This window comes from Diplotaxodon limnothrissa, linkage group LG1 (genome assembly GCF_057381915.1).
Source record: "Diplotaxodon limnothrissa isolate DT_005_m linkage group LG1, D_limnothrissa_male_GT1.1, whole genome shotgun sequence".
NCBI lineage: Eukaryota > Metazoa > Chordata > Actinopteri > Cichliformes > Cichlidae > Diplotaxodon > Diplotaxodon limnothrissa.
In genome coordinates this window covers 41,785,837-41,930,015 of record NC_140596.1, presented here as the reverse complement: position 1 = coordinate 41,930,015, position 144,179 = coordinate 41,785,837, and the positions used below count along the sequence as shown (strand labels likewise).

Sequence of the window (144,179 nt, the reverse complement as noted above, 5' to 3'; positions counted from 1 at the left end):
AGCACCTCTGGACAGGGTGCAGGAAACAGGGTTGTTATAAAGGGTTTAACAGAAGTGTTGCATTAATTGTTTAGGAATTATAGAAATTTTTATACTCTTTTAAACCTTTGAGGCTCAAAAGCATTTGGATACATGGCTGCCAAGCAGTTTTGTGGCCATTTAAGACTTTTCCCATAATTATTCTATCAGTAATTAAGCAGAGATATAGAGATAAGTGTTGAACTTACATTTAGTAGATGTCCAGTGAAACCCTTTGTATGAGGTCCAAAGAGATGCTGACACAAGCGAAGGCTAAGATTGAACAAATTACAGAAATTGTAATTGCCAAAACACTTGTGTACCTAACTGTGTGTTGTGTTGCAGACCAGAGCAGCCTTATGATGTCCAGAACCTTAAAGAAGGGTGAATCCTATCAATCAGTGGGTCCTGCCACTGAAGCATTTTTCTTGTTTTCTTTTTAGCCATCCACTCACCCATTCAGGGTCATTGATGGGCTGGAGCCTATCTCACCTCCATGGGGAGAGATGCAGGGTATACCTTGAACAGTCTGCCAATCTGTTACAGTGCTAACACAGAGAGGCAGACAACCATTTACACTTGGCATTGGGTAGCTGTTTACTGGAACACTTAATATGAGTTTTAAGGAGATGTTGATGAAGCAACAGAAGCCATCATTAAATGAAAAACTAAATAAACATATCAGAGAGAGATTAAAAAGTTTTATGAGGAGCCAAAATAACATTTGGGACATTTTCAACCAGAAGGAATATACTAGCCAGCTCAGACAGTTTACAACAAGGTGTACACCACTGGTTACGCTCAAGAACAGGAAGACCAGATTTGAATTTGCCAAAAAATAAAAGAACTTTCACAGCATGGGGAAAAACTATTAGTAATGTTAGTTTATGTGGTTTCCTCAGTAAACTGGGTGAGGTAGCTGACTCCTAATCACAGCGATTTCTCTAGTTTCAAGTAGCCTGGCCCTTTGACCCAGGACCTGTTGGCCTTGCAAGACCCTTCTAAGCAAAAATGATTCCTACTCACCAAACTCTTGGGATCACTCAAGCATTTTGAACCTGAAAAAACACATTTCTTCATGCTTGTGAATAATAAGCTTTAAACTGTAAAAACCTTTGACCTTGATTGTACCTGTTGTATTGTGTTGTTGTAGGATGATCTCACACCATTGCACACGGCAGCTGACGGAGGTCACTATGAATGCGTTAGACTTCTGCTGGATTCTGGCTGTAATGTCAATGCACAAACTAATGTATGCTTGTTTACTTAAATATGCAATTCAAGAGTGGGTTGGCAGTGTTATTTTCATGAATTAATATTTATCTTCTGTCTGTAGAGAAAAATGAATGCTCTCCATTATGTGGCACAGCATGGTCATGACAGAGAGGCCAGCTTGCTGCTGAAGGCAGGAATCAATGTAGATGCTATAAACAATGTAAGCACTGTTAGCTATCTCCGGAAAAAAATAATTATGATAATTCTTTTAAAGTACCCATATGCAAAAGAAATAGAAGAAATTTATAAAAGACTTGCATAAGATTTGGCTTACTTCATATAAGGCTTATATGATTTACTCATGAAAGTGGCCACTTTCTCATTACTTTCATATATTGTTTTAGTAAGTATCCAAAACAAGTTTCATTTATATAATTTATCAAAGGATCTTATATCTGTTTTCACTCTTGTATGCTTTTCACACAAGTTTCACATAACACAAAGCTTTATAAGATTTATATATATCTTTTCCATATGGGTATTCTTACACAGTGGTATGTTAGCATGTTAGCATTTTGGTGCATAAAATGAAGAAGAAATCTAAAATTAGGCAGTAAACACTTGTAAACGTTTTAAAAGTTAATATCATAGAGAGCAGCTTTTTAATACCTGTTTCTCTTTGAAACAGCAACACTGCACACCACTCCACCTGGCTGTTTTCAACAATCACACAAAAGTTGTACGATTGCTTATCGATGCTGGCAGCAACCTGAATGCCACTGACATTGTAAGTACAAAGTTCCACAGCCACATGAACACAATGCATAATAAAATGTCCTATAATACAGTAATTTTACTTAATGGTTGTCTGTCATGTGGGCGACAGAGGCAGCAGACCGCACTACACATTGCCTCAGAACATGGCTGGCATGACCTGGCTGAGATGATGCTGATTTCTAGAGTTAGTCTCAGTCTAACTGATAAGGTACCACACACAGCTTCACACAGAATATTATGTACACTGCTCAAAACAATAAATGGAGTACTAAAGTCACACATCAGACCTTAAAAAATATTCATGTTACTTTGACGTACGTTTTGAAATTCATTGAAAACAAGAAGGGGTCAGGGGTCACAAAGGTCAGTGAAAACCATAATCATCAGCCTTTTGAAGGCTGGATGAGATGGTGGATGGTGGTGGGGGGATCTCCTCCCAGATTTGGATGAGGGATTCAGGTGTGTGAAACATGAGGGCCAGGCAGTGACATCAGTGTCTTCATCATTATATAATTGCCAGGTCACTGGGTATTGCCCTGCAACACAAACCCAGGACCGAGTGCATTAAGACAAGCTCTGAGGATTTCATCCCAGCAGTACAGGGTACTGTTGGCTAGCATGGTTAATGATAAAGGAGCTTTACACAACATAATTTACCAATTCAAACCTGCATACACACAATTCTATCTAGCATTCACACTGCGATGAACTTTCAGCTCTGGCCTGTCTCCTACTATCTGCTCCTCACTCTTCAGACTGTGCTGGGAAACACAGGCTACGTCCACACTAAAATTTGAAAATGGTGTTTTTGTCTGAAAACGTTCCGCGTCCACACTATCGTTTTCAGTCGTTTTCACAGAGTTGTGCGTCCACATTGAAACAGCCGAAAACGCTTCCGTTCCAGTCCTGCGCATGCGTGAAACGCAAGAAGATTCGGCCTGCCTCATTTCCGTCTGCCATTTATTTACTTTTCCGGCTCTTTGAAACGTCGCGGCAAATGTTGAGGAAAAGCACCGAGTTTTTTAAATGGACTAACAATGAGCTGGAGTTGTTGCTGCGAGTAACACAAAAGTACAAAGTTGCAAAAGCGAGTGAGAGTTAAAGAATTTGAAGAAAAGCTCTGGAGCACGTACAGACTGATATTAATCTTTAATAGCGCTGTCAAAACTGAGAGCAAACAAAACAAACGCTGTATAATGCCCTCCGCTATCTTAGTTTGATTGGTCACATGACTACATCACATCACTAAAATGTGTCATCGTTTTTGAAAAGGCTCGGGATTCGCTGTCCACACTGCAACACGAAAACGGCTTTGGATAGCGTTTTCAAAACGCTGCGTTTTCCTTCACCGAAAACGGCGTCTCAGTGTGGACATGGCCACAGTGTAACCTGGATGTGCTGCAGGTACTCTCTCATCAAACCAGTACTGACGAGGATATCAAAAAGCAATTCTAGGAGAGAATAATGGTCTGTCCCATCACCTGCAGAATCATTTACTTTATGGAGATTGTCTTGGAACTGTAAGAGCAGTTTGGCGAGGAAGAACAGCTAGCAGGTCCAGCGAGCATGTGGTGTGGAGGTTAGCTGGATAACTCAAAGTCAGTCAGTTAAATCGAACAACACATTTATTTGATGTTAGCAACATAAGACCATACAAGCCAAGTCTCCACGGCTCTACTCTGTCCGTACGTACATGTGCGGAGATGGGTAGTCACCGGCGCCAGCCCGTTACAAAGGTATGGTTTCTCTCAGAACAGACACACAAGCATGTAATGGCTGCCACACTATACTCACACACCCACTACGAGACTCCCCCAACTACTACAGTTGTTAAAAGTCCGCTTGTTCATTGTAACTGTTTATACTACGTTACCCATGATGCACCTCGGTATCTGTACTTCCGGTTGGGAACGTGTTCAGCGCAGTTCTGCACAGATGAGAGGTGTGTCGGAGGATAACGTATTTACTTGCATTCCTGTATGACCACACACACCCATATACACACTCACACCCCCTTTACCTGCATGTGAATACTGTAATGCCTCCCTACCAACGCTGTACATCCTGTTGATGTCATCTGCCACCTCCTTAGTAAAGTAGGGCAACCCCCTCTAGTGGTGCTATAACACAGTAAGGTTTGTCTTGGAACGTCTTCAGTACACCTGTTTGATTTGCACCAAAAAAAGGTGAAATTAATTGATTCACTTACACTTCCGAAGACGACAGCTTGATATCCGTAAAGTTTAACTTGTGGTTGATGATCAAGTGTTCCTTTACTTTTTTGAGCTGTGTATTTCACATTGTACACTAACAAATAAAAACAGTTTTCAGTTGGTGCATTGATCCTTCTATATCATATTAATTAAGATCTTTGTTACGCTAGTCTTAAGTAGAATATTTATCTTTTTTCACACCATTTGAAACCTTGATGCGTAGTTCACTTTTTCTTTGTCCGGACAAAGTTAATCTTGTAGCACAGCATCATGATAACTGTTTTAGTATAGATTCAGATCTATGACACTCATAGCTGTGTCTTCTAACAAAGCAATGCTTTTCTGGCCATCTAATGTACACAGCAGGGAAAAACATGTCTGGAAGTGGCAGCAAGAGGAAACCATGTCGTCCTGGTGGACATGATAATTAAAGCTGACCGTTTTTCTAAATGGGAGAAGGTAAGTGTTGCTAACGCTATATTAACACTAAATACACTCTCCTTATATGAAATCTGTGCTCATATTCGATAAATACATTTTCACTCTTTTCCAGCGTATCAGCACCCATGTCCTGTTGAGTTTTTCACATTATATACATATTAATTGTTTTGGATTTTGTAATAAAAAAAAAATCCTGGCATACAGGCATAGTTATAAAGAACGAGAACAACTCAGAGCATACACTATGACTAGGTCTCCAAGATGCTTAAAACATAAGAAATCAGGAAGGGGCATGTAAAGGAATTTCTTTTACTTATGTATTAATCACATTATTTTATTGTATGATGCCTTGGTGCCACTGGATTTTAACATGTCTCACACTCATACAGTAAGACAAATGGTGGGGGTGTAGTAAGGAAGTTGGGGGAAGCAGACGACTCCACAGGAAGAGTCTTTTGTGTCTTTGAGGACTCTGGGAGGCAGCAAGGGAGTGTGAAACAGCTGTGTACTGCCTTTTGTTCCTGGAGATATTTAACTGAGAGCCATGCTGGGCTCAGACTCTGCTGACCGTCTGTCCCGCGGTCATGCAGGGACTTCATCAAGCTTGGTTGTCTGTTCTTTGTGTGTTTGATTAAAGAATGTTAGCTACCGCTCACCGCTCGTCTGCAGGCTTTATTTAAATGGAAAACTTCCACAACAGCCAACAAAAAGCTTTTTGCTAAAAAAAAGATTCAGAGCAGAAGTTTTTTGCACTGCATTTTAAAATGAAAACCTATTGCATTTATTTACAATTAAAGACACAGAGCAGAAAGTGTGTTACTGTTTTACATCCACAGACACACAAGAAAAGAAGCAGGCAACATGAAGTCAAGTTATGGCAATTTTATTTGTGCATTTCAGTTTTTAAAAAACAAACAAACGTCCCAAGAAGAAGGATGGGGTGAAAGAAAGGTGGAGATTTTAACATTAGGAGGAAGAAACTATTGATGCTGCTGAGTCAGTTCTTTCTCAGCAGTCTGCTCCAGAATCCCCTCCTGTCCTCAGCTTGCTTTTCTTTTTCTTTTGCCTTCAGTTCGTTTAAGGTCTTGTTGAGCTGCTCCTCGGCATCTTTAAATTTTTCTTTCAGCTGCTGTTTGGCCAGTTTCCCTTTGTGTTTGAGGAGCTCTTTAGCTTCCTTTTTGTGCTTTCGTAGTTCTTTCAGTGCGTCTTTGCAGTCTTTCTTGGTCACCGTCATTTCTTTCTTGAATACCTTCACCTCAATTTTCTCTTCTGCAAGTTCTTCTTGCACTTTCATCAGTTCCTTCTTCATGTTTTCAGTGTGACTCTTTGTATCTTCCATTTCTTTCTTTGCTTCCTGTATTTTAATTTTCTCTTCCTCCAACACTTTTTGAGCTTCCAACAATTCTTTCTTCAAATTTTCAATCTCATTTTCTGCCTCATCTTTACGTCTTTTCTCCTCTTCAAGTTGTTGCTTTACATGCAGTAATTCCTTCCTTAGTGTTTCAGCTTCAGCCGTTACATTTGCAGCTTCTTGAGTTGCCAACTGCATTTTCCTTTTTTCCTCTTCAAAAGCTTCCTGCACCTCCTGTAATTCCTGCATCACATTTCCTGCCTCCTTCTTTGCAGTTTGATATTTATTGTTGGCTTCTTGTGCTGTGCTTTTCTCTTCCTCCAATGCTTTTTGAGCTTCCAACAGTTCTTTCTTCATCTTTTCATTCTCCTTTTCTGCCTGTTGTTTTCCCATTTTCTCTCCTTTAAGTTTGAGACCCACATGCAGTAATTCCTGCAATACTACATCAGTTTCAAACTTTGAATCTTTAGCTTCTCCTCTTGATTTTTCTGCCTCTTCTTTTAATTTGATATTTTCAGCCTGTATCATTTGAAGTTCTTCTTGCAGGTTAATCAGCTGTACTGAATTGTGAGGTGAAGCACTCGCCGATCCTCTTCTCGTTCTCCCCTGATTCATTTTGGCCTTTTAAACAAAGGAGCCAACGTTTTGTAGAGGAGTGAAGTGAAGTTTTCGATGTTTCTTCGTCAACTGTCGTTTGTCCTGCACAGAGATGCTGCTGTAGATGTGTCTCTAGCTGTGTCTGGATACAATGAAACATGCTGGAACTAAGTGCTTGTGTTGCACAGTTCTACTGAACATTCCATTTCATGCATGCTCCGCCCACATGGTCAGGAATGTCAGGTGCTGCATCGCCAAAGGCTGCTCCCGTTGCCTAGCAATAACAGCTGTTTACTTTTGGGGTCTGGTTCATTATTTAATAAAGAAAACATGTCCAAGTATTGGGTGCTGAGGCTCAGCGCATATTCTAGCCTGCTGTGTGGGTGGGCAGCTAGAAATCACTGGTGGGCAACATGAGTGAGGAGAAAACTGGAGCAGCCAAGCAGGGAGCTGCAGGTTGCTGGTTTGAGTCTCTGTTCAGATGCTGGTGTCTCCTCTCTCTGAGATGTCTGCAAACAGTCCCAGATAAAACAATAAGGATAATAAACAAACACGTGACTAAAATAACAGTTATGACTCTGATGTGTTTCATGTGTAGCAGGATGGCCTCTATACAGCAGTCGCTGCAAGCATCCACATCGCCACACTCACTTTTCTTTAAGCAGGCGTGCTGGGCTCCTCCTAAGGAAAGTTTGAAACTTCATTTCCTTCCTGCTGGTGAACTTTTTACCAAATATTTTCATCAAAGCTTCTCCATCACTGACAGGGATTGTTTGGATCTTCACACTCATCTCCACCAACCCTAAAAAATGAGTCTCACTTTGCTCATATAATGCCAGGAGTGTCTCCATATTCCACAAAAGTCTGTGCAAACATGTAACAGTATCCCATATTCATATGAATATTATTGATATTATAACAAAAGCTGTCACCAACACAATTGTCCCAAGTGCTTTTTTTATTAGTTATTGCAAATGCTTGATTGCAGTTCTTGCTAGATGACAAAACCACGTATTAGGTTTAGAAGGAAATGACTTTTGGAGGTAGCAAGGGAGTGTGAAGCTTAAGGTGTAAAACAGCTGTGTACTGCCTTTTGTTCCTGGAGAAGGTATTTAACAAACCAGCTAAGTATCTTGTAAATTCTTTGTGCTAGTTTTAAAAGCAAGAGGTACTGAGAGTTTGTTTTCTTTGTACATCATATGCATAAAACGTGATAACATCCTTTTAACTTCGAACGACTCACAAAACTTTCTCCCTGTTGAATTCAGGATCACGGGGGATGTGAGCAGGTAAGAAGACCTCTGAGCTTCAAACAGGACCATCAGCCAGAGACACAGCACTTCCGTTCTGTCTTATGGACCCTCGCCACAAAGCATCTGTGTTATGGGGAGTGGAAGATTCTCGCTCAGCATTGGGACTTTAGTGAAGCACATATACAAGCTATAGAACAACAGTGGACAGGTGAGCAGTGCTGAGTTCCTAAAAAAATTATTGACAGTTTTATTGCTATTTTTATTACCTTTTTTGTACTTGTTGGGTTTTTTCATATATATATATATATAAATCTTTACACAGGAAATCATACAAGTTTGAAAAACTGTAATATAAGGCCTGTAATGTCCAGAACCATAGAAGCACTGTTTCATGGGTCCAGTGATTTTATTGAAAATAAATTCTCAAATTTGGCACTGACTGATTCACTCTACAGCATTCTGAGTACCTGAGGTGATTAACTCTGGTCTAGGTCAATTTTAACCCAGATCAAGAATTCTTTCTACAATTCTACTACAACAAATGAACTACAGATCTATTTAGAATATATGGATAGTCTGACATGAGTAAATGGATGCTTAATCCTTAATATTTCAGAGAGCAGATGGTGTTGTTTTTCTTTTGGTTTTTTTACAACATCACTTTTTTGTAGAAAAACGTCTATTATCATACAATATCTTGTCTTATAATGATGACCTGAAGCACAACTACAACTGCCTATACCTGATACCTGAATCTTGGTTAACCAGAGAGATAAAAGCCAGGAGAATAAACCAGATGTTCTCCACTGAACTACCCAAAGTATAGTCTGAATGGCAGCAGAACAAAATGAGAACAGCCCCGCCAACGCTGGAGACAGAGCAATACTGAAGAGTATATGTAAGAAGGATGCAACACATAACAGAAATGCTCAGTGCCTAGTGGATCTAAGAGCAGACTGCAACAACCTCCCTGAAAGGATCCAGTAACCATCACAGTGGCAGACATGTCAAGCAGAGGGATTGGACAGCACCATTCCCTGCCATGTTTAACACCTACTGGATAGGGAAGCTAACAAGCTAACTCCATTAGCATCCTGCAGCACAAATGAACCAGGTGCTAATGGTTGAGACCCACCCGGAATGTCTAACCGAAGGCTGTCCTGATCCCCAAGGATCCCAAGAAGGGGCCGGTCCCATCCAACTACTGGCCAATAACTTGGCTAAACTGCCCACCAGATTGCCCTCCTCCTGAATGGTAGATACTGTACCTCCGTCCATCCAAACCCACACTTGTCCTTGTTGGACATAGTTGGATATAATTGCTAATCTTTCTCTTTGGGTAGATTGGTCCTCCAACCAAGAGCAGTCTCTCCAAGATGACAGCAGTTTGCAACATGGATTGTAATAAGTTTTTCAGCTTTTGTACACTGTTGCAAGAGTTACATTCTGGGCACAGCTTTTTTCTTTAATTCCAAATGCCAGATCTTTGACACCTTGCTTTTAAACTCTATTTGACTTTTAACCTGTTGAACCTTTTTTTTAATTTAAAGTTGAACTTTAAATAAAATATTAAATTATATAAAATAAAATATTGTTTCATTTTGTTGGAGCACTTAAAATGTAAGATATCAGGATGTCATTCAGCTTTGCTTACTGGCCAAGTACCTCGCTTGCTTAACGCTGGTCTGTGGTTACAATACAGACCCAGTGGACTATATGAACTAGTTAGTTACTGTGATTCTATAAATGTTCTGATGGTATAAGAACTGTCTACAGTGACTGTGTTTAACTAAAAGTTCAGATGGATAATGCTTGATATAAATCTAAATTGAAGGTAAGAAAAGCTTCAAAGATCATGGTCACCGGATGCTGTTAATCTGGCTTCATGGAGTGCTCGTAGCTGGAGAAAACCCTACCAAAGGCCTCTATGAGGGGTTGGTGGAAATCTCCCGGACAGATTTGGCAGGTGAGCTAATCAGGGAGGTCACTTCCTTTCACTGGTCAGACTATTTGTCAGTTTTAACAGTCATACAATATTAGTTAACAATATTTCTCCACAGAAAGACCAATAATGCCGTAAGACTGTTTTTCTGTTTGTTCACTGGAATGTGTCTACTTTTTTTTCTTTTCTCTGTTTTCCTCTTCTGGTTTGTTATCCAGAGTTCATCCGACAGAAGGCAAACTCCCAGACCAGCTCTCCTAAAATGTGCTGCGTAATGTGACGGCAACAAGTTTATGCTTATCATCGAGCTATTGTGTTAGCTTTGTTAAAACTTTCTTTATTTAAAGAAATAAAAATGTTATTTTCTATAAATAAAATTACATGATTTGAATTGTGAGTCACATAATGGTTTACATTTTTTAATGAAAGATAGGTGTGTAGCAGCCAGGGGAAAGTTGCTCTCTATTTATTTCTTTTTTTTTTGCCGTGCAATTTTGTCAGGTTTTCTCTACTGCAGCACTTGAACTGTGTTTACCTAGAAGGGCTGTAACAACAGCCTTGCAGTGCTGCAGATTTCCATGTGCTGCATCCCATGCCAGTTATCCACACACAAAGAAAGGACAAGACAAGCTGCCCCTAACCTACCCAAAATGCCCCACGCCTGCTGCTTAGGTGTGGGATTTTGCTTCCCCCAAAGGTCCTTGAGGTTCCTGAGATTCCCTAAAGCGCAGATCGTACCTCCCAACATGGGCCAGCTCGCTCCACATGATAGTGCATCCGAGGAGGCGTGGACCCCCCTGCGGAGGCGTGGACCCCCCCTGCGCATGGAGAGACCAAACCATGAAACTGGCGACTCCGGGCACTGGTACTCCATACTCCTTGCAGGCCCCCTGCATCCCAGACCCCAAACCCCAAGACCCTCACACCAACACTAGTTCACTGGATCTAAGACAGAGCCCAGCTCCTAACAAAAAGCGCCCCTCACAATGATGCTTTACAACACTGCATCTGATGTTTTGTGTTGCACTTGATGTTGTAAGGCTTGGATGCAGCTGCTTGGCCATATAAACCCATTCCATGAAGCCCTCTATGCACTGTTGTCGAGCTAATCTGTAGGCCACATGAAGTTAATATTTGCCTCTCTGCCCTTTGTCCTCCCCTCAAACTGGCTGTCACTCCCTAAGCCGTGGTCTGCTGGAGGTTTCTTCCTGTTAAAATGGAGTTCTTCCTCCACACTGACTCCAGGTGCTTGTTAACAGGGGCTCATCTTACTGTTGGGGTTTATTGTAGGGTCTTTATCTTAAACATAAAGCACCATGAGGCGACTGTTGTTTGGATTTGGTACTGTATAAACAAAATTAAAGTGACAGTCCAAAATAAAGTCATTTTAATGAAATTCTTATTTACTCATTGTGAATAAAGTACAGCAGTACATAACACATTTGATTGATGATTGGTGGTTGATTTATTTAAACTAATATAATCATCCTGCTGCAACCAGGTTTCTGTAAGTCAGAGTAAATCAATTTGTTGATCAATTATTAATTCTTGTACTAACAGAGAGAGCAAACCCCAAGTTAGCAGTTCAGTCAACAGTAAAGCAACATGGAGCGAAGGCGGTGTGCATTTCACTTACTCTTTTGACTGGCCTTACTCTTACTTTGAGGAGAGTAATACTGGGAAAATAATATTGTTTTTCTCACTGAAAGCCATTTCCACTCTGTTTGACTGTTACTTAAGTAGATTAACCTTTGGTTTTATATCTTTTTGTCAGGAAAATACTAGTACAAGACTGAGTTCATATCTTTACTTGTTAAATGTGTATTTTTGACCTGTAGACTTGTAGGATTTGTGGAATAAAGAAACAAACTTACTAGAAATGAAAATGAATGTTTATTTTTGTTCATTTTTTAGTATTTCATACAGCTGACTAGCAATTACACAAGCGTGATTGGGATTAAGTCAACGGACAGGTGAAAAGTATAGACAATGATACATTTTCATTTCTCATTTTAAACAAAGCTATTTCAGGCAAATTTGAAAAGCATAAAATTCAAGCTGCATCAATCTCTCCCATCTCTTGGTTGTCTGTGGAAACAGAAAGAAGATGTTACACATATGTAGTATCTGCACAAAAAAATCACAAACACAGGCTGTAAATTGAGGAGATGTGTTCGTCTGGTGTTCTGGTTTATATGCCTTTCACTCATCCCAGCTACATGCTTCTGACCCTGATCAATTAAAATATATGACATTTCATTGTTTTTTGTTTTAAACCAAATGTTTCCACTAAAGTTATCCTGACAAAGCTTTAATTGGTAAAATAAATGTATAGGAACATGATTTTCTATTATAATGAAGTAAACAAAATTCGAAAACATCCGAGCTTATTTACTTACTTTTTCTAGAACAACTTGTTCCTTTGCACAGGTATGGGCACATTTGAGCCTGTCAAACAACAAACAGAGAGAAATCTTTAAACGCTGCTGCATTTCTTTAAGACACCACATGAACATCTGAGTTTGATGAACAGTTTGATGTACTATATCTATGTTGGTGTTTACTAGTCTCCATGATTGTTCTGTGAAACTAGTGGAGGTAGAAAAGTAAGCCGGGGGCTGAGCAGATAGGTTGAAAGAATTTAAGGTCTTCAGCACACAAAGCAGATAATTAAATAAGCATGCTCTCATGGTTATGATATTCTGAAGCATATTATTATCTATAGACAATAATACCAAACAGAAATTGCTTCCTCTTCCCTCCATTTTGCATCACCCAATGTCAGTTTTGTGTACATATTTGATCTTCAAACACGTTTTACCCCAGTGACGTTGGTTTTTCTGCTTGTTTGTTAACAGGATTCCAGGTTTTTGTGCTTGTCCCAACTTTTTCTATTTATATAATTATTATTTGAGGAGGAGACAGCTTCATAGTACAGTTACATTTTGTTTGAATTTTGAAAACCTCTCAACCTTTAAGCACAAATGGGTGCAGTAGTAGGTTTGGAAACTAAAGGTGGTGCAGAAAAACGGCAAGTAGACTGGCACTTATACAGTGTTTTTGTGCTCTAATTGAGCACTCAAAATTCTTATTAGCCAGTCGCACAAACATTCATGTAAATGCTCTTTCTTATACTTAAGTACCAGACACACATTTGCACAAATTTATCAATAGCGACTCAGAGTTCAGTATCTTGCTCAAGGTCATTTCAAAATACTTCTTGGTGTTGTCTCAGTCTGGAGTATCACTTCCTGTTCTATCTTACAGTGGTATTTTTGCATTGCTTATCTGTGTAGCCAATTTAATTAAAAACTTATAGATAACGTCTTATTTCATAGTGTAATCTTCCTGCGCTTTATCCAAAGCACACTCTGTTGAATCACCCACTAATTATATTTACAGTGTTCAGTCACTGTGTCTTTAGGGATTCGCTAGCTTAGCATTAGCTCTTCACCTGTCTCTCCTACTCTTTCCTGCTCAGATGTTTAGTTACCCCTTGGCCTACTTTACTAATAACTATACTTGTTATAAATGTAGCTTGTTTGTAGCTCCGGAGGCCCCGTCAGTTCTCTTCCATCGGATTTTCCCGAGCAGTTGGGAAAACATGATTGCTGAGTGATGGTGAGGAGGAAGCGTAGTCCTAAATAGAAGCCCCCGGTACACTACCAACCCAACCATGTGTTGAAGCATTTTTCCCCACATGGCGACACACCTGGAACATCTATACATCCATCCATTTTCTTCAGATTCTCTGGGGCCGGGTAGCAACCTAAGCAGAAAAGCCCAGACCTCCCTCTCCCTAGCTCAGGGGTGGGCAACTCCAGGCTTCGAGGGCCGGTGTCCCTGCAGGTTTTAGATGTGTCCTCGAACCAACACAGCTGATTTAAACGGCTAAATTAGCTCCTCAACCTGTCCTGAAGTTCTTCAGAGGCCTGGTAACGAACTAATCATGTGATTCAGGTGTGTTGACCCAAGGTGAGATCTAAAACCTGCAGGGACACCGGCCCTCGTGGACTGAGAATGCCCACCCCTGCCCTAGCTGCCTCCTCCAGCTTGTCCAGGGGAACACCAAGGAGTTCCCATACCACCCAAGAGATATTATCTAGAGTTGGATGTCTCGAGACTGGTCTTGGTCTCGAGACCACTTTTACGTGGTCTTGGTCTCGACTGACTTTGGTCTCGGTCTTGGTCTCGCTGTTTCGGTCTTGCATTCTCAAATCGACATAGTGTTCGGGAGATTTGGAGTCAACCATCAGCGGAGCGGGGGGGTGGCTTACTGGGCTTAAGCCCGGGTCATTTTTTCAGAAGCATGGGGTCTTTTGGAGTGTAATTTGTTAGTTAGATGCCTGACTGACAACTGTATAAAACAAAAACAACACACGAAGCTAGAGATGGACCGATCCGATATTACGTATCGGTATCGGTCCGATACTGACCTAAATTACTGGATCGGATATCGGAGAAAAATAAAAAATGTAATCCGATCCATTAAATATCACGAAAGCACCTCGCAAAACTTGCAACACGCCGTAACTCACCTCAGAACGTTAGCACTCGGAGCAGTATGCATCACGTGATAGAGCGGCTGTGGCATGCCGGACCTGTCGGTGGTCTGGATAGCATGTGGAGCTTCGCTAGCAACCTGGCATTTCATCTCCGACAAAGTTATCCCCGAGAGAAGTAAAGCAAGTGTGTAAGTCCATCTCTGAATGTTTGTAAAGCATTCCCACGTTAAGCTTAACAAGCGACTGCCTCTCGCTCTCCGGCTGCTACTTCAATCATGAAACTGCTTAATGATCAGCTGATCGGCTTTTCTGTCGCGAGTCCGTCTCTCTTGTTTGTTTTTGGCCCACTTTGCACCAGAAAGAGGAAACCAGCGGCTGAACAACAGCAGCACGTTTAAGCTTGATAAGCTGTTGTTAGAATTTATTTAATATTAGTTTCTACTCCAGGATCTTTTTCTATGTAGCTGACGGCTGGTAACTGTGCAGGGGCGGATCTAGCAAAGTTTAGCCAGGGGGGCCGATAGGGCATGAACAGGGAAAAGGGGGCACAAAGACATACTTTTCTTTCTTATTCTCATTTAAAATGTCTAGCTTTTAATAAATAATTATCTGACACCCAAAGTTTTAATTTGATGTAAAATGAATAGAAGTCAATTACTGTATATAGTGACTATTAAGTCTAATATATACCCTAGTAAGCTATAGTACTTTTTACTTTGGGAAGGTACCATCTGTGCAGTCTGCAATTTTGTTGAAGAAAGATGTTGAATCTATTTAATATTTCTTGAAAAATAATTGATTTCTGTGCATTTTTTTTCACACTGCATCAAATTAAGGTTGATTACGTCGATTAAGCATCATGAGGTGGAGCGTGAGGGGTGGTTCCCTATTTTTTATTTATTTATTTTTGTTGTTGCTGGGAGTTGGAACCCTATTAGTTAGGTTGCTTAATATTTACGCTAAGTACTCTTTAAAATACCAGAATAGGGAGGATGGTGTAGGTCTAAGTTTATTAGATTGATCAGTATTGCTGAACTATGAAATATTTTTTTGTATACAGGTATAACAGAATAGCTTTAGTGTAGTTGTTGTTTTAAACTTGAGTATGAACTTGCAGACTTGCAAAATGCAGCAAGATATTTTAAAAAACAGTTTTGTTGATTAAAAAACACTATATCGGATTCATATCGGTATCGGCAGATATCCAAATTTATGATATCGGTATCGGTATCGGACATAAAAAAGTGGTATCGTGCCATCTCTACACGAAGCACAGAGCGCACCGTCGTAAATTCCCCCTAATTTTGATATGATCCGAGCTCAGGCACTAGGCGACTGAGCACAGCACACATGTGAGCGAGAAGCTGCTGCCTGCGAGTTTGCTGCAGACAGAGGAGAGCTTAAGTTTGACCAGGTACCAAAGCAAATCATTCATACTGAACTAATAATGTAAATATGACGGTGTATCACAAAAGATTGATATCAAACTGATCACTTGGTTGCGTTACTTGCTCTTCGAGTGAATCAACAAATAGACAAATAAAAAGCCGAACAGCAACGCTGATTTTTTAGAGTCTTAGCTTTCATTTCATATTTTCAGTTGTTTCCCTCCACGGCTAAACAAACCCTCTCAATCGGTTTCAGTTGTGTACTGATGAACACAACAATGGACATAAGGAGCTTCTTTCAAAGAAAAAACTCTGGTAGATGTTATTTTATATATTATGCTTTGGATGTTGTTCAGTATATCTATGCAAAACAAGAGGGATTTCAATACACAGCAGGATATTCACAGTTGAAACCAGATGTTTACACTTTATGGAAAAAACATAAAAACTTTTTTTTACTGTTAAACATCAGTTTAGAGTAAACTTCTGTTTTAGATAAATAAATATTGAAATATCTTTCGAATTAGTTAAATGTCAGAATAAAGAGAGACAGAGCTTCTATTTTTATCACTTTCATCAAATGTAGGAGTACATATACACTAAGTTTATTGTTAATTAATAAGAAAACTGCAGACGATTCCATTCTGAGCTGAAGAAGCTTCTGATTGGTTCGTAGAGTCCATGTGAGTAAACTGGTGGCACAGCTGTGGATGCATATAAGGCAAAACACAGAGCCTGTTTCTGTGACATGGGAACATCAGGAGATGTCAACCAAAACACCAGGAACAGAATTGTGGAGCTCCATAAGTGTGGCTCAGTTTGAATACAATTTGGTGCCATTTGCAATTAAGAAATACAGACAGTTTGATGCAGCCCCGACTTTGTTCTGCCTTGCTGCTTAATTAAAAAAATAGTTTAAGGTGTCCTGCATATGTGATTTTTTTTTCCTATATGAAGTCATTCTTTTTTGAACAAAACTCAAAATAGAGCCTGATAATCTTTCAGTCATTTCTACCCTCACCTAATTTCCTTAAATTCCTGTGTGAGAGCTGCTCGGCTCTCACACAGGGGCTCAGCTATGCTCCAATCCCTCCATACTGCGGCCAATCACATGCGAGGATATAGGATAATATCATTATGTGAAAAACAGAGAGGGTGAGAGACGCGACAGTCACGTGGAGCGTGCGTCTGTCCTCTCAGTGAGTAAGATAGTGGACAGCGGTGAGGAGGGCTGTGTGAAAGCAAAAACACATAAATATGCCTGACACCCGTAAACGAAACAGCATCTGGCTGCAGTTTAAAGACTTTTTTTGTCTCGGTCTTTGTCTCATCTTAACTTGGTTATTTCTTGGTCTCGGATTAGGCGGTCTTGACTACAAGTGTAATATTATCTCACCAGTGGGTCTACTCCAGGGCTTGTCCCAGTGGGACATGCCCAGAACACCTCACCCAGGAGGCATCCTTGTCAGATGCCCGAACAACCTCAACTGGCTTCGTCCGATGTGGAGGAGCAGCGGCTCTACTCTGAACCCCTCCCGGATGGCTGAAATCCTCACCCTATCTCTAGGGTAGAGGGCAGCCACCCTTTGGAGGAAGCTCATTTCTGACGCTTGTATCCACAATCTCATTCTTTCGGTCACTACCCAAAGCTCGTGACCATAGGTGAGAGCAGGGACATAAATCCACCAGTAAATCGAGAGCCTCAGACTTGGATGTTCTGACTTCCTGTCTGTTCACACTCTGGTGCTAACCACTCCAAACAAAATCAAACAAAATTGGTGTCAATCAATTGTGCTACATTTCTGCTGGTTTGTGCTACAAAAATTTTCGTTTGTGCCGCTATCATTTTAAAGATATTATCTAAAGTTTTTAGAGAACTCACACATGCACTGATAAACACAGTCCCACCCACATTCCAAGGATTCCCTCTATAAACCACCACTGTGCAATAACTATTTATATGTAAATACTGTCCAATACTGTCCAAGTGCTGCAGAAACTAAAACTCACTTCCTGCAACCTCCATCCGGTCGAAGCAGATGGCTGCCATGACCTCTGTTTACTTGTTTATAAGACAGGAGGGAGGTCTTTACCTTACAATATAAAGTGCTTTGAGGCAAATGTTGTTGTGATTTGACGCTATAAAAATAAAATTGAATTAAACTAATTGAATTTAGAGTGGAGTAGCCAAGAACTGAACCACTGACCTTCCAACTGTTAATCCAGCTTCCTTTTTTCTTTATAAAAAAGGAAAGAAAAAGAAACGAAAAGAAACGAGGTACATACTGCAGGTATAAAGGCGATTCACTCGAAGGATGTCATTGGCACTCATCTCTGTAGCTCTGCCAATGGCTACATTCTCATCGGGTATGGGAACGATGGTTGGCTCCCTGTCTCTTGAGAAGGCAAACCTGGGGTGCAAACACACAGTAGTAAGGCAAATTGTGATTGTAGTCTCAAACAAGTGTCATTATAACAACTACAAAGAGAAGGCTAAAAACATGAAATTATAATATGGGCTTCAGCTTGAGCAATGCAGCAGGGAAAGGTCAGTCAAGAGGATTATCTACCTAATTATTACCTAATTGACTCTGCCAAACAGAGTCCTTATTGCCATTTCAAACATTTAACAGAATGGGATATAAATGTTTCAAGGTTTATCATCTGCCCAAAAAGAGCCCAAAGGCAAAGTCCTGCACGCCATTATTGTCCATCATGTAGCATTTGCTCGTTAGGCAGCAAGCTAGCACTCTGTGACGAGCTAATGTGGCTTTTGTCTATAAATGTGTGCGTTGTAGGCAGCTGCAATATTATTACTGATAATAAAATTATCATCATTATTATTGTTATTATTATTATTGTTATAGCACTCAATGTGTAAACTGTTTCATTGGTTACCACAGCTTTATACTGGTTTGAATTACTGGTTTTCTCAATGGCCAGTGTGGTAAGAGAAGTTGATTACAACACACATGTACACAGGATGTAGAAAATTAAAATCTTGAAAATGAAAGGACTGAAAACAGATAAAACTGTGTCAAATAAAACTGTGTTATTATGACATAATTTTTAAATAAATATACATTTGAAGCATGTTCAGGGAGTGAACTGATATCTTACCTTCCATAGTGCATAACAGAGTTGTAGTCATAGGGAGTATCAAGGTTCCTTGTGTTGATTTTCCTAAAGTTATGCTCCATCCCTGTGGGGGTTCAAACAACTCAGTCAATGTTTGTCTCTTACTCCAGGCTGAGCATTAAAATGTCACAAAAGTTCAGTTCACCCTACAGCTGTGTGAGAGCACCTGGGTAACTTTTTTCCTTTGCACAAAAACAAAGAAATCTATTGATTTGTGTCCATGGACACAAGAGCTTTCCAGCTTTAAAGAGAGAGCTCTCCATATGGACATGGGAGGGCTGGGACAGTTGTAAGTCATTTCACCTTGCGCTTCCACATAGTGACTTGTGCATTTATTTTGATGCTACTTTTACACTTAAGAGGTGTGACTTCTTTTGCTGCTGACTTCCATTTTGAATAATGTTTGCCTATGTTAACCCTTTCACGCATGGTGGTTGCTACAGTTTACAGCTATTTAAAGGCTGTGTTCTTGTATTTGTGTCACTGCTGATGGTATACTTGCAAAATAAACCATTACACACTGATGTGTCACACCCACTGGTCGTTTAATGTTACAATAGATGTATGAAATGTTTCATTGTAATTTTATTATTTAACCCTGTCATGCATGAATTATGACAAACTCAATCAGGATTTATTTGTGTTCATCTTTTCATGCCTAAAGATGAATACAAATACTTAAGAAAATAAATCCTGATTGAGTTTGTCATAATTCATGCATGACAGGGTTAATATACAAAAACTACTCAGGTTTGGACAATAAAATTACTTGGTTAACTTTAATACTTTTTGTTAATATTCAATTCAATTTTATTTATACAGCACCAAAGCATAACAAGGCACTTTATATTGAAAGGTAGACCCTCCAATAATACATACAGAGAAAAACCCAACAATCATATGACCCCCTTTGAGCAAGCACTCTGGCGACAGTGGCTCAGGGAGGGGCGCCATCCGCTGTGACAGGTTGGGGTGAGTGAAGGAATGCAGGTCAAAAGACTAATATACAACACATATCCATCCATCCATTCGCGTCCGCTTATCCTGTTCAGGGTCGCAGGGGGCGCTGGAGCCTATCCCAGCTGTCATAGGGCGAGAGGCGGGGTACACCCTGGACAGGTCGCCAGTCTGTCGCAGGGCCAACACACAGGGACAGACAACCATTCACACCTAGTGACAATTTGGATTATCCAATTAACCTATCCCCACAAGCTGCATGTCTTTGGACGGTGGGAGGAAGCCGGAGTACCCGGAGGGAACCCACGCAAACACGGGGAGAACATGCAAACTCCACACAGAAAGACCCCGGCCTGATGGTGGAATTGAACTCAGGACCTTCTTGCTGTGCGGCAGCAGTGCTAACCATCGTGCCACCGTGCTGCACACACATATACATACATCTTTTTTTGAAAAGCACAGAGGAACAAAACATTCTTCCAATTCAAATAGATTAGTCTCAAACTTATAAATAAATTTAATAAATAAATAAAAGAATTCCACAGACAGATTTGATTATTGTGAATGTTTCACATTTTGCCCTACATTGTTTGTACTTTGGGTTGTTTGAAATATTCTAAAAAAACATGATTATTGCTCTACTGTTGGTAAATGAACTGTCATTTATGTAGAAGTTTTTTTTGTCATCCTGACCACTTAAAGATTTTTTCTGACTGTTGTTTCTGGCTGTTGTTTGTCATGTGACCCACCTGGGATGACGTTCTCTAGCAAGATGCGTACATGTTGGTCTCTGTCTGAACGCGTCTGTTCATGGTCGAAGCCCAGGGCATGGAGCACCTCGTGTTGGACTATCTGGTGGAAAACACAGCCCTGGCGACTCAGTGACACTATCTGGCCACCCCCACGACGCCCAACAAAAGAGTAACACCTGAAAAAGAGCGGTAAATAAAAATTTTATGACAAACCAGTAAAACAGCTTCCTCACTCAGAACATCCTGCGTTAGATGAAAAGTTTGCCTGTAGAATTCAAGTATAAATGCCTACTTTGTGTTGGACTTACCCATCACGAGACTGAATGTCCAGAAAGTCTCTTTCTCCGCTCTGGGGCCTAAAGCTGACGCACGTGGCTGCTTCAAATGACCTCAGACCTTGCTCGATGACGTTACGTTCCCTGCGGGCTTCACAGAAAAACATGTATTGTGGTTCTAGTTTGTTGTGGCATTATATTCAACTAAGACTGAGCACAATGCTGCTACTCCTGAGTAACTGCTTACTACTTACACTGGCCTATAAATCAATCAAATCTATGTTACTGCCTCAAAATCAGCTGATGTTTTTGTACAACTTTAATGAATTTATAGAAAGCATAAAATATTCTTCATTATGTTGGCTTGAAGCTTGTAAAGATTGGTCATAACATTGAACTGCTCCCCCCCAGTATCTTTGATGTGGCATAGCTAACAGAAATTTTCAGGGTAAAATACATCTGTCCCATTTTATCTACATATCTTAACTATAACTAACTTTGAGTGTTATTATATTGGGATATATCATAGGTTCAATAACAAGACACCCCCAGTGTAATGTCTGTGGCACTCTGGATGCTTTGTCAGGTAATTCCCTGGAGAAAACTTGTCAAACTTGCCAAAAAAAATAAATAAATTTTTTTTGATTGTGACACTGGAAGAAGGTGTAAATTTTATTTGTAGTTTCCTCTAACTAGTTCCTGCACTTTTGAATTAAAGAGCGCCTCTTGGGTTGGATTGAGCCAAAAGCACAATGGAAGGAAAAAGGCATTAGAACCGAGAAAACAGCAATTTTATCTGCAACATTAAGGTCTTCAAAATTGCGACTGAATATCTTGTATCAGTCTCCATGCTAAGCTTTGGCAAAGCTTTATATATAATTTTATATTACATCTATCTGATACAGATTGATGTATATTTAGGTTGTTTTTTTTTATATATCGGAGGAAATTTATGTGTAACTGACTAATTCCTTTTTTAATAAACTGTCCTTTTCAGTTTCCTTGGTAGTATTTTTAAACTCTTTGTATTCTCTGTACACAAAAACCTTTCTGTATGTCATTAAAATACTTGTTTAGTGTTTAGTCTTTTGACCAAACAGCTGTATTTGAAGCCCTGAGATGAGAACCCGTTGATTTCTCTTTGTATTTAGAGGACACTAAAATGTGGAATCTCAGAGGGAAAAGGTTTGGGAAGCAGCTTTGCCCACTAATGGAAAAACAAACAAACAAACCCCAAAACAAACCCTACAGACGGAGAAAATCATTCTAATAGTTTTCAGTTAAACCTGAAAAATTAGCAGAAAGCTCAATAAAAAGGAATGTTTCCATGTATCTAGACTTACAGTACTGGTCGGAGATTAGATAAGGTACAACAACTCTGCCATTGTTTTTAGGCCACAAACAGCCTCGAGCCGTACACGGATCAGCGTTCTGTAGACCTGTTGGCACTGCTATGTCTCCAAATATGACCAGAGGTTCATCCAAGTTCTTTCCTGTAAAGTATGGAAAGAAAAACATATTTTCCGTGTACTTTCGATGGTTTCATTAACACATCAACTCAGTTTTTAAGGTTAGCCCCTGGATGTTGTTACTAAAGCTGTATATTTACTACTGATGAATAGGAACTGAAGTGAAGTTGAACATACCAAGATTAGCATTAGCCTTCTCCAGCAGTGTCGAGATACTGAAATCATCACCCTCAGTGTTGTTTCCTGTTCAATATGAAGCACATATGTTTGACTGTTCTATAAGGACAAGGTCACATGTTACAACATCACAAAGACATGTCAAGGAGTCAGGCAAATCCAATATGGACCAATTATAATAAATAAATAAATGAATACAAATCAACATGAATAAGAGCATATCTCATAGTGTGATGACATACAAGTGCTAAATGTAAAAAATAGCAAAGTCTTACCGGAGTTTTCAACACTTTTTTTAAAAGGTGCCTGTAATAAGATAAAAGGGTTTATAAGGACTAGTATTTGATTTGTTTGCAAGTTCAAAAATGCTTGAAGATTAAAATTGCAAATTCCAATTTATACAATAAATTAATAAAATGAAAAACAGAAGTATTCTCTTTGTGTTCTTATGTTTTGTTTTGAAGAAAGCTTGTATTCCATTTTAACAAAATAAAACATCTTGGTCAAATCAGAGAGGAAATCTACGTCTGCATACTTAACTACAACGCTTACCTCTATAACAAAAGTGTGGGCGAAGCACAAGAACACGCTGAGCACAGCCGCCTGGAGGATCATGGCTGGTTACTGAAGAAGAGCAGCCGACTGAGAAAATACCTGCTGAAAACACAAGTGTTCGGCTTATATAGTTAGAAAGGCCAGCTGAATTCTGTCCTAATATGGCATGCTGTTCAACCAGTACTCATTACTCAACTGAAAATGACAGTTGTTACTTAAACACGTCTGTTTCAACATATTATGAAATTAGACAAAAAGGCTGTTGCTGTCTTTATATTATGTCACAGTCCAAATATTATAGTTACCATCAATGTATCTGTCAAACATGGTGGAGGAGTGTTATGGCACAGGCATGTATGTGCGGCTGTTAGTGGCACGGGGTCAGTGTTCACTGAAGATGTGGTTGCTGATAGAAGTTATAGGGTGAATTCTTAAGTTTACAGCCTTATACTCTGCTAACATTTAGCCAACTGCTTCAAAACTCTCCTAGTGACTAACCAGAGCATGCTGTTCATTTTCTGAAGATGAAATTGGAACAGCCTGAAGACAATCTCAGGACAAAAACCAACCTCCCAGGCTGCAGGAGACTTGGGGTGGGTGAATGACCTAAATAAATATTTTAATAGGTTTGATCAAACGCCCACCACAGCATCGTCCCCCCTGCTGCAATCTCCTTCATCTTCAGGGACCGCCTGTCCTTCATCTCAGGACTTCACACCTCTCAGCTCCCAGCCATCACACCCACCCCAGGCTTCTGTGGACTCCAACATACACACCCCTCCCCCAAAATCCACTCTTTCTATCTCAGCACTTCAAGTGAGGAATGAGCTTCGCAAGATCAAGGTGCAGAAGGCTGCAGGTCCAGATGGCGTCAGCTCCAGGCTCCTGAGATGCTGTGCAGATGAACTGTGTGGCATCCTAGGATATCTGTTCAACCTGAGCCTGTCACTGGGGAAAGTACCACAGCTGTGGAAGACCTCCTGTGGTACCGGTACTAAAGACCTCCCGTCCCAAGGACCTCAGCAGCTACAGGCCGGTAGCCCTGACATCGCATCTGATGAAGACCCTCGAGAGGTTGGTTCTAAACCATCTGCGCTCCCTGGTGAGGTCTTCATTGGATCCGCTGCAGTTTGCTTACCAGCCTGGCATCGGGGTGGAGGACGCCATCATCTACCTCCTGCACCGAGCTCTGACTCACCTGGAGAAGCCTGGAAGCTCTGTGAGGATCATGTTCTTTGATTTCTCCAGTGCTTTCAACACCATCCAGCCACGACTTCTGAGAGACAGGCTGGAGCTATTGGGAGTGGACCACCACATGTCCCAGTGGATACTGGACTACCTCACAGGACGTCCACAGTATGTGAACATCCAGGGAGTGGACATTGAGATAGTGGACTCTTATAGGTACCTGGGTGTTCACCTGAGTAATAAACTGGACTGGAGTCACAACACTGATGCTCTTTACAGGAAGGGTCAGAGCAGACGCTACCTGCTGAGGCGGCTGAGGTCATTTGGAGTCCAGGGAGCGCTTTTAAAGACCTTCTATGACTCTGTGGTGGCATCTGTCATTTTTTACAGTGTGGTTTGTTGGAGCAGCAGTTTATCTGCAGCTGAGAGGAAGAGGTTGGATAAACTCATGAGGAAGGCCAGCTGTGTTCTGGGATGCACCCTGGACCCAGTGCAGGTGGTGGGAGACAGAAGGACTGTGGCCAAAATAGCATCTCTGATGGACAGAGTCTCCCACCCCATGCATGTAGATGTTGCTGCAGAGCTGCTTCAGTGACAGACTGCTGCATCCTCGATGCATGAAGGAGCGTTTCTGCAGCTCCTTCCTCCCTGCAGCTGTCAGACTGTACAATCAGAACTGCTCCCAACAAACACAGATGTTCACATCTGCGCTGTAACTGCAATAAGTTAATTAACCGATTCGCACTACAACCTGGTTTGCCTCTTATCTGTAGTTATTTTTATTTTATTTAATAACTGTACAGTACTCTCTGTATATAGTAACCACTGTCCTTAATGTAAATATGTAAGAAAAATTGTGTATGTTTCTGTCCTGTGTCCTGTTTGTTTGTATATGTGTCTTTTTGGCCGCTGTTACAACCAAATTTCCCCTTGTGGGACAATTAAAGGATTATTCTATTCTGTTCTATTCTAAATTGGAGGTGTCTGCAATAAAGGCACTGACATTTTCATTGGAGTAATGAAAAAAATCAGATTTTTCCTGTTGCTTTTGAGTCTCTGCTCATTTCAGAGACTGCCATTCCTAAACAGTCAACGCAAATGTTTTGTTAAACCCCTTAAATTAAAGTCTTTGCTTCAGTCACATCTTGATTGTTTAATTTAAACTACAAAGTGGTGATGTACTGAGGTATAAGTACAAAAACTGCCCACTGATGAAATTCTTCTGAGGGCAAAACTTGCAAAAGCCAATTTTGTGTTTATATACTTCTCCAAATTGTGGGCACAATTGCATTGTGTCCTGTTTACACATAGTTTTGCAAAAGCAGAAGCAGTGAATATGAGAAAACAGCCATTGCATGCACTACGAATCAGTACACTAAAAAAAAAAAAGATCCTTTGAATTAATTAAATTTTATCCTGCCACCATATTTCCATCTAAAATTTTAAGTTTGCTGCAGGTGTCTCGATTAGTTCAATGAACATGGCATTAACATGGCACGCTCACCAGTTAAATTTCATTTGGTTATGTAGCTTTAATTTATTAACCTTTCATTGAGTCCAAATATTTGGTTTTAGAAAATCTGTCAGGATTTGTGTTAATTTACTGAGCATCAGTGAAAAATACATCAAAGCGAAAACTATATCAACTATTATGTACTTTGTGTCAGTGTCAGTCTTATTAAATGAATTATTAAACAGAAAACATGATGAATATCAATGTTGTTTCGATTATATTCCTTTACTTAGATATCAAAGTTTACCAAAGATAAAGTGCATTATTAATACATCCAAAGAAAAGTAACATTTCTTCTGCAATTGTCCAACATTGTTGTTCGAACTAGTTCTTCCTCTTTCAACCCATTTCTTCAGTTGCTGGTACACCCCACAAACCACAGAATTAACTAAGAGTCATTTTGTGCTGAGGATGTTCAGCACTGTCTTAGATTTGTATCATTGTATGCTGGTAAAGCAACACTCCTGGCTGTTTCCATTACTGCTGTCTGTGGAGGGGTGAATTTAAGTGCTAAAAGGGGTGAATCAGGATTTGTTAACATGAATATTTCACAGTTCATGAGCACACAAAAACTAGAAAAATGTTGCGTTAGTAAAAGTCACCACATGTAGTATTTTACTCTCCGTTTGGAAAACTTTGTTGAAGCAACCAGTTAAAATCAATATTTGACTCAGTGTCCCACTAAATCTGTTTTAAGCAACACGTAAACGCTAATTTTATTTTTCCTTAACGTCTGCATCATTGCTATACTTTTTTGAATGTTATAAAAATCCCAAGTTAGCCACTTTTATACATAAGCATTTCACGCAGTACTGAAAAATGAAATACATTCATTTTTTACAGCCAATTAAAAAATACAGTTTAAAAATAACTGATGTTTTTATATTTTTTATAACATATTTAATATACCCCAGGCCCAGATGGGCTGCCGACAGAAATTTATAGGGAATTTAAAACTAAACTGCTGTCCCCTCTTTTTGACATGTTTTCGGATTCATTTGAAAAGGGAATCCTTCCGGTCTCATTAAGAGGAGCCCTGATAACTTTACTGCCCAAACCTGGTAAACCGTGCAATAAATGTGGTAACCTAAGACCGATAAGTCTCCTTAATGTGGATCTAAAGATACTTTGCAAAATTTTGGCTCGAAGACTGGAGAGATTTTTACCTGATCTAATTACCTGTGATCAGAATGGGTTTATTGCGGGCAGGCAGGGATTTCATAATGTGAGGAGAGTGTTGGATATTCTTCATAGTCAGGAGGGAAAACCGGACACTGCTCTACTATCATTAGATGCCGAAAAGGCCTTTGATAGAGTTGAGTGGCCCTATTTATTTGAAATATTAAAAAGATTTGGCTGTGGGGATAATTTCTGTCGGTGGATTAGACTTTTATATAATGAGCCATATGCTGAAATACTGACAAATGGAATTATATCTAAACCATTTGAAATCAAACGGGGCTGTAGACAAGGGTGCCCTTTGTCCCCTTTATTGTTTATTTTAGCAATCGAACCGTTTGCCATTGTGGTGCGGTCCCATAAGAGCATAACTGGTCTATCAGTAAACCAACAGGAACACAGAATTGCTTTATTTGCAGATGATGTTATTCTCTTCTTGGAAAAGCTGAAGGAGTCTATCCCAGCCTTGTTGGATCTACTACACATATTTGGACGGATTTCAGGATATAAAGTGAACAAAGAAAAAATCTTCACTAATGATACTTAACTCAGAAGAGAGAGAGGGTGCTGGAAATTCTTTCCAATTCAAAATGGTAGACTGTTTTACCTATCTGGGGATTAAGATAGTGCCATGTTTGAGAGACATTGTTGGAGCTAACTACACCCCTATGGTAGACTCAATCACCTCATCCCTAGATAGATGGAAGCCCTTGCCCTTGTCACTTATAGCGAGAATTAATGTTCTTAAGTTAAACATAATGCCCAAACTTTTGTACCTGTTCCAGAACATCCCATTGTCACCCCCTGCTAACTTATTTTCACACCTGAAGACAATTTTTGTACGTTTTTTGTGGAATGATAGAGGACCAAGGCTTCGTTTATCACTCTTGTACTTACCATATGAAAGAGGAGGCCTCAAATGTCCCAATCCACTTTGGTACTATTGGGCAGCCCAATTGAGGACTATGATGTATTATTTTACAGATAAATCCCCCCCGCCTTGGACAAATATGGAAAACAGTTCAGTACCTCTTCCCCTTCCCCAGTACCTATACTCAGCAAAAGTCAAAATGTTGAAAAAAAAGACAAAAAATCCTATAGTCAGAAATATGATTATGATCTGGTATCAGGTTAAAAAGTACCTGGGTGAACCCACCTCTTTCGCACGCTTTAGCCCAATATGGGGTAATCAATTTTTCCCTCCAGGCAGAGCAGACCCTGCTTTTGGGAAGTGGGCTGACAAAGGCTTAAAGACAATAGGGGATCTCGTGGGATCAGAGGGTGAGATTTTGATGTCATTTGAGGAGTTGATTTCCAAGTATGATATCCCATGCAAACACCGATTTAAATATCTACAAGTGAGAAACTTTATTAGATCATCTCAAAATCAGTGTTTGTCAATCCCTCCGCTTTCCACTTTGGAAACAGAAATGAAAAGAGATTGCTTTGGAAAGGGAATAATCTCCAAATTATATAATATGTTAGTAGGGGGTTCCCCTGAATCTTCTTTAGGAAAACTTAATGCCCGGAGGGAAGATTTACAGGAGGACTTATCCTCCGAAGACTGGGAGGAGGCATGTGCTGAAGCACAAACACAAACTACCAGTACTCGTCTCAAAGTATTGCAATATAATTGGCTAATGAGGACGTATGTGACTCCAGAAAAGCTTAATAAGTATAATAGTGATATCCCAGACTTGTGTTTCAGGTGTGGAGAGGAGAAAGGGATGTTTTTCCACTGTGTCTGGGAATGCAATAAAGTACAACGGTTTTGGAAAGAGATTAAACAAGCTCTGGATATTATATTGGGTACACAACTAGCTCTTGACCCTAAACTTTTTATTTTAGGGTTATATCCTGATGGACATCTTATGTCTAGAAAGGTAATTACCGCCCTGGACTTATGTCTACTGCTGGCAAAAAGAGTCATAGCACTCTCATGGAGGGAGACCAGTAAACCAAAATACATTAACTGGATTAAGGAATTGTCCACAACTTTACCTATGGAAAAAATTACTTAGATTATCAAGGGGAAACTACCACTTTTTCAAAACATCTGGGGTCCCTTTATGCAATATATGGGAAATATGGATCTTGGCAGTATGGTGGATGGGGCAGATGGGGTGTAAATGTTGGTGGTCCTCTGCAGTTTCCTAAATTAATCTCTTTTATACTTGATCTTTAATGCTGTGTGAATTGTACATTTGAGTTTGTAACTTTGAACCATGCACAATAGTGTACCTGAGTTGATGTTGAGCAACCCTTGGAAATAGAGAAGCTTATTATTATTATTATTATTATTATTATTATTATTATTATTATTATTATTATTATTATTATTATTTTTTTTTTTTTTTTTGGGGGGGGGGGGGGGGGGGTTGTGTTTTCTTTTTCCTTTGTTTGACTAAGTTATTATTTACAGGTCATATAGTTTGTACTTCCACTTAACTGTTGCTCTCTAACACCTTATAAGTGTCTGATTTGCAAGGGAGGGCGATTGACTGTTATACAATAATTTAGCTGCCCTGGATGTCTCCTTTGCTGTGGAAGTACTCCAATTTCTGTATGTAATTCTGAAACGCAATAAAGATATTGTTGGAAAAAAACCAAAAAAACCCAAACATATTTAATATAAATTAAAAACTAAGACGCATAATTGGGTTTGTGAAATCCCATTTCTAAACCTTTAGATTAGCATTTGCAGCTTTGGTGTTTTGAGTCTGGCTGTAACTGCACACTCATTTGCTAAAATCTTGTTAATCACCTGTCATTAGCCAATGATATCCCAGATTATCCTGTTTTCTGCAACATTTTCTGCTGCACTTAATTTCAGTCCAAGGGATTCCTTCTGTTGAATCTATTAAAAATGCCAAAAATAACAGTTTGACAGCATAAAGTTGTATTTTTGCTCCAACAAAGAGCTTTTAGCTGAAAACCTGGTACATCTCAGTGTGCAGTGTGTTCTTAAAAAATCAAAGGAAACTGAACAAGTGGAGGATATATGTGCTATAGTTTACAGCAGATGAACAGTATCTCAAAGTCATGTCATTGCCCTTCAGCTGATCCATCGACTATTCACTGAAGCCTCATCAGAAATGGTCTCAGTGGAAGGGTGGCTATCAAGAAGCCATACTTAAGGAATACAAACAGGGAAAAAAGGCTGAGGTATACCACGTTACACAAGAACTGAACTGAAACAGAGTTAACGATAAACACGATTAAAAAAAACAAACACTAAAAACTGATAAAAACCCTGAAAACCATGAATTTCACACCCGAGTCTCAACTCTCGCGGCCCGGTACCAAACGACTCACGGACCAATACATGGCCTGGGGGGTGGGGACTGCTGTTGTAAGCTAAAGACCCTACGGTAATACAATAAAACAATGAGAATCCCAGCAATCATATGGCCCCTATGAGCAAGCGCTTAGCGACAGTGGACAAAGAACAGGAAGAAACCTCCGGCAGAACCAGGCTCAGGGAGGGGGGTCATCTGCCATGAGCGGTTAGGGGTGAGCGGATGAAGAAAGGACAAAGATGTTGTAAAAGAGAGACAAAAATTAATAATAACTAATAATTAAATGCAGAGAGGTGAATGAACAAAAATGAACATACAGCCAATGAAGAGAAGCCAGCACAGGAGAAATCTGCTCTCTTTCTAGTCCCTGTCAGGACTCTTGCTGCAGCATTTTGGATTAGCTGAAGGCTTTTCAGGGAGTTTTTAGGACATCCTGATAATAATGAATTACAGTCGTCCAGCCTGGAAGTAATAAATGCATGAACTAGTTTTGCAGCGTCACTCTGAGACAGGATATTTCTAGTTTTAGAGATACTCAGCTCTTTCTGGGACAGTGGCGCAGCTGCCCCTCTGTTGGTCTTCCTTGGTCTCTTGTGTTCTGGGGGCCTCTGGATGTCTGGAGTTTTGATCTCCTCCACACCTGCTTCACGCCCTGGAGGACGGGGCTGTGGCCCCCCCACACCCTCTAGCAGATCATTACATGAAGGAACCTTTTAAAAAAACAAGCGTGTCCATGCTGACAGGTGTACACACGGGTGATCACACCCACAAACTACACCCTTTTTGGCTCCTACCTCAAAGCACACTGTGTTCTGTTGATCTTATGTGCTGCACAATAATGTTTAATATTTAGTATTTACTGTTATATTCCCATATATCATTGTGATGTTGTTTATTATGTTGCTCTTTTTTTTTCGTCTGCTTGTTTTCTTTTTTCTTTCTCAACAGGTGATCCAGGTGATCGATAGATGGATTTTTTGTCTGCTTATTTTGTTGGTGTTTGTTTTTTGCCCCTTATCCCCGTCCCTCTTCTCCGCTGTTTTTCTTTCCCTCTTTCTTTTCCCCAGTCAAGTCTGTCCCGTATTTAGCAAGTGAAAATAAAATAAACAATAAAAGGTGAATCAAATAAACCATTATGGCAAGGCTGGGATGGTCCATTTGGTAAAGTAAATCCGTTGGGCATCTTTCTTTGCCTTTAGACAATAATTCTGATGGCAAACGGGACAGGCAAAAGAAAGAAAAAAAGATACTGAGCAACTGGAAGAAAGCAGTCCTACATAATTGTTTAATTTGTGCATTAAAGGACATGTCCTGGTAAAAAATGACTCAAAGGTTCCTCACAGCGTTACTGGAGGCCAAAGTAATGACATCCAGAGTAAGAATCTGGTTAGAGACCAGATTTGTAAGATTTTCAGGGCCGAGTACAATAACCTCAGTTTTAACTAAATTTAGAAGCAGAAAGCTTGAGCACTGGGAGTGCTGACTCCCGTCAGGCTTCTTCAATGAAAGTTCAGCTTATCCAAAAAGCTTGGGATTGTTTAAAAATCATGCAACGTGATATCCTTGATTTCTTTTTTACATTCTGTCTCTCACAGTTGAAGTATACCCACAAACAAAAAAAATGTCATGGCGACTAAAACAATAGAAAGAAACACTTTCTAACTTAAAATCCCTTAATGGCTCTTAGTTTGGCCCTGATAGCTAACTGATAACAGCAGGATTGCATTTCTGGCTTTGACTCCAACTGTACTTAATGCTGCGACTAATAAAGTTTAATCACTGAAAAACTATTTATTGTTTTCATCTGATCATTTTATAGATTGCACATTTTCCCAACCTCAGTGTAGTTGAACATCTGAGGGCTAAAGTTGCAAAAGCCAGTTTTGTGTTTATCTACTTCTCCAAATTGTGGGCAGAATTGCATTGTGTCTGGTTTACACAAAATCAAAGCCCTTGCTTCATTCAGGTATTAGTTTTTATCACTCTCTGGTTCTCTTCTCTCTTCTTTGTTCTGTCTTCCTCTGCTCACCCCAACCGGTTATGGCAGATGGCCCATGTGATACTGTGATGCAGTACATGAATAAATATCCCTAGTTAAGGATACACAAACTCATAGTGGCTAGCAAAAAAACAAGGGTTAAAAAAAAGACGGTAACTAAAATAATACAAAGGCTATCTAACTCCAAACCCCCCATTCAGTTTGGCCCTATTAACTGATGACAGCAGGATTGCATTCTTTGACTCCAACTGAAGTGTAAACACTATGGAAATGCAGTTTAAACTCTATGCATATACATCTCCTTCACCAAGTCCACAGAGACTTAAACAAATCTGTTTTACCAAGGCATTTTCTAAGTACGTTAGCTGACTGCTTTTAGCATTTTTTATTTTATTTATTATTTTATTTATTTATATTTATTTTTATTTTTTATTTAAAACCTTTTTTTAAATGGAGAATCTGGATCAGGTTGTGGCTGAGGTGGTAGTGGTAGTTATCAGAAGGTTTATGAATTGGCCCAGACTCCTCTCTCAGACTTGTAGTAGGAAGTGCTCTGAGTGCTGTGCAGAAAGGGGCTACACAAGTGCCAGTCTGTTTGGACTGGCACTTGTGTAGCAGCTTTACAGTCTGTTGAGGAGCTGAGGATTGGCCCATCAACCACTCAGTTAGTAGATGGCTCTGTATTCTGAGCCACAGCTGCTCTCTAACAGTTAAGGACTTGTCTCCATGATGAGAATGTTTGTAACTTGCAGTTTTATGCTGTGTGTTTATATCTAAGGCCAAGCAACTGGAACTTTGTAGTCCACATAAAACAGGGTTTGGCCTGTGATGCTGGCAAGAGAAAAAGACCACAACTCACTATGGTGCCTCTCAGGTGCCCTCTAGTGGACAAACCACAATTGCACATTTCTGGGAAAGTGTGTAAAAGGATAACCACATTGGCACAACACTGCTAAGTGCTCTATAAAGAAGCAGGTTTTTAAATAACAGCAGCAACAGCCTTAATGAGTTTACCTGAAGTGACCAAAATAAAGGAAAGTGGGAAAAGAGAGGAGCAGTAACAGATCAGTCAATCACTCACACACAGAAATAATGTTTCATCCTTCCACTGATGTCACAGAAGTATCCTCAAGTAGAGTAACTGAATAAAGCGATTTTGAAAACGTACTTTTGTTGACGATGTATTCTCAGACTGATCCTTCATGTTGACACAGCTCAGACCAATTCAAGTCAGTTTTATTTATATAGTGCCAAATCAACACAGCCATCCACCCACTACCTCCTGGATTACTATCTACATCAGGGGTGTCAAACCTTGACGCAGTTATGTCTGGCCCGCAAGATAATTTTATATGTCAGTTATTAATGGTGCGTCTGTATGTGGGAGTTGAATCTTCAACACTGCTGAGAATCCATCCAGGCAGAGGTGAGACATTATTTCAATCGGCACACAATGCGGTGAATCTCATGCAAGTAGACTTGGATCATACCATTACCATACCAGTGAAACAAGGAAGGGGGGATGACGTTTGGAAGACAGCCAGCGTAGCGGTACAGGCCAGGTACACCCTTTCATGCATAGTGGTCTCTACAGTTACAGCTATTCAAAGGCTGTTTCCGTGTATTTGTGTCAGTGCTGATGGTACACTTGTACATAAACCACTACATTGGGCACTGATGTGTCACTCCATACCCTGCCACACATTAAAAACACGCTGTACACCTAAGTGGACATGCAAAAAACTCTTTGAAAAGTACATGTTTAAAAAAATGAAGTTCAAAAATCTTTTTTCATGCATAAATATGAATATTGAAAAAAATCTAGATTGAGGTTGTCATAATTCATGCGTGAAAGGGTTAAGAAGAGCAAAACATGTTTATGTTTACAAATTAGCCAGATGCAAGTAGCATCTGTTTATGAAAAGATGATCATTGTAGAGGAATTTTGTTAATTTTGTAATTGCAGAGGAAAAGAAAATCAAGGCCGTCTACCTATAAAAATACATAATGTGGAATAAAAATCCATAAGGAAGGCGGGATCTTTAATTAATTATCTATCCAGTTAATTTTGAAAGTATAATTTATTGTGGTAACATCAAGAAAATGTGGTCCAGAAATTTCATCATCAGTCATCATTCATCAAGATTGATTGTTTCAGAAAATGAGTCCAGGTATTCCATACAAAATCTAGCAGAGCTTTATCTGTAGTTTCACATATATGAGGGATTATGCGATGGATGCTAGTCTTAGGATTCCTTCAGCCTTTGATAGTAAAAACCTTCCTTTTAATTTCAAATCTCATAGAAGTCACGAGTTTAATCTTTGTTAGTTTTTTCTAATATGGGATTGAAGTTATTGAAACATTGCTGTGATTCATGATGTTCAATATTAATGCCTAGAAAAGTAAGTGAATTTTTCACAGGGATATTTGAGACAGGATCAGCATTACACTCTTTAACTGCTTATAATTCACGCTTTTAAAGATTAGGACAAAGACCAGAAGCTTTAGAGAAGGATTCTAACAGATGAATTGCAGAAGTCTGTGAGTTATCTTTTAAAAACGATGTTGTGTCATCAGCAAGGTGACCAATAAGAATTGTCCTGTTAGTGATAGAAATGCTGCTTTATTTTATATGGGAGCAAAGCAGCTGAGCAACAAGAAGAAAAAGATGTGGTGCAATTGGACACCGTTCTCTGATGCCCCGTTGCACATCAAATCTGGATGAATAGAGCAGTTGGCATTCTAACAGCACTGCAAAAAAACTCCCCAAAGCAATGTCTGTTAAATAAATGGTGTAAAAACAAAGATAAGTGCCAAGATGGAATCATCAAGCAAATCTATTTTAGGTTTGAGAATTAATTGTCAGTAATCAATCCTCGAGTCATACTCCAGGGTAATGCACTAACTGATAGGCATTCATTAAACAGTTGTAATAAAACAGGAGCTAATTGAGGAGCTAATAATTTAAAGACTTCAGATGAGAAGCCATCTGTCCCTATTGATTTTTTATTTTTCAGCTGTCCTTTAGGGTAATAATGAAACATCACATAGATCCTCATCCTCATCTCAAATTCAAATTCAAATTCAAATTTTATTTGTCACACACACACAACCATACACAGTATGACATGGGGGTGAAATGCTTGTAGCTGTACAATGCCCGACCATTAAATGACAGAAGAAAAGTTTTACAATATTTACAATTTACTACAAAAATTTACAAATTAACTTAGGAATTTACAGTAAAGAATGTGCAAATAGCAGAAGAGATTATAAAGATAAGGATTATAAATTATAGGAATTATAGGATTATAGGAAATGTGTGGTGGTGCGTGTGGTGACGTGTGTGAGAGTCCAGTCTTATAGTGACGTGTTTGGGAGAGTCCAGTCCTACACCTGGTTCAGGGCCCGAATAGCCTGGGGGAAGAAGCTCCTCCTCATTCTCTCTGTTTTGGCCTTAAGGGAGCGGAAGCGCTTCCCAGACCTCATCTCAAGTTTGGGAGTGTTTTGTAAAGAGTTTAGAAACACCAGATGAGTACTTGTATTCAATTTTGTATAATACTTTTCTAACTTATCAAGTAAGAGGAATTCTGCTCTGAATTGAACTCAGGGTTGCTGTAGTCAGACCTATATGGTCAGGACATACAGCAATATGAACAGACTGATGATCAGTTAGGGCAAGGAAAAAATTTTAACAGTATAATATTTTTAGAAAGCAAGTAATAGTCTAGTCTAGAAAGTCTTGTATTGTCCTTATTACTCCATATTTCTATTAAGTCAAATCTATCACTGAAAGGTAGTGCTGTCAGTTTTAATCTCGTTAAAATGACTACTGAAGATTAAGAATCTGAATCAGAATACTTTATTAATCCCCAAGGAAATTATGTGGTTACACTTGCTCCAAGACAGTAGGAACAGAGCAAACTAAATTAAATAATAAAATATAAAAGTTTAGAAAATATGATTTTATTGCTCAAATAGCTCAATTATAAATTTCCAGAATGTTACAGAAATGAAATATATATGATCAACATTTTACTCTAAACTGTAAAACTTGTTCTTTGTTATTTTCACTGTGTGCAAAAGGGTGTAGCTGTTGCACTGTGTACTGTGCATTAGATGGCGGAGTTGTACAAGGAGCAGAAGTGATTTCCTGTGCTGCTCAGGGGTGCATTTGGGTAATCTCAGTCTCTCACTGAACGTGTTCCTGTGACTGGCCAGAACGTGATGGAGTGGGTGGGAGGTGTTGTCCTAGCATTGTCCTTACCTTGGACAACATCTGCCACTCCAACACCACCTTCAGGGAGTCCAGCTCCATCCCCACAGTATTACGGGCCTTGCAGATCAGTTTGTTGAGTCTGTTGGTACCCTCAACATGCGGGCCTAGCATGCAATAGCATGGCATTGGCCACAACAGACTGAGTGTTGTCCAACAGATGTTAACAGACCTCAGCCACCTCAGAAAATTGAGACAACTCTGGCCCTTCCTGTGGACAGTGTTGGGAAGGTTACTTTTAAAATGTATTCCATTACAGAATACAGAATACACGCCCCAAAATGTATTCTGTAACGTATTCCGTTACGTTACTCAATGACAGTAACGTATTCTGAATACTTTGGATTACTTAATATATTATCGTGCTTTTTACAACAACGTGAATGTACTGTTGCTGTGATTTATTACTATTACTGAAGGTCCGCGACTCCGAACTGTAGTAAAGGGACCTCTGACTAATACGGCGGGGTCCCTGTCGGCTCGTAGCCGAAAAATAGCTTTACTTTGTTGTGTGGGTCAACTTTTCTTGCGACAGACAGAGAGAGGCGTTGAAAGGCTGCTCCAACGAAACTTATTGTTTTCGGAGGAAAACAGGAACACGGTGTACAGTCGAGTCTTAATAGCTTACTTACAACTGGGCTCGTCAGGCACTCTTCTTGGCTGCAGTGGTTATTATTATATTTACATGCTTCCAGCTCCCGTTTTTCCTCGATGACAGCTCGTACCTTTCCACTCCCCTTTTTCTCCCTCCTCGCGCTCACAGACACATAACGTGTATGGCAGTCCATTCTCCCTGCAACACGGACTACACTGCCCATGATGCAACATTCTTTAGAGCTATGCTTGTAGCATTCTGCCTGTTAGCTTAGCACAACAACAACAACGAAAAGGCGCTCTCTCACCCAGGAAACACACAGTCGCAGAGAGAGAGAGCGTCACCCTGTAACCATGGCAACCGTAACGCTGCCGCCTGGAACAACAGAACGTAGCTGTCAAACAAAACCCAAACAGTCCTGACCCGCCACAATATGAAACAGGAAAGTACCGCAGTGTAATCCATTTATTTCAACAAAGTAACTGTATTCTGAATACCACCTTTTTAAACGGTAACTGTAACGGAATACAGTTACTCATATTTTGTATTCTAAATACGTAACGGCGGTACATGTATTCCGTTACTCCCCAACACTGCCTGTGGAGTGCACTGGTGTTTTTGACCCAGCCCAGTTTGTTATCAGTGTGTACTCTGAGGTATTTAAAGTCCTCCACAATGTCCACACTGACCTCCTGGATTGAAACAGGGGACACAGGTTTCCTGGTCCTCCTAAAGTCCACAGTCTTTTAGGTCTTTGTCAAGCTGAGCTGCAGATCCTGCTCACACCATGTGCCAAAGAATCAACCACAGCCCAGTACTTCATCTCATCACCCTCACATGCATCCAACAACCGTGGCAGCAGAGTTATCAGAAAACCTCTGAAGTGGCAGGTCTCTGTGCAGTGGAGGAAGTCTGTGGTGTAGAGGGTGAAGAGGGAGGGGGAGAGGACAGTCCTTTGTGGTGCCCCTGTGTTGCTGATAACCTGTCAGGGAACTAGTGTTGAAGATGCACACTGTGGTTTTTCTGTAAAGCGATCAACAATTCAGGACACAAGAAAGGCATCCACCTGCATGTTGTCAGCTTATCACCCAGGAGTGTCAGCCTGGTGGTACTGAGTGCACTGGAAAAGTCGAAAAACATGACCCTCACAATGCTCACCAGCTGGTCCAGAAGGGCGGAGACAAGGAATGTGTTTCTACTATTGCAGATAGGTGGCAATCTATCCATCATAGCATTGAGGGTGATATTAAAGTCTCCTGGAACTATGACTTGAGGTTATTTCCAGTAAAGTCTATCAGCAAATAGCTGAACAATCATAAATGACCTTTAGGATTTGTATATGTGAGCAAAATGCCACCATTAAAAGTATTTTTTTTAATATTAAAACACCTGCTGAATGCTCTGAACCATGAGAAAACCACAGATCATTACCCCATTAAGTTCTCCAAAAGTTAACATCTTTTGAGATAGAATAAGATTCTTCACAAAAATAACAAGAATATATTTTAAATAGGAAACTTAAATGTATAAGACAGTATGCTTTTACAGACATTTGATTCTGTGTCACCTGATTTAGCAGGTGAGTTCCTGTCCAGTGTAATATGCAGCCTCACCTTCAACCCGTGCCTTCATGGCCGCTGGCCACAGCTGCATCTGGGACTTTATCACCTGCTGTGACAGATCGTCAGCAAAGCGGAGTTTGTTTCCGCTTACAGTTGGATGGTTTCTTACAGCTAAATAACTTTCTTGTACGTCATGGTATCAAAACTTGGTTTAGAAGTTTGAATTTTTTCACCTGGTGGTGCAAATCTACTTTCAGTTCATCATCTTCACAGGGTCTTGTAATCTCATTGCAGGTTGGTTTGGGAAACCAAAACGGCATCCAGAGCTCAAACTCATGTCTTTGAGTGGTTCTGTTTTTGCACTTCTGTTACTTGTTTGTACAGTTCATGTTGTGTATGTGGATCAGGCAGCTAAAGTGTGATGTATTTGTTTATAAAATCCAAAACAGTCTGATCATCATCCACAAGAACACCTTCAGAGAAAGTGCATGTACATGAAATGATCTTGTGGGCTGGATATAATTGAATGTGACCCGCAAGATATATTTGACAGCCCAGATTTTAAGGCTTTTGCAGCATTTAACAGCTGTGTTAAATTATGCTGGAATTAAATTGTGTTTCTATCGTATTCAAATTTTACTAATCTCTTGTATTACTGTATTACTAATATTCCTACACTTACCAGCCAAAGCACCAAAGGGATCAGATTTCTGGGGAGATGACAAACCCATTACACCATTTTATAATTCAATCAAACTGACTGAGGAGGCTCCAGCAATGTTTATCTCTGAAATGGTATTCATATCAGGTTGTGCAGCAGAAAGCAGGACCCAATCACAGGACATGCTGAATGGTAACAGTGAGTTTATTTACAATGCAAAAAACAACAAGGTGGAAACAGTTCCAATAAATCTTGAATCCCTCTGTGATGACAATCCCAGCTCCAGATGCAAACAATCCATCTCTCACACAGATTCTCCTTCATTCTCACAGAAATATTTACAATGTGCTCACAGCTCTCTCCAACACTCTCCACAGTTTCCTGGATGCAACAAAGCACAACAACGAGTCTCCTCCAACTTGGCGAAATAAAAAAACTGACTATTGCCACTTAATGATCCAGTGTTGACTGAAGCTCAGCCACTCTTTTAAATAGTGCTCTTGTGATCGGTTCAACAACAAGGTGTGGCTTTAGTGCAGGATCCTTTTGGCACCTGACGCTACACAAAGAAGAGGATACAGACACACACACACAGATAGGGGAGGGAGACACAGTGAGGTCCAGGATGGAGGAAAAGAAACACAGAAATGGCAAGTTCAGCCAGCGAGGACAGAGGAACCATTGACCATTGTGACAACCATTATTATTGCATAGGACTGCTAGGGGTTGTCCTCCCATTAGTGTAGTAGTGTCATGGTCCTGGGTCGTTGACCCAGCGTTTTGCGTTTTTTCTGATCTGTATTAGTTTAGGGTTAACCTGAAGTTTGGTGTATTGTCAGCCCTACCTGTGTCTGTCCTTGGTGCTCTGTTCATGTCCCCGTGTTGTGTTGTACATCAGTCTGTTTCCTGTTTTATTTTGAAGGCTCGTGTTCTGGATTTCCTGTTCTGTTCTGAAGGTCTGTGTCTGTTGTTATTGTGTTCAGCTTGTCTCCTCCGGTCCTCATGTGTATTAGGTTCAGCTGTTCTTCCCTCCTGTGTGTGATTACCTGATTACCTTGTGTGTGTATATTTAGTGGGTGTCGGTCTGTGTTCGTTGTCGGCTCGTCTGCGTTCCTCCGTGTATCTCTGCGTTCTATGGTGTTCCTGTCTCTGCGTCTCTCTGCCCCGCACCCCTTTTGTATGGTCTCAGGTTTGTCATTTAGTTCTCCCAGTTTAGGTTTCTTCAGTTGTTTTGTCATGCCTCACTGCCTGTTTCTGCCATTGTCACGTTGTAAATAAACATCACTCGTATCATCAGTCACTGCTGCATTTTGGGTCCTCCCTTCCCTTCACACCACACGGCTCACTCCGCCAGCCGTGACAGTACGAGCCGACCAACATGGACCCAGCAGCATTCGCACCTACCCAGGAGTTTCGGGAGGAGGTAACCGACACGGTCGCAAGGTTGGTAAACCTGTGGCTTGAGCAGGAGGAAGAAGAGTTCCACCGCGCTGTAGAAGCCAGGCTACAGCAGCTACTCTCTGCACACTCCTGGCTGCTAGACTCGCTTCACCCGCTGGCACGGGACTTCCTCCTTCATGAGCTGCACCTTCGCCCTCCAGCCGCTACCGCTTCCCAATCCAGCCCGGCGGTGAAGATTTTGCCCGGCCCGCCGGAGGTTTTGCCCGGCCCGCCGGAGGTTTCGCCCGGGAGGAAGCGACGATCGCGCCGTCGGCGCGTCGCCCCACAGCCGGAGATTAGGACTTCGGAACTGCCGGCTGTGGTGAGTGGAAAAGACACTCCGTCTGTTTCGCCAGCTCGAATGACTGTTTATTCCGGGGCTGTGTTTGTTGAGCCAGCTGCCCAGCAGGTAGCTCAGTTAGCCGCCCAGCAGCCACTAGCTCTGTTAGCCTCTCAATCGCCACCTCCATTACAGTTACAGCCAGACCTATTAGACACTTGGTTACGATCCATAGCTCAGTCAATAGCTCAGTTGGCAAGAGACTCATCAGCTTTATTATCTACCCAGCCACCTATTCAGCCACCATCTTCACCAGCTCTGCCTGTACTACAAGTTGAGTCCATCCAACCGGAAAAGCACTGTTTTTCACCTGTTCATGTCAAGCAGAGAGACACACCACATAACGCAGTTGTCAGTCCGCAACAGCTGGCCAGCCCAGAGACTGTGACGCACTCCAGGGCCTCCCCAGAGGCTGGGTCCCAGCCCCCGGCCGACTCTGGACCCCTGGAGATTAAGAAGCCAGCTGAGGACTGCATCCGGCTGTCGCTGCCTGAGCTGGGTCAATGCTCTGTGCAGCTGCAGTCTGCCTTGTGTTTGCCAGAGGCCCGTGCGCCTGCTGGTTCTGACCCGTACCTGCCAGAGGCCCGTGTGCCTACTGGTTCTGTTCTGTGCCTGCCAGAGGCCCGTGCGCCTGCTGGTTCTGAACTGTGCCTGCCAGAGGCCCGTGCGCCTCCTGGTTCTGAACTGTGCCTGCCAGAGGCCCGTGCGCCTACTGGTTCTGACCTGTGTGTTCCAGGGGCCCCGGTGCCCACTGGTCCAGAGACTGTTTTCGCTGGGGGGCCCGAGGAGCCCGTCCAGCCTCCTGCTTCGCCTGCTGGGGGGCCCGAGGAGCCCGTCCAGCTGCCAGCTGCAGCCTCATCATCCTCGCCAGCTGCAGCCTCCGAGCCTTCATCCTCGCCCGGTCCAGCTTCGGCTTCAGCGTCGCCTGGTCCGGCCTCCCTGTCTTCACCCACACCGTCGCCTGGTCCAGCCTCCCTGTCTTCACCCACACCGTCGCCTGGTGCAGCCGCTGCTTCATCCTCGCCTGGTGCAGCCGCTGCTTCATCCTCGCCTGGTGCAGCCGCTGCTTCATCCTCGTCTGGTGCAGCCGCTGCTTCATCCTCGTCTGGTGCAGCCGCTGCTTCATCCTCGTCTGGTGCAGCCGCTGCTTCATCCTCGTCTGGTCCAGCCGCTGCTTCATCCTCGCCTGGTCCGGCTCCAGCCTCCGTGTCTTCAGCGTGGCCTGGTCCGGCTCCAGCCTCCGTGTCTTCAGCGTCGCCTGGTCCGGCCTCCGCACCCTCATCAGCGTCGCCTGGTCCAGCCTCCGCATCCTTATCATCCTCTTCAGCGTCGCCGGGTCCAGCTTCAGCGTCTTTAGCCTCGTCTGGTTCAGCGTCGCCTGGTCCAGCCTCTGCTTCGGTCTCGTCTGGTGCTACGAAGGCCACGCCGCCATCGGGTCCCAGACTGCCGCCTCGACATCAGCGGTCGTCTGTCGGGCCGCTGGTGGAGCGTCATCGTCGATATGGACGACCTCCTAGACGCCGCCGTTGCCTTCCGCGCGGTCGGCCTCCAGACTTGTGTCATCACCGCCGTTGCTGTCCGCACGGTCGGCCGCCTGAACGGTTTCCTCGTCGCCGCCGTTGCTGTCCGCACGGTCGGCCCCCTGAACGGTTTCCCTGTTGCCGCCGCTGCCGTGTGCACGGTCGGCCCCCTGAACTGCCTCCACTCCGCCACCGCTGCCTTCCGCTCAGTCGGCTTATGGATCTGCGTCGCCGACGTGGCCGGCCTCAGAAGATGAACTGTCCTGGACTTCTGAGCTGTCAGCCCCTGGGCCGGCCTCCTGAACTGTGTTTTTGTCCTTGTACTCCAGCATGTGTGTTTTGTTTTGGACAATTCCCTCGGTCCGCTGGAGCTTGTTTTGCTCGGTGTTGGTCCCTCCGTCCTGGGCCCCCGCCGCCCGCCCTCGGTTGGTCGTTTGTTTTTGTTTTGGGCTGTCTGGAGCCAGCCCTTGGAGGGGGGGTACTGTCATGGTCCTGGGTCGTTGACCCAGCGTTTTGCGTTTTTTCTGATCTGTATTAGTTTAGGGTTAACCTGAAGTTTGGTGTATTGTCAGCCCTACCTGTGTCTGTCCTTGGTGCTCTGTTCATGTCCCCGTGTTGTGTTGTACATCAGTCTGTTTCCTGTTTTATTTTGAAGGCTCGTGTTCTGGATTTCCTGTTCTGTTCTGAAGGTCTGTGTCTGTTGTTATTGTGTTCAGCTTGTCTCCTCCGGTCCTCATGTGTATTAGGTTCAGCTGTTCTTCCCTCCTGTGTGTGATTACCTGATTACCTTGTGTGTGTATATTTAGTGGGTGTCGGTCTGTGTTCGTTGTCGGCTCGTCTGCGTTCCTCCGTGTATCTCTGCGTTCTATGGTGTTCCTGTCTCTGCGTCTCTCTGCCCCGCACCCCTTTTGTATGGTCTCAGGTTTGTCATTTAGTTCTCCCAGTTTAGGTTTCTTCAGTTGTTTTGTCATGCCTCACTGCCTGTTTCTGCCATTGTCACGTTGTAAATAAACATCACTCGTATCATCAGTCACTGCTGCATTTTGGGTCCTCCCTTCCCTTCACACCACACGGCTCACTCCGCCAGCCGTGACAAGTAGTTGGAGAGTGTCCTAGAGTGAGTGCGCCAGTACCCATTACAATTAAGCATGCTGCTTTTCACACACCTGTTTTAGAGAGACCTTACCATTGTAACAGGCTGGTGCTACCTGGTAACTACCTGTACATGTATGTACATATAGTGTAGAGCCATACAGACCTGGTTGTATGGTCTTGTTCTGCTATTGCCAAATAAAGGTCTGTTGTTCTAACTGACTGGCCTACGAGTCGTCTGGCTAACCTCCACGCTGCATGCCTGCTGGACCTCCTACCTGCTCCAGACTGCTGTTATACTATGACAGTTTATCCATCTATCAGAACATCCTGTTCATCAGTTAGTCATTATAATTATATTTAAAATATATACAGGTAAAAAATGAATATATGTATTAATACAGTTTTCTGTTCCCACTGTAACTGCATCAGCATGACTACAGTCGTGCCAAACTGGCGATGGTTGAAGTAAATGGTGAGAGCTCACTGACGTCATTTTTATCAAGCTTCCCCACTGATGCATTCAAGTGATATGATTATCATCATTATGAGATTCCTAATAAATTCAATTGCCTTACTTGGCCTTCAAACTGGCTGTAGTTAAACCTTTACTCAAAAAGTATCTCTAGACCCAGCAGTCTTAGCTAATTATAGGCCAATCTCCAACCTTCCTTTCATATCAAACATCCTTGAAAGAGTAGTTGTCAAACAGCTAACAGATCATCTGCAGAGGTTTATTTGAAGAGTTTCAGTCAGGTTTCAGAGCTCATCACAGCACAGAAACAGCTTTAGTGAAGGTTACAAATGATCTTCTTATGGCCTCTGACAGTGGACTCATCTCTGTGCTTGTCCTGCTAGACCTCAGTGCAGCGTTCGATACTGTCGACCATAATATCCTATTAGAGCGATTAGAACATGCTGTAGGTATTACAGGTACTGTGCTGCAGTGGTTTGTATCATATCTATCTAATAGACTCCAGTTTGTGCATGTAAATGGAGAGTCCTCTTCACACACTGAGGTTAATTATGGAGTTCCACAGGGTTCAGTGCTAGGACCAATTCTGTTTACATTATACATGCTTCCCTTAGGCAGCATCATTAGAAGACATAGCATACATTTACACTGCTATGCAGATGACACCCAGCTCTATCTGTCCATGAAGCCAGATAACACACACCAATGAGTTAAACTGCAGGAATGTCTTAACGACATAAAGACCTGGATGACCGCTAACTTTCTGCTTCTTAATTCAGATCAAACTGAGGTTATTGTACTCGGCCCTGAAAATCTTAGAAATATGGTATCTAACCAGATTCTTACTCTGGATGGCATTACCTTGGCCTCCAGTAACGCTGTGAGGAACCTTGGAGTCATTTTTGACCAGGATATGTCCTTCTGAGCCGGTTCAATGTCTACAAGGCTGCAGGTCCTGATGGCATCCCCGGGCGTGTTCTCAGAGCGTGTTCTGGGGAGCTTGCAGGAGTGCTCACAGACATACTCAACCTGTCCTTGGCCCACGCTGTGGTACCGGCCTGCTTCAAATCCACCTCCATACCCAAAAACTCCAACCCATCTAGCCTCAATGATTACCCCCCAGTAGCACTCACCTCCATCATCACTAAGTGCTTAGAGCAGCTGGTCCTAGCACACTTCAAATCCTGTCTCCCCCCACCCTGGACCTCCACCAATTCGCATACTGCCAGAACAGGAGCACAGAGGATGCAGTCTCCATCGCACTGCACTCTGTCCTCTCACACCTGGACAACAACAACACCTACGCCAGAATGCTGTTTATAGACTTCAGTTCAGCATTCAATACAATCCACCCCTCACAACTCACAACTGACAGACCTGGGCATCAGTTCCCTCATCTGCAAATGGTTACTGGACTTCCTGACCAACCGCCCCCAACATGTCCGGCTGGATAACCGCTGCTCATCTACCTTCACAATGAACACCGGTGTACCACAAGGCTGTGTGATGAGCCCTTTCCTCTACTCCCTCTTCACCCACGACTGCAGACCTGCTGATGGTTCCAACACCATCATTAAGTTTGCAGATGACACCACGGTGATTGGCCTCATCAGTGACAACGATGAGGCTGCCTACAGGGAGGAGGTGGATCGTCTGGCTGAGTGGTGCGACACAAACAACCTGCTGCTTAACACCGAGAAGACCAAGGAGCTCATCGTGGACTACAGGAGGAATGCTGATCCACATCCACCCATCCACATTAAGGGGACGGCTGTGGAGCATGTGAGCAGCTTCAAGTTCCTGGGAGTCCACATCTCCGAGGATCTCATCTGGACGACCAACTGCTCCAAGCTGGTCAAGAAGGCTCACCAGCGCCTCTTCTTGAGGACTCTGAGGAAGAACCACCTGTCCTCAGACATCCTGGTGAACTTCTATCGCTGCACCATCGAGAGCATCCTGACCAACTGTATAACAGTCTGGTATGGGAACTGCTCTGCCTCGGACCGGAAGGCGTTGCAGAGGGTCGTGAAAACTGCCCAGCGCATCGCCGGAGCACCACTTCCTGCCATAAAAGACATCTACAGGAAGCGGTGTCTGAAAAGGGCTGGGAAAATCATCAAAGACCCCAGTCACCCATCACATGGACTCTTCACCCTCCTGCCCTCTGGGAGGCGCTACAGGAGCCTCCAGACTAAGACCACCAGGTACCGGAACAGCTTCTTCCCCACAGCTGTCAGACTCCTGAACTCTGCCTCCTGACATCTGACCCACGTTAACACATGGACTGAACATACACACACCCACAACCACCTGCACACACACACACAATGGACAACTGTACCCTCAAACACACAATAATAACATGGACTGAACCACCACTCACAACCACCAGCACTTTATATAGCCTCTGTAGGAATTATATCTCACTTATCTTAACTGCACTACTGTATAGCTCTGTGTAAATAGTCATTCTGTACATGCGATAATTTTAAATCCTACAACTGTTTATAACCTGCATAGTTCACATTTCTGTATAGCTGTATATCTCAGATTCTGTATAGTTTTTCATATTTATATCCTGTTCATAGCTTGTACTCACTACAGCCTGTACATACTTATAGTTATAGAATATTCACAACATACTTCATACCGTGTACATTATAACATACCATAATAGACCCATTTCTGTAATATACTCACATATCTATACTATTGCTAATATATATTGTAATATATCTATATCATGGCTAAAGCACCTCTGTGTCACGGCGGGGTGCGCCGATGTGAATGGAAACAAAACCAAAAACAAAACACCAGAAGCACACAGGCCAAAAAAAACAAGGGCACAAAAGACCGAGACCCAGCTTCAGGAGGGCGGCCACGAACCCGGCAGAACAGGAGCGAAAGGCGAAGCGGTTCAGGCGGCCGTCCCGGAGGTCGACAGCAAAACAAAATAGAGTCCAAAAGTTCGGGAGGTCGACCAGGAGGCCAACGGTCCAGCAGGCCAAAATCCATGAGTTCCGGGGGCCGACCCGGAGGTCGAGAGCACAGCAGGCCAGAGATCAAAAGTTCAGGGGGCCGACCCGGAGGCCAATGGTCCAGTAGTCCATAGCCCACGAGCTCAGGGGGCCGACCCGAAGATCGAGAGCACAGCAGGTCACAGGTCAAAGATTCAGGGGGCCGACCCCGATGGCAATGATGTCCAGCAGAAGGCCCGGAAAGCGGCCGGTGATCCCGAGGGGCAAAACGAGGCTCGGGCAACAGCAACACAACCGCAGAACCAGGCGAGGCCGACACAGAAACAGAGGCCGAAGCTGGACCAGGCGGAGGCGAAGCAGGAACAAAACCGAAGGCTGGAACTGACGACAGCGAAACAGGAGTCGAGGGCGAAGCCGGACCAGGCGAAACACAGGCTGAAGCCGGACCAGACGAACCAGAAGCAGAAGCCGAGGCTGGACCAGGTGACAGCGAAGCAGGAGCAGGACCAGGCGAGGCAAAAGCAGAGGCCGGACCAGGTGACGGCGAAGCAGGAGCAGGACCAGGCGAGGCAGAAGCAGAGGCAGGACCAGGCGAGGCAGCAGCAGAGGCCGGACCAGGCGAGGCAAAAGCAGAGGCTGGACCAGGCGAGGCAGAAGCAGAGGCTGGACCAGATGAAGCAGAAGCAAAGGCTAGAGCCGGACCAGGCGAGGCAGAAACAGAGGCCGGAACAGGCGAGGCAGCAGCAGAAGCTGGACCAGGCGAGGCAGCAGCAGAGGCAGGACCAGGCGAGACAGAATCAGAAGCTGGACCAGGTGAGGCAGAAACAGAGACTGGACCAGGCGAGGCCGAAGCAGAGGCTGGACCAGGCGAGGCAGCAGCAGAGGCTGGACCAGGCGAGGCAGAAGCAGAGGCTGGACCAGATGAAGCAGAAGCAAAGGCTAGAGCCGGACCAGGCGAGGCAGAAACAGAGGCCGGAACAGGCGAGACAGAAGCAGAAGCTGGACCAGGCGAGGCAGAAACAGAGACTGGACCAGGCGAGGCCGAAGCAGAGGCTGGACCAGGCGAAGCAGAAGCTGAGGCTGAAGCTGGACCAGGGGAAACAGAAGCCGAGGCTGAAGCTGGACTAGGCGAAGCACAGGCTGAAGCTGGACCAGGCGAAGCAGAAGCCGAGGCTGAAGCTGGACCAGGCGAAGTACAGGCTGAAGCTGGACCAGGCGAAGCAGAAGCCGAGGCTGAAGCTGAACCAGGCGAAGCAGAAGCTGAGGCCGAAACTGGACCAGGCGAAACAGAAGCAAGAGCTGAGGCTGAAGCTGGACCAGGCGAAGCAGAAGCGGAGGCTGAAGCTGGACCAGGCGAAACAGAAGCAAGAGCTGAGGCTGAAACTGGACCAGGCGAAGCAGAAGCGGAGGCTGAAGCTGGACCAGGCGAAGCAGAAGCAAGAGCTGAGGCTGAAACTGGACCAGGCGAAGCAGAAGCGGAGGCTGAAGCTCGACCAGGCGAAGCAGAAGCGGAGGCTGAAGCTGGACCAGGCGAAACAGAAGCAGAACCAGGTGACAGCGAGGCAGGAGCAGGTGGTGGCTGGACGGGCTCCTCGGGCCCCCCAGCTGACGCGGCAGGAGGCTGTGTAAGTTGCAACAACACACAGTCTATAGTGGGTGAAATGAGTTTGTATGAGTTCTTAGACAGAGGTGTGGCAGAACCAGGCAAGGCGTCGTCCTGCAGGCTGAGGCGCAGAAGCAGCAGGCGGTGGTCCTGCAGGCGGCGGCACGGGAGCCACAGGTGGTGGCACTGCAGCCACAGGTGGTGAAGCAGAAGGTGGCCGGACGGGCTCCTTGGGCCCGCCAGCTAACGAGGTGTGAAACTGGACGGGCTCCTCAGGCCCTCCAGCTGACGTGGCGTGAGGCTGAATGGGCTCCTCGGGCCCTCCAGCTGACGAGGCGTGAGGCTGGACGGGCTCCTCGGGCCCTCCAGCTGACGTGGCGTGAGGCTGGACGGGCTCCTTGGGCCCTCCAGCTGACATGACATGAGGCTGGACGGGCTCCTCGGGCCCTCCAGCTAAAGCTGGCTGGGTTTTACCGAACCTCCAGCAGACGAAACGTGAGGCCGGACGGGCTCCTCGGGCCCTCCAGCTAACACTGAAAAAGGCTGCACAAGCTGCACCTCCGTCCCCGGCTCCAAACCGGCCTGGATTGCAGTCCCACAACAGCTTAGCTGAGCCTGATGGCTAGCATTTCCTGTGCAAACAGTCTCTTTACAGCCGGGCTCATGAACCGGAAAAGCAGTGTCAGTTTCCCTAACCTCCGGAGAAAAAACATGAGGAGCCAAAACATAGTCACTCCCTTGCGTTCGTGATGCGGAGCGTCGGTGGTGCGCACGCCGTTTCTTCTTGGGAGTGGAAGACGGCGGAGCGATGGGCGGAAGTCCCTGGTAACTCCGAGGTCCCCCGAGAGCCAGTCGAGTTCCCCGGAAAGAGGGCTCGTGCTCCGGAATGAGCCATGGCTTCCACCGGAGCTCCTCCTCCAATAGAGCGCAGAATATTGACTGGCGCTCGTTGTGGTCCAAGTCTATGGTGTCCAGTGCTTTCCCGCACTGGACCGTGGCAAGAGCATGGCGTGATTGTGACGAGGGCGTGGAAACTGGTGAGCTGTGAGGTGGGGACGCTGCAGCGAGTCTCAGCGAGCCGACACGAACTGTCTCAGGCTCGCAAGGCGGCGGCAGTGATTCCTGTTCGCAGTCCTGATGTTGTTGTAGTGAAAAAACAGTGCGAACGAAATCCTGCACATCCTCCGACAATTCTGCCGTGTAGACAGGGTATGCAGACAGGATCTGGCGAAGCCGAACTTTAACTGACTCCTTCTCACTCTCCTGTCTGCATACAGAATAGATGTTCCATTGTCCCTGGAGGATGGTCACACGTGCACTGAACTCAAAAAAATCCTCGCAGATATCCGCTGGGTCCATACTGTTCGGTTCGTTCTGTCACGGCGGGGTGCGCCGATGTGAATGGAAACAGGACCCAAAAGCAAATGATGACGAGTAGTGTAAGTTTGAACAGAAAAGTGATCCTTTATTAGATGACGGCAGGAGTAAACCAGGAAACCAAAGTAAACTGACAAGACACTAAAAAACAAAATACTAAACGGTACTGAGACCAAAACCTAAACTATGACTGTGGTGGAAAATAACAAGCAAAGACCATGACTAAGACTAATAATACATAACAGACGAAAACCGTAACTAAGACTGAGGTCAAATAAACAGACGAACCGATAAAGGCAAGCAGAAAACAAAAGGCTTAAATACAGACATGAGGTGATCAGGGGAAATGGCGACACCTGGGGGAACAGCTGACAAACATAACCCTAATGACAGGACCAAGAGAGAGTGAAACTAAATACAATGACCAAAGAACACACGACACTGTCAGAATAAAACAGGAAACACTGAAAACTAAACATGACAACACAATAAGACAGACCTAATACGTGATGAATGAATACAAAACCCCAAACATAAAAAACCCAGGAACAATAACCAATAACTGCCCAAACTAAAGGCAAAATAGGAAATAACACAAAAACTAATAACATATCAAAAAATGAGAAAAAAACAAAGAGAAGTCAGAGTGCTGGGTCGGAGACCCAGCCTGTGACACTCTGGATGGATGCAAACTGCATTTCGTTGCCCTGTACCTGTGACATGTGCAATGACAATAAAGTTGAATTCTATTCTATTCTATTCTATTCTATTCTATTCTATTCTATTCAATGCACATATTAAACAAATATGTAGGACTGCTTTCTTCCATTTGTGCAACATCTCTAAAATTAGAAATATTCATGCATTTATTACTTCCAGGCTGGACGACTGTAATTCATTATTATCAGGATGTCCAAAAAACTCCCTGAAAAGCCTTCAGCTAATACAAAATGCTGCAGCAAGAGTCCTGACAGGGACTAGAAAGAGAGAGCAGATTTCTCCTGTTTTGGCTTCCCTTCATTGGCTTCCTGTTAAATCCAGGATTCAAAATCCTGATTCCTCACATACAAGGTCTTAAATAATCAGGCCCTATCTTATCTTAATGACCTTGTAGTACCATATCACCCTATTAGAGCACTTCGCTCTCGCTCTGCAGGCCTACTTGTTGTTCCTAGAGTATTTAAAAGTAGAATGGGAGGCAGAGCCTTCAGTTTTCAGGCCCCTCTTCTGTGGAACCAGCTTCCAGTTTGGATTCGGGAGACAGACACTATCTCTACTTTCAAGATTAGGCTTCAAACTTTCCTTTTTGCTAAAGCATATAGTTAGGGCTGGACCAGGTGACCCTGAATCCTCCCTTAGTTATGCTGCAATAGACGTAGGCTGCCGGGGATTCCTATGATGCATTGAGTTTTTCCTTTTCTCACTCACTATGTGTTAACAGACCTCTCTGCATTGAATCATATCTGTTATTAACCTCTGTCTCTCTTCCACAGCATGTCTTTATCCTGTCTTCCTTCTCTCTCCCCAACCAGTCACAGCAGATGGCCCCGCCCCTCCCTGAGCCTGGTTCTGCCGGAGGTTTCTTCCTGTTAAAAGGGAGTTTTTCCTTCCCACTGTTGCCAAAGTGCTGCTCATAGGGGGTCATATGATTGGTGGGTTTTTCTCTGAATCTATTATTGTACGATCTACTGTGCAATATAAAGCGCCTTGATGCGACTGTTATTGTGATTTGGCGGTAAATAAATAAAATTGAATTGAATTGAATTACTACAGTCCAACTCCACATATAACCGACACAGATGTGTCTGCATGTAAACAGTTGAGGCAAAACAGATCCATCATAATCATGATCAAATGAGAGGAAACAGAATTAGGATAGTTCTTACTGCTAGGCTGATTTTCACGTTTTCATGTAATTGTTCATTTGCAGAGACGCATGTTTATCTGGACAACACTATAGAAGTGTGGGTCTAAGGCAAACACCAGTAAATGTGATGATTTAACATTCTAGCTGCTCAGCTGATATTCAGCCACTTATGTTCACTCATTAACGTTGGCTTACGTAACGACTCACACTCATGTCACTATGCAAACTTTTCTTCATGCTGAAAGAGAGAAAAACTCATTGTGCCTTTGTTGTGCTTGTTTGGGCCACACAGGGTATGTTACAGAGGGTGGGTAGCATTACCAGAATGGAAAGTTCCTCTGCAGTTATGCTCTAAAACACTTTACATATTACACAGTCAAATTCTGAGAATCAGCACCTCCAAATCTGAAGCCATGGTCCTCAGCTGGAAAAGGGTGGAGTGCCCACTCCGGGTCAGGGACGAGTTCCTGCCCCAAGTGGAGGAGTTTAAGTATCTCGGAGTCTTGATCGCGAGTGATGGGAGAAGGGAGCCGGAGATCAACAGACGGATCGGTGCTGCGGCTGCAGTGATGCGGACGCTGCACCGGTCCGTCGTGGTGAAGAGGGAGCTGAGTGTAAAAGCGAAGCTCTCAATTTACCGGTCGATCTACGTCCCTACCCTCACCTATGGCCACGAGCTGTGGGTAGTGACCGAAAGAACAAGATCGTGGATACAAGCGGCAGAAATGAGCTTCCTCTGAAGGGTGGCTGGCCTCTCCCTTAGAGATAGGGTGAGAAGTTCGGCCATCCGGGAGGGGCTCAGAGTAGAGCAGCTGCTGCTCCACATCGAAAGGAGCCAGCTGAGGTGGTTCGGGTATCTGACAAGGATGCCCCCTGGGCGCCTCCTGGGCGAGGTGTTCCAGGCATGTCCCACCGGGAGGAGGCCCCGGGGCAGACCCAGGACACGCTGGAGAGATTATATCTCTCGGCTGGCCTGGGAACGCCTTGGTATTCCCCCGGATAAGCTGGAGGAGGTGGCTGGGGAGAGGGAGGTCTGGGCCTCTCTGCTTGGGCTGCTGCCCCCACAACCCGGGCCTGGATAAGCGGAAGAAAACGGATGGATGGATGGATGGACAGTCAAATTATGCTTTACTAGTCTCCATTTTACAGGTTTCTCCAAGTCTAACAGAGGACAGAAATATTAGTCTGTGCACTGTGGTTGTTCATATGGGCAGAAACACTGCACACAATAAACAAACGAGGATAGGTGGTCTATTATTATGGCTGCATAAATAGTGGATCAGTGACATTTAAATCAAGCTTTAATTCAAGCTTACACCCACAGACAGTCTGCTCCTATTTTTATTTTCTATCTGTGTGTATACAGTAGATTCATGTGTGTTACACTTTTGTTTTCCATGTTAATCAGAATAAGAAGCATAAATAAACATCTGTTACACCTTATCCAATATATAAATTTAGTTAGCTAAATACAGTATTCCCGCGCCAAATCGTAGTTCACCTTTCGAGGACACTACATCACGGATTTATTTGTAAATTTATATCTGGTTTCTGTGGCCTGCAGGCATTTAATTTAAAATGTATAATATAAATACAGTCTTATCGTCAAACATCATGTCGCTGATGCAGCCTATGATCAGGGCGTTATTTAGGTTTAGTTATTTATTTAATTTAGGCTTTATATTTGAAATGCACCACCTGGTCGAGGTTATGAACTTTTCACTGAACACGTAAGGATGTATCTCAAAAGTGTGTGGAGGATTTTTATGGCTTAAAATATGTAAAAATAAAACAAACATAAGGTTTCTTCTTCGAGGGGTGGCCCCAGAACGTAACCCCCGCTTTAATCACGGGAAAAGTGTATTACTCATTACTCATATCAACTCTTGATTACACAAAGAATAATTCAATTCAGTTCATTTTCATTTTCATTTACATGGTACCAAATCACAACAGTCACCTCACGGTCCTTTATATTTTAGGTTAAAGACCCCACAACAATATAAAAAGACCCTACAATAATGCAAGTTATAGCAGGGTTGCTAAAACCTTTTTTAGATAGAAAGATAGTGGGCAGTAGACAGGAAAGTAGGGAAAAACACATGGACTGGACTCGAACCTGCTGAACTTCAGCCTTGTGTCATGATTCAGGTGTGTGGATATAAAGAAAGAGCCCAAATGCAGGACTACAGAGGATTGATTATGAAAACAGAAGATGACAAACTGAACTGAACTCAGCAACTGAACTACACTGAGATGAGAACACATGTGAGGGATCGACAATGACAAGACCATGGACGGGAGGAAACTAAGGACTTAAATACATAGGTTAGTGATGATGACAAGACACACGAATTTTGTGCAAAATAAGTGAATGTACCATGTTTCCTCAGCACAGAGCTGCTGGAGCTTCTGTTTACCCTCAGAATCACTCATCTGATTTCAAATTGTTTAACAGCGTTTAAAAGGAGGGACTGATGGACACTGGGCAGCATAGAAACAGGCCATACGTTTAAGGAACCAGGCACAAATACTTAGAAGGCCAATAAGTGCTCTATATATTTCAACATAGGGCATATGTCCTAGTACATATGGGAGGGGGGGGGGGGGGGGGGGGGGGTGCAAAACAAATGCAGAACCAGTGAAACCAACTGCTGCAAAGGGTGAAGTCAATCTGGCAGCGAAGGAAACATCAGTCACATGGTAGGCCAGCTCTATAACTAAGAGCAAGTGTTCTCAAAATGCTCTTACTCATTGCTCATGTGTGTCATGTTGGCCAAACACCCTGCACTTAAATAATCTGTTGATTACAAATATTTATAGTTGTGTCCTGAAACAAAGAACACTTTAGGTAACTAAAAAACACAATATGAGCCAACCTGTTGCTTTAATTAGTGTTTGGTCTATTTCATCAGTGTTCACTGATGGTCTGTTCATTAACGGGGGATCTGCCACCTCTTGCTTCAAAATCATGACTGCCAGCTTTAAGAAGAAATTAGTTGCAGAGATACAAAAACATTAAAGTATTCAGAATAATCAGTGTTGTGTAATTGAACTGACCAAAGATGAAGTCGCTTACTTTACACGTGATTAGATCAAACGAGGTTACATCTTCTTGATGTAGATGACACAAGGTGGCACATGACCAGCGTGGCAATTTGGCACCTCGGTTTCTCATGAAAGCCCTGTTTGATACAGAGCTTGTGGTTCTTTAAACATATCCATCTCCCTCCAACACACACAAAGACTGTGTACAAATTCAGGGGCTGCATCTTTCAAAGGACCCAGCCTACCCAGTCTATGTAGCCTCGGTCCTTCATAGGCCGAGTTCCTCGTGGACCGTGAAGGCTGGAATTGAGAGTGAAATTGGATGCTCTAGCCTTCGATCTATTCCCACCCTCACCTGGGTTTATCTCCTGTCGCCTAGCAACCGTTACAGTGTGAAGCACAGGCTTGTAAAAATGGAGCTCGAAATCTTGCTCTGTTTTTTAATCTCCCAGGACCTACAGCAGTTGCACTGTTGTCACCAGCATGTTTTGTACCTCAGCTACGAGATAATCCTATCCAGTTAAAATAACTTTGTTTAATCTACAAGCTTTTAGGAATTACATGTTACCTTTAGTTAGTTTCTGGATAATTTCTGGGACTGAATTTGTATACATTTACTACAGTATATAAACTAGTATGTAATATATATAAAATGGATCCCAGGCCTGATTTTCAACTAAGCAGGGAGACTCTGGCAGCGCTGTCTCCTGAACCAAGATTGGAAACATGGTTGGGGTGCCACAAATGAGACCTGCTGGGATTTATTTTTATCTGTAAGACTAATATCTCATAATTAACACCACATATTTGTGTTTTGTACTTTGTTGCACACAGTGTAGTTTTGGAAGCAGTCTGTTACTCTGATACAACAGACAAGACTAAGACCCTTTACAGGAATGTGGACGCTCTACAGGCCTGACAGAGGCCATGAGGTGGCTGTCCTGGTGATGGTTGAAGTGGCGTCTCGACATAAGGGGATGCCTAGGAAGCTGCAGAAGAAGAAACCTGAGTGGTGGATTTCACCCAAATAAGGAGAAATGTGGCTTTCCTCCAACTTTTGATCAATAACCTGTTTATCAAACATAAGGAAAAGCATTACCTGTTTTTTTTCCCAGGAGTTACAAGTATTATACTATAGTAGTGATACTTTATTCACCATCTCCTGCTTGCATATTTCTGAATACATCTTAGCCCTGCAAACCCTGTTAATGGACGATGCTGTAGACAGTGGCAGGAAGGTTCCTAAAGCACTCTTTGCAGACCACCCTGTGTAATGCTCCACTCGTCAAACAGAAAAGATATGCTGATGTGCTCTTGAGCCAGCCACACCTTCTGCTGATGGATCATTACCTGGGCACTATCTAACAGTGTAGCTTCAGTCGATGCTGGAACGTTGCGTGACAACAGTCAGTGAACCCCAACTTGTGCTTCGGTGAACAGTGTTGGGAAGGTTACTTTTAAAATGTATTCCACTACAGATTACAGATTACATGCTCCAAAATGTATTTTGTAACGTATTCCGTTACGTTACTCAAATGAGAGTAACGTATTTCAAATACTTTGGATTACTTAATATATTATCATGCTTTTTACAACTACATGAATGTGATTTATTACTATTACTGAAGGCTACTCTCCACACCAACACCAACTAGATGTTTAAATCTTAATATAAATGAGTAACAGTAGGTGCACATTAGGTAAGGCTGCACTTTTTGCAGCGATCTCGTATAGAAAACTATTCCTCGCCTTATAGAACATCACATCAGTTACAATGATGATGTAATTTATAGTTTACAAATGACAAAATGTTTACACAAAATCATGACAGTGTTTACATGATATCACCCACTACTAACATTACTTTATTTACTGTGTCTTTTGAAAAAATACAGCAATTTTAACAACACAATACTTAGGAATATTTAACAGGAGCAGGTTTCATTTTTCCCTGGTTTTATTATCACACTGTTCACCAAACCCAGCAAACCTTCACCGTCTTATCCAGGAGGGTCACCTCTTCACCCTCACATGGAAGAAGTAATCTGATTGGCATGGTGGTATGTTTGAAGCAGGTCCCTTGTGTAGCGCTGGAACCCAGTCACAATGTTTCATCCATTTCATCGGCTGGTTTGCTGCAATAATGCCAAATAATTAGCAAGTCTATAGATAGAAGGTAGTTCTGCAAAATCAGTCAGTAGGATGTTTGTTCTAATTTGCTATGAGCTCAGAGCGCATTGAAAATAAAACTAATAGGCTATAAAGATATGAACATATTTAGAACTTACCGGAATGAAAATGTCCGGAGCACCAACAGATATTTGGAGATGGAAGAGAACTGCACGTCAGCTCGTCTCACAGCTGCTATCCAGGCTGGACGCCTTCGTTTGGTAACATCGATACACGAGCTGCGTCATGTTGCTTCCGGGTTGGGAAAGAATTAAAAGATAAACCCTTTTCAAGCTTATTCTCTTGCCGGTCGTATGATCGAGCATTGCAGCCGACCACACAGCAAGAACGAACCATGGCTGTTGTGTGTGCCTTCGCTCCCCCTTCACTTGCGCTAGACCCCCAAAATGGCGGATCGGGCCAAAATCCTTTCCACGCCCACCCCCGTGACATCACGCTCCAAAGCCCTATAAAACAGGTCCGCGGCTCCGAACCGTAGTAAAGGGACCTCTGGCTGATACGTCGGGTTCATGTTGAGCTCGTAGCTGAAAACTAGCTTTACTTTGTTGTCTGGGTCAACTTTGCTAGTGGGAGACAGAGAGAGGCGTTGAAAGGCTGCTGCAACAGAGCTTATTGTTTCGGAGGAAAACACGAACACGGTGTGCAGTCGAGTCTTAATAGCTTACTTACAGCTGGGCTCGTCAGGCTGCAGTGGTTATTATTATATTTACATGCTTCCAGCTCCTGTTTCTGCTCGGTGACAGCTCGTACTTTTCCTTTTTCTCCCTCCTCGCTCACAGACACATCACAGGTATGGCCGTCCATTCTCCCTGCAGCACGGACTACACTGCCCATCAGGCTGCATGCTTTAGGGCGATGCCTGTAACACTCTCTTATTGCCTTCATATTTAATCATTTGTTTAAATATTTCTTCACGTCATTATGATTAGATCCTCTTATTGCGTGTTTGTTTGGGTTTCCAATGGCGTGGAATTACCAAAAATAGAGAGAGCATAGCCTAACATATCAAACAGGAAAATACCGCCGTGTAATCCATTTATTTCAACAAAGTAACTGCATTCTGAATACTCAGTTACTCATGTCTTGTATTTTAAATACGTAACACTGGTACATGTATTCCGTTACTCCCTAACACTGTTGGTGAATCACCATTTCATCATGGTGAAAATAACATTTTTGGCAAGTAGTGAAACTAACGACTGTGTCTTGTGTCTTATGTTCAGGAAACCGTGGGGCCAGCACGTGAGGAGAGTCAAGTGGTGTTTTGTAAATATTGGTGTGGGATTTGAGGAAGCTGGAATTCACTGTGAGTCACAAGGATCACGTTTTTGGAACTGTTTTTCACTGTGCATCGATTCACTGTAAATAAATCCCATCTGCCTGAACAGTACCACTGTCACCATCGTGGTGAAGCGAGAGCTGAGCATAAAAGTGAAGCTTCTGATTTACCGGTCGATCGATATCCCTACCCTCACCTATGGTCACGAGCTTTGGGTAGTGACCCAAAGAACACGATCCCGGCTACAAGCAGCAGAAATGACCAGAAATGCTTCTCTGCTTAGGCTGCTGCCTCTGCGACCTGGCCCTGGATAAGTGGAAGAACATGGATGGATGGATGGAATGGATAGGTTATTGGACTTCATGGCAGGTCCATGTTTTGGCCGACTGCTTCTCCTCTGCTTGAGATGAGAGAGGGGAACACTCATTCACCAGTCTCACCATCGGTCTGCTCTTTGCTACTGCAACCCTGCACTGCCATACCTGCTACCAACTCACCAGCCTCCACACGTGCCAGCTCTTCTCCATTGCTGCAGCCTACGTCCCACGCCGCTCAGCTCTTGACTTTTGATATCCCCAGTGAACCCTTAGTTCCCTGTATTCCCAGCGAACCCAGAGCCTTCAGTGACTTCAGTGCCAACAAACCCACAACCTGTAAGGCCTCTTGTACTTGCAAGATCCCAAGCTCTTGGTTCCTCACTGTCTGAGGGTCCTTACTGCGAATAGGTCCCAGAGCCTGTGGGTCATAGTCCAGCTGAACCTGAGCCAGAGGGGTCCCTGTGTCACTGACCTCCAGTGGCTCTCCAGTGCCATCCCTGTCAGCATTAGTAGGTCCCCGCTGACACCGAGTGCCTGCTCAGCCACAGGAGGATCAACAACATTCAGCAAAGCGATGGGAGCTTGTTTTCTCTGCCTCTGGCCTCCCGGGTCAGCACCCAGAGTTGCTCTGTCTCCACCGCTGGCCTCTCAGCTGGACTTGTGCTAAATTTGCTGTTAGTCTAAAAGCTAGCCCCCACAAGGCCCCAAATCTCCCAAATCCATTCTGGGTGCTAGTTCCACCAAAGAGGGGCCTTAAAGCTGAAGCCTCTGCCTCCCATTCTACTTTTAAATATCATAGAAACCACGAGTAAAGTTTAAGTCTGAGAGCAAAGTGCTCTTTTGGGGTAATATTGTACTATGAGGTTAAGATAAGATTAGCCCTGATCATGAAACACCTTGTATGGGAGGAGAAGGGTTTTAAATCGGATTCTGGATTAAACAGGGAGCCAATGAAGAGAAGCCAGAAGAGAAATATGCTCTTTATTTCTAGTCCCTGTCAGGACTCTTTCTGCAGCATCTTGTATCAGCTGAAGGCTTTTAGGACATCCTGAAAATAATGAATTACAGCAGTTCAGCCTGAAAGTAATAAATACATTATCTAGTTTTTCAACATCATTTTAAGACAGGATATTTCTAATTTTAGAGATGTTGTATAAATGGAAATAAGAACTCCTACATATTTGTTTAATATGCATATTGAAGGACATGTCCTGGTCAAAAACAAAACCAAGGTTCCTCACAGCGTTGCTGGAGGCTGAGGTAATTCCATCCATTGTAAGCATCTGGTTAGACACCATGTTTCTAAACATTTTAGGGCTGAGCACAATAACCTCAGTTTGATCCAGATTTAGAAGCAGGACATTAGAGGTCATCCAGGTCTTTATGCCTTTGAGGTTCCCTCAGAGGCATAAACTAAATGGTGTGATTTCTGGCTTCATGGACAGATAAAGCTCGGCATCATCTGCATAACAGTGAAAATACATGCTGTGCCTTCTAATAATACTGCCTGAGGGAAACATTTATAATGCAAACAGAATTGGTCTTAGCGTGAAACTGTGTGGTTTCTAAAATTAAATTTAGTATGTAAAGTGCGCTCTGCACGTAAAAACATTTATGTGAACAAATTGGAGACTATTAGAAAGATATGATTTAATCTACTGCTGATCAATACCTTTAATACCTACAGCATGATCTAATCTCTGTAATAAAATATTATTGATCAATATCAAATGCACACTGAGGTCTAGCAGGACAAGCACAGAGATGAGTCCACTGTCAGAGGCCATAAGAAGATCATTTATAAGCTTCACTAAAGCTGTTTCTGTGCTGTGATGAGCTCTGAAACCTTCAAGCTTAAATTGGGTGCTCTCTGTGTTTAAGAAGCAATTTGAATGATGAAAGCTGAGAGGGACACACTCAGGCAAAGCGTTGTTGTTTTCTGGTTTTGCTGTATTGGCCTTCTGCTTTGAGACATCCGTGTCTCATCGTTCATGTTTGTTTAGCAAACAGTGTCTAAGCTTAGTGCCCATATAAGGAAGTTGAAAACATGCATGTGAGATGAAACTGACAGATCACAATCGTTTCACTTCCACTCTAAGTTCCTACCCTGAAATGTATCAGCAGAAACGGCTGCCATCGTACTGTGCTGCCTTTTCTTAGCACGCTAAACCTGTGTAAGTAATCATGTTTCTCTCAGTGCACTAATGATCCTACAGATGCAACGAGTGACCTACCATGTGACTCACTGCACTCCTCACGCCTCCTGTAGCTCTTTATCAGTATATAAAAACCCTGCAAAAGATTCTGGGATTACTCTTAAGAATTGTATGTGAAGAAGTGTGTGGTTCGCTGTGTGGTTCGGCTTTTAGAAATGTGAGGAAACCTAACCTTGTCATTTAACTTAATTACTGTATTAATATCATTTGGCAGTAAAGTGCTTAATATCTACACTTTTACATCTGCCTTCTAATAAAGCAGCCTTTATTTGGTTTGTTAGTTGGAACTCATTGGATTATTAAGCGAGTGGGCTGACTCTCGTGTAGAAGCTAGAGAAGGTCATCCACTAATGGTGGTCTGAGCCGTGGCTGCTGCAGTCTGTATGCCAAAGTATCCCTGGGCAAGATATCAAACCCTCAGTTCAGTTTATTGCCCACTCTGACAAACCTAGTGTGCTGCTCAAGAGTGTGAAAGGTAAATATGATGGTTGTTGCTTTTCTACTCGAGTGCTGTGCATAACAACTACAGCACAGTTATAGTTAAACAGCATTGTGATTTCCTTTTATTAATTCATTTAGTTTTTGTATCGATATCGCCATGTCTGTGCATACATATGTGTGTGAAGGTATTGATTCGAAAAGTCAAGTAACAGTTGCTCAGCTGAATGTCTGAACGGAAGTATGGTACGTTGTTGCACCTCTCTGTGGTTGCTGCTAGAGAAGTTCTTGTGATACAATGCTTCCTGTTTGTGAAGCAGGAAGAAGAACGTGAACACTCGAAGACGAGCAAGGCTTTCGCTCAGGCAGACATTGTGCTGTGCAGTGACAACAGTCGAGATACAGGACGGAGGCAAGGTACTGTTACCTATTATTTATCCACATAAATGCAACTATAGAACAATCTGACAATGCAATTGTTCCAAAAATGTTACAGCAAACTCAGCCTGGTACTGCGGCGATTAGCATTTAATCAGAAAGTAAAAGACTGTTCATTTCCTTTTCAATACAGGATTTGTCTTTCTCTGTATAGTTTGCCATACAGGATAAATACATCACAAAACACACACAACATCCACACACCCATAAGCACCAAACAAAAAGAAAAGGTGTGACTTTATCCAGGGCAGCAGCAGTGCTCCTAATAACAGGTTGGAGCTGTACTAAAATTGTCAGTGTTTGTCAGCTCCTTTCATTCTTCAAGAAAGAATATCAAATGAAAGGAAAAAGATGAATCCTTGGACCCTGGTGTCCTTTTCTGTTCACTGCTTAGCTGTCAAAAAGTGTAATAATAACAAAGCAAAAGAGGAATGATGATACGTGGGTATACAGCTTGGAAAAAATTAGTCTTAACAGCATCATACATACTTTCCTGATGACATCACACAATGTCAAAGATGTCAAGTAAGGTTGGTTGTAAACACTTATGTACTCTATCAGTTCTGCTTGACACAAATCATGAGAATTAGTGAGAATCATTAGAATCACCTAATAATCACACAGCGATCATCATATTAGACAAAGCATTTCAGTAGAGCTGGACAATATGGACAAAATATTACCACAACATTGTTTTTCTGCATTGCATAAATTCATATTAGTATTCTAAGCTAGCATCTCTCTGGTTTGATACAAACTGAAAGAACATGTTACGTTAACATTTTTAATAACTAATAAGATTTATTTTCAACAACTGACACAAACCAAATACACAATTCTCTTAAGTATTGTTATTTGTATACATGTTTTAAAAATACACTCAAATTAACTGGCAATCAAACAATGTGCAGCATTGTTAATCAGTGCTGCACTGTACTGAGTACTGATCTGCATTGTTTTATCAAGTCAAGTCAGACCAAGTGGCTTTACTGTCATTTCAACCATGTGCAGTGGTACAATACAGAGTGAATCGAGACAACGTTCCCCCACAACCATGGTGATAAAATGTGTAGGACCAGCATTGTTTTGTGTTTGTGCAAGAATAAAACAACGCAAATCCAGGAATGGCTGATTACTAGATGCAATTTCTTTTCTATCTCGTATATTTCTTCAAATAAAAATATGAGGTAGGCAGTAATTCAGTCTAACAAATACATTTTCTCAAAATGTAGATGTGTTTTGAAAAAAACTACAGTTTAACAGTGAAAATATGTCATAATATTAACAAAAATGTGTAATGATGTGTGCTTATTTTATCCCTGAGATAATGAAGAGAGAGATTCCTGGTCAGTCTGAGATGCCATATTTGTTTTCATTTACATGCTGAAATACAGAACAGAACTCTGCTGTCTTGGCTTATATAGTCTGTGTGTACCGTGTGTGTGTGGGTGAGGTGTGTGTTTCTGTGTGTGACTATATTTCACTGTGTGTGTGGATAGGTGGGTAAGAAAACCGCCTTGGTATTTTTGAAGGTGGTGAAAGTGGTTTGTCATGTTAGCGGACTTTATAAGGACCTGTCAGTGTAGATTTCCCTGCAAACTGGTTTTATCTGGTGGCTCTAGCTCAGTAGGTCGCTGGTTTGATCCCGGCTGCATGCCAAAGAACCTTGGCCAAGATACTAACCCCTGTTGCTCTCTGATACGTCTTCTGGAGTATGAGTGTAAATGTAAAAGACTTTGTGAGAATGAGGTGAATAAAGTGGGATTTATGATCCTACAAATGTGTCTGTCCGTATATGCTTTTTGATTGGGGGAGAGAGGTTTTCACCCACGTGAGACACATGGTGGGACTAAGGACAGAGTCTGTCTGATAGGGGCCACTGTATGGGGCCAGTTTTTTGGAAAAAAGACTATCTAAAGTATCTTTAAAGTGCCTTTAACAGATAACCACACTCTCTAACTTTGAGTATAATGTGAAATTAGGGAGCTTTTGTAATGTCTGTGAACGTTCTCAGAGCAATTGGTGGACAGTCCCAGATTTTAAGACCTATTGGAAGTGTCCAAGCCATGCTCTAAATAGTGTCCTTAAGAGGGATGGGTCCAGGACTATCTTAGGGACACTCTCAATAGGGCTGAAAATCTGGGACTGTCCACTAATTGCTTGGAACTGAAGAAGCTTCCGAGATGAGAGGTGAAATGTTTTTAAATGCTTCCAAAACATTTGACAGAGTTAATCAACTGAAGATGTTCGTTAAATTGCAAAGCAGAGGGGTCCCTGCATATCAAATGGATAAAGGATTTTACACTTTTGGTATTTACATCAAACTATGCAAGTTAATTTGGGTACAGAGGTATCTGAACCTTTTTCTGTATCTACAGAAGTCAGACAAGGTGGATTATTGTATTTGTATGTTGGTGATCTTGATGATCTTTCTGTCAAGTTAAATGATTGTACGACTGATTGTATGGTGGGCAACCTTATTAATCATTTAATGTACGTTGATGATGTGGTCATTTTGTCCCACCACAGTGCTGATTACTTAAGAGTTTGTGCTAGTTATGGTGCCCAGTATGATATTGTGCTTAACCCTAAAAAAAAAAAAAAAAAAGAGTGTTATTGTGATTGCTACAACTAAGAAGCATAAGACCAACTCCCTAAGGCTTCCCTGTACCAGTGTGAGGCTGTTGCCTTGAAACTGTGTAAAACATCCTGCAAAAATGGTCCCAACAAGGGCCCAACAGACTTAATAAGGAAGTCTGTTAGGAAGCACTTTTGTGTCCTTCCCTCCTTATTATTTTACACAGGTGTACCAAATTTCATTCTTGTAGCTCATGCTGTGTTTCCTTAGGACTTTCTAAATGCATAAGGTGCCATTTTGAAACTCTTATGTATGAAACCAATAAAATATGTCATATATGGCATATCAATCCGGATTCTCATCATGTCTGTCAAGTCTGCTGGAGTTTGCAGAATCTGTCACTGAGTTACAGCAGACTCGTTTTAAGTGATCGTAATTTGGTGTGCTGCCATGACAATGTCCTTTCACAAAAACCTCAAAAGCTTTGCATTCCAGCCATTCCGTTCACTGAAGATCACGCTGATCTGATGAAATCCCTACAAGGAGTTTGTTAAAGTACGAGGTCCAGAAATGGCGAGATATGTAGCCAAAATTAGTCAGCAGACTCAACATGGCTGACTTCCTGTTGGGTTCTAAGAGATTCTATGAGATGGCTCTAAGAGACTGTTTTTTATATGAGGCTGTCAAATTTCAGATTTATAGATTAAACATAGTGCAGGGGCTGCTTTTTTGTTTTGTTTTTTAAATGTTGTAATTGTTTGTAATTTTGCAGTTTTGTCACTTTCCAACCAAAATTCACTGAACCAGCAGCAAAAGAAGACCAAGACTGCACTTCATGTTACTTTGCAGTTTTGCTTCCACCAGAATAAAATCCCATTTCCTGCACAGCTCTATCTCTCGGTGTACGTTGAGGCCAGTTTCCCATGCTTATTATGCACTGGTCTGCTGTTGGGTACAGTGTTGTCGGCTGCTGTTTTTGTTTTGTTTGTTTGTTTTTTCCCTAAAAACCACCTCTGACAAGAAAACCTAATTCCTGCTGTTCAATATGGGAAAAATATCTACTTTCACAAATTATAGCAAATTGCAAATCCTAAGCTATGTCTCCAATAAAACCTCTGTAACTTTCTGTTTTCACTTTCTACTATAGAAATTTCATGTTTCTTACAACAGTTAAAAAACAGAAAAAGAAGAAGTTCAAAGATTCGTGCTGACAGATTTCTTTATTTACCACAGCAGCTTTTTCTTTATTATGTAGAAAAGCAGTTAAATATGTAACTTCTTTAGATTGGTCAGGCCCACTTGAGAGCAAAGTGTGGTGTATGTAGCCCATAATGTAAAATTAGTTTGACACCCCTGAACTAGATATAACAATTCAAATGAAGTCTTATACAATTTGACATTACAGTGTCTACAGAAAAATGCCTTACAAAGAAGTTGACATACCCTAACTCTGATTCCAACCCAAGAGGTCTTTCTTAAGCTGGTGGATTTTAAGATGCATCCACCTTTAAGTTAAAACTATTTAGATTTTGAGTTTGTGACATGAAATGTTTCAAATGCACAATAAATTCTTTTGTTTTTGTCTGTGTCTTGTGTACAGGTAGTTCATCAGCTGTTCACTGCTCACAGCCAAAGAGAAAAACTCTAAAGAGACAGGCCTGTGTTGGTCACCCTATCCAAGAACAGCTTTGGGATCCCTGGGTTCACGAGAACACCTCCTCTGAAAAGCTGCGAGAATCACTACCCACACCTTACAGACAGTAGAGTTACTGTTAATGTACACGGCCTTTCTGCTACAATGAATGACGAAGAGAATGTCCTTGAGGTCGATGACACACTCGCAATGACTCCTGAAAATAAATCTGAAACTCCTTCAGAACTTAAAAAGGCGCCTCCAGTGGCACCCAAACCTGCCTGGTTTCGCCAGAGTCTGAGGAAAATTAAGGATGAGCAGGACCAGAAGACGCAAGCAAAACCATCAGAGCAAACATCTGCTGCAAGCTTCAGCAGAAACTTTGGCATCAGATCTGCATCATCTGCAACCAACCAATCAATCAAGCAAAGGATTCACTCTTTTGAGACTTTTTCCAGTCCAGAAGCTCCAGAAAAGGGGAGCAACAGAAGACCATTGGCTCCTTCAACAACCCTCTCTCCAGTGGAGAAGGGATCCCGAGCCCCTTGCTCTTCCTATTCTGCCTCAAATGGAGATAATGTGAAGAACAAAACGGAATTTTCCAGAGAGATCCAGTCCAGAGATCCAGCACCTAGTAAGGAGGAAGACAACATACCTGCCTCTGTTGCGCCCTGTGCCATTGCCTCAGCCAGCAATGAAGCTTGTCAACAAACAACAGAAAAGTCCTCTGAAGATGAAACTCATTTTAATCAGTCTACCACTGATTCCATGTATTCTCAGACTATCAACACTGATGTGGAGTCAGGGATAAATGATTATCAGTCTGCTCCAGTGCATGACAGCAGTGAAGCCTTACCCACCAACCTGGAGTCTGAGCTTGTGGATTCTGAGTGTTCTGAAACATCTATGAGATCCAATCAAACTGAAGGTCAAAATAGCTCTGACTGGACAGAGGAGGAAGGAAAGCTGTCAAGGACTGCTGGGAATGCTGCTCCGGCCACAGAGAGTAACACCGTGAGCAACCCAGAGAGTGAAAGCCTGGGGAAAATAATTACCTTCAGTAATCAGGTAATCTCACACATATATTGTGTTTATTTTATATAGTCAAGGCTGAATATTCCCACGTTTGGGAATATTCAGCCTTAACATTTATCAGTACAATATTATTTTGTTCCTCTACCAGCTTCGCTTACATGTGAAAATGGACAGATACACAAATCAACAATCTTTTTGTGGTGTTTGTGAGTAGGAGTGAGTCTCTTTGTATTTTTGTTTGTTACGAAGTGTACTTGATAATGAGGGGTGGGAAGTTATTATAGCGCCCCCCAGGAGCCAGAGGCAGACAGAGAAAGATCCGGGCCATCCATAGCCCCAGGAGTACAGAAGACATAAGACCACACATACTGGCTGTGTGTCCATCCCAGCAGGAAAAGAAGGGAGGCCCCAGATGGGTTACCCACGGCCTAAGAGTGAGAGTCTCAACGAACCACAGGCGACAGGCAGCTGAACCCATCCGAGGCCCAACACCCTGGCACGAACCACCTGGCACTTTCTACAGGACTGGATATAAAACCATTCTGTAAAAGTCCAGAGCCTCTGCGCTTTATCTGAGGATGATGGGAAGTGACTCTACCATCACACAAAGCAAACATCAGTATAAGAGTGTTCCTAAAGTGCTGGGTTTGTTCATCTACAGTAGAGAAGGAGATTTCTCTCTGAGGGAGCCCCTGGTGAAGATTATGATCCTAGTTGATCCCTGGGATGAGCTCGTTTTCCTGATGTTTCTGAAGTGATTCCTCTCAGTGGGTCAATGGAACATCTGACACAGGGCAGGTGTGATTAAAGAAAGGGAGGAAGTTTCTTCAACCTCTGCACCCAACAAACCCAGCTTGGTTGTAATGGTCTCCTTCACTCGTTTTCCTGCAGGGTGAATGTATGTTGTGTATCTGTTGTGTGTGCTGCTACACCCCAGCCTAGAGAAAGCCAGAGAGCAACACAAGAAGACATTGCACCTGCTTCCTGGTCCCAGGGGAGGACCAAGGCTGCCACAGAGTTTCCAGTTTTACAACAACCAAATATTTTATTAGTCTGGTGGGCATCACCAAAACAACAAAGAAAAAGCTCTAGAAATAAAACAAAACTAACTTACCCATCACGAGGAATCCAAAAGAAAATCCAGGCCTCTTACCTGTCTCCCTAACCTAAACAGAAGAAGGGGTTTTGAAAGAAAAAGGCTTCCACATAAATCAGCAAAGGTCGATTTACAATCTACAGATTCAAAATATTTGTTGGACTTTCCGATGTAATTCTCTTTGTATGTTTACAGTTTCCCCACAAAAATAACATGATTTTAAATTTGTGTCTGATTTAGTGTGTTTTTGTTACAGGTGTCACAAGCATTGATGTGCTCTTTGACCGTCTGTGGAGGTAATCCTTCCTCCACAAACCTGCAGGACACCTCTTCACTGGACTCCATTAACCAGCAGGAGTCTGATCTAGCCTTGGACACGTCAGACAGAGGATTCTCTTTCAGGTATCACTTCAGTTGAGACATGTGGACATGCAAAATGCACTGCTTTGTTGTTTAACTTTTGTTCTCAGGAAATTTGGCTTAAGTTAACAAATACTCCCAGTTTAATCAAAGAAGGAGTAGTTAATTTTTAAAAACATGTTAAATAGAGCACAGTTCTATACTTGTACCTATGCTTGCGCTCATGGGTACCTGACACTCGTCAGATCTAATGCCTTTCTGTCTCCATAAATACAGCCTGTTCACTTTGAAGGAGTGCATCACTGATCGAGGGGAGGGTGGAGTTCACAACGAGACTGCTTCTGTTTCTGCTTCTGCGCACTCTGTCATCACAGCTATCAATTCACAGGAAATACAGAAGATGATTCAGGAAGTTGAGGCTTTAGATGAAGAAACACTGAAGGTAAAAAAACAAACATGTCGTATATCACAGTTCCATTAATTCACAACATCTTTAGAGACAAGTTGTAAAAACTGTAAGAGATTAACATTTTCAGTTATACATCATGAAGTAACAAAATGAAACTTTAGTAATGGACACAAAAAAAGACTGAAATGAAGTATCTTCCTCCCAATTTTCTGTAATTAAATCCAACCCACCACGGCTTCCTGCTAAACAACAACCGAAAGGAGCAAAATCCTGTGGAGACCGGGGACATCTCCTGCACTGCAAACAACAGAGGGTCTAACCAGTGATCCCATTTGCATACATCCTCGTCAATGAACTTAGGAAAAATTAACTTTAAAGTTTTACTCAGAAATGGTGCGCTCGAGTGCTTGCTCCAAGGGGGTCATTTGATTGATGTTGGGGTTTTCTCTGTATTGGGTCTTTATCTTACAATATAAAGCATCTTGAGGCAACTGCTGTTGTGATTTGGCAGAATATAAATGAAATAGATATATAAGTGAATGCCTGCAAAATAAATTTCATGGCAAATGGTAGAAATCTGCCATGATGCCACGGATATGCCTTTCAACAAAAGCTCAAAAGCATCATAATTTAACATCACCCAAGTATTGGGCCAAATATTAGGCTGGTCTGATATGTGAAAATGTGTGACCACAGGAAATGATAAAATTGGTACTAAAATGTTATCTTTAATTCAAAATGGTGGACTTTATGTTGGGTTTGGGTCATTGCATCCAACCTGCCATATTACACATGTGTATGAAAATTCATTAACATTTACATAACATTAACATTTGCTGCCATGATGCCAGGTCTCTCTTGGAAATGAGATTTTTAATCTCAATGAGATTTTACCTGGATAAATAAAGGACTAATAAACATTGCTCACTGTGTGCTACATGTCTGTAGTACTTTGATAAAGATGTTGTAAGTGGCACTATTGAGCAATTTTGAAATGCCCTTGTCCAAGACCAATAAAGTGCACATATTTTCACCAGACATGTTGAAAGATAGGTTGAGGATTTAACATTTCTCTTGAACAATACGTTTGTTACTTGTGTGCATAAATAAAAAAACATTTTATTTATACAGCGCCAAATCACCACAACAGTCGCCTCAAGGTGCTTTATATTAAGCACGCTTTATACACTCAACAAAAATATAAACGCAACACCTTTGTTACTGCTCCCATTCCCCATGGGATGGACGTAGAGACCTAAAATTCATTCCAGATACACAATATAACCGTCCCTCCCAAACAGTGGTCACAAATCAGTCCAAATGTGTGGTAGTGGGCACATCTGCCATATTGAGATAATCCATCCCACCTCACAGGTGTGCCACATCAGGATGCTGATCTGACATCATGAGTAGTGCACAGGTGTACCTCAGACTGCCCACAACAAAAGGCCACCCTGGAATGTGCAGTTTTTTGCGCTATTGGGGGTCTGGGGACCCAGAACCGGTCAGCATCTGGTGTGACCACCATTTGCCTCATGCAGTGCAACACATCGTCGCATGGAGTCTATCAGATTGTCAATTGTGGCCTGTGGAATGTTGGTCCACTCCACTTCAATGGCTGTGCGAGGTTGTTGGATATTCGTGGGAACTGGTACACGCTGTCGTATACGCCGGTCAAGCACATCCCGAACATGTTCAATGGGTGACATTTCCGGTGAGTATGCTGGCCATGCAAGAACTGGGACATTCTCAGCTGCCATCTGCCCTGAACAATGTGAACCATGATTCATCCGTGAAGCGCACACCTCTCCAACGTGCCAGACGCCATCGAATGTGAGCATTTGCCCACACAAGTCTGTTACGGCGACGAGCTGGAGTCAGGTCAAGACCCCGATGAGGACGACGGGCATGCAGTTGAGCGTCCCTGAGACGGTTTCTGACAGTTTGTGCAGAAATTGTTTGGTTGTGCAAACCAATTGTTCCAGCAGCTGTCTGGGTGGCTGGTCTCAGACGATCTTGGAGGTGAACCTGCTGGATGTGGAGGTCCTGGGCTGGTGTGGTTACACGAGGTCTGCGGTTGTGAGGCCGGTTGGATGTGCTGCCATATTCTCTGAAACGCCTGTGGAGACGGCTTATGGTTGAGAAATGAACATTCAATGCACGGGCGACAGATCTGGTTGACATTCCTGCTGTCAGCATGCCAATTGCACGCTCCCTCATTGCTTGTGGCATCTGTGGCATTTTGCTGTGAGACAAAACTGCACATTCCAGGGTGGCCTTTTGTTGTGGGCAGTCTGAGGTACACCTGTGCACTACTCATGATGTCAGATCAGCATCCTGATGTGGCACACCTGTGAGGTGGGATGGATTATCTCAATATAGCAGATGTGCCCACTACCACACATTTGGACTGATTTGTGACCACTGTTTGGGAGGGATGGTTATATTGTGTATCTGGAATGAATTTTAGGTCTCTACGTCCATCCCATGGGGAATGGGAGCAGTAACAAAGGTGTTGCGTTTATATTTTTGTTGAGTGTATTTAAGACAGACCCCACAATAACACATGCAGAGAAAAACCCACCAATCATATGAGCCCCTATGATCAAGCACTGTGGAGACAGTGGGAAGGAAAAACTCCCTTTTAACAGGAAGAAACCTCCGGCAGAATCAGGCTCAGGGAGGGGCGGGGCCATCTGCTGTGATTGGTTGGGGTGAGAGAAGGAAGACAGGATAAAGACATGCTGTGGAAGAGAGACAGAGGTTAATAATAATTATGATTAAATGCAGAGTGGTGTGGGATGAGGGATACTGAAAAATGTTAACAAATTATTCATGATTGATTTTGTTACGCTGTGCAGTTTGTCTTCTGGAGATTTTCTTTACCACACAGTATCATACATGCTCTAAATATTTTTGCAGTGTCGTAGTTTACTGGATTCTGCTATATTGTGTAGGATATTGTAGTTGGTGTTTGGAACAAAATGACAAGGATGGTTGTATTTCAAACCTGTTTTGAACCTTTTAAATTGGCCTCTGACAATGTATTATATTATACATATTTTAATATTAAATTATACCCTACAGTGAATCTTAACAACTTTCCTGAAACTAAATATTAAAAAAAACCCCTCAAAATTCAAATAAGCAAGTGCAACATTTCATATGCATAAATATTACATAAATATTTATGTAATAAATATTACATATACACGTCCCTACACACTGCTCCCCGGGCGCCCAATGGCTGCCCACCGCTTCACTGAGTGAATGGGTTAAATGCAGAGAGGAATTTCCCCACGGGGATCAATAAAGTATACATTATTATTATTATTATTATTATTATTATTACATGTAAAAATATTACATTTGAAAAACATGATCCAGAAAATAGAAAAATGTGTGGATTACTGTTGAAAAAATGCCTTAAAAATGGCCGCTCAAGTAAACCTACATCTTTCCACAGCAACTAGTGGACATCCATGTTGTGATTCTTCATAAAGACGAGGGAGCTGGGCTTGGCTTTACCATTGCTGGAGGGTCTGACCTGGAGAACAAAGCTGTTACTGTAAGATACACACTACACATTTATATTACTGAATTCTAATCTATTTTTTCCAAAATGTTATTCTGTCTAATGTGAAATAAAAAGCATTGCAACTGTATTCACTGAAAAGTTGGCATTAGTTTAAAATGCAGTATAAAAATGTGCAATCGAACCCTGTGAATATCCACTGAAAATAATGTTTAAAAGAAAACATGAAACAGTGATTGACAGCAATCACAGCAAATCAGGTCATCGAATTGCAAGCCCACATCAACTGATTGCTCAGCTGATATTCTGCGACATATTCAGTTGGCTTCACCAACAGATATATCCGTCACATCTGTTGGTGATAATGAGCCATACCATCCATCCATTTTCCTCCGTTTATCTGGGCCTGGATCACGTGGGCAGCAGCCTAAGCAGAGAAGTCCAGACCTCCCTCTCCCCAGCCACCTCCTCTAGCTTGTCCAGGGGAACACCAAGGCATTCCCAGGCCAGCAAAAACATGTAATCTCTCCAGTGTCCTGGGTCTGTCCCTGGGCCTCCTCCCGGTGGGACATGCCGAACCACTGTACCCAGGAGGCGCCCAGCAGGTATCCTTGCCAGAAGACTGAACCACCTCCACTGCCTCCTTTCAGTGTGGAAAAGTAGCAGCTCTACTCCCATAGATGCCCCCCTGCCAATCTCCTGCTCCCCTCACCCCTCACTCGTGAACAAGACCCTCCTTCACTTGGGCAGCAACTCGTCACTGACCCAAAGTGGGCACTCCACTCTTATCCAATCCAAGGCCTCAGACTTGGAGGTGGTGACACTCTGCTCCGAGCCACTCCAGTGTAAACTGGAGGGAAGCACCTGATGAAGCCAACAGAACCACACCATCTGCAAAAAGCAGAGACGAGACTCTGAGGCCACCCAAGTGGAAGCCTTCCATCACGTGGCTATGCCTAGAAATTCTGCCTGTAAAAATTATAAACAGAATTGGCGACAAAGTGCAACCCTGGCAGAGTCCAACACCCACTAGGAACAAGTTTGAGTTATTACCAGCAGCTGCATAAGAACTGAAAATGCTCATTTAAATTTTGAGTCTAATAAAAAATGTAATGAGGTAGTGAAGCTGTCATTTCAGGCTCTACTTTCTCTGATCCTTAGTGAAGGTAATAAGTGGTGTTGGGACTTCTCCTTATCTTGTAATTCAGCATTAGAAGTTCTTTACTAATAGATTCATGTATTCATATTCAAGTAATCGAGTAAACAAAATCTGTTCATCTGTTTACCAGTACTCCGATACTTACTCCAATCTAGTCAGGATTTGCGTTATCCACAGTGTGTGGGTCAAATCTGGCTTTATTCATTTTTATACCAATCTAACAAAACAACAATAAAACAAATATGAAATCAACTTCTCCCAAACTGTGTTAAGGCTAGTTCTACCTGATCTCTGAATTTGCCGCTGTTTCCTACTTGTGTCTATGTGTCTCACTGATTATCTTGTGTTTAGGTCCACAAAGTGTTTCTCAGTGGCCTGGCAGCTCAAGAGGGCACAATTCAGAAAGGCGATGAGATATTGTCTATAAATGGACAAACACTGTGGGGTGTCACGCACACTGATGCCACCACTGCTCTGCGTCAGGCCCGGAATCTGAAGCTGGCTGTCGTTGTCATCTGCAAGAGAGTCGTGGAGGAGGGAAGAGAGGAAGGAAGCTGTAGGAGCGAAGAGCCAAATCCTGCTGGTCAGTCAGACAACTGGGAATACATTTATTATCCCCAATTTATTTTAGCAGAAATCACACAACCATCAAGCAAAATGCAATACTTCCAAAGAATTGGGGGTCTGTGCAAAATAAATAAAAACAGAATGCAAAGACTGCAAATATCATACACATATGTTTTATTCAAATATTCACAACAGAACACAGAAAACATCAAATGTTTAAACTGAGAAACATTGACAAAATGCAGACATAGCTCTGTAGGTTTGTCCAGGTCAGAATAGACATTTTTATTATAAATACTATGCAGGCTACATATACTCTGTGTCTTTGCTGTCGCAGTGGAGGAATGGGGCGCTCCAATGAGTGTGGAGCTGGAGAAATGTGCTGGTGGTGTTGGCTTTACTCTGGAGGGAGGAAAAGGCTCAATCCATGGAGACAGACCTTTAGTCATCAACAGGATCTTTACAGGTGCGCTCACGAAGCTGGCAGTATTCACAAAAACGTAATCACAAGTGTTTCTTTCGTAGTTTATTTTGGGGAAAAAACGAATTTGATTCCAAAAAAAAGAGCAGTAATCGTAATATTTGGACAGTTATTAAAAAAAATGTCTTTTGGATATTTCAGGGGGAGCGGCAGAGCAGAGTGGTCTGCAGAGTGGAGATGAAGTGTTGCAGGTCCAGGGAATAAGTCTGCAAGACATGACTCGATTTGAGGCATGGAACATGATCAAGGCTTTGCCTGAGGGACCCATCACAGTGATCCTCAAGAGGAGGCTGGGGGGTGCAGAATGACCGGCACAGCTTATGGGCACTGATTGAAGTAAAAAACAAAAAAACAAAAACAAATACCCCAGGACAAACAAACAAAAACAACAAACAAAAAAACAGCAGCATACAGCAGCCTCAGCAGCAAACAAGGACACAGATGTTGGACTTTTTCTCTTTTTTGTTTTTTAAAAAATCTCATCAGGTTAATAATTCTTTTAGTTTTATACCAAAGACATTGCAATTTTTTTCATTTTTATGCAGTAATTTTGCATCTACTTACTTTGAATTTCAGAAGAAAAGAGTGAAATTTCACAAGCTGTTGCTTTTCAATCTTGTGGCGAGAAAAAGGAAACATCCCACATATGCAAACAAGACTCTAAAACTGTCAAATTGGTTAAAGAAACACACAAAACAATATTTCTCAGAATTAAAGGACAACTGCACATCTTGAGAAATAATACAAAACCCAGTTAATTGGCAAGGGTTTGAACACTGCAAGGTTCGTTTTGCTTTAACTTGCTTGCTTAATGATATTTGTACAGTAAAAGCTTGTAATGTGGCGACAAACAAAACCAATTTGGAATCTGGAGGCAGCTCAACAGCTGCAGGTACCTGTGCCTGCCTACTGCTGCAGTAGCTTGACACTGAATCTTATTAAGAGATTCAATTAATTACAGAAATTGATATACTAGATTGAATTTTATTTTTAAATTAATATTATTAAAAAGAGTTTCTGTGCTCACAGTCTAAGTCATGTGCCTGAAATAACAATATTAATGGTAATTAATGGTCATAGAGATGATTAAGATGATCACTAGTGTCTTTGCAAATTTGTGAAGACATTTTTTTGCTCCATGACACCTACAAAGTTATGTAGCCTGTGTTTGTTACATCTAGAATAACAAGTGTCACCATTGTCCAAGCATATATGCAGTACATGAAAACCTGAAATTAGACACTGGACTACATTTGAAGTATGTGATAACAAGCAGTTTTACTCCCTCTGCCACCAATCAGGTCATATGAACAACTTCCTGTATCTTCAATAAATGGCTTTAGTCACTGGGATTCAGGTGATGTCTGATTGTTTTCACTCCTACTTGCTACCACAGCTGCCTTTGAAATTGACAATCATTTGAGATTTTTGATGAAAGAGATTGAAAAAACTACAGAAAACCGCCACAAAAAAAGAAACACCGTTAATGATGCAACTGACCACAGCAGTCCTGTGCTGGGCTGTTATAGTGAAATTTGTCATGTTTTAGGTAAAGGTGTTTTTAATGTCTGAAAAACAATTATGCAGTCATAAGTAACAAATGAAAGGAACACCTTTTTAATGAAAGTATAGCACGAAGTCACTTAAGCTTCTTGGATTTTGATCTTGTCAGGGGGTTTCAGCTGTTTGGGGTTGATGAAATTAACATCAGGTGCACTGGAGGGGCAACAATTAGACGACCCCCAAAATAGGAACGGTTTTACAGGCGGAGGCCACTGACATTTTGTCTTCTCATAGTTTCTGTTTTGTTTTTTTACCAGTTTTGCATTTTGCTAGGGTCAGTGAAACTATAGTAAGTGTGAAGTGAAACTTGGACCCTTGCACAGCTAGTCCAAATCCTCCAAGCACATCAATACGTGCCATAGCCAGAAGGTTTGTTCAAGATTATGAAGGAAATTCCAGGAGACAGCCAGAGAACTGGACAGGTCCTAACGCATCAACGGGACCATCATCTGCTTCTTTATTCAAGGAGAAGCAGGATGAGCACTGGAAGAGCCCTACACAAAAATGTCTTGGATACTGACATTCACACCAGCAGGCCAATGGTGTGAATGTCTTTGACAAAACAATCAATAGCAGATTTCACGAGGGTGGCCTCGAGGCACCACAGAGCCTGAATGTGTTGGAAAACGTGAGAGCTTGAAGAATAAAAAGTGCAGAAAAAAAATGTTCTTGTATTCTGACATTTTCACTTGAAAAATATTTTCATAACTTTTTATGATATACAGTTACAGAAAAAATATTCACAAATGTGTTGATTGACGTTTTCACAAATATACTGAGAGCTGCATTCAAAGTTTACTCATATTCATTTATTTTTACTGATTACAACCACAACTCTGTGATTACAACCTCTCAAATCAGTGAATACAGTGGGGACTATTATACACGTGTTGGTTTGAACTTGGTTCATTAAAGTGTTGATAATTGTAGGTAATTGATCATAATGGGATTTTATTTGTCTATGCTGTCAGTTATGGTTCTTCGAAAGGAAATCCAAATTGGCAAAAATTGTCATAATGCTGAAGAAATAAAAATTCCTAATCCATGTGTTCCATCAATAGAATTTGAAGAAACAAAACACTATAAATTAATGTGAAGCTCCAGTAGCACTTTATAGTGTCACACTATTAAGCATTACCTATTAGCAAGTACTTATTTTTTTATATGTAATTAATCCTCCCTAGTATGTGGTTTTGTATACGGACACCGTGTACAGCAATCACTGACACTACATTACTGCTAGCAATAATCATAGTCATGGTCATATTCATAATAATATAGCTATATTTATAAATGGCATAATACAGTGTAATGCAATGTAAAAGGTGAATTAAGCTCTTGCTAATACCTTGATAATGCTTAGTATGACACTATTATGCATTATTATTAAGTGCTAGCAAAGTCCCCCACTCTGTCTTGAAAATGAAATTAGATTAAATTAAGATTAAAATCAGTGCACTTCCATTCAGAAACGTACGTTTGTCTTTAGGATTTACAAACTGTAACCCCTCCCCGTAAAAAACCCCAAAACACTGCAAATAGACTACTGTAGTTTCTACAGATTCAATTGAATGTTTGCTTACTTGTTAAAACAGAAAAAGATGAAATAAGCTCTTACCCATATTCAGCCATCCTCCATAATGGGTCAGCCAATCAGAACAAAACTTTGTCCAAATATCACGACGCGTACAGCGTTTATTAACATCTGTGATTTTTATCTCTTATATTCATCTTATAAATACCACTTATTTTTATTTTCTGTCTCACTTTCATTTCATCATTATGTTTGTTTCACGTGTGACGTTTACCGTACCTTGCCTATACTTCACCGTCACCGAAAATTTCCTTTTTCTTTTGAATTGGGTTGTAACAGTTTGATATCTTAAGCCAGTTACACAGCAGTTATTCTTATCATTCTGTCTTACACATGCAGTTACCTCATGCCACTTAAAATAGTTAATTTTCAAAACTTTTTACATCAAATCTGTCAGTCATAGTTTTATAAATTGGTATAAAATTGACAACAACAAAAAAGAAAAACCTTTTTAGGTTTTCCTAAATGAAATATAATTGATTTGGTCATTACTGAACCAGTCTACCAAAGTTCCACTGAATGGAAACTGTGCTTCAGAAAACACAGCCATGAAAGTCACAGGAAGACGCTTCTGCTCAGGTGAACAGCATTAAAAATATCCAATTTAAAGGCATTTTAGGTTCGCCAGAAGGAAAAAAAAAAGTTTTGCTTACAAGGGCTCCCCACGAATTCCAATGTATACTTCATCGTTTTAGTATAACTGATAAAAGAGGTAGATATTCATCGTTTGCAGGTGAACAAAACCACAGGAATTCAAGTACAACACGAACAAGCAGGTAAAATAAGTATAGAAAATGTCACTCATTTTTTAAGTAAATATTTGTAACAGTGCTACTGTCATGAAATTCTAACAGATGTCAGTAACAGCCCATCCAATCCACACATGCAAAGAAATCAAACCATAGATGTCAAAAAATGATGTGTAAGTATTGAACATGGTTACTGAAATTTATCCAGAAGCCTTTGTTGGTGATGGCAGCTTCAAGTCGAAGAACTATGCATTGCTGGGAGTTGTGGCCCACTCTTCCCCATAAACAGTCTTTAAGCAGCAGATTCTTATCAAGAATGTCTCCGTACATTCCCCACACATCCTTCATTTACTTATGTGAAGCATGCCAGCACCCTAAGCTGAAAACACAGCCCCACACCTTGATGTTCCTGTCACCAAACTTCACCGTTGGTATATCGTTTCTTGGATAATATGATGATGATAATAATTTGATAATTTTCCATAATTTCCTTCGGGATTAATAAAGTATTCTGATTCTGATGATCTCTATTATGGCATCAAACAGTTCAGTTTTGGTCTCATCTGAACAGACTTTATTCTCCCAGCATTTGTTTAAAAGTTCAGCAAACTTTAAACGTATTTCAACATGCTTTTTATTCAGCAATGAAGTTACGCATGGTGAACATGGATACAGGCCATGGGGGTGGAGTGCATTCATTTTTTCTTTGAAATAACAGTACCTACTGATCCAGGTGTTTCTGTAGCTTTCTACAAGTGGTCCTTCACTGCTGGAAAACTCCTCTGATTATTCTTTTCACTCCTCTGTCTGAAATGTTGCAGGAATCACCTGGTTGTGGCTGGTTTTTGGTCAGATTATGGTCCCAACAGTGCTCACTGGAACCTTCAGTATTTTAAAACCTCCTCTGTAACCAGTGCCATCAGTATCGTTTGCAACAATGAAGTTGCTGCAGAGCATCATGAGATTCTTGTGTGACACCTTGGTAATGTTACTTTTTATAAGCCATCAGGTGGGACTGAACAAGCTCATATTAATTTGCACTGAGTGGCAGGATTGCGTTCTAATTACTGATGGATTTCAGTTGCAGTCATGACTTTCTTCACGTGTTTAACCTCTGCCCCTTTTGGTTATTATAAATAACTTTATGAACCTCTATGGTTTGATTTCTTTGCATGTGTGGATTAACTGGGTTGTTACACACATAGTAAAAATTTAAGGGTCAATAGGAACTTTAGAAATATATTTACTTGAAACATCGGTGATGTGTTTCATACTTCTTTTACCAGCTGTAAATGTGAGGTATGAAGTTAAAACCAATAAACGATATCAGCATACGTTGACTAAGAGCCGTGCAATGTGCATGTTTACTATACACGCAAGTAAGAAGAGGAAATGTCTAATGCCACACTATTCTCATAAAAAAGGAATGTTTTTCATGCTTTTAACACGTGTACAAATACGTCTATGTTCATGTGATCATCTGATAATCTGAGCTTGTTCGTTACTGTTGACTTAGACTGTTAAAAATGGCATGAACATCTGAACTACTCGTGAGCAGCCCTCAGGCAGGAATTGAACTCTTTGTGTCAAAAGTCCTTGAGTGATTTAACAGACTTGGCCAGGTTGCTGTAGAACTCCGCCATGCTGGAGGGGAAGAATGAGTCAACCACAGAGCGAGGGAGGTAGCCTCCTAGGTCGGTTTGGAAAAAAGTCAGCACCTGGGTTTTGTTGGGCTCTCTGGAAAAAACAAGGGGGAAAAAGAGAGAAACTTTTAACACACACACAAACACACACAAATGAAATGCATTGTTTAGTTACTCACCCTGAGACGGGGACACAGATGCAACCACAGGGATGGTTGAATCCTCTCACGTAGCCAGACTGGGGAGCGCAGCTCGGGTGAATTGTATTGGTAGCTTTTTGATATCACACAAAAGATACAAGCACATAACCATATGAGTCTATTTATACCGGTCCATGTGAGAATAAATCAAAGATTCATAACGTTTTTGAGAATATTAGATTGTAACAATGTAAACGTGCACTTTAACCTCATCACAATAAAAATGCTATTGCATGTCTCACGCATATGAACAGTAACCAGCATATTTTGCATCAGTTTGTTGCATTGTAGTTCCTAACGCTCCACTGATCACTGAAACTGATGGCGTCTTCAGAACAGGCAAATGCTTCTGATAATATAGTGATTTTACCTCAGTTATTTTCTTCTATACCTTTCTCTGACGAATGTCCTATTCATTTATTTATTATGTCTGTTTTTGACCAGGACATGTCCTTCAACGCACATATTAAACAAATATGTAAGACTGCTTTCTTCCATTTGTGCAACATCTCTAAAGTTAGAAATATCCTGTCTCAGAGTGACGCTGAAAAACTAGTTCATGCATTTATTACTTCCAGGCTGGACGACTGTAATTCATTATTATCAGGAAGTCCAAAAAACTCCCTGAAAAGCCTTCAGCTAATCCAAAATGCTGCAGCAAGAGTCCTGACAGGGACTAGAAAGAGAGAGCAGATTTCTCCTGTTTTGGCTTCCTGTTAAATCCAGAATTCAAAATCCTGCTCCTCACATACAAGGTCTTAAATAATCAGGCCCCATCTTATCTTAATGACCTTGTAGCACCATATAACCCCATCGCTGTCCCTGTCATGTGCTTCCTGTTTTATTTTTGATAGTTCTGTTCTGTGCTCAGCTTCTGTCCCAGTCTCGTCTGCCTGATTATTTCCAGCTGTGTTTCCCTCCAGTCTCCCATTCCCTGATTTCTCTGTTGTGCATTTTAGTCCTCTGTCTTCGCCTGCTCGTTGTCGCGTCGTACCCTCAATATGCTGTTTTTCCTTCTGTGCTCCTTGTAGTTTCTAGCTCTGGTTTCCAGTGTCTTAGTGTATATATTTACGTTGGTATTTCTAGTTCCCTGTTTTCAGGTTGTTTTCTGTATGAAGAGTTTTACAGCCAAAATAAAGCTGCCTTCTTCAGTTCTCTCCTTCAATGTCCGTGAGTCCTGCATTTGGTCCAATCTCCTGCCTGCCACACAGCGATTCACGACAAAAACTGAATTGACTTTATGGCCAGGGAGTAGGTCAGCTGCTTTAATCATCCAGTTACAGCCAGTATTTTCAACTCCACTGTTATCATGTCTTTTACAATAAAGTCGACATTTGTGATATCACTGTCAGGGAGAAAGTGTCCCAGACTGTTCATGCGCTGCATTGTGCAGGTAAAAGTCAACTGTGCATTGCACATGGACAGCACTGCTTAAAATAATAAAAAATGATTCATAAAGTTAGTTGTCTTTGCGTATACCACTCTGCTTCTTTGTCATACATCTTTACATCACCAAGTGTCGTCGTCTTTAGAACTTGGGCTGTCTGTCAGAGTGCTGTCGTACTGCTCTCACTTTACGAGCGTACTGGTGTATACGGCTGCAGCAGCCCAAACGGCACACACACTGCTCCTGGCTGCTCCTCCTAAGGCTGTTTTATGCTCACCGTGTTGCTTGTGTCACATGGCGATTTTCACATCACATCCTGCGTTGCAAGACATCATTTTTGTGGCACGTCGGCCGGTCTTGCACCATTTATTTATTTATTTTTTTGCAGCCTGGTGCGTTGAAGAGAAGTGTACGATCATGCAGGTTTTTTTAACCACCGTTTTCAGAGATACACTGACACACAGAGGAAGATGTTGCAACCATTTACAAATTTGAGTTTGTGGAAGGAACTTTGCAAAAAGCAACCACTTGACAAAGTCCTGGCTTCTGGTTTTGACTTCTTCTCGACTTTATCAGCAAGTATGATGCAATATTATCTGAGTGGCGATACCTATCATTTAGGAGAAAACTGCAGCGTCTTCTTGTGCCTTATCGGCGGGTATAAATGACTGCATCTGTGTGATGACTGTGGGGCGGCGAGCGAAGCAACCACTGCAGAGGGTATATGGGCACCTTAAAGGCCACAGTATACTCGCTGTAATGGTCGCGTTGCCCTCTGCCGAAACCTCATTTCACAGACACTTGTATTTATACCCACCATTACGCTGCAGAAAGCTGCTGCGGTATATAACAATATAGGTATAACCATAAGTGTCGCTACTCAGACAGTATCACCACATAAGCTTTGATATGTTGTTATGGCCGAGGCTCGGGCCTCCATCTGTGTATCTGTACGTCTCTGAGCTTCTTTGCTAAAATGTAACTAAAATGGTGCAAAAAACCCTTCAAGATCAATCACTCGTTTCTTCAACCCAGCTTACAAAAACTGAGAGGTGGACGACATGTTGAGTGGCACCGTAAACTGTGTGCCTCAAACTAACCTGACTTGGCTCTGACTCTAACCACATGATTGGGTCAGCACGGTGCTGAAGCAGCCAACGCTGTTCGTTTCTGTGCAAGTTTACAGGCGATCAGATAATTATTTCTCCCACGATTTATCCCAATCATCATAACATCTCAAAGAGCCATGGAAGTAAAAACGGTGCTTAAGTGCGCATCACAATCAACCTTAGAGAGTAAAAAAAGACAGAAGTACAAGAAGAGTGAGAGACAAACATTGAGTCATTACGCACCATTTGAAGAAATGCTGCCATCTTCGTATTGCTTAATTAAAATAACATCTACAAAGTCTCGTGGTGCTATGATGCCCATAGCTGCAGAGGGCGTGACTGTTCGGCAGATCGAGATGTCCTGCACAAGAGTGGACGACAAGGGGACGTACTCAATAAAGCTTAACAAAGAACAAATATGATCCACATTTTGATATCAGTTCATCCAGAAAGTATTCGCAGTGTTTATCATGTTTATCATGGTTCAACCTTATTCCAAAATGAATTAAAGTATTTTTTACCCCTAACCTCCACACACAACATCCTATAATGACAAAGTCAAAAAGTTTGCTTGAAATTATTGCAAATTTACTCAACCCTCTGTTTGCCAACCCTGCTCCATCTGAGATGTTAAGTCTAATTGTTGAATGTTGCCATTGTGTTTCTTAAATTTGTACAGTCTTAGTTCAAGCAGTAGGATCAAAGCTTTGATCCTGACCACCTCTCCAACCACTCTGTGCTGGGGGAGGTTTTATTGTAGATACATCCTATCTGAAAGATCTGTTTCTTTTGATGTAAACTTCCTGGGTTTACGACCCTTTGGTCAGCAGGAGGTCTCACGCACACACACACACACACTCTTACACAAGTCCACACATATACATAAAATGCTTTGTCTTAGAACCAAGGGGGCGTGGCTTTGTTCTGACGTGTTTTGTGTGAACTGTCTCCCAATAAAAGGTAGCAGGAGGTGGTCAGATCTGGGGGTCACTTTCGTGGTGGACACAGACGAGGCCTCCCTTGTGCAAATAATCGATCGATCGACTGTCTTGTTTTCTTCATGATGAATAAGTCTCTAGAATTAGCGGGACTTGTGGAAACACAGACCCAACATGAACATTTGCCAGTGTTCCTATGCTCAAGCATTCCTCTCAGTCACACCAGTTATCAGTAGCTCTCCTCTAAATCCGTGCACCTGGTAACCAACTGGATTAGGATACAGTGGTCTGGAAAAGTAGGCCCCGAATAGAGCAACCTGTAAGAAGCAGTTAACTATGAGTAAAATCACATACACCTTTGGATTCTGTGTTTGATTCTGTCATTTTTGACTAAAATGAAAGATGATTCACTAATAGCAAACTGACACACAGATAAACTCTGTATCACCTGTAGACATTAAGCACTTTTACCCTCTCTCAGATGTAATGAGAGGTAAACCAGGAGCACTTCAATATCTTTCAGTCCCACCTGTCTCTTGACGGTTGACCAGGTGATGAGCGTGCCATGTTTCCTCCAGATATGACATTTAGCATTCAGACCAAAGAGTTAAATCTTTGTTTCATCGTATCAGAGAATCTTGTTTCTCTAATCCGAGTCTTTCAGGTGCCTTTTGGCAAACTCCAGCTGTCATATGCCTTTTACAAACAAGTGGCTTTCATTCTCTCTCCACATAGCAATGCTGGAGAGTGAGTGGACTGTCACCTCCTTGACTAAGGATCAGATTGCTCTAGGAAGATAACTGGTGGTCCCAAAGTTCTTCCATGTACAGATGATGAAGATCACTGTGCTCACTGGGACTTTCAATGCTGCAGATTTCTTCCTGTACGCTTCTCCAGATCTGTGCCTTCATACAATCCTGTCTTGAAGGTCTACAGACAATTCCTTGGATTTTATGACTCGGTTTGTGCTCTGACATAGACTGCCAGAGGATCTTAGATAGATGTGTTCGTTTCCAAATCACGTCCAATTAACTGAACATGTCACAGGTGGAGATCTAAAAAATGATCAGTGGGAACAGGATGCACCCGAGCTCAGTTGTACCTGTCACGGCAAAGACTGTTAAGTTACTTTTGTTTTTCTATTTTTAATAAACTTGCAAGAATTTCAAGCCAACATTTTTATTTTATTTTATTTTACATTTCATCATTATGGGGTGTTGTGTGTAGAACTCTGAGGTGAAAAATACATTTAACCCATTGTGGAGTGCGGCTGTAATGTGAGCAAATGTGGAACAAGTGAAGCGCATAAGCACTTAAAACTGCACCAGGCAAGAATTTCATTTTAAAATAAAGTAAGTGACTTTTCCTAATTGGTCCAATTTATCAGTTTTCATTAACAGACAAACACGTAACCATGGCAAGAGATGTGAGAAGTGCTTTCATTCATACTACTTATTAATAGATGCTGGTTAATATAAGATTTCCAAATAGTTTTGAGGAAAGCAAAAACAAAACAAAACACAAAAAACTGATGCAGCTTTAAATAAAATTAAAAATTGAATGACTTGATGGAACTTTAAAGAATGTGAGGGGAAAACTACAGTGGGGCAAAAAATGATTTGATCCCAACTGCATTTATAAGTTTATTCACAAAGAAATGAACAGTTCCTAATTTTTCTGGTGGTTTCATTTTAATGAAGAGAGAGACAGAATAGTTACTCAGAAATGCAGAGAAACAACACATTACATAAAAGTTGGAAACTGATCTGCTTGTTATTGAGGGGAAAAAGTATTTGATCCAAGCAAACACGACTTTGTAGTGAAACTCTTCCTGGTTGCCAGGTTTGCATGCATCTCAGGACGGGCTTTGGCCCACTCCTCTAGAAACTCTCTAAATTTGAAGTTTCAACTCGTTCCAGACTTTCTATATGAAAACGGGTCTGGAGACTGGCTGAGCCAATCTATGACCAAGTGCGTTTTGTGTTAAGTCGCTCCTTTATTGCCATTGCAGTATGTTTTGGATCACCGTCATTCTGGATGACTCATTTTATGGTACACAGACCTGTCCATTGGCCCCTCAATACAGTCAAACTGTCCTGTACCCTTAGCAGAAAAACAGTCCCAAAGCATAATGCGAACAATGCTGTTCTTGATGTCATGGTCCCCTAATCTGTCTTAATCATTAACAAGTTTCTCCCATGTAGCTGTGAACTGGTCCAGCACCTTTCTCATGATTTACCCATGAGGCAAGATCTTGCATGGACTCCCGACTAAGAGAGACTTGTTGTCATTTTATATTTCTTCCATTTCCAAATATTTGCACCAACAGGTGTCATTTTCATCGATCTCATTTCATCAACACGTTGAGATCAGTAGTATGTTGTTGGATGACTAATCTGTGGGAGACTGAATTCTGATTGATCAAATACTTATCTCAGTGAAATTCAAAGGCATGCAAATCAATTTATAACCTTTATGTGATGTGTTTTTCTGGATTTTTGGTTGATATTCAGTCTCTTGTTATTAAAGAAAACTACTGTAAATTGAAAAAAAAAACAAAAAACATTTGTTTTTGTGCAAACTTCAGCTTGGGATCAAATAAGTATTTCCCCCAGTGTACATGAAAACTCTATGGTTAAATAAATAATAATAATGAAAATAATCACAAAACATTGTTTGAACAGAAAGGAGACAAAAAATAACACACCTCTGTAATTTGTTCCAGAACCTCAAACCTTTTGACATTGTTGTCCCATTTGACTCTGAGTCCATTGGGCACCGGTTTAAGACATTCCCACACTTTTTCAGGAGTGCCGTTGACAATCCCGTCACCCTTATAACTGCCAGTGTAATCAGATAATGGCACATAGTGAGGAGAGAAGATTATGAAGGCAGGACTACCACACTGTTGTATAAGAAAACAATTTGACCTACGCACACAGATAACAGAAGCAAAACATTCTGTTAGAAATGCCACTTGCAAAAACATTCGCATGCAGGTGATGCACTGAGCATTATTAAAGCTCTGCATTTAAGTATGTAAAGTGGACTCACTAGCTTTTCTGAAAACTGCAATGGCTCCAAACTGATTCCTTTAAATAGGAGCTATGAAATGATCAATTTAAAAAAAAGATATCTAATTAGAGAGCAGCCCATTTTTACCCTCAGTGTCTTTCCTGAGTGCAGTTTTTCCTCCCACTGTAACCAGTTTCTGGCTTAAAGAGGATTATTGGATCATTTTGTAGGGTCTTTACTTTATGTTGTAAAGAACATTGAAACAACTGTTGTTGTACACTTGTGCTACACGAATAAAAGAACTCAGCATAATAATACACTCTGATTTATGCAATGCAGTTCAGCTATATGCCAATTTTTAGGTTCATATCGTCATCAGACATTAGGATAAGTAATAATGATCTGCTGTAACTTTACAAGCTTTCATTATGAGGCCAGTGTAATGAAATAATTTATATTCTACACATATTTAAGCTCCTAAGACCCAAACTCTTTCATTTCGTTTTTCATTTCTCTTTGGGACCTGATGAATGTAAAAACAAAGAATTAGATGTTTTGGCTTTTTTTAATATTTGTTTCTGAGAAAGATGAGATCCACATATGAGGACATTCGCTTTAAATTTCAAAAGAACAGTGGTAGTTTTATGTCCTCGTGCGTGGATATCAGGCCCCAGAGCAAAACTTTGTATTTTGGCCTAGACAACCCAAACTGTGATGTCCACATATGTGCACGCCAGGTCCTAGCTCTGCCCTCAAAAACAGACACAGATGTAAAACTTGTCTATGTAGCTGGACTTAAGAAATAAACGTGCTTTAAAAACTTGAATCACTTAACGCCATCTTGTGGCAGAACAGAATGTGACATCATTGGGTTTGTTGGCTGGTTGCAGTCAACAGACTTGCACTGGTTTCTGTTAGCTAACTAGTAACATAACTGATAACTTGGTGGAAAATAAGAACACTAAAACTAAAAATCAGTCCCAGAGGGTCACTTTTGTGCTGCCCCTGGCAGTAACAAGGAGTTAGTTTTATCTTAAGAAACTGAGTATATGCTGTCCACTATCTGTGTCTCTTAACCAGTAAATGGGTTCCTTATCGTTTGGCCAGCTGCACTGAAAAGGGAATTTCCACCATGAACTGGTAGATTCCCCTTGATACCTGCACTTTAAAGTCAAGAACACACACTACTCTATTTTTTTTATCTGAGTTAAACTAGAAGTTGAATAAAATCCTCCACAGATAAATGTATGATTACAATTACTGATGAACAGAAGTGCAAAAAACCAATATTCCAGGAACCCCAACAAGCACAAACGTTTTTCTGAGGCATTTCTGCTTTGACATGTTTAAGAAGTCACTATTATCCTTAATGCCTGTTTTTATTATTGCACCTGCACAGCAATGTTTTCTCCAGAAAAGCACTAATCTGTATATTTGATGCGTGCTTAATACTTCAGGAAACCAATAGTGCAAAAGAAGTGAAAAAAGGACAGATTCCTCACAGATTCCCCGGGAACTCAGACGAGGGTCGCCACGACACAATGACATCGTTCTGCCAAAGAAAACGGAACAATAACTGTGAACAGCATTTGGTTATACTGGACCGTGTCAGGTCTGTTGAAAACCTATGCAGAGAAATTTGCATGAAAAGAGTTACACATGTATATGATACACAAGTGTGTAAGATTTACAAATGTGCACAGTGATTTGTGTGTGACCTTTGGGTACACACAAATGTGTGCTTCAATTCACATACAAAAAAAAACAATTTTACAAATGTGTCCATCCAAACTTGATGCACACATTTAAAATAAACAGCGATCATCTGTGTGCAACTTTTTTAATTGGAGTTGCACAAATCGAATCATTTTTCTTTTTAAAAGCTTCTTGTGCATACATGTGTCTAAAATACATGAACATAACATACATTTGTGGATCTCAAGTCCCATAGGAAAACTGTGACATCTGGGCTTCCACTCTGTTCCCGTTTCATTTTCTAAATAAACAGACCAGTTCATCAACCCTCTATTAGAAAACATAGATTTACAAGTTACAAACCCCACAAATACATTAACCTCTAAAGGTTAATGTTCTTCAGTCAGCGCGTAGCTGCAGATGGGGGAACACTACGGTTGAATATCCCTGTGGCTCATCCTCTGAACTAGGTATATGCAAACGAATCTCTGTATATTTGAATATGGATAAACCAGGTAGTGTGGAACACTTTGATGTTGATCCTACTCTTCTTGGATAACAGCAGGCTAACACTGATATCAGCTTAATAACTAATGATGAAGTTTGTCATCTGAATTCATCACTAAGTTAAACGTTTTCTGCTCTCAGCTAGCATCAGCTTAAATAAACCCTGCAGATGATGATGAATTTCTACCAGTAGACTTACCCACCAGAGACTGCTAGCAATCTGCCAGGTCTCTCCTAGCAGAGAGATTTACCTCAGTGTTACAAATGCATACATGTAAGATTTACGCATGATAAATGGACTGGTTCTTATGTAGCATGTTTTCTCTTTTTTTCTATATTTAACAACTTTCTATCTAACATTCACGCACATTCACACATCGATGTGCATCAGAGAATTTGGGGTTAGCATCTTGTCCAAGGATATTTGGCATGCACCTTGGAGCAGCCAGGTATCGAACTGCCAAGCTTTCGATTAACAGATGACCTGCTCCTGACCTATAGTCATGTACTGTACAGTGTACAGTGATTTCTGTCTAACTTTTGAGGACTCACAAATTCCAATCCACATACAAATACAAAGCAATTTGACAGATGTGTAAATCCAAACCTGAATTGTGATCATTTAACCTCAATTTTTAACTTTTATACAAATGTCTAAAAATAGAAGTAACAACTCACTTACAAAACCTTAAATGGATGTGCATGAATCGCCTGCTACTAGGAAACCATGACATCTGGACTTCCTCTGTATTCCTGTTTTTTTCTTTTGAATTTTTGTTAAATAAAGTAGAATGTCACCGCCTGCCAGAAAACAGAATTCATTTTGATTCGGCAGGCTCCTAACTGAGAGATGTGACCTGGAAGTATCTGTGTGGCAGCCTTAACAAGAGCTGTTCCAATTCTCCAAATAATAAAGAAAGGAGTTTCAATGCTTCCATTAGCAGAGGGTACACTGGACCATCCTTTATGAAAAGGTGGGAGAGAACAGTGTCCCATAATTCATTGCAACAGACATAATAAACAATTGCTCAGATCACGGAAGTCATAGCATAAATTCCTGATATATTTAGAGTTTTTAACAACAGTTTGTTAAAGTCACAGCTGAACTCTGAACATCACGTTGGTGGAATAAAAACTGCTTGTTGAGTTGTTTCTCCATCAGCTGAAGATTATGATTTACATTCACTGATAAAAATGTGCTTAACGTTCTGTATAATCAGTGTTCATTGGTAACGCACTTTAATGTAGTTTTAGTCTTAGGATTTATTTTTTACTTCAGTACAAGTCAGCTGGGATCAGTGATGGATGGAGGGGATTTTACTGCAGTCACAGAAACTCTTAGCAGGGAGGAGGAAAGAAGTTCCACTAAATGACAAAAGAAAAATATGAGAAAATAAGATTGATCTCATTTTATAGATATGGGACAGATTTACTATGTGAGGCAAATTACTGTCATGTCGCAATTGCAGGATGATCTAACAATGCACTGTAACTTCTGTACAGAGATGCAGGTAGTTCACTTCAGTGAAAACCAGCATTGTGACGGGAGAATGTGAATTAGAGACTCAAAAATTCAATGCAAACTAAATTGCGTCTCTGAGAACAGCGAGGCAATTCAGATAAATGAGGCTGAAGGAGAATCGATATAAGAAATAAAATTCACAGAGTACTGTGCAAAGGGTTCAGAGGATTGGGACTCAGTACAGATTTATCCAGAGGAGAGCTGCAGTAGGAACGCTTCCATACTATAAACCTACCTGTGTGAACAGCTGACCTGTACGAGTACGGAAAGTCCGGACTCCGGTACTGACAAACCACCAATATGTATTCTAGTCAGTAGTAAAACACACGTTTTACTTCTCTGTGGTGAATGAGTGGGATGCAAAATGTTATTAGCGAAGCTTTCAAGTTAGAAATCCCAAACTAACGTTTGTGAACTTTGAACTACCGACGCGGGCCACGTCAGTTAACCCACTAGACCAGAGAACAGCATGTATCTGGAAAACGTAGGGAAATAGTGTTGAGCTCATATGAGGATGTAAGAAACATTTACCGATTTCTTGCAGACTTTCCATCCAGACTCATCCTTCCTGTAGCTCATCAAGCAGTCGGCCACTGCTTTCGCTTTATGTTCAAAATCCATTTTTGGGAATAACAATTAATGTTGCTCACCTAATCCAAACGAGACTGATTAAATAGCTGACGGGAAACACAAAACTGAAGTCACGCTGGATCTTAACAATACAAGTCAGGTCCAGCGGCTAAAAGTACCTAACGAAGGCTAGAAACGCAAACCCTGGTCAGGTTAGTGTGGACCACCGCTACAAAGCTAGCGTTAGCCAGAATGAATGAGACGAGCTGCGCAGCGGCCGCATCGCGGAGCAACTATCTTCCATTGGCTTAGGGTGGTGTGACTTTTGTCCCTGCCTGATTCAAAGCATCAAAATTTTAATTTTGCACAATTAATTTCCCCAAAGTACAAACAAAGCACCGGAATCAGTTACTGAGATATCGCGTCATCAAAAACAATAAACTTCCGGTAGCTTTCAAAACAAAACACCTTTAAACCTTATTTAATTACTTTTCATTCATTCATTAAACGTTAACAAATAGATTTCAGTGAACTTTTAGAAAACGTGATTCCAGTATTCCCATGATAAAAAGCCCAGTGGCTTTTAATAAAGTGATATACTTTTGATTTAGGGAGAGCAAGCTCACATCTATCATATTTTGAAGTCCCTCAGTCCTCATAGAAATGTCTCCAGCTTCACACGCACCCGTGAACACCCTCTTCCGTGATTACAGCAAATTAAGCTGGGTATTTTTAGTCAGCTCGGATACAATTTTATCTATCCATCTATAATAAAAGGCAACCAAATGTAATTATTTAAGTTGTTTATGTTTTTATTGCTGATGTTACACAAGTAGACACATTCTTCTATTGTTCTTTGCACTTCCACAATAGCTAGTGCAATTATTTAACAGCATCAAAAGGATATGGAATCACACAAACACAGAAAGGAAATGACATTTTTGTGTGCTTTCAGTGCAGAGTGTCAGTTAATGCCTAATGCTACATATATTATTTAACAGAAACCAACATTTCAAACATTGGAGCAGACCAGATCATTTGATTCAGTGATTTTTAGATCAAAGCTGGTTTTGGATTTCTTTTTGGCCATTTGTCCTTGCCTGGCTCCAGACTTCAAATAGCGCTCCTTGTTGTGGATAACCTGAATATACTGGTCATTGCTGCTATTCTGCTGGTCACTGCTAGAGGCCAGGGAAGCTGAGTCTGACTCAGTCTGCACATTCTCCAGCTTTTGCTTTGTCTTGGACTTCACATGAGGCTCAACATGTCTGGCCCGAGTTTGAGACAGATACTGTCTTCTCGGGGAATGAATGTGACATCTGGTTTGCAGAAGAAGAGGGTCAACTACTCTCACATTAGCCTGTGACTCAGAGTGTGACTCTTCATCTCCACAGGCTATTTCTCCTACTCCATTCTCCTCTTCATCTACGTCTTGAGCCCCATATCTTCCTTGAGCTGTGTGGTTTTCTTTAGATATAGTTATGTAGGTTTCTAGACGGTCACCAATGTAGAAATGTGCTGGCTGTTGGAGGTTAGACGGTGAGCGGGCCCGATGAGTTTTCCCTAGTGACATCTTTCTCCTGCCTTTCCCTTGGTCTTCCTCCTCATCCTCTTCACTTGGATGTTGCTGTGATGCGTGGGACTGGTAAGGACGTGGTTTACTGTGAGCATTGCGTGGTGTGTAGCGTCTGACATTACGTGGGTACAGTTCCATGATCTCTGTGGGTTCCTCCATGAAATAATGGCGTGGGATCCGTGTGGCTGAGCGCAGCAACTTTTTCCTGGGTTCATGCTCATTGACAATCACATAGCGGGTGGTGTGACCACGGCGTCCTCTATAACTCTGTGCAGTAATGATCCCAGCAGCTTCAACTGGATGAACAGAATGTACAGTCTTCCTGCACAAGGGGTCAGAGTGAATGCTGTCAGAACAGTGAGGTGGAGAATTGTATACCATGTGATGGTAGGACTTGGATCTGCAGGTACCACTAGGACCACCAAGAAAAGGTGGAGGCCTATAATGAAAAAGGACAACAATAACAATCAGCTTTTGTGTTACAGCAGATTACATTTCGTTGTTTTCCATGGATTACAAATGTCAGTGCTCTCCACAGAACACTAGTGTTGTCGAACAGGGGAAAATGATACTGTCTTTACATATCTCTGCCCCCTGATAAAATGCTGATTAAGGATTATTTAGCTGCAAATTGGGGCTGAACGTTTAATCCTTGTTATATCAAAATCAAGAGGCACTTGATTGGCAGCCGTTTGTAGTCAATGATTGACTAAAGCCTGGAACCCATGGACGATCAGTTTGGCAGCATTTCGTCGAATCTGCGTAGTATAACTCGGTTCCCTTTGCCACAATACAAACTTTGTCTCTACCATGTTTGACAGATAATTTAGCATGTTGTGGATCACGAGCTGTTCCTTTTCTCTGCCACACATTTCTCTTCTCGTCATTTTGGTACTAGTTAATCTTGTTCATCTGTCAAACATTTTTTTTTTCAGAAATATGTTCACTCTGTTAGATGTTTTCTGGAGAAGTCCTGGCCCTCTTGTTCTGGTGTAACCAGTGGCTTGCACCTTGTTGTAAGCCCTCTTTAATTTTGGTGTCTCTTGCCTTGAGAGTGTTCTTGACTTAGCTAGACGTTATGCTTTTGTTTTTCTAAACCATGGAAATCATTTTGTCATTGTTCACTTTCATTGTCTTCCTGTGGCCTTTCAAGTTTCTTGGTGTTGTGAGTGCCTTCATTCTTATTTGATTGTACCAAAGTGTTGATTTGACCACCCCTAAACTTTTGGAGTTCTTTCTAATATTTGTATTTTGTTTTATCGGCCCAGTGATAGTCTCCTGTCTTTGGCCCTCATATTTAAAATACAGTTAAAAGCTTTGAAATAATTTGAAATTCACTACTATGGTGTACAGAGGCAAAACTATAAAAGAATTGTGTCAATGTCCAAATACTTTGGGGCCTGATATATACATATTATTAATAGTATCTCTATATACATGTTAATAAGCTGACTTTAGGGGATGTGGAAGAGGCAGAGACACATACTAGCAGGATGCCATAGTCATGACTTAATGTTTTATGTCTTTGCATGAAAAATTATAGACCTATTTTTTTAGATTATAGTGAAATCTATACAGATTACAGATTTACATAATGGGCAGCATGAGAGAAGTTCACTTCTGAAATGTCATAAGTTAGAAATAACAGTTAATCTTTTAAATATGTATAAAAGAAACTATTTGAATTGCTTGATCATTTTTAATTTACGTTTTTTTCGTTACCAATATTTTAAAGTGGACATCAAAAAGAAACTTTCTCAACAGGCTGTATATGTTTTACCAGGTTTGACCAAGTCTGAGTTCTTCCATTGGCAAACTAGACTGAGACTTTATCAAAACATATCATTAGGCATCGCTCCTGGCTATAATTTCACAGTGAATATATGATACAGGAAATTTATAACACAGTTTCACTATATTCAGCCTTTAAGAGGTCCCCTAAAGTAAACCTGACTGGTTAAAGCAACATGTCAGTGTGTGAGACCTGTTAGGAATGTGCTCCAGCCAATGTTTGGGCAGTACGGTTACTGCTGGACTTCTGATAGATCCGGCCACACCTCCTCTGTTCAGGTCTCCTCTAGATACTGATTTCGTGATGGTGCGGATGCAATTCCCACGATGAACAGGGGATTCAAAGTTTGTGGTGCTGCTATTCTGACAGGGAGATGGGGTGTGGTTAGAGGACTCTTGGCTGGCGATGTTGTTTTCCTCATGATCTGACTTTTTGTCTGCAGCAGCCTCTGGAATCTGTAGTCTCGCTGTAGAAGAGCGATACAGTGGTGTGAAAAAGTGTCTGCCCTTCCTGATTTTGTATGTTTGTCACACTAAAATGTTTCAAATCATCACACAAATTTAAAAATTAGACAAAGATAACACAAGTAAACACAAAATGCAGTTTCTAAATGAAGGTGTTTATTATTAAGGGTAAAAAAATATCCATACCTGTATGGCCCTGTGTGAAAAAGTTAAGCCCTTAACCTAATAATGGGTTGGGCCAGCAGTCAGCTGGGCCTTTATTGATGCCTCGGGACTTGCTGTGATAAATGGAACCATGATTTCTGCTGTCTACCAAAACATCCTGAAGGACAATGTCCAACCATCTGATTGTGACCTTAACCTGAACTGCACTCCTGCAGCAGGAAAATGATCCAAAACAAGTTTTGAAAAGTCCAGCAGCGAGTCCATGGCGTAGAACAGCGGTGTCCAACTCCAGACCTCAAGGGCCGGTGTCCTGCAGGTTTTAGATGTGTCCTTGATCCAACGCAGCTGATTTGAATGGCTAAATTACCTCCTCAACATGTCTTTGGCTGTATCCCAATCCAGGGTTTGCAGCCTTAAAGGCCGCATTTTAAGGCCGATTACGTCACAGCAACGCGACGAAGGCTGTCCCAATTCAAAGGCTGCTCGAAATGCGGCCCTCAAATGCGTCCTTCATTTCACTGAATGTTAAGGATGTGGCGGTGCAGACTTTGTGGCCCAACATATCCCAGAATGCATAGCGCGGCGGTGGGTGTGGATAATTTTGCCAGAAAAAGAGGGCCGGCCGAAGAGTAAACTTTCAAAAGTAAGTACTGAATATTATGTCACTTATTTATGTGCGAGTGTTTAATAACGAAGAACATGAAAACATTACTGTTGGCCACATGTCGGCAAAGTTATGTGACATTAGTGACGTTTGGGCAGGGATAGCTCAGTAGGTAGAGTGGTGGCCCCATGATCGGAAGGTCGGGGGTTCGACTCCACTGAACGGCTACCCTGAGGTACCCCTGAGCAAGGTACCGTCCCTACACACTGCTCCCCGGGCGCTGCACTGGTGGCTGCCCACTGCTTCACTGGGTGAATGGGTTAAATGCAGAGGAACTATTTCCCTATGGGGACTAACACACACACTTTACTTTACACTTTGTACTAACTTGGTTTTAAAGCCTTTACTTTAATATAAACGCTGTTCAATAGCTGAGCTTAATCTCACAGAGAATGTGATGATTCTATGGATATTTAAAGTCAGCACTGAGACAAATTTAGTAATGCCAACATATTAAAAGAACAATATTTGTCTCTCATATATATAACACAGTTATATATACAGTGTCAAAGAAACCTGTCTTTGAGTGAAGATTTAAGGTGACAGGAAATATAAATGATATAAATAAATGCAGCTTGAATCTTTACTGAAGCTCAGTATTTGAAACAGAGTCATTCACTGCTGTAATAACTAATAATGATTGAAATTATAACTTTAATATTGACCATATTATATTTACATTACCAAAGTAAGATGACTTTAGTCTCATGAACAACATGAGCTAATTGTTATTTACTAGCTAATCTTAAAATGACTGTTCAGTACAAAAATGAAGCCCAACAATCATGTTTTACACTCGTGTGGTCTCAGCCTCAGATACTTATCACATCACACAAAGCTCATGTAGAAACAAATGAACAAAATATGTTCTACTCCGTTTCTGTCAAACAAAGCTGTATGAAACGTTTCCCGCTTTTAGTATAATGGTTGATAGGCAACCTGGGCAGCGCGAGGGAGGCTAGACCGTCCCATTTCACAAGCCTCTCACTTCCGGCCTTAGCGGTCTTTGAGTACGTGGCCCTTGAGGACCGTTAAGGCTGCAGACCCTGAATTGGGATACAGCCTTTAAGTTCTCCAGAGGTGATGAACTAATCCTTTGATTCGGGTGTGTTGACCCAGGGTGAGATCTAAACCTGCAGGACACGGGTCCCTGAGGTCTGGAGTTGGACACCCCTGGCTTAGAAAAAAACAAAATGAAGACTTTGGACAGGCCTAGTTAAAGTGCTGACCTGAACATGACTGAGATGCTGTGGCATGACCTTAAAAAGATGGTTCATGTCGAAAACTCTCCAAAGTGTCTGAATTACAACGATTATGCAAAGATGAGGGGGCCAAAATTCCTCCACAGTGCTGTAAAAGACTCGTTGTCAGTTATGGCAAACATGTGATTGCTGCTGAGGGTGGCCCAACTCGTTATTAGGTTTAGGGGGTAATCACTTTTTCACACATTGGATTTTTTTCCCCTTAAAAATAAACACCTTTAGAAACTGTATTTTGTGTTTACTTGTGTTTTATTTTTAATATTTTTATTTGTTTTATGATCTGAAACATTTAAGGGTGACAAACATACAAAAAAAGGTCATCAATAAGGGGGCAAACATAGAAGACGAGAGATACCTGCAGCCATCTGGAAGACTTTCTTCTTGTCTTCAGTGCGCTCCTGAGAAGGTTTGAAAAAACACTGACTTCAGACGCACACCATTATACTATCATTATGTAATGGCCAGTTTAAGGCTGCACTATATATACGCAGTGACATGACAAAGTATTTGCTCCCTCCCTTCTTTTGCATATGTGTGAGACTTAAATGTTTTAGGTCAAACAAATTGTAATACTGACAACCTGAGTAAATACAAAACACAAATGCGTACAGACAGTATTTATGTTTACAAAATTAAAAATGATAAACATTTCCACTCCCCCTGTGTGTGGTCTTCATCCTTCTAGCTAAGGCCCTCTAACAGAGACCTGGGAGGTTGACGGTCCTTCACAATATCTTTGTTCCTTCCCAACTGAGGGTACTGCTCCTTGTGGCTGTTTATCTTGTAGTCAAATATCTCGCCAATGATATGTTTACTGCCTGAATTGACACCAAAAAAGCCTGAATGCTGCACACATCAGAATCAGAATCAGAAAGACTTTATTTATCCCCAAGGGGCAATTAAGAGGATACTTAATTATGGATACTAGGGTGCTTGGCACTTTAAAAGGCTAACAGTGTACTTAATGGGACTTTGGAAGACAAAGTCAAAGACAATCACAGAGGTCACCATCAAGTGTGGGCATACCAAGGTGATGCCCACTTCTGGATAGGCCTCAACCCTCTAAAGCAGTTTATCAGTAGGATTGGATAGGAATATATATTTAGGTCTGGAGTGACCATCAGCCATCTCCTGTACAAAGAAATTATGATGTACACCAGGAGATCCACTTCAGCATCTACTGTGAGGACATCGTGATTTTATTCGAACTGGATAAGTTTGGTTGAAAACAGAGGAAAGGTGATGCAGACTATTAAGCCAGAAAGGAGAATAGCAGATACTGTACAAGTGCCTGGGTATCCCACAGGCCAGTGGGAACCATGATAAAGATGCAAAAAGGTCAGGCACAGCCAAATACCTCCAGAAGGTAAGATAGGTGCTGAGAAGGCAGCTAAACAGTAAGAATAGGATCCATGCCATCAGTAGAGATTCCCTACCAGTTATCTGAATAAAAAGCTAGCTAAAAGAGGAGACGGATGCCGCTAATGTGAAGATACAAACATTCCTCATAATGTCCATCCAATCCACATGAAGTCCAGGACCTTGAGGCTCTATGAGCAGTAAAAAGAGCGAGTGAGGATTAGTGACTATCAAAGTCACCATCCAGGATATAGCATAGAACATATGCAAATAGATCAGGCCCATCAAGACAGACAGTGATGCAGAACAGGACCAGGAACCATTATAGATGACCAAGCTTATGCATGGGATGTACCTTTGAAAGGCGGAGGAAGTGGCTGACATGAACAAATCCCACAGTTGCTGGGAAAAGCTGGCTTAAAGGACAGCACAGAGGGATGGTGGTGGTAGATCCACAGGAAGAATCTACTACAGACAACAGGACCCAAGTTAGGGTCTGCAAAAGGTACTTGAGAGACAATCCAGCAGATAGTAGCTTCCAGCAGATCCCAGGCACAACATCAGATGTCTATGTCCAGAAGGACCCAGTTCCAGGAAAGATACCATATGTTTAAAATGCTATCTGGAAAATCATTTGTTCTGTTAAATAGCACTTGGGAAATTTTTGACAAAAACTTTAAATTTCATAGAGGGGCTAATAACTTTGTCCTCATCTGTAAATGCCTTTCTCGCTCTTATTTTTATGTGAAAAAATGCTGAAAGTGATTCAACTTACAGTCTGGAGCTGCATCCTTAGCTGGTTGTTGGTGAATTTGAGGGATCTGGCGATAGACTGGAGATAGTATATCAGCATGCTGAAACACAGTTGAACAATTCACAAGTCATGTAGGATACAGATGTTTGCGTATTTGCATATTGTGAGTGTATGTGTATATGTGTGTGTGAGAGAGAATTAGAGAGAAATTGTGAGTGAGAGAGCGCATGTATACGTGACAGATATATGCAATATGTGTCGTGTGCAGCCTCACAACAGCAGCAGCAGTGCTGGCAGTACGACGACAGGACTGGTGATGTAACTTATTACTTTACTGAACCACACCGGGAAGTCAGTGGCCACTGTCTCAGAGATGATGTCGTAAATCTTCTCTTGACCACTGAAACACAAATTTAAGCATTTTTCTTTGTCTGAACACTGAAACACAACCACACAAGAAGGGGAAAAACAAAAGAGCTGCTAACTTCCACATCGATGGAAGCAAAAATAATGCTGAATAAAATATATACAGCTGCATGACAACATATATTGCCATCCAGTTGACAACTTCAGGGAAGGCTTTGCTTATTTCAGCAAGACAGTCCAGAACATTCTGCATCCATTTCAATAGTATAGCTCCAAAAGGGACAACAATGGGCATCGCTTTCAAACTGCAGCAACTCGTTCCAACAAGGAGACGCAACACAGAAGGAAATGGAGATGTTTCCTACTGTTTTAATGTGTATCTGGCAATGGAGTTTAATCAACATTTCAAATGAATTGAATGATATTTTTCAATTTCAGTTATTTAATATGATCTTTCTGAAGTATTTAAATATAGTCTTTAAATGGTATGAAAATTACTACATTTTGATTTTATTTAAATACCCTACCAGCCTTTTTGGAAACAGGATTTGACTTTGTATACTATGCAAAGAAAGATCTTTTCCAAACTATGATGCTACGCTCGTAAATTAAAATATGTCCCGTTTCAAAACACACATAAATATGTATTGTGCAGGCTGAGGATGGAAGACACCAAAATTGGGAATTCTCTAAAATATGCATATATCCCTCATTGGTACATGTGGTAAAACATCCACTTCTGTCTTACATTCTCAGCACAGTAAATAAAAAAGGGAATCTGTTCATTAAAAACAAGAAACAGTCAGAGGCTTGCTTCCCTGAGCAGTATTTACTTTAGGGAAATAGTATTGTATTTTGCCTGCATTATCACTTTGACCTTTAGGTCAATTTATTGACCTTTGGGAGAGGTCAGAGGTGAAACGTGACACGATATTCAAAATCTTTATACAGTGCGTTCTACTGTATATGTTGACACCAAAATTCCAAGAGTCATAGTTTCCATAAAGTCTTTTGTCAGTTTCTCACCAATAAATTGTTAAGTTGACCTTGAAGGTCTCGATGGATGTAAGATAAATTTTAATTCCTTACCTGAAAGGTCCGCAGTGTTGTGATGGTCTGTATCTCACTATAGCAAAGATGGTGGGCAGCATACACAAAAACAGCATGAAAAGCAGCATAGCCAGGTAGAAGTTGTTTGACCTAAAAAAGCAACGTGAGAACATGGATGTGTTGATATGATTCATTTTTACATTACTGTCTTTCCTTCATGCTCCTGAGCAGTTCAGTAGAAAATTACAATTCATGTGAATCAACTTAGCAGAAGTATCCCAGAGTATATCTGCAAATATGCTCTAAACAGTTTGTCATCTTCAAAAGGTGAACATTTTTTTCTTTGTTTTTTCTGTGTATCTGACCACATATCTGTAACATCTAACTGAAAATTGACAAAGTAACTAGATTAAGTGTTGTGACTATTCTACTTGCCAAAATACACTGCTCAATAAATAAATAAACTAAGGAAGATTTTTCATCAAAGTATAGCATCGAGTCACTTGAACTTCTGGGATCTTAATCTGATCAGCTAAGTAGCAGTGGGCGTTATTACAGGAGAGCTGACAGGGCTGTAAAAGGTCCCGACCTATCAGCAGAGCTAGAATCTGTTCCTTTGTGCAACGAGTAACAGGATAAGCACTGTTCCCTTTTTGAGCAATAAAGATCATAGAAAAAAATATTCTGACAAATCTTGAACGAATGGTGAATCATGAGTGGCTGCTAAGTCCAAATAATACTCAGGCAGTGTTTACTCATGACAGGATCATTTCTTAAAACACACCAAATAGTGTGTGGTGCTTAAATCTAACTAGCAAGTGAGACTGTCTAAATTTTTTCATGTCTTGACTTTGACTGGCCTCTCTAAAGTCTTCTTTTTTATAGTCATTCAGAGGTGGACTTGCTGGTGTATTTCGGATCATTGTCCAACTGCAGAACTGAAGTGTGCTTCAGCTGGCGGTCAAAAAGAGATGGCCAGATATTCTCCTGCAGGAAGTTTGGTAGACAGCAGAATTCATGTATGTTTGGATTTGTTCCCCCTTAATAATAAACACCTTCATTCAGAAGCTGCATTTTGTGTTTACTTGTGTTATCTTTGTCTAATATTTAAATTTGTTTGATGATCTGAAAAATTTAAATGTGACAGATACAAAATATAGTGTCGCGAAATCAATCAATGCAGAGCAGTGTCACAAACCACGGAGGCCCCAGAAAAGTGCAATCAAACGATGAGTTTATTAACAGCCCGGAGAAAACATCAACATATGTCTTCTGACCAAAATACATGTTGTGGATACTTATAAAGCAGTGGGGTACACGCCCCCCATTGCGTCAATGACAGATTAAAATAGGTTCCAGACATTAGTCACAGTTAATCGTACATCTTTAATAGCTATAAGCAGACATAGAACTTCTCTTTTCTATAACACCTTCCATACAAGGTAATAAACTTCAAGCCCTCAGGGTCTCTGAGGCTAATTATTGACTCTGGTCGTCTGTTACCAAGTAGAGTAAAATATAGTAAGACACCAAATGAGTTAAGGCCTCAGGCCGGACACATTCCTAGATTATATGTATTATATGTACTGTAAGCATGCATTGCAGCTATCCTTCTATGTTCTAGTTTCCCTCAGCATGGATCACCTGGACAGTCACGCCAGTGAAGCTTAAGACCCTTAATGAACCGAACATCAACTCAAAATAAGCTCAGATATGCAATGTGTGTAAAATACTTCTAACCGTACTTGTAATAAAAGTTAACATAATGGAAGGATCCTCAAATGGACATCTTCAATAAACAGCTGTAATGCAATATCAATACTGTGAGAAATATTATTAGATGAAATAATGCTGTAAAGAATGTTATTAATGCAATTATAATGATGCAGATTATATGGCAGCAATAAAAGAATTTCTGTATCTCCACAATAGGAAATCAGGAAGTGGACAAAAACGTTTTCACACCACTGTATTTTCCTTTTACACAGTGAACTGTCGATGCTATCGATATGCACATGTGTCTTGTGTGATTTTCCACCACATCTGGGAGTGGCTGATAAGGACTGAAAGAGGCAATCACAGCTTTTTTTTTAAAAACTTAAATCAGAGTAGCCTGACTGAGTATATGTGTGTATAAATGCTGCAGCAAGAGTCCTGACAGGGACTAGAAAGAGAGAGCAGATTTCTCCTGTTTTGGCTTCCTGTTAAATCCACAATTCAAAATCCTGCTCCTCACATACAAGGTCTTAAATAATCAGGCCCTATCTTATCTTAATGACCTTGTAGTACCATATCACCCTATTAGAGCACTTCGCTCTCGCTCTGCAGGCCTACTTGTTGTTCCTAGAGTATTTAAAAGTAAAATGGGAGGCAGAGCCTTCAGTTTTCAGGCCCCTCTTCTGTGGAACCAGCTTCCAGTTTGGATTCAGGAGACAGACACTATCTCTACTTTCAAGATTAGGCTTCAAACTTTCCTTTTTGCTGAAGCATATAGTTAGGGCTGGACCAGGTGACCCTGAATCCTCCCTTAGTTATGCTGCAATAGACGTAGGCTGCCGGGGATTCCCATGATGCACTGAGTATTTCCTTTTCTCACTCACTATGTGTTCACAGACCTCTCTGCATTGAATCATACTTGTTATTAACCTCTGTCTCTCTTCCACAGCATGTTTCTTATCCTGTCTTCCTTCTCTCACCCCAACCAGTCGCAGCAGATGGCCCCGCCCCTCCCTGAGCCTGGTTCTGCCGGAGGTTTCTTCCTGTTAAACAGGAGTTTTTCCTTCCCACTGTTGCCAAAGTGCTGCTCATAGGGGGTCATATGATTGTTGGGTTTTTCTCTGTATCTATGAAGCGCCTTGAGGCGACTTATGTTGTGATTTGGCGCTATATAAATAAAATTGAATTGAATTGAATTGAATTATACGTAAGTTGCTGCACAGGCTGATAAGTGAACAGCCTTAAGAAAAATACCCCCTTTGCTGACAATATACTGTACAAGCCTTTGGTGGCAACTTTAAATCTTTGTCAAACTGCAAAGAGCCAAGGATGTAATATAAGAGAATGTCTGGACAAAGACATTCTTGGTGTTTTGATGGTGGTTATGAAAAGTGCTGGGCTGCACCTCCCACTGACCTTGATTTCTCCATAGCGAATGAAGAAATGTAATGAAGTGAAATCATGAGCCACTGAATGTCATATCTTTTATATGAAGTGTGACCTTATTGCCTGTGTGTGTGTGTGTGTGTGTGTGTGTGTGTGTGTGTGTGTGTGTGTGTGTGTGTGTGTGTGTGTGTGTGCGTGTGTGTGCGTGTGCGCATCTAACCTGGATGCTCGAAAGACCTGCTGATGGGGAACATTACAGGTAAGTACAGCCCAGCTCCTCAGATACATCAGACCAATCAGCTTCAGCACATTAAAGGCAGGAAGACAGGGAGAAAAAAATGCCCCCATCCTGAAGGAAAGAAAGAGATAGACCAGCCACACACACACACACACACACACACACACACACACACACACACACACACACACACACACACACAGGCAATAAGGTCACACTTCATATAAAAGATATGACATTCAGTGGCTCATGATTTCACTTCATTACATTTATTGCTGCAAGGAGACGTTTCTGAAATTAGATGAGAAAATACAATCAAGAGGTGTAGTGGAAAGATTACAGAGAGCTACAGTCCGTTAAACAGGGTAATGGAGACCTGTCAGCACCAGTCAGGCCATTAGCTCTGAAATAGGTCCTGTGGTTCTGGAATTGCAAAATGTTTTTCAGACTTACCAGATCATTCCTTGGTTATAAATTAGATGCAAGACATTCTCGGCTATTTTGAATTCTCCATATTCAGGCTGAAAACAGACAAAACAAAAGTAATCACTGCAACAATCCTGAGTCAGACAAGAGTCTCTCAGGGTCTTTATTGTCTTTTCATGACATGCCAAATGTTTTCAGTTACTGCAAAGGTCTGGTTTGCAGGGATGCCCGGTCATTACCAGGACTCCTGTGCTATGAAGACATACTCTTGTAAAAGATACAGCATTAGCATTGTCTTAGGTTAAAATTTGCAAGGTCTTCCCTGAAAACGACATCTGGATCAAATCATATATTGCTCTAAAATATGCATATAGACCTTTGAGCTTTCATGGTGGTTTTGTAAGCACCAACACAGTATGACAAATCCAGCTTTTGAACCTGAACCAGCTTCCCATCCCTACTGGGTAGTGACCAAAGGAATAATACTGCAGATATAAGCGGCAGAAATGAGCTTTCTCTGAAGATTGAATGGCCTCTCTCTTTGAGATAGGGTGAAGAAGTCGGCCATTTGGGAAGGGCTCAGAGTAGAACCACTGCTCCTCCACATTGAAAGGAGCCGGTTCAGGTGGTTCAGGCATCTGACCAGGATGCTTCCTGGGTGGAGTGTTCCAGGCATGTCCCACTGAGAGGAGGCCCCAGGACACCCTGGACAGATCATATCTCTCACTCGGTCTGGGAATGCCTTGCTGTTCCTCCATACATGCTAGAGGAGGTGACTGGGGACAGGGAATTCTCAGCTTCTCTACTGAGGCTTAAGAAAACGTGGGATAGATTTAATCAGAGGTGGGACCAAGTCATTGTTTTGCAAGTCTCAAGTAAGTCTCAAGTCTTTATCCTCAAGTCTCAAGTCAAGTCTCAAGTAATGTCAGGCAAGTCAGAGTCGAGTCTCAAGTCACTGGTGTAAAAGTCCAAGTAAAGTCACAAGTCTGAAATTTTGAATTTCAAGTCCTTTCGAGTCTTTAAAAAAAACGAAAAAATAATGTTGCAGTTATGCTAAATGTAAATATTAGACCATGTAATTTTAAAATCTGTGTTTTTCTCAACACATACAAAATAGTGAACTTAGAAAATATACACAAATTGTGAAATTGCACCTCTTTAAAATGCAGCTCAATTAAACTTAGCTCCAAGAATAATTTTCACCGACAGTTCTGAGATAAGCTGCATGTTATTCTTGGATGCGGTTGTAGGACCGGCTTTAAAATCGCATGACAAAAATATCATACATATTAAAAAAAACTGTATCACCAACGTAGCCTGGACAACATTTGCTAGTTAGATGAAGTCAGCTATCTCATCTTAGCATATTTATATGCATATTTATAATTATACGGTTCTTGGAGTGAGTGCATACACTCATGAAGTTTAGTAACTTCAGGTCAGTGCAACAAGCCCAGGTACAGTTTACCGCCGGATGGGTGCAGGACCTTGAAATGCACCGTGTAGAAAGTAAAGACCACCGTACGTATCATAAGTTTACCAGTCTCACAAATCGTCTTCATAAATACACATTCGTTAACCGTTTATTAATAGGACCTTTGAGCTCAACGGTAATTAATTAGTAGTGGAAATAATTTCTGGTACGCGTTACAGAAATGTAGCAGTGACAATAATACTGTATGCTGTAATCGTACTGGGCAATTAGTGATACAAAAAACCTGTTTTACCCTGTGAATAAAAGTATATGTTTTTGTCAATGTACCATAATAACAGAAGCGAAACGCAATATTGTGTCAGGACAATTCACTATTTATGCACAATAAACAAAGGAGCATAGCGCGACAATTTCTGTTCAGCGCCAGACTTGCTTGTAACCTATATCACCAATTATGTTAAGAAAAATGACGTATTAAGTACTAAAAAACACTGACCTTCGTGTAAATGCTTGGAGCAGACTAACCTGTGAGCTGGAGTGTTCTGGGACGTTATATTTGATCTTTGAATGGCTGCAATCCAGTCGCCTCTTTGTTACTTCGGAAACATGGCTCGAACAATTTCTCTTCAACGACGTAATCCGATAACAACCGATCTCTTTACCCGTCGGCTTCCCGTGGCTGTCATGCGACCGGCTATTGCAGTTAATAATACAACAGCTTCTTGACATTTTTGTGTTTCTTTTTATCGCTGTATAACTGATTTCAATTAAAAGCCTGCGTGCGCTAGTACCTCTTGCCACGAGTTCCCAGAATCCTTTGTGGTTCTACCCGTGAATGACGTCACATTTTCAATCTCTATATAATATGCATGTTACATTTTATATTTGGGGTAAAATATCAAGTCTTTTCAAGTAAACCGGTTCAAGTCCAATTCAAGTCCCAGGTCATTGGTGTAAAAGTCTAAGTCAAGTCACAAGTCTTAGAACATTTTTTCAAGTCAAGTCTAAAGTCATAAAATTAATGACTCGAGTCTGACTCGAGTCCAAGTCATGTGACTCGAGTCCACACCTCTGGATTTAATGATAGTTTTTTCCTCTCAAACCACTTTTATTTTTAACATTTTTACTATATTTTATCATAGCAATCATATTCAGCATTTCCATTAGATTTCCCCCAATATCAAAAATATTTGTGTTATCAGCAAAAATGTGTATTTTTAATAGATCACATACCCTTCAAATGTCATTTATTTAAATAGTGAATAGTTTTGGATCCGGGACAGAACTCTGGATAACATCCAAACATGAGGAGTATTACTCTCCCATCTCACAAATTGTTTCCTGCTGGTCAAATAATTTTTCACGCAATGTAGTACAACCCCTCTGATTAAATATCGTTCCAGTTTATTAATTAATATTTCATAATCACTTGCATCAAATATTGTAAGATTTAGGAATACTCCGGCTGCATGTCGTTTCTACTGTGTAGCATTTATACCCTCCCAAAAAGACAAAAAACAAACTAAAAACCAGCAACAAGCAATTTAAACACAAACAATCACAAAGAAAGCCTGATGCTTAGCCTCATCCACCCCAGCTGTGAAACTCAGAAACCAGTCTTACTTGTTATCATCTATACACCTGGGCCTTACACAGAGTTCTGATTTCTCAGACTTTGTATCTGATTTAGTTCTCAGCTCAGATAAAATAATTATTGTGGGTGATTTTAACATCCATGTAGATGCTAAAAATGACAGCCTCAACATGGCATTTAATCTGTTATTAGACTCAATTGGCTTCTCTCAAAATGTAAAAGAACCCACCCACCACTTTAATCACACTCTAGATCTTGTTTTAACATATGGCATAGAAACTGAACATTTAACAGTGTCTCCTGAAAACCCTCTCCTGTCTGATCATTTCCTGATAACATTTACATTTACAATAATTGATTACACAACAGTGAAGAGTAGACTTTATCAAAGTAGATGTCTTTCTGAAAGCGCTGTAACTAAGTTTAAGAATATAATCCACCCACTGTTATCATCTTCAATGCCCTGTACCAACACAGAGCAGAGCAGCTATCTGAACGCTACCCCAACAGAGGTCGATCATCTTGTTAATAATTTCACCTCCTCACTACGTACGACTCTGGATACTGTAGCTCCTGTGAAAACTAAGGTCTCTAATCAGAAGTACCTGACTCCGCGGTATAATTCTCAAACACGTAGCCTAAAGCAGATGACTCGTAAGCTGGAGAGGAAATGGCGTGTCACAAATTTATAGGATCATCATTTAGCCTGGAGAAATAGTTTGCTGCTTTATAAGAAAGCCCTCCGCAAAGCCAGAACATCTTACTATTCATCACTGATTGAAGACAATAAGAACAACCCCAGGTTTCTCTTCAGCTCTGTAGCCAGGCTGACAAACAGTCAGAGCTCTGTTGAGCCAACCATCCCTTTAACGTTAACTAGTAATGACTTCATGAACTTCTTCACAAATAAAATTTTAATCATTAGAGAAAAAATTACCAGTAATCATCCCACAGATGTAATATTATCTACAGCTACTCTTAGTACCATTGATGTTAAGTTAGACTCTTTTTCTCCAATTGATCTTTCTGAGTTAGTTTCAATAATTACTTCCTCCAAACCATCAACGTGTCTTTTAGACCCCATTCCTACAAAGCTGCTCAAAGAAGTCCTGCCATTAATTAATTCTTCGATCTTAAATATGATCAACCTATCTCTAATAATCGGCTATGTACCACAGGCCTTCAAGCTGGCTGTAGTTAAACCTTTACTCAAAAAGCATCTCTAGACCCAGCAGTCTTAGCTAATTATAGGCCAATCTCCAACCTTCCTTTATATCAAACATCCTTGAAAGAGTAGTTGTCAAACAGCTAACAGATCATCTGCAGAGGCTTATTTGAAGAGTTTCAGTCAGGTTTCAGAGCTCAGCACAGCACAGAAACAGCTTTAGTGAAGGTTACAAATGATCTTCTTATGGCCTCTGACAGTGGACTCATCTCTGTGCTTGTCCTGCTAGACCTCAGTGCAGCGTTCGATACTGTCGACCATAATATCCTATTAGAGCGATTAGAACATGCTGTAGGTATTACAGGTACTGCACTGCAGTGGTTTGTATCATATCTATCTAATAGACTCCAGTTTGTGCATGTAAATGGCGAGTCCTCTTCACACACTGAGGTTAATTATGGAGTTCCACAGGGTTCAGTGCTAGGACCAATTCTGTTTACATTATACATGCTTCCCTTAGGCAGCATCATCAGAAGACATAGCATACATTTACACCGCTATGCTGATGACACCCAGCTCTATCTGTCCATGAAGCCGGATAACACACACCAATGAGTTAAACTGCAGGAATGTCTTAAAGACATAAAGACCTGGATGGCCGCTAACTTTCTGCTTCTTAAGTCAGCTAAAACTGAGGTTATTGTACTCGGCCCTGAAAATCTTAGAAATATGGTATCTAAGCAGATTCTTACTCTGGATGGCATTACCTTGGCCTCCAGTAACACTGTGAGGAACCTTGGAGTCATTTTTGACCAGGACATGTCCTTCAATGCACATATTAAACAAATATGTAAGACTGCGTTCTTCCATTTGTGCAACATCTCTAAAATTAGAAATATCCTGTCTCAGAGTGACGCTGAAAAAGTAGTTCATGCATTTATTACTTCCAGGCTGGACGACTGTAATTCATTATTATCAGGAAGTCCAAAAAACTCCCTGAAAAGCCTTCAGCTAATCCAAAATGCTGCAGCAAGAGTCCTGACAGGGACTAGAAAGAGAGAGCATATTTCTCCTGTTTTGGCTTCCTGTTAAATCCACAATTCAAAATCCTGCTCCTCACATACAAGGTCTTAAATAATCAGGCCCCATCTTATCTTAATGACCTTGTAGTACCATATCACCCTATTAGAGCACTTCGCTCTCGCTCTGCAGGCCTACTTGTTGTTCCTAGAGTATTTAAAAGTAGAATGGGAGGCAGAGCCTTCAGTTTTCAGGCCCCTCTTCTGTGGAACCAGCTTCCAGTTTGGATTCAGGAGACAGACACTATCTCTACTTTCAAGATTAGGCTTCAAACTTTCCTTTTTGCTAAAGCATATAGTTAGGGCTGGACCAGGTGACCCTGAATCCTCCCTTAGTTATGCTGCAATAGACGTAGGCTGCCGGGGATTCCCATGATGCATTGAGTTTTTCCTTTCCAGTCACCTTTCTCACTCACTATGTATTAATAGACCTCTCTGCATTGAATCATACTTGTTATTAACCTCTGTCTCTCTTCCACAGCATGTCTTTATCCTGTCTTCCTTCTCTCACCCAGGGGCGACTGTGGCTCAGGGGGTTGGGAATTGCATCTGTAACCGGAAGGTCGCCGGTTCGATCCCCGGGCTCTCTGTCCTGGTCGTTGTGTCCTTGGGCAAGACACTTTACCCTACTTACCTACTGGTGTTGGCCAGAGGGGCCGATGGTGCGATATGGCAGCCTCGCTTCTGTCAGTCTGCCCCAGGGCAGCTGTGGCTACAACTGTAGCTGCCTCCACCAGTGTGTGAGAGTGAATGAATAGTGGCATTGTAAAGCGCTTTGGGTGCCTTGAAAAGCGCTATATAAATCCAATCCATTATTATTATTATCACCCCAACCAATCACAGCAGATGGCCCCGCCCCTCCCTGAGCCTGGTTCTGCCGGAGGTTTCTTCCTGTTAAAAGGGAGTTTTTCCTTCCCACTGTCGCCAAAGTGCTGCTCATAGGGGGTCATATGATTGTTGGGTTTTTCTCTGTATCTATGAAGCGCCTTGAGGCGACTTTTGTTGTGATTTGGCGCTATATAAATAAAATTGAATTGAATTGAATTATAATCTGCTCGACTGATCCAATTAATGCCCGTGCAGTTGAATGGTTCAGTCTGAATCCATACTGACTGTCAGATGTTTCTGGTTTTCTGGTTTTCCCCTGGTTGTGGTCTCTTGTGATTACTGTCAAACTGCAAAAACTGGGAAAAAAAAATTATTGAAACTATTATCAATTAGGGTGGCACAATAAAGTGTAATTCTGTTTGGCCTAGTGATTTTAGGATAGCCCAACTGTTGTGTTAATTCGTTCGTTTTTTATGAGTTTTTTTAATTCAACAGGACAATGTTAAAGTCACCACAGATAAATATATCTGATTTGATATAATTTGAACGCTAGACCCTGGTGCTTTATATATACAGCAAATATTAGAACATTTTTTTTATATTCCTTGCAAATTTCAATTGTTATACATTGACTAATAAGTTATCAAACACAGTTATCATAGCTTCCACCACCTTGTAATCTAATTTTTTATCCACGTACACAGCCCCCCCCCCCCCCCCCCCCCTTTTCCTGGGTTGAAAAGTCCAGTTGAAAGTCCATCCCTGTTTCTGCATTAATCCATATTTCAGATACAGCAATAATTTTGAAAGCTTTTGTGAACTGATTTAAATATTCTTTAACGTTATTGATCATTTATCATTATCATTTAATGGTGTGATTAAACTGTTCATCACTGTGGCAGCAACAGCTGATGTCTTCAGTATTGGAGAAGAAATCATTCTCTGGGTCTATTTCCTTTTTCAGGTCTGAAACATTATGACCTGTGTATTGTGTATGTATACAGAATTCCATTCAATAGAATAAGAATAAATACCTTAATTCTCATGTTTAGCATTTACTTGCTAAATTTTGTAAAAGCAAAAGCTTGCAACCAACTTACAAATTTGCTCTCTAAATCCCAGCAGCAGCAGTCACTGAGGTAGCGAACCACTAGACCTCTGATGAAGTCAATGAGCAGGATGCTCGCCACTGTGAAGATCATGTCAATGATGGACAGCTTCAACATCTCCTAAAGACACAATATACACATATTCATCAGGGAAATTTACAAATACTATATACAAGTATTTTATTTTACATACACACACACACACACATACATATATATATCATATATTCCAGGCATAACATTATGACCACTGACAGGTTAAGTGAATAATACTGATTATCTCTCCTGCTACTGGGTGGAATACATTAGTGAGCAAGTTAATATTTTGCCCTCAAAGTTTGGCAAGCGTAAGGATTTGAGCAACCTGAAGGACTGGTTCAGAGAAGCTCCAAAGCTTTTGGGGTGTTCCCACTTTCACAGTTGGGAACCAGCGACAGGGTTATGGGCTCGTGTGGCTCATTGATGCACATGGCGAGGAGAGCTTGCCTACGTGTTCCGATCTAACAGATGAGCTACTGTAGCTCAAGCAATTCTGAAAAAGTGGTTCTGATAGAAAGGTGTTAGAATACACAATGCATCACTATCATTTGATGTTTTGGCAACAGGCAGGTGGTCATAATGTTTATATATATTTTTATCATTTCCACAAATATACACCGTTATCCAATCAGAAAGCAAAACCTGTCCAACATAGGTCTCCCAGCACTGATCCTGTTGTCGGGTGTTCTTTTCAAACACAGCTGTCTGGTTGTAGACGTCCCCTGAGCTGCTCCTGCTGGTTACAGCCAGCACTGTGGCGATGGTTGCTGTGGTGCTGTTGTGATTCTTAGAGAGGGAGATATCTGACACTAGGGTGGAGAGGCTGTTTCCCTCAGGATGAGATATTGTGGCCAGAAAGGAGCTGGACTCATTCCAGTTACTGTTACTCACGTGGACCTTGAAGACAGATCACAATCGATACAGCTGTGTGCTATGCTTTAATTATATGAGTGACTTCAAAGGTATTTCTTAATTCAAGGTCTGCATCCTTAGAAGCTCCATGATGACCGAGAAGGAGCTTCTTCTCTTTATCACAGCGTATTTGTGAAAAACAATGCACAAACTATAGTTCCTAGTAAGTCTAGGAAAAGATACACAAATTATAATACAGACAACTATTTTAATTGTCAGCGATGTAGTGTATTGATTTGTTAGATAACATTTACTTGTGATTAATGGCAGTTTCCACCAATTAATGGTTTCTGTTAATAAATGAGAATAACCTAAGTTATGTGTGAACTTAGGTCAAGAAAAGATGTTTAAAATGCTAAAGATACTAAACTCAATTTATATATATATATATATATATATATATATATATATATATATATATATATATATATATATAATTATGTATTTTTTATGTATTTTTTATGTATTTATATGTTTTATATATTTATACAGCGCCAAATCACTGCTCAAGATGCTGTAGATTCCCGTCAGTAACACTTTCGGTCCGCTAGTAAAACGTAGTTCTATTAATCTGCGCTCATTACTCTCGAACCGGAACCGGATGTAAGTCCCAAAAAACTGAATTGTAGAACTGAAACTGAATGGTGAGAAGTGAATCTGAAATTATTCAAGAACTAAATTTTTAAAGGATAAAATACAGTTTCAAAGCAAATGAATTCAATTTCAAAATATAAAATTCAATTTCAATTTAGTGATGATCCTTTTCAAACCAATAAATTGAATTTCAAATTAGGCTAATTCAAATTCAGTTTTTAAAAACATTTATTCAAGTTACAATTCAGATTCAATCCGAGCAATTCAAATTCAAATTTAACTTATTCAACTTCAGTTTCTGATGGCACAGATTTCAGCCCGTAGAGATGCCCTGTCTCAAAGTGAAGCTGAAAAACCTGTTCGTGCATTTATCACTTCTAGGCTGGACTACTGTAATTTGTTATGTCAGGATGTCCTAAAAACTCCCTGAAAAGCCTTCAGTCGCTCTATTCCACAGCATGTCTTTTGTTCCGTCTTCTCTCTCTCACCCCAACCAGTCACGGCAGATGGCCCCGCCAAACACTGAAGCATATTAAACTTCACACCACTAAACAGACCCAGCTTTGGTATCAAAACTGAATTGTATGTGCAGAAGATTTTAAAAGTTATACACAACTGAAGGGAAATCTGGATTTATTTAGTATCAATTTTCCATAGCATCTACACAAACTCTAAAACATGTAAGTTGGTTTTTTGACTGCTTATATTTTAATGTAAAAGCTTTAAAAGCATCACTAACTCGTTACACATCTGAAACTGTAGAATTTTGACATTTTAGACTCTTGTTAATATTTTTGCTACAGGATATTTGAGTGAGATAAAAACAATTACATTTGAGTTTATTCCTTGACTGCATTCCTTGGACCATCCTTTTCAAAAAATATTCTAGAACCACCAATGCGCAATGAATCTTGGGATAGAGTGGGCCACCAAGGTTCCGCCTCATGGATCCTTCAGATCCCGGGAAAACAGTCTTCTTCGCATTGCTGTGACATAATCAGCCTTCAAATGTGGCCTTTGAAGGATGCAACCCCTGAATTTAGACGTCTAAAATGTAGGACTGAGCATTGTAGCATATTAGCTTATTTAGCCTACACAATTAGCATTAGCATTAGTATAAAGATAGTAGAAAATAATTCCAAACTAGTTAGTTTATGTGCATAAAAAGTAAACAGAATACCTGGACACATTTTAAAGACACTGAAGATAGAATGAACTGTGTTTACCTTCTTAAAGTCTCAACTTTGGCTTTAAAATGTAGCAAAGTAATACTACTGGAATTGTGTTGTTAGCATAACAAGTTTACCAGTTATTTTCTGTCCAATGTGTTGCTCATGTCAACATTAAAATAACCTACATACTGAATTTTCACTTGAATGATATGTATCTCAGTTTAACTGTTTAAAGCCATATGTATTGTATTTGATGAGATTTTGTGAGTTAGGGACTTTTACATCAGTGATATTTCTCCCCTTAACAATCAATTCCACACTATATTTTTAAATAATAAATTGCAACAAAAAATAAATAAAATGCCTGAGTCACAATACAGATTTAAACTCATATTAATATTCATCAATATTCGCCTCTGTCAGTGCGCCCCAGGGTGGCTGTGGCTACAATGTAGCTGCCATCACCAGTGTGTGAATGTGTGTGTGAATGGGTGGATGACTGAATGTGTAAAGCGCTTTGGGGTCCTTAGGGACCAGTAAAGCACTATATAAATACAGGCCATTTACCATTTACTTTTTTAATTTCATCAGAAGGTCCACTAAATACTGCATTTTCAAAACATGATTTTTGTAGCAATTCTTCCATGGTTAAATATTTGGTAACTTGTTTGTGCTATTTTCTAGTAACTGTGGCAAAATGAATGACCAGCAAATTAAATTATTAATCTTATATTATTTTCTAAATAGTGTTCAAATTTGAAACTAGATAACAAATTCTTAACTGGGGCTAGTTAACATACTCACAGCAGAGCTCATACTGTTGACTTTATCAAGGAGAGCAATGATGAGACTGTAGAGATTCCCAAGGTATAAGACAAGGACCCTGTAAATTGATGAGCATTGTAAGACCTTTCAGTTATTATATAAATACTGCTCCAATGAGGGCTCTCATCAGATCTTGATGAATGAAATAGTCAAAGTAAAAATTGTTACTGACAAACATTGTATAATTTGTTGAGAACAAAACAACCTAACCCACAAACCAAACTAACTTTGGTTAGTAGAAACTATATTATTAATACCAGTTACCCATAAAATCACCACAAACTTTAAAAAACCATAAAACCAGTTTTTGTACTACTTAGGTTTTAAATTAAAGACTTTAAAAACATGCAGGGCCTGAGTAAGTTGCAACTCGTATCACTTGTCACATAACTAACCAAAGTTAAGGGAAAATTTTAACTTAGAATTTTTGGCATAAAAGTGTAAGGGTTCCGTTCATTTTCTGAATAGTATAGTATGCCATTATTGTGTCATTATAGGCTGTGGTTAGACAATGGTACCTGGCCAACTGGAATCGCAGTGAGGTTCGTGGGTGGTACATCTCCAGCTGAGCCACCAGTTCAAAAGCAGATGGAGCAATCATGGTGATGAGAGAAACCACTACACTCACCTGGAATGTAGATGGATACATAAGTAACTGATGGGTAGTTGGTGGTTGGAGAAAAGTTTGTTATTTTAACTGAAATGCATGTAACAAATATGTCTCATTGTTTCTAACAATTTCAGTGATTTCCGAGGGTCCTAATTAATTGATTCATTGATTAATTCATTCATTGAATGTTTATAATAACTGAACATGCTCATTAGGTGCAGTTTTCAGTTATGCGTGTGTGGCAAGAAGTTCGGCTATAAGCACCCAAGTGGCAGTGGCAGTGTACTTTTCACCACTACATCAGTCACTTTAGTGACGTAATGCTTGGATACAGCTGCTTGCCCATGAAAACCTATGAAGCTCTATGCAATGTTCCTGAGCTCTGATGGCCACTACATCCCACAGTATCCGCTGACCCCGCTTTGCAATTTTCCGTGCCTTTTTCAGTCACTTCCAGTGTGGCATAATGCCACTAGCGGTTGACTGCGGAGTATTTGATGGTTGCACGGTACTGCAATGCCCTCTCACTGAGCTCCTGAGAAAGAACGATTATTTCACAAATGTTTGTATAAGCAGTCTGCATGCCTCTACAACTGTGACCATGAAAGTGATTGGAACACCTGAATTCAATAATTTGAATGAATGAGTAAATCCTTTGGGCAACAATGTGTGTTATAAAAAACAGGTCAAAAGATGTAGGCATGTAGCAGTTTTACAGCTTCTGTTGAGAAAAAGAAATTCTGTATGTGTGTATGCACACAGAGTACACATGTACGTGTGTTGCACAGTTGATCAGCATAGCTTACACATTTTGTTGTGAGAGTGAGCTGGTTGCTGTAAGGTGACTAAAGCTCTCTAAACCTGGCAGATGGATATATACATTTAGTAGTTGCCTTCCACTGGATCCATGTCAAGTCTCCACTTTCAGTGGTTCCTTAGAACTGTATTGTATATTGGATTATCCAATTAAAATAACTGATGATAAGGATGGTGACGTCCAGTCTGTTCCTGTACCTCATTCTTCTCCCATAGCGTCAGCTCCGGCTTCTCCTGCTCCAGTTTCTGAGAACGATCCACCACAAAGTAAATGATGTATATGCTCCCTGCTAAAGAGAGGAGCACCAGGATGTTGGCCAAGATCCGTAGACTGATCAGAACTGCACTGAGGGAAAACACAGTGTCATTGGCAATGATCAGTTAGAAAAGTGGATGTAATTGTGATGCACTATTCTTAGTAGACATCTGAAGTGTATGTTGGATGTTCTGAACAACATACACTTCGGATAAGGTGTCACTGCAGCCTCTTTTTGCTATTGCTGACTCTTTCATTATTTACATAGACTTTCAAAAGGACCACCTTCAGCCATGAGTCTGTCTGTAGGATTTTAGCCTCCCTATACCAACACTGAACCTAGAATATAAAATGTCAAGGATTTGGACATGTATAGATTTTAAACATTAGAAAATCTTTGGGTTTAATCAACTTAGACTTCTGCCTAAAGTAAAGTATTGTAGCTCAGTGTCACCAATGATTTACATGTCACTGCCATTTTCAGTTTCAGGACATGCACTTGTTTTTCAAGGAATTGTGGCTACTTAAAGATCTGTATCCATCCATCTCCTGTCATTTATCCAAGCACAGCAGTCTAAGCAGAATTTACCTCCCCTTCCCCAGCCACCTCATCGTTATCTTCTGAGATAATCTAAGAAATCTCTTCAAGTCAAGTCAAGTCAAGTCAAGTTGGCTTTATTGTCACTTCAACCATATACAGATAGTACACAGTGAAGCGAAACAACGTTCCTCCAGGACCAAGGTGCTACATGCAACATAAATTTACAACATAAATTAACAGAAAACACTAAACTAGCTAACTAAGAGGCCTAGTTAGCTGGCTAGCAGAGACAAGACAGACTGACCTAACATAAATTACAACATAAATAACAAAAACTAACTATCTAAGGAAGACTTTTTTTTTTTTGTTAACAGACAGCAGACAACAAAGTGCACGTGCAAATGTGCAAACAAGAGCAACAAAGTGACAGTGTGACAAAAAAACACAACGTAACATAATAATAAGGTTTTATGATGATGAGTTGAGGTAGTGGAGGAACAGTAAACATTCCTTAGTGTAGCAGCAAAAGGCATCTTTCAGCATGCCTTGAGCCTAGCCTGAGGTACCTGCCCATCTTACAATGCTGTGATTGCAGCCATTCACCAAATCAATGGTTTTTGATCAATGGTCATGAATATTTGCATATTAATGATCATGAAACTGACCTCATAGCCCATTGTTCATTCTGTGGGCTGGTTTCAGTCATTATGCACTAAATGTACTGTTTATAAGGTTGGGGAAACCTGCAGTCAGCTGAGGCTGAAAAAGTCACTTGGCTGAGTGACGAAACGCTTCTGCATTGAACGCTACGTCCAGATGAACAGAAGCAACTTCTTGGGGTAGTAAATAAACAGTCACTCACCTATAGCTTCAATAGACTGAGCTGGAGGAAGCTGGACAAACAGAAAACATACAAAACAATGCTCACAAACAAGCACTTACAGACTGGTATCCTTCTTCTTTTCTTGCTCCTCGACAATGGCTTCCTGTGCAGAAAAATATTGATAGTCACTTGTGCTTAGGTCATAATTTAAATATCTTGTTCTTAAAAAAGAAATTAATTGCACAGTTCAAGTTACATTCTTCTCTGACCCTGATGTTGTTAACAATGGCAGCTCCTTTGCTCTCTGCAGCCTCTGGGTTTCCTATCAGGTAATCCCAGGCACAGAACACTCTCCAGCAGAAAGTGAAGCTTTCATCAGAAGCACTGGCCAGGCTCAGGCGTGAATTCTTTGCCATTCTGCAGAAATATTATTTTTCAGGGCATGTTATCAGACGATATATTTTGCACATCTTGTTTTTATTTTAATAATAACAGTCCTTCACCATCAGTGAAGCATTAACAGCAACAGGGAGAAGAGAACAATGTGATGCCTTGTGCGATGTTATGCTGGGAAACATTGGGTCCTGACCTTTTTATTTTATATTAAGTTGCTGATTATTAAATGTTGCAAAGATTGGAAATTATGCTAAACATTACTCTGACCATGTTATTGTGAAATGTTATAGATTCAGTAGGGATAAGTAAAGATTAGATTAACTTTTAACTCTTTTTTCCCAGTTTTTCCTCAATTTTTAACAAACTTGAAATCATTCTAAGACATCACATTGCTAACCCATCAGATAATTATAGCATCAGTATAAGTTTTAAAGAGCATAATGATTACTTTCGCAACAGAATGATGAAACTGTAGGCAAAGACAGCCATTCCAACCAGGAAGTAGGCAAGGGGTAATCGGTACCCTGCACTGCCGATTTTCCTCACCCTGCCATAGTAACCATAGAATAACACAGAGTACTGGAGGTAGCCCTGTGAAGAATCAAAGACAACACATTTTCACAAACACACATGGCAATGCACACAAAGCGATAAAAATGGTGAAAAGGAAAACAGTAAAGGAAATCAGTTGGAGCATGATCATTAGTATCCATTAGATGAAATGTTTATATAGGGATGAAAGAATTATGTCTTTACTTGCTCAGTCCTATATTCTAACTCTAATGCAACTTTTGGACTGGAAGAGGTTTCGATCGGTTTTATCTTAATTGGTCAGAAAGGGAGTAAAATAATGTTTAAATAATGTTCTAGTCTATCTGTAAGTAATGTGCTATTGATAGAACAGTAAAAAGAAAGAAGCTTGCCCCAAGAGACCAGATGGTGTCCAGGTCCTGGGCTGAAGCCAGGTGTTCCTTGGGAATAGTTTTACTTCTTGTTGTTCCAAATGGTGCTCCAGCCAGCAGCTAGTGCACACAAACATAGTTCAGTGCACTGTAATTGTAATAAATAAAATGCATTTCAGTCATGTTATCTACAGGTGACCATATCTATTTGGTGGTATGACTCTTCTGGGACTTCCCCTTCCTTCATCCAGAGCCAGAGAGCAATAGCAAGACTTGACAATTCGTACAAGGACATCAGTTTCGCTGACAGCTGAGCTGAGCTGATATTAAGATCGCCTACTGATCTGCAGCTGGACTTTGTAACATTATGCTTGATTTTTTTAGTCCATGCCTCCTGGTTATGGTTTTGCTAGGTTTAGGCACATGGCAGTGTTAGTGTTAGGTAAAGATCAGTGCAAGGTTACAGAAACTCTGTTGTGATTTTTAAAATTAAAAAAAACTTGGTGTTACTGTTGGATTTTTGATAACCCTTTCATCCCTCCATCCATCTACCTGCATAACAAGATAATTTAATACAATATAATAGCCCTTTATTGACATTGTACATGTACAACCTAACTGTTGGTGCTCCACAACAACTGTGCAGGTGTGAAGCATAAATAGTAAGACAGCAGGGATAAAAAGACATGAGAAATATATACAATAGAAGAACAAGTTGCAAAGGACTTGGTCTGAGTAGCCTCTGAGTGTGAGTGGCCCGAGTGATGAGGTTTACTTAGACAGTTGTTCAGGTGTTAACAATACAAATGGCCTAGCAATGTCAAAGCATCCCAAATGGAAAAGATATACAGTATATAAATCTTATAAAGTTTGTATCTGTCTTGTGTGAAACTTGTATGAAAAGCATACAAGAGTAAAAACAGATATAAGATCCCTTGAAAAATTATATAATGAAACTTGTATGTTTTGTATACTTACTAAAACAATATATGAAAGTAATGAGAAAGTGGCCACTTTCATGAGTAATCACATATAAGTTTTTACTATTTCTTTTCCATATGGGATGTGAGGGGTTGTAGATCTGCCTTTTGGAATGAGCTTAAAGATCGTCACCCAGAAGCTTTGTGAGTATTATTATTTTCAAAAATCAACCAACTGTTGGTGTGATTATTATAAAACAACAACCAGGAGGAGCATGTTAATGATTTAAAGGTAGTACCGTACACTCAAAAAAATGAACTCAGCCTATCTCTGCTTTTACTAAAGTAGATTTTGTTGTTTGTTCTTAATAAACTCGATTTTGCAAAAATCCTTAAAGTGTTTGTGCAAATTTAATGAAATGTTGTTACTTTTTGTTGTTACACAAAGTCATTGAACTGTGTCAACGTAACATTGTTGAGTAAATTCACAGGTTTGTCCCTCTGCACATACTGCTGCGTGCAGAGCCCGCCTAAATAAGGGCCAATGCGCATGCGCACCACCCTCTTTCTCAAGCTTGCTATTTCTTCGCCATGTGGACTGGTTCAGCCGCATTTTTGTCCAAAAATCAGGTAAGAAGTCATTTTTCTTGTAAAGCCCGTCTACATATATATGTTCACACGTCAGTTAATGTCGCAAGTGCTACTAAGAAAAGAGTACAGGCAGGGTTTTGCCCGGTAAAGGTTTGCTAACGTGGACTTGCTGCACGTGAGTTTCCAAATGATTTTGGAGGGGACTCCATTGCAATAGCAAAGCTCTGTTTTCAGCCCAAATGTAGTGTAGCGCTAGCGTCGGTATGCGTCGGTACGCGTCGGTACAGGCAGCGCATTCGGTCCGGCACGCACTTTCGCGCCAAGTTTATACTCGGACGCCTGACTGCGTTGCACTTTAGCCAACAACAGTGGAGAAGCGCTCCTCGCTAGCAGACAGGTTAGGGTGTATTTTCTGTCTAATATTTCAGCTTACGTTTTGATGTAGCTTGCAGAAAGCATTTAGTAAGCTGGTGTAAGATGAACTGCATTAATGTTGTACAATGTCCATGGGATTTCTCACTCGACTTTTAATGTCAGATTACACACACATTTACACAATATGCAGTGGTGATGATGTAGATCAATAAATTCATTGTTGTAGCATACAATATTAAAAATAAAACTTGCCACTGCCTTCAAACGCAGACAGTATTACAGAAAACATTTTGAAGTAATTGATCCAATTGAATACATTCTCGACTCCCAAAGCAAGAGGACCTTTCAGTATATTCCTATTCTAAAATCATTACAGCAGATATTTAAACAAGAAAACATACTGAACAAATTTGTCACTAGCCACAATCAGAATCCTTTTGTAAATAAGGAAAAGTATACATCATATAAAGATGGTCTACATTTTCAAAATAATGAGTTTTTCTCAGGCGGTGAACTAAGAATCTCTATTTGTCTTTATGTTGATGATTTCGAAATTTGCAATCCATTGGGGACATCACGGAAAAAGCATAAACTTTGCTCAGTTTACTGGATTTTAGGTAACTTGCCACCAGGTAGTCATTCATCCCTCTCTTCTATTTATTTGGCTCTCTTGTGCAAAAGTGAGGACCTTAGGACCTTTGGCTATTCAAAAATATTTGAGCCACTTTTGCAAGACCTTGTCATTTTAGAGCAGCAGGGAGTGTTCATTGACAATTTAGGGGTCAACTTTAAAGGCACTGTCCAATATGTAGTGGCAGACAGCCTCGGAGCTCATGGATTGGCCGGTTTTGTGGAAAGTTTTTCTGGAGATTACTTTTGCAGGTTTTGTACTGCTACACGCTCAGAAATTGAATCAAAAGCTACAAATAGTGACTTTTCTCTGAGAACTGAGGAGCTCCATCGTGTACACATAGCAACTGCACGTGAGACAGGGGTAGCTTGTTGTGGTGTGAAAAGCTCGTGTGTCTTAGCAGACAGTCTGTCTTTCTTCAAGGTCACTACAGGATTCCCCCCTGATCTTGCACATGACCTTTTTGAAGGTATTGTGCCTTTTGAGATAGCTGAGTGCCTTCGAATACTAATAGGCAAGAAGTACATCACTTTTGAAAATCTAAATAGACTTGTTCAGTCATTTCCCTACAAAGGAGGGGATCAGACTAATCGCCCTCAGAAATTGCCTCACAATTTTCTTAGTAAAAAAACTGTTGGTGGCAATGCACATGAAAATTGGTGTTTACTAAGACTTCTGCCACTTATTATTGGACAACACATACCTGAAAACGAACCAGCTTGGGAACTTCTACTAGATTTGAAGGATATTGTTGAGCTTGTTGTGTGTCCTGTTCATAACAGTGACTCAGTTGCATACCTGGAGAGTAAGATTTTAGACCACCATCAAAGGTACAAAGAAGTATGCCCAGATAGAAGACCATTGCCAAAACATCACTTTCTGGCTCATTATCCCTCAATAATTCGCCATTTTGGTCCACTTGCCTTATTATGGACAATCAGATTCGAGGCAAAGCACACATTTTTTAAAAAAGTTGCTAGACACACAAACTGCTTCAAAAACATAACCCTGTCTTTGTCAACCAAACACCAGCTCATGATTGGCCATTACATGCATTCATCAGGCTGTAGCAAAGCCACTTTTGAGGTTTCACGAGTCTCGGCAGTCCCAGTAGAACTTCTCAAACGTGAAATTGCACATTGTCTTGCTGAAAAGTACCCTGACACAGCTGTAGTTAGCCTTGCCCAGAGTGTGTCTGTTGCAGGCATCTACTACAGGAAGGGCATGTTAATAGTACATGGATCACTGGGGGGTCTGCCAGAGTTTGCTGAAATCCTGCAGATGTGTATTTTGGCAGATTCGTTGGTGTTTATAGTAAAAAAACTGAGCTCGTGGTACACTGAACACTATGGATCCTTCAAAATTGACCCATCTCCAAAGGAAATTTCTCTTGTTGCACATGAGGATCTGGTGGATTGTTATCCACTTTGTGACTACCAAGTCGGAGCTTCTCGCATGGTTACATTAAAGAGATACATACACTGTTCAGGTAATTTTAATGTCCATGTTGCCGATTTAATTTTTGTGCTGTATAGCAGTTCTTCTCAAAGTTTGGTTCTTAAAAATAGTTGGACCAGAACTTAAATCTACTCGGATATGTTTCAAGCCTTGTAAAAATACTAGAAAAAAAATTGTGCTGCAAAATTCTGAATACCACTAAAAAAATGTAACATGTACTGAAGTTTGGGAACCACCTGCTCATGTTCTTGCACTTATTTTTTAGAGTAACAGTTGGAGATTGGGACATCAGAAATGACAGCCCCAACAAAGCTTCTGATAATCCTGGGGGAGAACAACGCACTCAAGTTAACCCTTCCTTTGGGGATACCAAAGAATGTTAACGAGCTCAAAGCGGAGATTGAAAATCAGTGCGGAGTTTCTGAACAGTTCAGATTGCAGTACATGGACACAGATTTTAATCAGTTCCTTAACATGACATCCACATTTGATCTAAAAGACATGGACAAAATAAAAGTGATTAAAACAGGTGTTCCAGAAACATCCACTGGTAGTAATGAAAGCAGTGTGTCCTCATTTAACTTGGGTAGCCCCTGCTCTGGCCACAACCCTGATTATGACACAGATATACTGTCATCGCCAGAATCCAGGTCATCAAGCTCCTCGAGCTCAGCAAACTCCACGCTGCGATCAGAAGCCTGGCCACTGGACTTTCGCATACCTGAGTTTAGCTTCGATGTAGAGCTGCAATTGACAAAAGGCAACCAGGAATTCCAAGCCAATGGAACACTTTTAACCCTAAAACCAAAGCTCAAGTCTGACATTTTAGAGAGCTTGTCTTCAGAAATTATGAAGTACAAAGCTTACCCTTCAGACAGCAATCTTAGTGATGTTTGCCAAGCTTTGGTTGTAAAGCGTCCATGCTTGAAAGAGAAGGGTTCAGAAACTGGATTTTCTGCATGGAAGATCAGTTTGAAGTATAAAATGTCAAACTATCGTGGAAAACTGAAGAACTTAGGGTGTAGTGAGTTGGTCATCAATTCTCTCAAAAGAAGAGGGAACAGTAATGTGCATCCCAACCAAGTCAAGAAACCCAGGAGAGCAGAGGTGAATTTCTGCCCTGATTATCCAGCTGGAGAAACCCGAGAGAGTCAGGAAGAAGAAAGGTTGGTGCTGCTTTCAGAGTTCAAGAAGAAGAACAACAATGAAACCATCAAAGCAAAAATGGCCCAAACCTTTCCTCACCGGAGGCAAGAAATTCTTCAGGACATGCCCTTCGTAGCTGACTTTAAAAGCCGATGGCCAGCTCTTTTTTCTCCACGTGAGGTAACTGAATCAGTTGATCTGCAAATGCACTCCACATGCAATATTTTAAACCCATCACGCTAAACATTTGTTTATTTTACAGATAAATGCTGAATTCCAGCGCATCACTACGATCCCGCTAACATCCACATTTATGGCACAGCTGGACAACAACACAACCAAACTGACCAAAGTCTTCAGAAACAAGGGAGGAACATCTGGACGCAAGATCACAGAAATCATGGCTGCAATTGATGAGGTTTGGAATTAATTTTTTTCAATGCTTCATTCCCTCTTTTAATACATATGATTTTGTTGTCTCCTTCTATTGTAAGGTAAAGTTTAATGTTGGTATTATGGGATTGTTTATTCTTTGTCCTTTTCATGATAGTGTTGTCACAGTAATAAAGTTTTAAGTTGATTTGGATACTTTATAAAAAAAATTGCCAGAATTAAAAGCTGTTTTTACAGGACAGTAGCGTTTCCAAAACGGGATTTGCCGCGGCTCCCTGGGGAGAATTTTGGCATTTACAGTAGAAAAGCTGAAGCTAGAATAAACTGCCATCAGGCACCTTTCAAACCAAGACGGGATAAAGGGAGGTCTCTGAGCTTAGTACTACAACTGTTTTTTCATTTGTCCTTGCAAAACCTCCTGTTCAAGTCCTCCAAACACACCCACGTCACCCCGCTTCTCTTCCAGCGTCACTGGCTGCTGGTCAACTTCAAGGTTCATTTCAAGATCCTGGTTCTGGTCCTTAGGGCCTTACATGGACAAGCACCATCATACAATGGAGATCTTCTCAGTCCCAACACCCCCAGCAGGTCCCTGAGGTCCAGTGATCAAAGCCTGGTAGTGCACAACAGTCTAAAGACCAAAAGTGACAGATCATTGCTGCTGTGGCCCCCAAACTCTGGAACTCTCCTCCTAAGCCTTAGATCAGTGGACTCAGTGGTTTACTTTAAAAAAAAAAATCCTCTGTTCAGGCTGGCTTTGGTGTGACCTCTTGTTCATCCTCTTCCTCACTGGATTCTTCATGCTGCTGTTTTTGGTCGGGTTTCTGTTTTTTTTGGGATCCTGTGGTTACCTTTTTTTGCTCGTCACATTTTTTCAAATGATAATGTTCCTTCTTTCCTTAATTTTTTTTATTTTAAATTTTGTTGTTCTTCTGTAGTGTGTCATGGACTTTTTTTCTCAAAGCATTATATACATTTATTTTGCTGAAGTTAACTGAAAATGTCTTTAAAGTTTAGCTAAGTAAAATTTGCTTTTATGTTTTACAGAACGACACAGTTGCAATGAGAAGAGTGTGCACGCTGAAAGGACTTGCAGTCTACCTCAATGAAGATCCGAACAGCTTGATCAAAGAATATCAGGCAAGTAATCAAATAGAAACAATTTCCAGTAATAAAAATTTAACTGACGGTAATTTTTCCTCACACACATTCATTAGATTATAACAAAAAGTTAAAATTAGAACATTATTGGAGATATAAAAGCACAAGCTTATGCGGGAGTGACCCTTGCCATTACAGTTGGGGTGTAATGTGGGCTGAGTGTACTGTCTTTCTGCTTTGTTGTTCTGCCGTGTAATCTAGATGATGGACCAACACCTCTCATCTCGCTCTGAGCTGTCTACTGTTTTGCAGCTTAAAGGGATATTCCACCCCAAAGTGAAAATTGGTCTATTACCATATTACCCAGAGTAAGATAAGTGAGAAAAAATAATTTTGTAACCAGTGCAATAATTCTCCTGATCCGGCAGCAGTCTATTTGCTTTTGCCTAGCATTTAAAAAATGGAGTGAATGGGAACTATAAGCATTTTGGTTGCAAATGACTCTTTAATGGTACGAATTATTCCTGGTGAGCTCAATAATCATGTCGACTTTAAATGAAAAGTAATAAGTAACTTGAAGGATTTGGAGGAGTAGATTTAGACTTGGGAATACATTATGGTTACCACATACAACACTGCAAGCCGCCGCTGCATGGTGCATGGATATTCGAATATGTGTTTATTTATGGAAACCAGAGGCTTTTTCAACCACTGTTGTTGTATCCAAGTGCTATGCCATGGCAGGTTACAGGGTGCTTTGGCGTAACCGTAATGTAGGCCCAAGTCTAAATCGCCTCCTCCTGCAAATCCGTCGTGTTACTTTTTACTTTTCATTTGCAGTCGACATGATTATTGAGCTCACCAGGAACAATGGGTATAAGATCAGAAATGTACTGTGCTGGTTACAAAATGCTTTTTTCTCACTTATCTAACTCTTGGCAATTTATGGTAATAGACAAATTTCCACTTTGGGTGGAATATCCCTTTAATTGATATGAAACCCTGCAACTTGTATTATTATGTTTATTTACTTATTAATTTTTTTAGGATGTGGACTTCCATGAGGCCGAAAGTGAAATGGAGAAGACGCTCATTGGCATCTACGTCATCAAACCAGAAGGAGAGCGTGACCTTGACCCGGCAGAAGACATTGGTATCATAGTTGAGGGTGTCGCTGTGCTCAGAGATCTTCCTGGTGTTGCCACTGCTGTTGTGTTGTTGTTCGGCCTGATCTACACTTTAAACATGAGCTACCCATCCAACCTCAGGTACACTTTTGAGTTTTTTCAGAAAGTACTGATGGGACTTGATGCTAAGTCCCATCAGGGACTGCACACACCCAGGACACCGGGTGTTTAAGCTGCTGCCGTCTGGCAGGAGGTTCAGGCTGCTGAGGTCCCGAACAAATAGACTCAAGGACAGCTTTTACAACAGGGCAATAGCCCTGATCAATGTAAATAGCTGACCTGACTGGATACCTCCCTGGACTTTTTAGGGGGAGGTAACAATGTTTAAAACGATAACAATAATATTTATATTTATAACAAGGTGCAATAATAATTAATGTGCAATAATAACAGTGTGCAATACACATACACTTATTCTTCTTTTTTATACTAAGTTAATATACTGTGTTGTGTTGTTTGTTACGTTGTGATGTGTCACATCGTGTCGTGTTGTGTTATATGTAGTGCCGACGTAGGACAGTTTTTCCAATTTCATTGTACTACTGTACTATGTATGACTGTGCAATGACAATAAAGAGCTATCTATCTATCTATCTATCTATCTATCTATCTATCTATCTATCTATCTATCTGTCTGTCTGTCTGTCTGTCTGTCTGTCTGTCTGTCTGTCTGTCTGTCTGTCTGTCTGTCTGTCTGTCTGTCTGTCTGTCTGTCTGTCTGTCTGTCTGTCTGTCTGTCTGTCTGTCTGTCTGTCTGTCTGTCTGTCTGTCTGTCTGTCTGTCTGTCTGTCTGTCTGTCTGTCTGTCTGTCTGTCTGTCTGTCTGTCTGTCTGTCTGTCTGTCTGTCTGTCTGTGCGTGCTCAGAAACAAACTCCTTGAATAAAGAGGAGGAAGCGGGAGGCCCTTATTGCTTAACTTAGTTTGAATGCTTTACGTTCAGGTATAGTTAAGTTGTTCATAAACACTTTTTTTCATTGTCAGTACTGTTTCTTGGGAACATTCACCAGTTTTAGAGAACAATAATGTTCATTTGCATTTTAGCAAAATACTGTTACTTAAAAAATTGGTGTTGCACTTCTTCTACTGCTACTTGACAACATACAGAAAATGACAGACATTTTAAAAAGTTCTAGCGGTTAGGCCGCTGTGATTTGATATTTCAAAGAATGTGACATTTGGCAGCTGTCTGCAACTTGGGATGTAACCATAACTTGAAAAACTGAGTAGCACTGTTTTACAGTACAGTTTTTGAACAAAACAGCCAATTTTCACTGTTTTAAATGAGTTTAGTTTGCTCTTTCATGCTTATCAGTGTTTGAAAATAATTCCTGAAACGTCCTGTAAAATGTAGGATTTTTTTTGATAATTTGGATGCTTTCTGGACCAGTTGAAAGACAAGTTGGTTAGCACTTCACTGATCTTTGAAGTAAAATATTGTTTTATGCACAAAGTATTTAGTTAAAGTTGTAACAAGTTGTCTGCATTGATTGCACTTTGTGTTAAGCTACGGCTCTACAGTCTTTTCGGTCTGTCAACAAGTATTTAATATGCACTGAATGTGCTTAGTAAAGACAGGACTTTTGTTGGATCATTTTTTTTAATCATTTTAGTTTGACGACAAGTTGGTTAGCACTTTATACTGATCTACATTTTCTGCACAAAATATTCACTTGGAATTTGTAACAAGTTGCATTGATTGCACTTTGTGTTAAGTTGTTGTGCTTGGAAAAAAGTATTTTATATGCACTGAATGTGCTTATTAAAGGCAGGATTGTGTTTGATAATTTGGGTGCTGTCTTCATTTCTTCCTAAAAGATCTCCCTAAGATTTACTTAAAAATGTTATGTCAAGTGGTTCCACATAACTGCTTTAAGTAACTTTTAAGAAACTTTGCTATTTTGTATGGAAGTAACCAGTGTAAATGATTTATTTGTAATTGTATTGAATAGAAATTACTTAACAATTTTATATAATTCAAAAGTAACAAAGTTATGTAGCAGCTACATAACAGTTTTACAAAGATACTACCTAACCAGGTTATGTCCTTCTAAAGCAGAAAAGTTATGTACCAGCTAAGTAACAGTATTACAAAGATATTGCCTAAACAAGTTATGTAGGCTTAAAGCAACAAAGATAAGTATCAGCTAAGCATTGCAATTAAGTTACATTTAGCCAATACACTTACGTAAATCTAACTTAACAGTATTGAGTTCAAACTAAGTAACAACATTTCTTAAAAGTTACTTAAAGCAGTTGTGTGGAACCACTTGACATAACTTTTTTAAGTAAATCTAATGTTTTATTTTTTTGAGTGTAGAAACAAAGAACACAATTTGAAGCACAGTGCGCCATATTAGATTGAAATCTTGCACTGTCCCCACAGTCAAATACGGAGGTAGAAACATTGTTACCAACAAGGGTTTCTCCACCATGTTTTCCCTGGGGATCAAATACTTATTTCAGTTGGCCATGCAAGTCAATTTCTAACTTTTAGCCAATATGTTTTCTACTGGGGTTTTTTTGATTAAAATTAAATGTTTGTTTTTTGGAGGATGTTAATTTCTTTATAAGTGAGCAAACCTACAGCTTCAGCAGCACAGGCTCAAACAAGCCTGTGTTCCACTGTGTGCAGTACATTGAACAACTGAACATTGAACATTGACTGAGGAGCACTGTAAATGTTTTTGAGAGTGTGTTATTAAAGAAAGACAGTGATAACTCCGGTGGACTGACCCTACATTCAAACTCTGTTGAATAATTGGTAAATGGACTGGTTCTTTAATACTCTATGTCAAACTTGCCTCATTCACACAAACACTGTTTTTCTGTACTCTTTCTATGCTAGTGATTTCTATTTAACATTAACATGCATTCATGCTCCAATGGATGCATTAGAGAGCAACATGGGTTTAGTGTCTTGCCCAAGGACATTTGACAAGGAGAGCTCAAACTACCAAGCTTCTGATTAGTAAGTGGCCTGCTCTGCTACCTGAGCTACGGCCACCCACTCAATTCCCAGTACAATACAGAAACATGAAAATGAGAACCTATAATGTTTGATAGCAAACAATATTATTCACTAAGCAAGGTGAGATAAAGGTGAGACGTGCAAATAGGAACAGCAGAGTGGTAATTCCAACAAACCATGAAGTGAGAAAGCAGAAAAATGGAGGATCAAGATATGCAGTGGGAATGACATTGTAAGTTATGTCTGAGAAAATTGCTTGTGTCTGCATGTCAGTGTTAGATATATATCCAGGTGCACCCCCATCCCACTATTACTGTCCGTGCCTTGCCTTGCAAATATTCTATAATCTGTACTAAAGGACAAATCAACAATATATTTACTGGGGTAAAAATTAAATACAAAACTCATCATTGACCATTTGTGTAGGTTTTATTATTTAAGATATTTAACATTTAAATTTAAAAGAAAAGAAAAGGACAGGATATGTGCTGAAAGAGTCCTGCAAGAAAATATTGTCAAACAGTACAGTACAACAAATACCTGAGGAAAACTAAGCGCTTAAATACACTCAAGGTAATTAGGGAGAGGGGAGGAAGCTGGGGAAGACAAGACACAGGTGGATAAAAGATCAAATCTAGCTAACGAGAGAAGGGCAAGCAAAACTAAAGACAATGCACACAACATTACCATGGTAACAAATGAAAACAGGACGTAACTAAACACAGGACACAAGAATGCAAACTTGATATGGAGAACACAGATGGGCAGAAAACATCCAACTATGAAAACAAAATACAACCTGAAAATATCATGGACCCCCCCGAAAAACAAAACAAAACAACAAAACAACAAAAAAAACCCCAGAAATTAAGGCTAGAATATGAAAATCCAAACAAGAATAAAGAGGGATATGCAGAGGGTATAATAACAAGTGCAGGGTCAAAGACCCCAGATCATCTGACAGATGACAGTCGATCCAGCACGAACTATATGCTTTATCAAAAATGGATCTTTTTTGGTGGTTTTGGTGCAGACTCGTCAAACTCTGGACTTAAATGTAACTGATATCTGTAAAGAAGAGTGGAGCAAATTCCAGCAGGATGTGAAAGACTCATTGCCAGTTAAACTCAACATTTTCACAGCACCGTATGAGAAATAGAAGTTAACACGCATTTATGAATAGAAAATTGCTATCATAGATATCTCTAAGAGTCATAAATCTTGCAATGAGTCTGAATTAGTTGGCGCCAATGAGTGCAATTCATCTATGATATCTCTCTGTCCAGCAGGGGACTTAACTTAGCTGCTGCTAAGTGGTTGTATTAGGATTATATTCCTGTATAAAAGCAAGGTTGTCAAGTGCCTGTGTAGTTTTGCAGCTGGATTACCATTCTAAAGAAACTAGAACTTTCTAGTCCATCCATCCATATATGGTATGAGAGATTTTCTGACCTCTGGTAGGACAATGAAGGCTCCAGTCATGATGGTGAGAACAATGTTGATCCCAAACAACCAGCGGAGGAAGATAAAGTAGGAGGCCACGCCTGACCCAAAGTGACCTCAGCAAGTCAGAGGAAACATCAAAATAAGACTGATTAATACGTTGCACATAGTTCACACACAAACACTGCTGTAGGTGTACACCACTGACAGTAATGCATTTTAATGGTGCTGTTTGATCAAAAAGCTTGGTGGTTTCTTTCAAAGCTTAATCTAACTTAATAATAAACACAGCTCACCGAATAAACTTTTCACATTCATGGTGCCTGGAAGCAAACACTATTTGGTACATTAATGACAAAGAAATAAAAATTTGTTTTTGAGAAAAATATGTCAAATTAGGCAGTTGTACTGGGCCAGCTTACTGTGGTGGCCTAATACGCCATAACACGACTCCTCTCCGGACAACCATCCAAGCATATAACACTTTGGATATAACAGTCTGTTGGACTGTGTTCTGCTGTACCACAAATTTGAATAGCTTAAACACGTAACCAGCAGTATCCTTGGATCTGTTGTGCTGTTGTTCTTGATATGCATTTAAATCAGTGTGTTATTTTCTCTTGAATGGCCCCAGTTCACAACAACGTCTCTTCAAAGTCCATATGCTTATGGTAATGTGTTGATTCTGAGCTAAAATCACAAATATTTCTTTGTTGCTAAAGTTTAATAAGGCCATCTAATGTTTGAATATATCACAGCAAAGCCGATGTGGAAAGCAATGACTTTCCTTGATGAAAAGATGCTATTTTCAAAGTTATTTCTAGCAAATTTCCCATTTTCTGTCCTGTTGAACATCATGAGTGATTTCTTATCCCCCCCCCCCCCCCACACACACACACACACACCCTGCTCCTTTGTTCTTTTCTTTTTAGCCAGCAGATGTAGGAGACACGTTTTCATGAACAAAGAAAACAGATAACTCACTTTCAATTTTCTTGATCCTGACTTCCCAAGGAATGAACAGCACCACAATGTTGTAAAGCAAACGGGAAAGTTTCTTCAGCAGCTGCAGGAGAGAATCAAGCTGAGAAACACTGACAGAGGTTTAACAAAAAACTACTTCTACCATTGTTTCTGTGATGAAAAGCTCTCAGTAAAGTCTAAAATTATAACAGCAGTTACATTTTTTATTTATTGTGTGTTGATGAACTGTCTAATTTTCAATTTTCAGCATATAATAAAGTAGCAGACACCTGAGATCTGAAACAGTGTGGCTGTATCATTTTTAGAGTGCTGAAAGATAAGAAACACAACTAAGCTGTTAATTGTTAATCAAGAGAAGGTCAGCTGGGCCATTGATTCTGATTTTCAATTAACCGTGAGCCAAACTGTAGAACTGATACCTGATCGTCAGACTGCTCACTGAAAGTCAATTTATTCTAATGGGTGGGAAGCAGCCCAAACATTGAATTAACTGCGCCGTAACATGGGCTATAAATTCACTTGTGCTGCTCCATGGATTATTGCAGCACAACTATCTTTCTCACTGTCTGACTTAATCTTTTTGCAAATACGAATAAAGAGTTATACACATGTGTGTTCAGCCCACAGAGGAGAAGAGCCTTGAAAGATCAAAACTCAGCAGCCTTTATATAAGAAATCCAACACAATTTACTGTTTTGGCTGTAATCATCAGGCCACTGCAGTGCAGAGAAATAAAACTGCCCTGAAATAGCACTTTATCCTGTTGTGGACAAGATCTATAATGCACTATAAATACATTAAGCAATCTGTTTCTCCAATCTCCAGTCCAGCAGGATTAGATTGTTAGTGCAAAAAAAAAAGTCAGTGGATGAAAGGCTGGTGGACGTACATCAGCTCCTGCGGTCTGGTAACCTCTGGTTCTGGTTAGTCGGCCCTCATATCTCAGAACAATCTCTCTGGCCTGCCTGGGAATCACACAGATAAAGTCCACCAAGTACATTTATTTATTTAAACAGAAAAAGATCTTTCTATTCAGTTACTTGCATTTTTACAAATGAAAATTTTGTGAATACTTACGCAGTACACATAATCAAGTGCAATCAAGTAATCAATAACCAAGTGAGCATAACTCTAAATTAAATGAAATCTTAATTAAATGTTCTTGAAGTAGCCCCAACATTTTTACATCACAAAGATTTTCAATATATAAATATTATTTCTCTGATTCAAGTAATCAAACCTGTTTTTGTTATGGCACAAGGAACAACTAGGAAGCCACTGAGTACTGAGTGTGTGAATTGTATAATAATTTACAGACTTTCAAGGCTCAAAAAAGAAACTCCGGCTTTACAATAAATGCATGTTCATTTACAGGGCTGAAGAACAACTCGTGTCTGGAAATGTGGGTAAAAAGCACAAATTTGTGGTGTGAAATAAATTGTTCTTGCAGTGGAAATAATTACACTCACCCTGAGATTAAAGGGGGTTTAAAACTGCACGCTAGCATCCCATCCCTGATGATGGTAATAAAACCTCTGCGGTAATAGCAAACTGCCCATATAAAACCTGTTATTCATGGCACACACTCAGCACATCTCAGGAGCTCTCTATCTACTCCCTCTGTCTCTCTGTGGCTCAGCTTGTTCTCTGTTAGTAGTCTCAGTCGGTACTATTTGTTGATACTATCAAAAAAATTACATTTCCTTATGCAAAAAGATATAATTGGTGAAGGTAAAATTAAATGTGTCCCTCATATATGCTCTTTGTGTACAGTGATGTGAAAACCCTCCCACCTTCCTTTAGTTCCAAGGTTTTATGTACAAGGAAATAATTAAAAATAATCTGGTATTTACCACATTCTAAAATTACAGTGTAACGTGCCATGTAATTGCATGGCATATCACCCTGTGTGCGTGTGTATATGCTTAACTTGTTTCAGCCAGCTTAAAACAGGCTTATCTGTTTCCTGTCACTGGCAGTACTTTCCTCTCCCTTTGTCACCACATTGTTGCCCTAATCTGTGTCAAAACCTAGCTGCTGTGTTGTTTGAGTACTTACCTGTCTGGCCAAGTCTCTCACACACTCTCAGTTGCAAACTGTTCTAGAGGCTTTGACATTGCAAAGCTGGCCCTGTGGAAAAAGTGATATCCTGACACGTGAAAGAATTGTAGTAAACATTTTTGCTGGAGTCATTCTTGAAATTGTTCATTAAGCCCTGTAGAACCTTTCTCAGCTGCATCTGAGTCCTCTGAAACTTTGACAGTTCTGTAGTAGATTTGCTGGTGTGCTTGGGATCATTGTCCCAATTGCACCATTACACAATTTTGGCCTAGCTTTGCAACAGATGCCCTTATATTTGACTTTAGAATGCTTTTGTATAATTTGCTTGCTTTAATATGCACTATATTGCCAAAAGTATTCACTGACACATCAAAGTGACTTTAAGTGTTCCAATCCATTGTTGTTGATCAATGGTCATGAGAATTTGCATAATTATGACTGAGGAACTGACCTCCCAGCCCATTGTTCCTTCAGTGGGCTGGTTTCAGTCATTATGCAAATGTTCTGTTTATAAGATTGGAAACCTGCAGTCAGCTGAGACTGAAGACGTCACCTGGATGAGTGATGAAACATTTCTCCCACAAAACGCTACGTCCAGATGAACAGGATCAACTTTTGGAGTGTTCCAATCCATCTTCCATTTCAATTCACTTTTATTTATACAGCACCAAATCACAACAGTGCCTCAAGATGCTTTATACTGTGAGGTAGACCCTACAAAAATACATACAGAGAAAAACCCAACAATCATATGACCCCCTATGAGCAAGCACTTTGGCGACAGTGGGAAGGAAAAACTCCCTTTTAACAGGAAGAAACCTCCGGCAGAACCAAGCTCAGGGAGGGGCGGGGCCATCTGCTGCGACCGGTTGGGGAGAGAGAAGGAAAACAGGATGAACGTGTAACGTAATCAAGCCATGTAATAACAACATGTGCCGGAACATAATAGTGCAAAAGTAACATGACGAAACTCTCTTCAGACAGTGAATGCACTGATTCTTATATAGCACTTTTCTACTCTCCCGGATTACTCAAAGTGCTCTATACAACATGCCACATTCACCCAATCGCACACTTTCTCTAGACTGAGTGCTTCCTAACTATTTTCATACACAGACTCGCAGATTGGAGAAGCCGGGGATCGAACCACTAACCGATCAGTCGGCAACCTGCTCTACCTCCTGAGTTACAGCCAGCCACTGGCAAAGATGAGTAAAACCTCACTAGGTTTTGGATAAAGTGTACACTCACAAACCTGTCAAATCTGCATTTGAAACGTTGGCTACCATAGCAATATCATATTGCAACATGGCATTTGGGTCTTCTGACTGAAACAGAAAAATAGGAACATAAATAGTGCCATCATTACCAGACCTGGCCCACATTTACTTGGCATACACCCTGCCATGACACTAATCAGTCAGAAGTGCCAGTTTGATGCCAGATCCAGGGAAGACCTGTTTTCTATGAGCCTGGGCCACATAAATCAAACCACAATCGGGCCAGATGTGGCATGCCATCACATAAACAGTGGCGTCATTACTAGACCTGGCCCATATCTGGATGACATACGTCTTATCATGCCAGAAGTAAACCAGCAGTGCCGACTTGATACCAGATCCGGGCCAGACCTGCTTGCTATGTGGGTAGTGAGTGAGAAAGGTGACTGAAAAGGAAATACTCAATGCATCATGGGAATCCCCGGCAGCCTACGCCTATTGCATCATGACTAAGGGAGGATTTATGGTCACCTGGTCCATATACCAGATTTTCAGGGCCGAATACACTGACCTCAGTTTTATCTGAATTAAGAAGCAGAAAGTTAGCGGCCATCCGGGTCTTTATGTCTTTAAGACATTCCTGCAGTTTAACTAATTGGTGTGTGTTATCTGGCTTCATGGACAGATAGAGTTGGGTGTCATCTGCATAGCAGTGAAAATGTTTGCTATGGATGCATTGAACTATCTTACGGCCATACCATCCTGAGCGCGCCCGATCTCATCTGATCTCGGCATCTTCCATGGCTACAGCTGTTTAAAATCAAGCACCTAGGCTGCTACTAATGCTTCTGTGAAAGAATGATTCATTCTCATGAGCTCACTGAATTCCAGTGTGGTACTATGATAGGATGCCACCTGTGCAACAAGTCCACTTGTGAAATGTCCTTGCTGGGTATTAAAACAAAGTGGGAATGATTGGGAACGATAGCAACTCAGCCACAAAGTGGTGGGGTATATAAATTACAGAGTGTGGTCAAGAGATGCTGAGATGCATAGTGCACAGAGGTTGCCAGGTTTCTGCAGAGTCTAATGCTACAGACATCCAAACTTCATGGCCTTCAGATTAGCTCAAGAATAGTTTGCAGACAGCCTCATGGAATGGGTTTCCATGCCCACTACATCCAAGCCTTACATCACCAAGTGAAGTGCAAAGCATTGGATGCATTGGACTCCAGAACAGTGGAGATGTGTTCTCTGGAGTAAAGAATCATGCTTCTCCATCTCCATCAGTTTGGACTTGGCATTTGCAAGGAGAACAGTACTTGTTTGACTGCATTATGCCAAGAGTAAAGTTTGGTTGAGCAGGGATTACGATGTGAGCTTGTTTTTCAGAAAGTAACTCTTAATGCTTTAGGATACCAAGACATTTTGGACAATTTCATGCTCTCAACTTTGTGGGAAAAGCTTGAGGATGGCCCCTCCAGTTCCAAATTGACTGCACACCAGTGCACAAAGTAAGGTCCAGAGACTGGACCCTGCTGTGAACCAAGCCTTGTGGTCCAACACTTGTGTCTCACCTCACTAATATGCTTCTGAAAGAATGGTCCGAATTCACACAAACACACTCCTGAACCTTGTGGAAAGCCTTCCCAGAAGAGTTCAAGTTGTTATAGCTATAAAGGCAACACCATATTAAACCCTATGGCTTAAGAATAGGATGTCACTCAAGTTCATATGCATGTGAAGATAGATGAGTGAATATTTTTGACAATAAAGTGTAGTGCTTTCCTAGTCCTACTAATCAAATAAAAAGTGCTATACAACAAATCAGATTTGATCTCCAAAAGTTGGTTCTGTTCATCTGGACGTAGCGTTTTCAGTGGGAGAAACGTTTCGTGCAAATGTACTGTTTCTAAGATCGGGGAAACCTGCAGTCAGCTGAGACTGAAGAAGGCACTTGGATGAGTGATGAAACGTTTCTCCCACAAAATGCTACGTCCAGATGAACAGAACCAACCTTTGGAGATTGAGAATGCATCAAGATGAAATCAGATTTGAATTATACATCCATTGATATTGACTGATTTTATACACTTCAAGCACTTCATCTACCAAAAGTTAATGGCCAATTTAAAATTACAAATAACAATTATACTGCAAAGCTAGAGTACCCAGAGTTAAATGAAATGATTCTTATATAGCACTTTTCCACTCTCCCAGAGCACTCAAGCCGTTTTATATATGCCTCATTCACCTATTCATACAAGCGTTTTCTTCTAGGATTAAGGGCTTTTTATCTACCAATTACACACATTCATACTCCAGTGCATCAGAGAGAGCTTGGAGTTAGCCCAAGGATATTTGGAATGGAGACTGGATCAGCCAGGGATCCAACCACCAAGCTTCTGATCAGTAGATGACCTGCTCTACCTCTAGATTGTTGGATCAGCCAGGTGACGTGCTTGGCCTCAATTCGTTCTGTCTGCCTATTCATCTTACCCTGGAATAATCATTGTTTCTGTGCAGAGCTCTCCCTGTGTCTGGAACCAGTAAACACTAAGAGACTGTGAGTGTGAGCCTTAGGACCGCCTGCAAAACCTCAGCACATCAGTAACAGTGACATTTATTTTTATTATTTTAAGTAAATAAGGCTGTGTGGGTCTATCCTCCTCCCAGCTTATAACAGAAATCTCCATATAGAAAGGTGCATTTTAGGTTTTTATATTTTATGCTCAGTTTTCCAATAATACAGTTTTATTTGTGGCGAGGTGTTTTAATGATGTTTTATTGCTTCTTTTTGTTAAGAAATGGTTTGAAAAATTCCTCCACAGCTGGTCGTTGTGTGCTAATAATAAATAATTTTTGCAATTTAGCAAATATCAATTTAACTACAGAAGAAATAATATTTTACAATTCTTCAGCCAGGAAGGAGGCCAGAAATGTGAAGATGTCCGTGTAGTGTGCAGATAGGCAGCATAAATGTTGTGTTTTAATCTGATCCAATTTATCTTACTTACTAAACAGTGCTAGTTATCCTATGGAAGCTGTAAGGGTGCACTTAGTTTTTCGCACACTGCTTCTGAATTTTGGCTGAATTTTTCTGAAATAAGTGGTGTTGTTTGTGTGCGTATGATAATGCAAGGTGGCCATCTCTGTTCGCCATTCTGTAAAAGCATGCCACTCTTGTATGTAATATCAGAAACACTTTTAAATGTAATGCAGTCCTCTTCAAACCATACATATGTATGTATGTTAGTGACAGATAAAAGAATATTTAATTATTCATATGTCACAGTACACAGAGAATAAGAAAAGCAACAGAGTAGCAGTCTACACAGAGATCCCAATCAAAAAGATGGTTACTTTAGGACTTTGAGTTTGCGCCTCATTGGCCAGGGCCTAGTCCGAATATTGGCGATGATCTCCTTCTGGTACTGAATGTTTTGGAACATCTCCTCTGGATCATTGCTGTCCACCCTCTCATCTACTTTGTCTTCTTCATCTGAGGAGCTACAGAATAGGACACACGGGCAAAGGGAAATATGGTTCTGTGTTACTCTGTTACAAAGGATGGATCTAAGAGGTTTCAGTGTGGAAAAAAAACATGGCTGCAATGTCTCTACTTTGAGATAATATTTTTCATTTGATGTGTCATATTAATCTATATTTCCAGTCAGGCTCACTTTATACAACCCCCGTCACAAAAATTGTTGGGAGGCTGTGTAAAATGTGAATAAAAGCAAATAATTTGAAAATGTCATAAAGTGAGAACATTTTTAAATGGAGCAAATGTAACATATAAAGAAAAGTTGTGACAGGGATACATCTATAGTTGTGTAGTATTTGCATTTTTTTAACGACATTCCCTAAACACCTGGGAACTTATGAGACCACGTGCTGGACTTTTGGGAGAGGAATGTTGTCCTATTCTTGTTTCAAAACTAATTCTAGCTGCTGAACAAGTTATAGCTAAGTCGTTTAGGAAACTCCCCAGACCACTGAGAACTTGTGGTCAATCCTCAAGAAGCAAGCAGACAGAGAAAATCCCACTAATTCTGACAAACTCCACGCATTAACTTTTCAAGAATGGGTTGCTATCAGACAGGAAGTTGATTGGCAGCATGTCAGGGTGAATTGCAGATGTGAAGCAGCAAATTTTAGAAAACCCAATACTTGTGTCACACTCAGATTTTCCAGCCACAACTGTACTTTTCAGCACGGATGGTGGTTTTCAAAATATGCAAGATATGCAAGCTGCCAATTCAATAAGAACTAATGAACCCCGAACAATCACAAATGGTAATTTTGGGCCCAAGAAAACCAAGAACCACCAGGTAAACACCCCCCTCTCCAGCCCACACAGAAGAGGCCCGAGCCACCCCAGACACAACCCCCAGGGGACCAGGTCAGAAGCCATGCCACGGACAGAGACAAATACACATAATGACATGCATAAAGACACACCAACCCACTAATGGATGTGCATGAGAACTGAGCGATGGACAGATCACAATCCTGTTTTTCAATTATGAATCATTCTTTTGCACATGTAGGTATTTCTAAGTTCAGTTGATTGGGTTACAATCTTGCCTCTATGATGGACTGCTGATATTCAAGAAATTGCTGATTTCATATTTTGAAAAAGGTTCTTGGAATTAATTTTTTTTTTAGCCATTGCTCCCATCTCTTTTTGTTTCTGCCATTTATTAAAGCTTGATGAGGCAGCAGCCTCATGGCATTTCATATGTTTGGTTACTTTGAGCCATATGAGGCCAAGTTAGAAGCACCGGGAATGAGATTTAGCAGCTCTAAGTCTTGGTTGTCGCTGGTATTCTTGTACTTATGTTTATGTTTTCTGTATGTTGAGATATCTAAACTTATTTTAATGTGATTATTGAATTAAACTGAAACTGTGAAGTAGGTCGCAAGTAAATTATTCAGTTGCTGTTATTTCTATTTATTAATTTTTATTTTATTGAATTTTTTTCCTAAACAAAAAACACCCTTGTCGATGGTGAATGCAGAAGCAGTACATTGATTTTCCACAAAGGAGAGATTTCATATGCAGAAAACTATCTGACAAAAACTATGACCAATATGATTGTCAGATGCAGTACTTACAGCTTACAAATAGTGTATCTCCAGTGGTTTTCTACCATTAGATAGCCCATTAATACAAATGCATTTGCTATGTTGTTAATTGTTGTAGTAAATTTGTAGTTCACTTTTAATAAGAAAGCATTGAAGAAGACAGCTGTTTGCTGTATCTCCAAAAGGAGTGAATCTAATTGTTCTGTGTGTAAACACTTATGGTAATAAATGAGTAACATAAATTATTTTAGCTGAAATATGGAATGCAAAAGTCATGACTGAATATATCCCCATTACAGAAGAACAGCTCGATGCAAGCATTTCTATACACAAACAATATTCACTGTCACAAAGCTATTATGCAAATATGCATTACAATCAATAAGGGACGTCAAATGATGGTATTTTTTCCATATATCATTCATGCAGTACATTTCAAACATCAAACAAAAACTCATCTGTATGCTCTCTGTACCTCTTTGTGTTTGCTTTCCAGGAGTCAGACTCTTTAGTAATATTAATTAATGAGCCAAGCAAAACAAATGTATTTGTAGAGGAATGTAAAAATCTTTGCAGTGAAAGAGCAGCTATAAACAGATAGACAGAGAGATCCGAGCAGCGAGGAGTTCCACAAGTGCTGATAGTAGTAAGAGTGAAGAAAGAACAGAGAGTAGACTCACCCCTCCTGGTGGTCCTGGTAGGCAGAATAAATCTTCCTGGAGGTTTTCCTGATACTCTTGTGTCTCCTGGCTGCAGACAGAGACCTGCTGCTCCCATCTAGAGACTCAGACACTGTACTCATGCTGTCTCTACTCAGAGAATGTGCACGATTGTGTGTGAATAATCTGTGTTTGTGTGTGTATCAGGGTGAGAGCTCTACTTGAGCACCTGTGCTGTCTGCTGCTCTGGCTCGACACTACAGCAGTACAGGCTGAAACTCACTCACTCAGCTGGCCAGTCACAGTCTACACTGACTGCTTAAAGGGACAGTAACAGAGAGATGTGAATACTCTCACCAAACATATACCAGCTTTCTGCTGATCAACAATTTCTGAAATGGTTCTTAATTTGACATATGTTCAAAATTCTGATTCATTTGTTTTATTACTACTATATAATATAATAACAAATATATAGTTATAATCAATCTATGTCTGTGAATTGCTGTAACTTCTTGATTGCTGATCAACTATAAAGTTAATTGCTCATTATTTTTATTCTTGGAAAGAAAAGAACGTTGTTTTAACTCCTCCCCTTTAAGGCAACATTCTTCTGATTGGTTGCCCGTCAGAATCTAAATGCTTGAACAGTAACCAGGTGTTTGCTGCTGTGTTCGCAGCAGGACATCCTGTTCCATGGCAAAAATGAGAAATGCAGACCTGTAAGTGGTTTAAAAAATCTGTGTATCACAGGCCTTGAAGCTAACTGGAGTTTTGCATTACTGTAAGGTGCCAGCACAGTCTCAGGAGCACGGAGGAGATTCCAGGAGACAGGCATACTCTTGGAGAACCAGACAGGTCTGTAGATGGTTGTTAAGCCATCATCAATAAAGGTATCTGCTCCATTGTGCAAGAAGAAACAGGATGAGGACTGCTAGAGCTCTACAAATGACTTTGAACAGGCCTCTGGTATGAATGCCTCTGACCAAACAGAGAAACAGAAAAAACTGTGGCAAGAGCAAGAGGGTAGCCTGAGGGTCTGACATCCTATGTGTAAGATTATACCGAATCCAGACCCACACCAGACTGTTGGTATTTGACATGTGTTTATAAGGATGCACTCCAATCATGATTTTGATGCATCACAGTGAGTAAGTCTTCTTTTCTGTTCTCGGTTGTGTGAAAAAAACATACCATCTTTAAATTGCAGGTTATTATACAAATCAGGACATCATAAAAATAATCAGATCTTTAGCGTGTCCTAAAGGTTTGCCAGCTAGATGAACAGTAACACATGACATATTAAACTAAGTACACCCATACTGTTACCTTAGGAATCAAGAGGGTATGCAGCAGCCAGGTGCTGGTTTTTAAACATACTTGATTAATTGATCATCACCAGATGGCACTCTTCTTCTCTATACAACATGCCCCATTCACCTATTCACATCCATTCATACAAGCAGTTTTTTCAATGCTTTCCATCTAACATTCACACACATTCACATTTTGGATGCATCAGAGATCAACTTGACATTAGTATTTTCCCCAAGGATATTTGGCATGCAGATGGGAGGAGCCAAGGATTGAACTCTACCCTTCTGATTACCTGATGACCTGCTCCAACATGTGAGCTACAGAACTCCCTTTGAGACTGCTTCTCAAAGGGAGGCCCAGTCAAAGAGCAGACCTAAGCCTAACTGAACTGCACTCATCAGACCTTAGGAGAGCTGAGCATAAATAAACTTAAGTAAAGCTGTAAAGAAGAGTGGCCCTAAGTTCATCCACAATGATGTAAAAAACTGATCAAATCATACATGACTACTTAAAGTGACTTCAAGTTCTTTCTACTAAACTAGAAAGAATATAAAATGTTACAACTAAGTTAGTCCACTTTATTTCTTTTTATCATGAGTTAGTTCTTATATATCACTTTTTCACTTAGGTACTCAAAGCACTTCACAACATGCCTCATTGAAAGGAGCACTTTTTAAAGGAGTTTTCTGTCCAACTTGGGGTCCTATATCTTTCCCAAGGACACTTTGGCATGCAAACTGGGCAGCTACCGATCCAATCACAGGGAAAGGAAAAAATTTAACTTAGGCGTTTCTCTTGGTTTTAATTGACCCGAGCAGTGGATTAACTTTTACACTCGTATCCAATTTTTTTGAACAGCAGTAATAAAGTAATTTGCTTCATTTTCAGTTGGCTCCTCGTTCTAGCAGATGTCTTGTTTAATTACTGACTCTAACTAGACACTGTGGAGTATTTTAGAACAGTGTGACACTCTCACTGAGGACAGATTGCAGTTTCTAAGCACAGAAAAAAAACCCTTGCGTATACAACTTAATCAGATTTTGTGAAAACTGTGAGAATGT

At 40.9% G+C, this 144,179-nt stretch overlaps 6 protein-coding genes across 7 annotated transcripts in view; 3 read left to right on the top strand and 3 right to left on the bottom strand.

Annotated features, from left to right (window-relative positions):
* Positions 1-10,087, top strand: part of ankdd1a (ankyrin repeat and death domain containing 1A) — a 34,400-nt gene extending 24,313 nt beyond the window's left edge. Inside the window, exons 8-15 of the mRNA XM_085358809.1 lie at positions 1,172-1,270; positions 1,355-1,453; positions 1,922-2,020; positions 2,120-2,218; positions 4,587-4,682; positions 7,881-8,073; positions 9,700-9,831; positions 10,026-10,087. Of these exons, the coding sequence (XP_085214935.1) occupies positions 1,172-1,270; positions 1,355-1,453; positions 1,922-2,020; positions 2,120-2,218; positions 4,587-4,682; positions 7,881-8,073; positions 9,700-9,831; positions 10,026-10,087 (879 nt within the window). The remainder of the gene's footprint in view (positions 1-1,171; positions 1,271-1,354; positions 1,454-1,921; positions 2,021-2,119; positions 2,219-4,586; positions 4,683-7,880; positions 8,074-9,699; positions 9,832-10,025) is intronic.
* A 1,750-nt stretch (positions 10,088-11,837) lies between these two features.
* LOC146640245 (hatching enzyme 1.2-like) lies at positions 11,838-23,083 on the bottom strand. The gene is made up of 10 exons (XM_085358798.1): positions 23,021-23,083; positions 22,744-22,774; positions 22,469-22,534; positions 22,166-22,315; positions 20,856-20,973; positions 20,545-20,723; positions 18,821-18,902; positions 17,987-18,111; positions 12,207-12,255; positions 11,838-11,895 (listed from the first exon to the last, which is right to left on the bottom strand). The coding sequence occupies exons 1-9, from the start codon at positions 23,081-23,083 to the stop codon at positions 12,212-12,214; spliced, it is 858 nt and encodes a 285-aa protein (XP_085214924.1). The 3' UTR covers positions 11,838-11,895; positions 12,207-12,211.
* Positions 23,084-61,840: 38,757 nt separating this feature from the next.
* il16 (interleukin 16) lies at positions 61,841-75,075 on the top strand. The gene is made up of 8 exons (XM_085358785.1): positions 61,841-61,893; positions 66,093-67,193; positions 68,513-68,658; positions 68,893-69,058; positions 72,492-72,593; positions 74,071-74,302; positions 74,624-74,752; positions 74,909-75,075. Exons 2-8 carry the CDS (start codon positions 66,291-66,293, stop codon positions 75,073-75,075), a joined length of 1,845 nt encoding a protein of 614 aa, XP_085214911.1. The 5' UTR covers positions 61,841-61,893; positions 66,093-66,290.
* A 4,950-nt stretch (positions 75,076-80,025) lies between these two features.
* stard5 (StAR related lipid transfer domain containing 5) lies at positions 80,026-91,646 on the bottom strand. Of its 2 annotated transcripts, XM_085358773.1 has the most exons (6): positions 91,221-91,646; positions 88,468-88,517; positions 86,658-86,790; positions 83,256-83,373; positions 80,496-80,589; positions 80,026-80,410 (listed from the first exon to the last, which is right to left on the bottom strand). In XM_085358773.1, the coding sequence occupies exons 1-6, from the start codon at positions 91,308-91,310 to the stop codon at positions 80,260-80,262; spliced, it is 636 nt and encodes a 211-aa protein (XP_085214899.1). In that variant the 5' UTR covers positions 91,311-91,646; the 3' UTR covers positions 80,026-80,259. The 2 variants fall into 2 exon arrangements, with proteins under 2 accessions (XP_085214899.1, XP_085214891.1); XM_085358765.1 differs by lacking the exons at positions 88,468-88,517; positions 91,221-91,646 and having other exon boundaries at positions 86,658-86,981.
* Positions 91,647-92,271: 625 nt separating this feature from the next.
* On the bottom strand, positions 92,272-141,944 carry tmc3 (transmembrane channel like 3). Its single transcript, XM_085350579.1, has 22 exons — positions 141,823-141,944; positions 139,415-139,561; positions 133,660-133,735; positions 132,771-132,852; positions 131,796-131,902; positions 119,595-119,693; positions 119,120-119,262; positions 118,545-118,692; positions 118,395-118,438; positions 116,854-117,001; positions 115,748-115,857; positions 115,209-115,287; positions 112,369-112,623; positions 111,679-111,807; positions 104,505-104,572; positions 104,034-104,162; positions 100,751-100,861; positions 99,570-99,695; positions 99,317-99,395; positions 97,538-97,580; positions 94,820-95,093; positions 92,272-93,274 (listed from the first exon to the last, which is right to left on the bottom strand). The coding sequence occupies exons 1-22, from the start codon at positions 141,942-141,944 to the stop codon at positions 92,272-92,274; spliced, it is 3,522 nt and encodes a 1,173-aa protein (XP_085206705.1).
* Positions 124,480-128,632, top strand: LOC146640242 (uncharacterized). The gene is made up of 5 exons (XM_085350591.1): positions 124,480-124,874; positions 124,957-125,112; positions 126,135-126,227; positions 127,236-127,507; positions 128,213-128,632. The coding sequence occupies exons 1-5, from the start codon at positions 124,533-124,535 to the stop codon at positions 128,256-128,258; spliced, it is 909 nt and encodes a 302-aa protein (XP_085206717.1). The 5' UTR covers positions 124,480-124,532; the 3' UTR covers positions 128,259-128,632.
* Positions 141,945-144,179: the final 2,235 nt, after the last annotated feature.

What these genes read in the sequence shown, in the direction of transcription:
- LOC146640242 (XM_085350591.1), top strand. Translation starts at nt 124,533, where the DNA reads ATGTCAAACTATCGTGGAAAACTGAAGAACTTAGGGTGTAGTGAGTTG. An exon ending in CTCTTTTTTCTCCACGTGAG is followed by an intron (nt 124,875 to 124,956) that starts GTAACTGAATCA and finishes TTTATTTTACAG; the next exon opens with ATAAATGCTGAATTCCAGCG. An exon ending in ATGGGACTTGATGCTAAGTC is followed by an intron (nt 127,508 to 128,212) that starts CCATCAGGGACT and finishes TCTGTCTGTCTG; the next exon opens with TCTGTCTGTCTGTCTGTGCG.
- LOC146640245 (XM_085358798.1), bottom strand. Translation starts at nt 23,083, where the DNA reads ATGATCCTCCAGGCGGCTGTGCTCAGCGTGTTCTTGTGCTTCGCCCAC. An exon ending in TCTAATCTCCGACCAGTACT is followed by an intron (nt 20,974 to 22,165) that starts GTAAGTCTAGAT and finishes TTTTCTGTGAAG; the next exon opens with CCCGCAGGGAACGTAACGTC. An exon ending in TCTGTTATGCACTATGGAAG is followed by an intron (nt 18,112 to 18,820) that starts GTAAGATATCAG and finishes TTTGCACCCCAG; the next exon opens with GTTTGCCTTCTCAAGAGACA.
- tmc3 (XM_085350579.1), bottom strand. Translation starts at nt 141,944, where the DNA reads ATGAGTACAGTGTCTGAGTCTCTAGATGGGAGCAGCAGGTCTCTGTCT. An exon ending in CAGGATCAAGAAAATTGAAA is followed by an intron (nt 131,903 to 132,770) that starts GTGAGTTATCTG and finishes TGACTTGCTGAG; the next exon opens with GTCACTTTGGGTCAGGCGTG. An exon ending in CAGGTCTTTCGAGCATCCAG is followed by an intron (nt 100,862 to 104,033) that starts GTTAGATGCGCA and finishes TTGCTTTTTTAG; the next exon opens with GTCAAACAACTTCTACCTGG.
- stard5 (XM_085358765.1), bottom strand. Translation starts at nt 86,981, where the DNA reads ATGCAGAGCTTTAATAATGCTCAGTGCATCACCTGCATGCGAATGTTT. An exon ending in TTCTGGAACAAATTACAGAG is followed by an intron (nt 83,374 to 86,657) that starts GTGTGTTATTTT and finishes ACTCTTGTGCAG; the next exon opens with GACATCTCGATCTGCCGAAC. An exon ending in ATCTGTGTCCCCGTCTCAGG is followed by an intron (nt 80,411 to 80,495) that starts GTGAGTAACTAA and finishes TGTTTTTTCCAG; the next exon opens with AGAGCCCAACAAAACCCAGG.
- il16 (XM_085358785.1), top strand. Translation starts at nt 66,291, where the DNA reads ATGAATGACGAAGAGAATGTCCTTGAGGTCGATGACACACTCGCAATG. An exon ending in TAATTACCTTCAGTAATCAG is followed by an intron (nt 67,194 to 68,512) that starts GTAATCTCACAC and finishes TTTTTGTTACAG; the next exon opens with GTGTCACAAGCATTGATGTG. An exon ending in CATCAACAGGATCTTTACAG is followed by an intron (nt 74,753 to 74,908) that starts GTGCGCTCACGA and finishes TGGATATTTCAG; the next exon opens with GGGGAGCGGCAGAGCAGAGT.